Source organism: Thrips palmi, unplaced genomic scaffold (assembly GCF_012932325.1).
Source record: "Thrips palmi isolate BJ-2018 unplaced genomic scaffold, TpBJ-2018v1 HiC_scaffold_3, whole genome shotgun sequence".
NCBI classification, from domain to species: Eukaryota; Metazoa; Arthropoda; class Insecta; order Thysanoptera; family Thripidae; genus Thrips; species Thrips palmi.
Window position 1 is genome coordinate 2,356,916 of NW_023144630.1, and position 117,978 is coordinate 2,474,893.

At 52.3% G+C, this 117,978-nt stretch overlaps 18 protein-coding genes across 23 annotated transcripts; 8 read left to right on the forward strand and 10 right to left on the reverse strand.

The window, feature by feature from the left end:
* Positions 1–9,552: 9,552 nt before the first annotated feature.
* Positions 9,553–16,970, reverse strand: LOC117648305 (zinc finger protein 26-like). Of its 2 annotated transcripts, XM_034390764.1 has the most exons (3): positions 16,703–16,970; positions 15,592–15,681; positions 9,553–11,283 (listed from the first exon to the last, which is right to left on the reverse strand). In XM_034390764.1, the coding sequence occupies exon 3, from the start codon at positions 11,259–11,261 to the stop codon at positions 9,696–9,698; it is 1,566 nt and encodes a 521-aa protein (XP_034246655.1). In that variant the 5' UTR covers positions 11,262–11,283; positions 15,592–15,681; positions 16,703–16,970; the 3' UTR covers positions 9,553–9,695. The 2 variants fall into 2 exon arrangements, with proteins under 2 accessions (XP_034246655.1, XP_034246656.1); XM_034390765.1 differs by lacking the exon at positions 15,592–15,681.
* Positions 16,971–17,453: 483 nt separating this feature from the next.
* Positions 17,454–40,883, reverse strand: LOC117648085 (S phase cyclin A-associated protein in the endoplasmic reticulum). Of its 2 annotated transcripts, none has more exons than XM_034390289.1 (26): positions 40,765–40,883; positions 39,810–40,007; positions 39,281–39,433; positions 39,081–39,184; positions 38,852–38,998; positions 37,756–38,771; positions 37,528–37,660; positions 37,317–37,452; positions 36,520–37,231; positions 36,282–36,417; positions 36,074–36,212; positions 35,167–35,226; positions 33,832–34,064; positions 33,547–33,759; positions 33,244–33,470; positions 32,919–33,150; positions 32,605–32,837; positions 32,324–32,516; positions 32,136–32,248; positions 31,928–32,051; positions 31,748–31,820; positions 31,380–31,461; positions 21,342–21,780; positions 20,350–20,523; positions 19,394–19,564; positions 17,454–19,322 (listed from the first exon to the last, which is right to left on the reverse strand). In XM_034390289.1, exons 2-26 carry the CDS (start codon positions 40,000–40,002, stop codon positions 18,831–18,833), a joined length of 5,928 nt encoding a protein of 1,975 aa, XP_034246180.1. In that variant the 5' UTR covers positions 40,003–40,007; positions 40,765–40,883; the 3' UTR covers positions 17,454–18,830. The 2 variants fall into 2 exon arrangements, with proteins under 2 accessions (XP_034246180.1, XP_034246179.1); XM_034390288.1 differs by lacking the exon at positions 40,765–40,883 and adding an exon at positions 40,534–40,750.
* A 255-nt stretch (positions 40,884–41,138) lies between these two features.
* LOC117648401 (probable tubulin polyglutamylase TTLL1) lies at positions 41,139–43,681 on the forward strand. Its single transcript, XM_034390908.1, has 8 exons — positions 41,139–41,200; positions 41,250–41,423; positions 41,749–41,814; positions 41,972–42,150; positions 42,290–42,476; positions 42,599–42,800; positions 43,093–43,433; positions 43,532–43,681. The coding sequence occupies exons 1-8, from the start codon at positions 41,139–41,141 to the stop codon at positions 43,662–43,664; spliced, it is 1,344 nt and encodes a 447-aa protein (XP_034246799.1). The 3' UTR covers positions 43,665–43,681.
* Positions 43,682–44,889: 1,208 nt separating this feature from the next.
* LOC117648497 (membrane-associated progesterone receptor component 1) lies at positions 44,890–48,240 on the reverse strand. Its single transcript, XM_034391004.1, has 3 exons — positions 47,777–48,240; positions 46,905–47,054; positions 44,890–46,818 (listed from the first exon to the last, which is right to left on the reverse strand). The coding sequence occupies exons 1-3, from the start codon at positions 48,093–48,095 to the stop codon at positions 46,733–46,735; spliced, it is 555 nt and encodes a 184-aa protein (XP_034246895.1). The 5' UTR covers positions 48,096–48,240; the 3' UTR covers positions 44,890–46,732.
* Positions 48,241–49,610: 1,370 nt separating this feature from the next.
* Positions 49,611–64,618, forward strand: LOC117648496 (histone acetyltransferase p300). The gene is made up of 23 exons (XM_034391003.1): positions 49,611–50,343; positions 51,759–52,090; positions 52,175–52,397; positions 52,473–53,263; positions 53,354–53,549; positions 53,769–54,005; positions 54,085–54,314; positions 54,403–54,685; positions 54,781–54,945; positions 55,050–55,268; positions 55,349–55,975; positions 56,067–56,594; positions 56,685–56,974; positions 57,065–57,222; positions 57,307–57,387; positions 57,478–57,612; positions 57,706–58,182; positions 58,291–59,209; positions 59,293–59,499; positions 59,581–59,964; positions 60,075–60,259; positions 60,411–60,939; positions 61,060–64,618. The coding sequence occupies exons 1-23, from the start codon at positions 50,262–50,264 to the stop codon at positions 62,119–62,121; spliced, it is 8,340 nt and encodes a 2,779-aa protein (XP_034246894.1). The 5' UTR covers positions 49,611–50,261; the 3' UTR covers positions 62,122–64,618.
* Positions 64,619–67,357: 2,739 nt separating this feature from the next.
* LOC117648263 (DNA methyltransferase 1-associated protein 1) lies at positions 67,358–70,050 on the reverse strand. Its single transcript, XM_034390683.1, has 9 exons — positions 69,901–70,050; positions 69,224–69,450; positions 68,959–69,122; positions 68,666–68,884; positions 68,472–68,579; positions 68,194–68,388; positions 67,919–68,060; positions 67,681–67,835; positions 67,358–67,587 (listed from the first exon to the last, which is right to left on the reverse strand). Exons 2-9 carry the CDS (start codon positions 69,438–69,440, stop codon positions 67,447–67,449), a joined length of 1,341 nt encoding a protein of 446 aa, XP_034246574.1. The 5' UTR covers positions 69,441–69,450; positions 69,901–70,050; the 3' UTR covers positions 67,358–67,446.
* A 116-nt stretch (positions 70,051–70,166) lies between these two features.
* LOC117648266 lies at positions 70,167–71,190 on the reverse strand. 2 transcript variants are annotated; one of them, XM_034390686.1, is made up of 3 exons: positions 71,002–71,190; positions 70,776–70,935; positions 70,167–70,572 (listed from the first exon to the last, which is right to left on the reverse strand). In XM_034390686.1, exons 1-3 carry the CDS (start codon positions 71,155–71,157, stop codon positions 70,325–70,327), a joined length of 564 nt encoding a protein of 187 aa, XP_034246577.1. In that variant the 5' UTR covers positions 71,158–71,190; the 3' UTR covers positions 70,167–70,324. The 2 variants fall into 2 exon arrangements, with proteins under 2 accessions (XP_034246577.1, XP_034246576.1); XM_034390685.1 differs by having other exon boundaries at positions 70,776–71,190.
* A 94-nt stretch (positions 71,191–71,284) lies between these two features.
* Positions 71,285–73,913, reverse strand: LOC117648264. Its single transcript, XM_034390684.1, has 6 exons — positions 73,703–73,913; positions 73,358–73,518; positions 72,988–73,070; positions 72,512–72,920; positions 72,183–72,437; positions 71,285–71,860 (listed from the first exon to the last, which is right to left on the reverse strand). Exons 2-6 carry the CDS (start codon positions 73,487–73,489, stop codon positions 71,558–71,560), a joined length of 1,182 nt encoding a protein of 393 aa, XP_034246575.1. The 5' UTR covers positions 73,490–73,518; positions 73,703–73,913; the 3' UTR covers positions 71,285–71,557.
* A 2,153-nt stretch (positions 73,914–76,066) lies between these two features.
* LOC117648267 lies at positions 76,067–76,991 on the forward strand. Its single transcript, XM_034390687.1, has 3 exons — positions 76,067–76,176; positions 76,402–76,560; positions 76,671–76,991. Exons 1-3 carry the CDS (start codon positions 76,135–76,137, stop codon positions 76,905–76,907), a joined length of 438 nt encoding a protein of 145 aa, XP_034246578.1. The 5' UTR covers positions 76,067–76,134; the 3' UTR covers positions 76,908–76,991.
* Positions 76,992–77,464: 473 nt separating this feature from the next.
* LOC117648054 (endocuticle structural glycoprotein SgAbd-8-like) lies at positions 77,465–78,450 on the reverse strand. Its single transcript, XM_034390217.1, has 2 exons — positions 78,297–78,450; positions 77,465–78,210 (listed from the first exon to the last, which is right to left on the reverse strand). The coding sequence occupies exons 1-2, from the start codon at positions 78,306–78,308 to the stop codon at positions 77,566–77,568; spliced, it is 657 nt and encodes a 218-aa protein (XP_034246108.1). The 5' UTR covers positions 78,309–78,450; the 3' UTR covers positions 77,465–77,565.
* Positions 78,451–79,228: 778 nt separating this feature from the next.
* On the forward strand, positions 79,229–83,123 carry LOC117648289 (coiled-coil domain-containing protein 22 homolog). Its single transcript, XM_034390741.1, has 11 exons — positions 79,229–79,386; positions 79,814–79,985; positions 80,074–80,212; positions 80,291–80,491; positions 80,578–80,858; positions 80,939–81,145; positions 81,223–81,459; positions 81,543–81,682; positions 81,766–81,931; positions 82,010–82,144; positions 82,232–83,123. The coding sequence occupies exons 1-11, from the start codon at positions 79,337–79,339 to the stop codon at positions 82,355–82,357; spliced, it is 1,854 nt and encodes a 617-aa protein (XP_034246632.1). The 5' UTR covers positions 79,229–79,336; the 3' UTR covers positions 82,358–83,123.
* On the reverse strand, positions 83,117–88,054 carry LOC117648403 (calponin homology domain-containing protein DDB_G0272472-like). The gene is made up of 15 exons (XM_034390909.1): positions 87,846–88,054; positions 87,309–87,544; positions 87,069–87,211; positions 86,871–86,985; positions 86,629–86,780; positions 85,989–86,389; positions 85,533–85,787; positions 85,328–85,401; positions 85,132–85,242; positions 84,782–84,928; positions 84,509–84,658; positions 84,115–84,307; positions 83,896–84,035; positions 83,695–83,822; positions 83,117–83,652 (listed from the first exon to the last, which is right to left on the reverse strand). Exons 1-15 carry the CDS (start codon positions 87,886–87,888, stop codon positions 83,397–83,399), a joined length of 2,544 nt encoding a protein of 847 aa, XP_034246800.1. The 5' UTR covers positions 87,889–88,054; the 3' UTR covers positions 83,117–83,396.
* Positions 88,055–96,720: 8,666 nt separating this feature from the next.
* On the forward strand, positions 96,721–100,764 carry LOC117647958. The gene is made up of 8 exons (XM_034389972.1): positions 96,721–96,855; positions 96,932–97,014; positions 97,092–97,441; positions 97,518–97,813; positions 97,884–98,103; positions 99,351–99,596; positions 99,897–99,907; positions 100,289–100,764. Exons 1-8 carry the CDS (start codon positions 96,721–96,723, stop codon positions 100,643–100,645), a joined length of 1,698 nt encoding a protein of 565 aa, XP_034245863.1. The 3' UTR covers positions 100,646–100,764.
* Positions 100,765–101,060: 296 nt separating this feature from the next.
* On the reverse strand, positions 101,061–105,420 carry LOC117647957 (protein tumorous imaginal discs, mitochondrial-like). 2 transcript variants are annotated; one of them, XR_004587845.1, is made up of 9 exons: positions 105,178–105,361; positions 103,979–104,175; positions 103,627–103,884; positions 103,374–103,542; positions 103,155–103,286; positions 102,885–103,078; positions 102,576–102,789; positions 101,937–102,284; positions 101,475–101,615 (listed from the first exon to the last, which is right to left on the reverse strand). XR_004587845.1 is itself a non-coding variant. In XM_034389971.1 (8 exons), exons 1-8 carry the CDS (start codon positions 105,359–105,361, stop codon positions 101,374–101,376), a joined length of 1,590 nt encoding a protein of 529 aa, XP_034245862.1. In that variant the 5' UTR covers positions 105,362–105,420; the 3' UTR covers positions 101,061–101,373. The 2 variants fall into 2 exon arrangements, 1 of the variants encoding a protein (XP_034245862.1); XM_034389971.1 differs by lacking the exon at positions 101,937–102,284 and having other exon boundaries at positions 101,061–101,615; positions 105,178–105,420.
* Positions 105,421–105,504: 84 nt separating this feature from the next.
* On the forward strand, positions 105,505–106,391 carry LOC117647960. Of its 2 annotated transcripts, none has more exons than XM_034389977.1 (2): positions 105,505–105,675; positions 105,896–106,391. In XM_034389977.1, exon 2 carries the CDS (start codon positions 105,924–105,926, stop codon positions 106,335–106,337), a length of 414 nt encoding a protein of 137 aa, XP_034245868.1. In that variant the 5' UTR covers positions 105,505–105,675; positions 105,896–105,923; the 3' UTR covers positions 106,338–106,391. The 2 variants fall into 2 exon arrangements, with proteins under 2 accessions (XP_034245868.1, XP_034245867.1); XM_034389976.1 differs by having other exon boundaries at positions 105,509–105,681; positions 105,898–106,378.
* Positions 106,392–106,670: 279 nt separating this feature from the next.
* On the forward strand, positions 106,671–109,999 carry LOC117647959 (charged multivesicular body protein 4b). Its single transcript, XM_034389973.1, has 5 exons — positions 106,671–107,056; positions 107,304–107,481; positions 107,641–107,755; positions 107,866–108,013; positions 108,099–109,999. Exons 1-5 carry the CDS (start codon positions 106,876–106,878, stop codon positions 108,152–108,154), a joined length of 678 nt encoding a protein of 225 aa, XP_034245864.1. The 5' UTR covers positions 106,671–106,875; the 3' UTR covers positions 108,155–109,999.
* Positions 110,000–110,522: 523 nt separating this feature from the next.
* LOC117648404 (putative odorant-binding protein A10) lies at positions 110,523–113,468 on the forward strand (the record flags this gene model as incomplete). The annotated part of the gene is made up of 2 exons (XM_034390910.1): positions 110,523–110,700; positions 113,033–113,468. Coding segments are annotated over 2 exons (324 nt in total), but the record flags the coding sequence as incomplete, so codon positions are not given.
* On the reverse strand, positions 113,416–115,982 carry LOC117648405 (ejaculatory bulb-specific protein 3-like). Its single transcript, XM_034390912.1, has 3 exons — positions 115,775–115,982; positions 114,187–114,327; positions 113,416–113,438 (listed from the first exon to the last, which is right to left on the reverse strand). Exons 1-3 carry the CDS (start codon positions 115,980–115,982, stop codon positions 113,416–113,418), a joined length of 372 nt encoding a protein of 123 aa, XP_034246803.1.
* Positions 115,983–117,978: the final 1,996 nt, after the last annotated feature.

Genomic DNA, 117,978 nt, shown 5'->3' on the forward strand with positions numbered 1-117,978 from the left:
AGAGGAAGGAACGGAAGCAGAGGGAGAGGGACACGCAGCAGCGAAGCTAAGGTGAGCCAAGGCAACACTCGCCCTGCTCAAGACGCGCCGGCCCCTGCGGGCGCCACGGTAGGCAACCCATCGGGCAGTGTGGCCGCGCTTGGGGCCTACGCCGCGGACGGCGGGCTGACGCCGCGCAGTGCAGTGCGCCAGAAGACCGGTGGAGGCGGCCGAAACTCCGGACGCGTTTTGAGCTCCAGAGTCGCTAAAATGGGACTCGAACCGAACGTGTGACCCCACCAATGGATTGCTCTCCGGACGGGGAATCCATCGGTGGGGTCAGGTTAGGAGTTTTCGCCTTCCAATGTGGTGGCTCTGGTCGCGTACAGTGCAGTGTGTAGGCAAAGGCGGCGCCCGCAGCCCCATATCTTAGGGTCTGATCCCGCCGAGTCCCTGTCCGGGCATCCAAGGCCGCGCCGCACTACAAGAGCTCTCTGCATTTTCCAGCCTGCTTTAAAAAAATCTGCGGAGAAACGTAGGAAATAGTCGACGCGTCTAGAAATTTGGCCGCCTCCGCCGGTCTTCTGGCTCACTGCTAGGGCCAGCCTGTGCCACCTCATGGATGGACCAGCACACCCTCGCAGCGGCCATGCCATGGCGGCGCCACCGTCATTTGTTACACGTGAATGGGTAATGACTTGCAGGAGCACCGACGCACAACACACTTTCTCTCACACACACACACACACACACACCAATATCGAATTCACATCGCACCTCTCCAGTCCGTGGCGCAAACAACTTGAAGGTGTACATTTTTCTTTCCAAGGTGCGTCTTTTTCAGCAGGGTTCGTCCACCTACAAGTTCGCACATCAAAACTATGACATAAAAAAAATTATTTGAAAAAAAAAAGCGTTTTGCAAGTGATTTGTGGGATGCGCAAGAAAAATATTTGCCCCTTTTTCCAGATAGCGGCTACCGGTATCGAACCCACAGATAAGCCAAATTGACACCTGTTCCAGATTGGCCCGTGCGGGCCCGTGTCACCTATGCAGCGCGGCACGATGGCACAGCGCGCGGCCTGGCTCTGTTTGCCAGCCACTTGCCGTGTTGGCTTATCGCTCGGCACAGTGGGCCAGAAGACCGGTGGAGGCGGCCGAAACTCTAAAACGCGTTTTGAGCTCCAGAGTCGCTAAATGGGACTCGAACCGAACGTGTGACCCCACCAATGGGTTCCTCGTTCGAACAGCAGTCCATTGGTGGGGTCACACGTTCGGTTCGAGTCCCATTTAGCGACGGAGCTCAAAACGCGTCCAGAGTTTCGGCCGCCTCCACCGGTCTTCTGGCCCACTGTGCGGCAGTCAGTGGGACAAGGACAGACGACGCAAGGCGTGCCGCGCAGTGTGATCCGATGACCCTGAGCGACAACCCCCACCCCTTCTCTGTCTCTCTCCCTCCCTCAAAGCCTTCTCTGTGTCCGGGCATGCATAATTAAGAGTAATGGAAGGTGCTCCTACCCGCCCCGCCCCGCCCCGCCCCGCCCTTCGCCGAGCAGACAGAGGCAAAACTTGTCAAGACACGGCCGCTGTGGTGAAGGAGAATCAGGCTCAAAAATCTTCCCTTCTTTCAGAGAGGACCAAAGAGCCGTCTCTCCGCCACTCTCCACGTTTCCCAACATATTTTTCCCCCCATTTTTGTTTCTGAAATTTAAAGTAACAGTAGAGGTTTGGGAATTTCCTGAAGACCGGAGGCTTGTCAGTTATATTTAAGTTTTGCTTTTTCTTTTCAAAAACATAGCTCTAAATAAAAACATGTCTCGACTGAAACAGAAACACCAAATTTATTCAATACGGCCGGACACGAGTGGACCCCTTTTTCCATTCATTTTTTTTTTTCATCTCCTTTTTTTATTGTACGGCTTTATGCTTCACCCTTTTACTCATTCGCTTTGATTTTGCGTCCGCTATACGCGCCCCGTTAAAACGTTTCAGTCCTTTTTTTTAGCGAGCTCGCGAGGGCGCCTCTATCTATTTTGGGCAAAGTCCGGAGCCTTTCGGGGTGACTGCAAAATTTGGGAGGTCACAGTCCCTGCACGATGACCCGGCGCGCCGAAACAGCAATCGCTTGTCTCATAGTGGGGCTGTTCGGGGCGCTGCCGTCGACGCTCTGTCCCTCTCGCACTCACGGGGCCAGCCATGCAGGTGCGAGAGTGACAGCGCGACCATTCAGTGGGGAGGCGGCTCCGGATGCAACCAGAGCAAACACAGCGACGCGTGCCCGCCGGGCCGGCAGCCAGGCCGGCGGCAAACAGTGGACTGCCTTATTAGAATGTTCAAGTACCGCCGCCGCCGCCGCGCCGCGCCGCGCTGGGGCTTGACTCGAAAATCACTCGCGACGCGCGTGCGCAACCCCGCCACCCATTTGCACGCTCTCAGCGCGGCCGCTTTTTTCCCGCACCTTTCCCCGGATTTCGCCGGCTTTGGCGCTTCTCCCTTTTTCGGCGCGTGTTTGAAACCGCGCACAGTGGGCCAGAAGGCCGGCGCGGCGGACGAAACTCTAGACGCGTTTTGAGCTCCAGAGCCGCTGAGCAGGACTCGAACCGAACGTGTGACCCCACCAATGGATTGCTCTCCGAACGAGGAATCCATTGGTGGGGTCACACGTTCGGTTCGAGTCCCGTTCAGCGACTCTGGAGCTGAAAACGCGTCTAGAGTTTCGGCCGCCTGCGCCGGTCTGTGCCCTGCGCGCTCGGGGCCACTTGAGCCTGCCGGTCACCCAGTGCAGAGGGGCGAAGGGCGTTACGTCATTCGTGCACTGGGGCGGGTCCGGAAGACAAACTCCGGACCTGGACCTACCCTCCCCGCCAGACCGCCTCGGCCCTGGCGGCCCTGGCGGCCCTGCCCAGGAAACGCTCCCCCTCCCCTCCCCTCGGCCGATGCGCATTTGTCTCCACGAACAGGCCGACAGCAGCGCCAGCTTCCGGCCAAGGAGCCGGCAGTCCTCGCAAATTTTCGGACACGATGAAACAAATGACGCGCAGCACGGAACCTACTCTGTAAATTTATGCCGGATGCGACTTTGCTCCAAATTTAACCCCAAAAAAAACAGTGACTTTTGTGTTTTTCTTTTCCGTCCGGTGGAGGAATGACCTTCCTGGGCTTTTCCGCTTTTCCGAAAGCGCGCCGTGTCCACAGGTGGGCCGCCTTGGCTTTGCCACTACACTGGGGGAGGCTCTCTCCCCCTTTTACTCCGCCCATAATCTTACGCCCTCCTCTCTCTCTCCTCTCTCTCTCTCTCCTCTCTCTCTCTCTCTCTCTCTCCCTCTCTCTCCCTCTCTCTCTCCCTCTCCCGTGCAGCATCCCGCACCGCCCGCGCCCCTGCTCCCCAGGCACATGAAAATAATACTCGACTAAAAGCATATCTGTGTATCGTCTAAGTGAATTTCAGAGGGTGGGGGAGCCAGGGCCGGAGGGTGCGGCCGTGGAGGGGGTGGAGGGGAGGTGTGGGCGGAGAGGGAGGCGGGGGCGGAGGGGAGGCGGGGGCGAGAGGGAGGCGGGGGGAGGGAGGGGGGCGGGGGCGGAGGGGAGGCGGGGGCGGAGAGGGAGGCGGGGGCGGAGGGGAGGCGGGGGTGCAGGGAGGGTGGGTGCTCAAGTGTTGCACCCCTGGGCTGCCGCCGGCTGCCGTACAGTACTCCTCCCCACCACAGGCCTTCCCCCTCGCCTTGAATTCCAGGTCCCCTGCTGCAAACCAAAGCAGACACAACTCGCAAAAAAAAATTATTAAAGAGCATTTATCAATCACGCCTTACCAAACTCACGCAGATAACGAGGGACGATGGTCATGATGACGATGGACGGTCGCGGCGATTTTACAGTGTGCGCGTGTTTTGACGGTGTAGCCGCGACGCGAGGCCTGCATCCCACAGCCAGCGCGCCACCCAAATGGGCGGCCTATCGGAAAGCCGCCCCGTGTAGTACACTCTTTGACCAATTCAATGTTCGGAGAGCAATCCATTGGTGGGGTCACACGTTCGGTTCGAGGCCCATTTAGCGACTCTGGAGCTCAAAACGCGGTCCAGAATTATGGCCGCCTCCACCGGTCTTCCGGCCCACTGTAAGCTTCTCTCCCGTGATGACAGCGATCGCCGGGCGAACGCCTTCGACGACAAAGGTTCGGGGGGCGGTCACGGAGACAAATAATAAAAACATGAGCCATTATGGGATCTCTTATTAAATCACTATTTGGGGAGGAAAGGGAGACGCCGGGCAGGCAAAGGGTGCATCGCGGCGGGGGGAGGGGAGGGGAGTCAAGGTTGCCTCGGGCCAGCCTCGGCCTCCCCGTCCCGCTGCCCGTTTCAATCCTGTAATGGTTTTGTTTCATCACTAGATGCCCAGTAGTGATTGTAATCCACGGGGCAGGCGGGACGGGGCCGGGAAGGCGAGGTCGCGGAAAGAGGGGTGTTATTGTACCACACGTTCTTACTCTGCGCCAAACTCCACGCACGCCCGCTGCACCTGCAGAGATGCCAACACAATGGCCACACACAGCGGGCCAGAAGACCGGTGGAGGCGGTCGAGTCGAAACACCGGACACCTTTTGAGCTCCAGAGTCGCTAAATGGGACTCGAACCGAGCGTCTGACCCCACCAATGGATTCCTCGTTCGGAGAGCAATCCATTGGTGGGGTCACACGTTCGGTTCGAGTCCCACTTAGCGACTCTGGAGCTGCTGCTGATCTTCTTCTTCTTCTTCTTCTTCTTCTTCTTCTTCTTCTTCTTCTTCGCACAGAGGACAACCCATACGGCGGTGTTTTAATCCCGACACCCTCCGATGAGCGACTCCGTCGCCCCGTCTCTCTCGCACCCCCACAGGCCCTCGTGGAACGCTGCGAGTGCGACAGAGACGGGGCGAGGCGACGGGCCGGGTGTGGAGTCAGGCGAGAGAGGAGAAAGGCGTCGACAATTAGAGGCACGTGCCTCGGTCAGAGAGAGAGAGAGAGAGAGAGAGAGAGAGAGAGAGAGAGAGAGAGAGAGAGAGAGGCGACGAATTGCCCCCGACACGTCCTGACAGTGGCGTGCCCCAATTGGCAGCGAGGGCTAAAAGGCGTAATCACAACGGCATTTTCCACGTCATTGTCCGCCAAAATGGCCACCACTGAGTGGGCCATCATCGCGTCAGTCGTCCGCCCGGCGGAGATCTTCCCCTTCTCCATCAAAAACACGGCAGGTGCGGTCCGACTCTACCGATACGGAAGCCACAACGTGACACTTGTGCAGGCTCGGACTGGCCCCCAAAAGGCCCCGTCGGATAAGACCGCAAAAGGCCACCGATCATCATTGTTTTTACCCTTCATGACCAACTTTGTGAAGCTAACGCTCCCAAACTATTTGCGGTCAATAGCCTTCCCGTACAGGACATGAAAGAGTAGGGTCTTAAGAATTCTAGGGCGTCGAGGGAGGCCTTTTACGGCAACTAGATTGGACACAGTGGCCGCCCAAAGTCAGTAAAATCAGCAAATTTCCAAGATTCGACCACTTTTTGACCAACTTGGTCCCAAAATCGTTGCGGTCAAGGGCAAAATCGTTGTGGTCAACGTCTTCCCGATACAGGGCATGAAAGAGTAGGGTCTTCAGAATACTAGGACGTCGAGGGAGGCCTTTTACGGCAACTAGATTGGACACAGTGGCCGCCCAAAGTCAGTAAAATCAGCAAATTTCCGAGATTCGACCACTTTTTGACCAACTTTGGTCCCAAATCGTTGCGGTCAAAGGCAAAATCGTTGTGGTCAACGTCTTCCCGATACAGGGCATGAAAGAGTAGGGTCTTAAGAATACTAAGGCGTTGAGGGAGGCCGTTGGCCGCAACTAGATCGGACGCAGATGATGATGATGATGTCAGCATGATGACAATGGAGTGGGCAGTCTTCACCGCGGCTGTCAAAACAGTCCTGGCCGCGGGCTCGCTCGGACACCCGCGGCGGTTCCACAATGCGGTGCCCGCCTTCGAGAATCTCCGCAGGGGGGCCCGCGGTCCGCAGACGGTGCCCCGCCCCCGCGCCCCGCCCCCGCGACCCGCCCCCGCGACCCGCCCCCGCCCCCGCTGTGCCATGGCAGTGCCCCCTCGGCCCGCTCCGCCCATGCCGACTCGCTGTCTCTCTCGCACCTTGCGCCGCTCACGCCGTGAGTGCGAGAGGGACGGACGCTTGCAGTGCAGTGGCGTACAAAGCCGAGGGCGTGGCGCGGCGTGGCGCAGCGTGCCGCGTAACTCCGCCACGCGCCCACTTCCGATTCAAAGTCACAACATCGCGCCGCGCGCACCGCACCCCGTTCCAAACACCGCGCCGTCGCGTCGTCTCTGTCGCACTCGCGGCGGACAGTGGGCCAGAAGACCGGTGGAGGCGGCCAAAACTCCAGACGCGTTTTGAGCTGCAGAGTCGCTGAGCAGGACTCGAACCGAACGTGTGACCCCACCAATGGACTCCTCGTTCGGAGAGCAATCCATTGAGTCCGAGGGGCTCAAACCGAGAATGAAAATTGATTGATTTTCGTCCTGGTTTGGACAAAAGGTTTAGGACGACAGGCGGCAGGCGCGCATGGCAGCGAGCGGAGGGCTGCTGACATCAGATCAATCCGGTCGTTCGCGGGTTCAAGTACCCAGTAAAAGATTCTTTTTTTTTGCGAAAAGAGTAGAGAGGAGGAGAGTGCAAAAGGAGGGGGGGAGCGAAATGAAAGAGCTGACAAACCAGGCGAGCCCGCCTCATATGTATTCATTCGCTAAACAGCGGCGTGACCGCCGTGCCAGCACACTGCACGGTGGCGGCGCGGCGGCGCAACCCTCCCGTTCCCCATTCGCACTACACACTGTACACCGCGTACAGTACAGTGCGCTAGGCGGCGCTACGCTACGCGGCGCTACGCGGGGCTACGTGCGCCCCCACCCCTTTCCGATCGGGCCCGCCATGCCATGTTCGCCTCTTTCAGGCCGACGCTTTTAGTGAGATGAAACGCAACGCAACGCCGCCCTTCTCGGCAACAAGTGCGCCGTCGTTACGTAACGCGTAGCACGACGTGTACTTGCAATCCAAGTCGCTAAACAGCGCTCGAACCGAACGTGTGACCCCACCAATGGACTGCTCTCCGAACGAGGAATCCGTTGGTGGGGTCACACGTTCGGTTCGAGGCCTGTTTAGCGACTCTGGAGCTCAAAACGCGTCTAGAGTTTTGGCCGCCTCCACCGGTCCTCTGGCCCACTGTCAGAGAGGCCAGCTCGGTGACACTGATAGTTAAGTACCTCTCGTCCCAGCTAGGAGTATATTTGCGAATCAAAGCTTATCGTGCGGTGGGGGAGAGAGGGGGAGGGAGAGGAGGGAGGGTGCGTCACGGTGCCTGTGTCACAGGAGCCATCTGTTAGGCAGCAGCTCCAAGTGAAGCCACTCACCCCTCCCCCACCTCCCTCCACCCAGCCTCGCCTCGCTTTCGCTTTGTGTCCGAAAATGAAAAAGGTCCGTCGGCAACGCCTCTGCCGGCCAAACTCAATCAAAACGCGTCGTACAAAAGCACTAGTCCTTTCTGAGCGCTCTGTAAGATCGTAAGGAGAAATAATTGTTTTTCGATCAGTATCTCCCAGGCATCGATGTTTCCGGGCAGCCCAAGGTTGTATGGCGCACTGTAGGAAGGACCAATGGATTCCTCGTTCGGAGAGCAATCCATAGGTGGGGTCACACGTCCGGTTCGAATCCCCTTTCGCGACTCTGGAGCTCAAAACGCGTCCGGAATTCCGACCGCCCCCACCGGTCTTCTCTGCGTGTCCACCGAGTGGAGCCGAAGGCAGCCGAACTGTCCGAAAGGGACCACACCCAGCGGACAACAACTGTTGCCGATCGGCCTAGCGATAACACGGCCAGACATGTTGCATCCAGCCAATCTCTTTGCATCTCCCTCCCTCTCCATATGCATGCACACGCTACTGCTCAGCTCGCGGTCTGCGAATAACTTGCACTGGCCAAAGCAACGCTATTCGCAGTAAAAACCCACACAGGGCCAGATGGCACCTGGGGGCGCGCCCCGCCACGCCCCGCCACGCCCCCAATAGCGCGACAAGCATCAGTGACACGATCTACTCTCGTTGCCAGCTGATCCCTGATTAAAGGGCGGGAGCCGAGGATTCGGGGAGGGAGGTGAAAGGAGAGAGAGAGAGAGAGAGAGAGAGAGAGAGAGAGAGAGAGAGAGAGAGAGAGAGAGAGAGAGGGAGAGGCGAAGGAGGGGTGGCGCGACACCATCTGCCGCGGAGATAACATCGACGCTACATAACCAGCTGCTAATCACACGAGGCGCATTGTCAAGGTCCTATTAGGTTAGCTCGCCTTCGCGGCGAAGCGCGGCGGAGCCTCCAAGCCATCCGCGGTGAGGTACTCGCCCGGAACCCGTCGGCCGGGGGTTCGAGGTTCGAGGTTCGGGGCGGGGAAGGCTGGTTAGTTGATAATTCAGTATCCCCGGGGGAGCCCAAACAATAAATGGCAGGCCTAATGACGCGTGGGGGACGCAGCCAGACTTACCTCGAGGGGCGGCCGGGCGAGAGGAGAGAAATATCTTCCTTTTTTTTGGCGTGTAATCGGTGTATTTATGGCGGGAGACGGATGGTCAAGTCAAACAGGAACCCCGGCGGTGATCAGCGCGTCAGACGCCACGCACCGCGAGTCACGCGATGGCCACATGCGTGACGTCACGTAATGGGCCGCGCCACGGACACGCCACGGACGCGTGCCTCGAAACGCAGCGGAATCAATAATCTGTCGCCTTGCTGGGAGATCCGGCTTGCAGTAAAACGAGAAAGTGTTTTTGGTTTCCCGGCCATAGCACAGTGGGCCAGGAGACCGGCGCAGAAGGCCAAAATTTTAGAAGCGTTGTCAGTTGGAGAGTCGCTAAACAGTACTCGAACCGAACGTGTGACCCCACCAATGGATTCCTCGTTAAGAGAGGAATCCATTGATGGGGTCACACGTTCGGTTCGAGTACCGTTTAGCGACTCTGGAGCTCAAAACGCGTCCGGGATTTTGACCGCTGCATGGCCAGGCCGCATGATTGGTGTGTCATCGCCGGCACGGCATCGCCCCACCCTTTGCCTCCGGGCCTGCAGGCCCCCACTCCGGTAATGGCCGAAGCCGCCCCTCCGGCCTCCGGATAGCCAGCCAAAATATCTAGCATAAGTCAAATAAATAAAATTACGCGCCGCGCTCCCCCTGCGCGCGCCACCCTTCCCCTCAAAGAAGGGAGCCGCGACAACAGTCTTCTGCCTCCACTTTCGGGCGTCGTTGTTGAACAGGTACGCGGTCTCTGTACAGCAGCGAGTGGTGGTGGAGGTCCCATCCCTGTCCCCTCCTGCCGCGCCGCGCTTCAAGCATCATTTTGGTTTGTAGTGTAATCCCATCCGTGCAGATGAACATCATCATAGCCGGCACCGCACCGCACCGCACCCATGGACGCACCCTGTCGAGCCAGGGGAGCTGTTGCGGCTCGGCCATGGCAGCCTCGCTGTGGAAGGGCTTGCAAAAAATACAAAAACAGTGGCGCCAAATAACTATAACTTGCTGCAGCTTTATTTCACAGCGTCCTGGCACATTACAAAAGTAAACCAAATCTTGATATTATACGCAGAGGGACTGAGCGTTAGAAGCCGACGGTGAGACGAAGCAAGGGCGTTGTACACGAAGAACATCTCTACTCATTATTTGAGTCCGCCTCGTCATCCAGATGACGACGGAGGTGATTCTCTAAGAAACCTCTGAGTTTATACGACTTCTTACAAACGGAGCACTTGTATTGCTTCTGGTGGCATCGGATGTGCTTCTGACGTTCACAGCTTGAACTGAATTTCTTTGCACAGACAGGGCACTCAAATGTCTCCCGTGAATGAACACGCATGTGCGATCTCAGTGCACCAGCTTGAACGTACTTCTTGTTGCAGACTGAGCACTCCAATGTCTCCCTCTCACGTGTATGCACACGCATGTGCGTTCTCAGTGCACCAGCTTGAACGCACTTCTTGTTGCAGACTGAGCACTCAAATGGCTTCTCCTCCGTATGGGTGAGGAGGTGCATAGTTAGAGCGCTGCCGCTACAGAAGTCCTTCTGACAAACAGAACACTCGTACAGTTTCTCCCCCTTGTGCACCCGACGAAGGTGCACTTCCAGCGAATGACCATGAATAAACGTCAAGTTACACAAGGCACACTCTAGTGGCTCGGCCCCCTTGTGTCGCAGAAGGTGTTGCTTGAGCAAAACAGCGCTGGAATGCTTCTTGTTGCAAACTGAGCACTCAAAGGGCTTCTCTTTCGAGTGCGTGCGGAGGTGCGAACTCAGACCGCCAGCTCCAACAAACTCCATCTTGCAGACAGAGCACTGGAAAGGCTTCACGCCCGTATGGGTGCGGATGTGTACCGTTAAGTTGCCAGATATACTAAACCTCTTCTCACAAATCGGGCACGCATAGGGTTTCTCTCCTGTATGAGTGCGTTTATGAGTACTCAGGCAATTACTGCTTCCAAATGTCTTGTTGCAGACTTTGCACTCATAAGGCTTCTCTCCTGTGTGCGTAACGAGGTGACTCTTCAAGGAAGACAGCACAGCAAACTTCCTCCCACAAACCGGACACGTGTAGGGCATTTCTCCAGTGTGGATACGGTTGTGCAGCTTGAGGTAATCGGTGCTACTGAACCTCTTTTTGCAGACAGAGCACTCAGCTGGTTTCTCACCCGAGTGGACTCGGAGGTGGATCTGAAGCTTCGCAGCATTGCGAAAACCTTTACTACATACTAAGCATTTAAATGGCTTCTCCCCTGTGTGGGTGCGAAGGTGCGTCCGAAGGTTGCCACCTGAAGAAAAGTTTTTTAAACAAAGAGAGCACTGAAATGGATCTTCTGAATGTGCAGCACGGAGGTGAGATTTCAAGTTGCTTTTAAAGCGATACGTCCTCTCGCAAATTGTGCACTCAAATGGCCTGTCCTCTGAATGCGTTCTGGTGTGTAACTTAAGTTGTCCACTAATCTTAAAACCCTTGCCGCAAATTGAGCACGTAAATGGTTTTTCTCCTGTATGAATCCTGAAGTGAAGCTTGAGGTGAATAGCTTGAGTAAACTTTTTCTTGCATACGGAGCACTCGAAAGGCCTCTCCCCTGAGTGAGTTTGGAGGTGCAACTTAAGGGAAGAACCTCTTTGCAATCTCTTCCCACACACTGGGCACTCGCACCCGTCCTCCGCAGTCACACGCGACGCGGTAGACATCATGCGACGCGTGATCGCCGTGCACCTGAAACAAGGGAATGTTTACAAGTTCAAACATGTTTTTGTAATCAAAAATTTACTATAATGAATCGTCTTTTTAAGTTTAACTCTATAACTCTAGAAATCTTAAACTCTAAAACTCTCTAAGTCATCCGCGACAATCACTGAGCGCCCGACCGTTTCTTCGATTCTCTGAACAGGGAACCCTTTTTTAACCCTCTCGCCCAACAATATGCTTCCTCCTCCTTGGGCCCCGCCAAGCGGAAGGGATTGCTCGCATGTTGGCACAAGGCCGCAAATGGACTGGCAAAGGGGTGCGGAATTCGTCCAGATTGGGACGCGAGGCGCAGTCGCGCACCGAGCAAAAAAACAAACGAAAGAGACAGAAAATGAAACGAAGGCCCCCTACAGAAAAGGAGAAAAAACGCGCATCGCGGTGACAGATGAATGTCCAGCCAGCTGTACGGAAATTGTGCAAAGAGGTGCGAGAGAAGACAAATTGCGCACTTGTCCTATTATAGTCCGCAATCAGCATTCGGAGGGAGGGGAGGGGTCACAAGGTGACTGCAGAGCGCATCATTTTTATTCCAGCAGACATCACCGTCATCTCGAATCGGCCTTCGGGCAACAATTTGCAGGCCCCACAGCCTTTCTTCCAGTGCCTCAATCTACAGGTTCTGGTCCAGGCCCTGCCCATCGCGGCACATGGCACGGCCCGCCGGTGCAGTGGCTGCAGTCTGTCACACAACCCGTTCTGCATGCAGCACAGCGCGCCCCCAAGCCTCCAGTACACTCCCTTGCAAGAAGGTGCCGCCGAGCGCAAGACAGGCAAGTCGGAAAGCTGGTGGCCTCTCGGGTCGGGAGCTCGGCACGGACTGTACCTCGATAGAGACGTTTTAAATGATATTCATGATCGCACGCCACACCACCCCTGTCACGCTAGCAACCTCCAGGCGACCCACTCGCTCCCCCTCGCTGGGGTGGGCGCGCTACTGCTGCTGCTCACATCGCAGCCTTGCGTAACAGATTCCTGATGAGATGCCAATCTGGCGCTCGATTCGCCCGCGGGGCCGCCAGCGGGGCCGCCAGCGGGGCCGCCCACGGCTTTCGCCGTCGCTCCCGCCCGCTGTCCTGTCCGGCCCGACGCCCCGCAGCGGTGCGCGAGAGGGACAGTAGCGTCCGGAGCTCGCCTGCCTGCCTCGCAAGTGGGTCAAGACGGCCCACACGCTAAAAACCTTACGAAGTAAATATATAATACAAACTAATTTATACTTTGTTATACGAAGAAATTTGACCTAGTGCCCAGTGTGTAGTGTACCAGAATATAGACACCTCGTTGCATTATTTGTTCGGCGAGAGAAGACTCTAAAATAGACCGGCCGGGCTCGTCGCCACCCCATCTTCCGGCACCGCCACACATCCGGAGGAGAGGCGGGCTGGCGCGGCTTGCGAGACATCGAGCCCCGCAAATTCAACACGGGATTAACTGCGTTATCGATGGAGTCGGTGCGCCCAAGAATTTGAGCGTGTCGCCACTTCCAGCGCGGGAAGGGGAAGGGGGGATTCGCCGAGGTCATTAATTCGACCTTGCTATACCACCCCTCCCTGTTGCACCGTCCGTCCCGCCTATTGTCCAGATTTATTTGAGGGCCCGTCCGTCAATGGCGTGCCGGCCCGTTTTTGCTGGCCCCGGAAGAGTGTGTACGTACAGTGTGCTTCATCCTCACGCACACACGCCGCGCGGTTGTCGCACTGTAGGTGTGTGTGTGTGTGTGTGTGTGTGTGTGTGTGTGTGTGTGTGTGTGTGTGTGTGTGTCTGTGTGTGTGTGTGGCACGGTGCTTTGCGCGAGGCGTGCCGAGATTCAGTGTCGCGGATTAGGCGGCGAGGCGCGAGGCGCTGTCTGCTGTTGTTACGGTGGCGTAATCCGCATCTCGGAGGAGGCGTCGCGTCGCGGCCCTGGGCCGGCCCCGCTGACCCTCTGCAGTCGTCAAGACCCTCCTCCTCGTGACAGGCGGCGTTTCACTATATTCGTGCCCTACTACTCGGAGTAGAAATTTGAAAAAAAAAAACGGAAAGAAAAACTGAGTCGATTTGACATTACTTTTTCACGGAGTACATCTGCCTGCTAAACGGTGAGCGTCAAGGCCATGCAAAAATCGAGGCATTTACTTCGAAATTTTAAAAATTTTCCACTGGTTGTTACAGTAAACATTGCCTGGCACGCCCCTGGCTGCCTCATAAACCACCGTCCCGCCCCGGCCGGTCCGGTCCGACAGTGACTCGCAGCACCCTCGCGACCCCCACCATGTGTGCATGCTAAGGAGCAGATGACTCAATTAAAAGGCTGTTAAAGGCCACTGCGCCACCCGCTGCGCTGCTGCGATGCTTGGTGGCTAAGCGAGCCAAACGACGTTAGCGAGCTTTGCATTCCAGTCAATGGGGCTCGGATCATGACGCGATAAGCGCCAGTGGGCCAGAAGGCCGGTGGAGGCGGCAAAAACCCTAGGCGCGTTTTGAGCTCCAGAGTCGCTAAATAGGGCTCGAACAGAACGTGTGACCCCACCGATGGATTGCTCTCCGAACGAGGAATCCATCGGTGGGGTCACACGGTCAGTTGGTGTCCCATTTAGCGACTCTGGAGCTCAAAACGCGTTTCGAATTTTGGCCGCCCCTCCGGTCTTCCGTCCCACTGTGCACCAGTCTCTCTCGCACTCATGGGGCGCCCCGAAGGGTGCGAGAGAGACAGAGCGACGAAAACGTCTCTGCCGCTTTCTTGGGCGGGTGGTCAAGCGTGCGAGGGCCGACCGCGCCGGGGCGGCGGGGGCCACGCGGCACTGCGCGTGGGCGCGGACAGGTCGCTATCGGGGCCGCCCGAGGGGGGCGGGGGGTACTCTGCCCGATTTCCCGGGGGAGCGTTCCGAGCCGGGGGGGGGGGGGGGCGTGTAATACAGGTCATCAGGTGTGCCCGCGCGGTCCGCGCACCCTCACGGCCCGACGGCCGAGCCAAACCACGCCAAACAAAAAACCCCTTCCACAGAAAAAAAATGCAACGCGGGGTGCAAAATTTAGACAACAGCTAACAGCACCAGACAAAGAAAGAAATATTAAATTTTTTCACAAACATGGACGGAGAGCAGTTTTTGAACCACTCAGACGCTCTCGGACCTGCTCTGCACCGAGTCCCCCGAGAGCGCGGTGGAGTCTAGCTGCTGTCTGACCGGCACACGGCGAGCGCCCGACGCATATGCCAAACCAGTCGCGACTCGCGAGAGAGAGAGAGAGAGAGAGAGAGAGAGAGAGAGAGAGAGAGAGAGAGAGAGAGAGAGAGAGAGAGAGAGAGAGAGAGAGAGGGTGCGAATGGGGACGGCGTCCGAACAGCGCGCTGCCGCGGACGCGCCCCCATTGCCGGGTCCTCCCCTTGGTGCACCGCCTCCCCCCCCCCTCCCCCTTTCCACAACCCCTCTTAAGACTCGGCGGAGCGTGAAGGCGAAGGCGTCCCCCTGCATCCCTTAGCAGCAGTTCGGCCGGCTCGGCTCGGCTCGGCTCGACTCGGCACGGCTCGGCTCGGCTCGGCTCGACTCGGCTCGACTCGGCTCGGCTCGGCTCGACTCGGCTCGACTCGGCTCGGCTCGGCTCGGCATCCGAGCGTGGCGATGGACTCGGCTCGGCAAGTACAGATTTGGACCGAGATGAGTGTGTGCGTTGTGCGGCCGAGGAGAGACCCTTGCAGCACCCCGCCAGAGCCCCGCCCACCCCGCCAACAGTCAACACGGGCAAGTGAAATTACCTCCGGTCAGAGGGCCGCGCCTCGGCCGCGATGACCCAGGCACGGGTTCAAATCCCCCGTCTTCGAATTATTTTTTCGCGCGTCTTTCTGCACAGAGGGGAGGATTCGGTTATCGAAAACAATCCGCAAAGGCAAATTTTGTGACGAGGAGGCACGGTTTGACGCGCGCGCACCGCAAGCGACGCGCACCCGATTTGATTGATAATGTCCAGCCAGGGCTTTCGCTTTTTTATTGCCTCCGCGACAAACTGCGCCGTCACCGCACGGCGCACGGCGAGGCACACTGTGCGAGGCACGGCAGCCGCACGGCGCGCCGACACGTGCCGCACGCGTGCGCTGCGTCCGCTGCGTGCGCCTCGCCGGAAATGAGTCTTTGGGCGTCGCGGCGTCGCACGGAAGCGCTAAAACAGCTAAAGCGGGGGGAACCTCAACGCACTATGCACAGTGGGCCAGAAGACCGGTGGAGGCGGTCAAACTCTGGCGAGTGAGTGAGTGACGCTAAATCAGGACTCGAATCGAACGCTTGAACACCGCGAGGTACTTACGAAGCGAGTAGGCTGGGCGCCGGGTGCAGGTGTTACATAGGTGCTGCCTCCTCGGATGCTCGCTCTCCACTGTCCGACGACACGGAGTGCCTGGAATCAGGGAAAGGCGTCAGGTAGGGAGACACACGGCCCGACAGGTAAGCCGGCCGTTGCCTTCGGGATCCCTTCGCGACACGCCTCTTCTGGGCCGAGACAGCCGGGGGCACCTAGTGGGCACCCTGCACCGAACGACGACCGAGGGCCCGGCTCCCGCCGTAGGTGCGTCCGTCCGTCCATCCAGCCCATGCACCGCGCAAGGTCAGCACCTGAGCAGCACCAGGCGGGCCAGCAGCGTCAGCAGCGTCTGGAAGGCGACAAGAGGAGGGGGGGGGGACTAGACTGGCACGGGCATCCGCAGCTGCGCGCACCTCGTGCACCAGGCAGGGGCGGATCCAGGGACGGTTCCAGGGGGGCGACTCCCCCCCCCCTCCCCCAATCCGCGCCTTGCGGCAGGCCGAGGCTAGGTTAGGCCCCTCTGCCATCCAATCCCGAGCTGCAAGACGCCGCGCGACTCCTCAATCCCGAATATTTAGAAAGTGTTGTGATTACTTCCTCGCCCCACCCTCCCGCCCGCGTCTGCTTGTGATGCTAAGTCTTCCGCAAACACACGGCAGGGGGTTGCCGCGTCGCGCCGCGTTGCCGAGCGAAAACAGAGCGCGCTTGCTCCTTGTCGCTCCCTACGGCTCTATTATTCGGAAGGCGACATACAGACAAGCAGACGGCCAGACGGCATTCCTTCAAGCGGTTTCGATGACTTGCATTGGCATTTCAGTATTTCCAACAAACAGGCGATAAAAGTGAGGTGACGAGAACGCACCCGCATGTCTCCCCCCCCTCCCCCCTTTTTTAACCCCTTGACCACCCTGACCACCCCACCTTCACTCACCGGTTCCGACTCTGGCGAGTGGTTTTGGAGGTTGGGACAAAATCAGCATCATCAGCATTCACGAAGTGAGCCAATAAAACGAGAGCTTCCCGCACACCACAACGCAGGCCGACCAGCTCGCGCTGTTTCTTGTTTCAACACCATCAACCCGACCCAGGAGAAAGAAAATAAAGAGGCGCTACGCACCTCTAAGTACTGCAAGTACTGCCGCCGGCTCGTCCCGCAGTCCCGCTCGCTGGACGGATCCTAAGAAAACACTGTGGCTATGGTAATGCGTCGCGCTGCGTTGCACTTCGGTCGGCGCGCGTAAAATCTTGCTAATCCGACGCAGACCAACACGAGGCAATCGCCGAATAGAGGAAAAGTGGGAACAGGAAGGAGACCCGCAAAGCACACGGTTCGTCAAGGTTAGGTGCCTTCTGACGTCACTCGGCACAGGTCCGGTCATCGCAGGGGAGACAACCTGGGACCGGTGAAAGGAGGAAAGGAGGGAGGGAGAAGGCGGTGACAGAAAGAGAAGGGGGAGCCGGGAGACGGAGACAGCGAGGCTGGAGGCTGAAGGGCGAGCAGTCCCAATACACATAATGGATACAGCACGCAGCATTCAGCATTCGGCATCCACAGTGACGCGGGCTGGCCTTGAGGGTGGCAGCACTGCGGTGCCCTGGAAGGGAAGGGAAGGGAAGGGTACTCTGCAATTTACAAGTATTTTACCGATCACCGTCCAAAAAACTAGGAATTTCCCCGATTTTTAAGGTAGTGAGCCAATGTACAAGATCTACTGTTACAATTTTTTTTTCTCTCCTCAGGTCCTTATCCCTGGTCTTGGTCTTCCCTCAGCGAGTGTGTGGTAGAAGGGGTTGCTGGGCTAATACCACTCCCCCCTTTCAAAGACGACTACATCTCTGTCTTTCACAGAGAGAAAGAGTTTCTGTAATTATTTCAATAGTTTTTATTATTACTGTATTAATATTACAATGAAATTAATCTATCTCATCACAGCTCAGATATTCCTATATTATTCACTTGTTGATCACAATAATAGTAATTAGAGTACAGAAATCTGATGTGAACATCTGTAGGAAGGTAACATTGAAATATCAGGATGAATAACATCCTTTGATCACAACTGTAGGCAGCCGCTGGCGCTACTATTTCCAGTTAATAAATATGTAGTGCAATTAGTACAAAACTAAGAAAAAGTGTAAGTAAATTGGCCTGCATAAGATTTCCAGTAAATTTCATACTTAGAATAATTCATACTTGAAAAGACAATTGAAGAAAAAACCCTATCATCACCCATTACAAGATCATTTTGTAACAAACAAACAAAAAGGCAACTGGAACTAGAGAAAAAACACGGAGAAGGCACAGCAATAACATGGAGGTTAGAGCAAATTCTTTGGTAAGTCGGTTTAAACATTATTAAGGTGCATTAGCTATAACAATACTTTTACCATACTGTTGATGTACCTCGCTCCAAAAAATTGGGCAGAATATCACTCAAATATAAACTCTATGGAAAAGAGCTCAGGATAATATTAAGACGAAGTTCGAAAAAAACTCATGTTACTCAAGTAAATATACATTAATAAAATGGACCACTTAGCCACAAATTGTTGTATGAAAGTTATAAGAGAAAGTGAACCAGCCAAAATTATAGGCCCTAAAGAAAAAGTGTTGTTAAGATTGGACGGCCAACATGTTGCACAAAACTTTCAAGAAAGACACTCTTTGAGCTAAAACAATGGTTATCACATTCCCAAAACAACAGTCGCATAAGTTTAAATAACATGATATGTCATGCCTCAAAATGCAATGGCATGATTTTTTTAAAAATTAGGTTTTTCAAAAGTGTATACATATTGTCTTAATGCTATCCTCAGACTTCAAAAGGTTGTAAATCAATTTTGACCTCCTCCAGTGGCAATAAGCCTAACAATTTCATAAGAAGTCTTATAGCTCATGGTAACTTATAAATTTATGTAAAGTGAATGAGACTTATCAAAAAAAATCTCTCCTTCACAATGCAGGATGGATTAATTCAAGATAAAGTTGATTCAAGATAATTGGTGAAATTCAGTGTTAAATATGCTTAGTTGACATCTTTTCAAGCAGGAGGAAAGTAAAACAACTGATTCGACCAGAACTCCTGCTCAACTAAGCACTTGACTCCCAAACAAAAAAGACTATCACTTTAACATAAATAGAACAAAGGGAAAAAGAGGGCAAACATAAAGTACATCAGGTCACATAACTAAACATAAAAATAAATACTTCCATCCCTAGAAATAATCACTGACTGGATCACATACTAGGCCTTGGCCGCGGACTTGACGGCCTCCTCGGTCTTGGTCGCGGAATTGGCGGCCTCCTCAGCATTGGCCGCGGACTTGGCGGCCTCCTCGGCCTTGGCCGCGGACTTGGCGGCCTCCTCGGCCTTGGCCACGGACTTGGCGGCCTCCTCGGCCTTGGCCGCGGACTGCATGGCCTTGGCGGCGGCTTTCGCGGCGCCCTTGTGTCGCTTAGCCGCAGGGCGTCTGGCTGGGGCTTCTACGGCGTCGGCGCGGCCAGCCTCGGGGGACTTACTGTCCTTCTCGCACTTGGCGGCGTCCTGGAGCGCTTCCTTCTTCTCGTCGTCCTCCTCCGAGTTGGTGGTCAGGCCGGCGGCGCCTGCCTTGGCCGTCTTGGCCGTCGTGGAGCACACCGACGAGGCCCTGCTCGACGTGGCCCCTTTGCTGGACCGCATCACCGCCATCAGCTTGTCGGCCTCGGCCAGCGGCGTGCCCTGGAAGGCCTCCAGCAGCTGCAACACCAGACACAGTCAGAGAGCGAACCGGCAAGTGGGGGGAGGAAGCGCACATTAGGGCTCCTTACGTCGTAGGACAGCTCCTGCTCCAGGATGGCCTTGTTCTCCGGGTTGTCGCTGCAGCACGCGATCAGGGTCGGGAACAGGACGACGCTGAGGCGCGGCTCGGAGAAGTACTGGAACGGCAGCTGGCAGAGCTGCTGCAGCACTGTGGGCTGCACGCCGGACTGCAGCACCACCTGCGGGACAGAGCAGCGCAGTCAGGGCGCTTCGAGTCCTGCTTAGCGACTCTGGAGCTCAAAACGCGTCTAGAGCTTAGGCCGCCTCCACTGAGCAGCGCCCTACACTGGCAGTGCAAGGCCGTCCCCGCGTCCACGCCGCGTCCCTGGGGTCCGCGTTGCCACCTGCGAGTCAACAGCGCGGCCCCAAGGCCGGCCGGCCGCGGCCCCGCCAAGTACCCCCTCGACACTGCCAAATCCCGGCCGCCCACACTGTTACGCCGCCTTGGCACGCAGGCCTGGAGGACCGCACCGCACCACCCCCTGGTGGCGAGATGTTTTGCCTTGTTCCAGATTCTGGAGGCTGCCACGGCTCTTGCCGGTCTCGAGGTGCGATTTGGAAATGTGGAATTCTCTGGATTCGGCTCAGTGCGGCGAGGGGCGAGGTTCCCCCCCGGACGCCAGGCGCGCCGGCTCATCCATCCGTCTGCGATGTCACCTTGACGGCGTGGGGGCCGAGCTCCTGAAAAGGCCGCGCACAGTGGGCCAGAAGACCGGCGGAGGTGGCCAAAACTCCGGACGCGTTTTGAGCTCTTGAGTCGTTAAATGGGACTCGAACCTAACGTGTGACCCCACCAATGGATTGCTCTCCAAACGAGGAGTCCATTGGTGGGGTCACACGTTCGGTTCGAGTCCTGTTCAGCGACTCTGGAGCTCAAAACGCGTCCGGGATTTTGGCCGCCTCCACCGGTCTTCTGGCCCACTGTGCGCGCTCCGGATCCAGCCCAAAGCAACGAAGTGCGCACCTGGTTGTCGTGGTTGCGCGCCACGAAGTAGCCCAGCACGCGGATGACGCGGTGCAGCACGTCGCGCAGCTTGGGGTGCCCCGCGTCCACGGCGTCCTGGCTGCCGCACACCCACAGCAGGTGCGCCGAGATGTGCCGCAGCTGCAGCGAGATGCCCTCGGCGCCCAGGATGCTCTGCGAACAAGCAAAACAAACAATGCAGGAGTCCGAGACGGTCGATCATTTCACGTGCCGCGAATGCGACAAAAAAAGTTGGCGAATCCCATTATAAAACCAAGTTACTCAATAAGGGTCCTAACGCTCGCCAGCCAGACATAAAATTGACATTTTCTGAAAGTCAGCGAAGCTTCAGGAAAGGCATTCCTCAGAAAGCCGGCGACCCCGGTTCAAACATCGACTCGAGTCAAAACCGAGGCGGAGGAAAAAAGCTGAAAGCCCTCTCCGGTCCGCTCGCTCGCTCGGTTCGTTGCGGAGGTTCGTTCCGAGATTCGTTCCGAGTCGGCTCGGCTCGGCCAGACCGCCAAGATGCGCGAGCGTCGGGCACCCTTCTTCCTCAAAGCTAATATGGCGCCCATTCAATTAGCACTGTCCAAATAGGATTAAAGTCGGCAGGCAGAGCAGGCAGATCAGAGGGGGGAGTGGCGGTGCGGGGCGGCGCCGCAACGCCGCAACCAGGCAAGCAAACCGCCAGGCGGAGGGGGGCGAGGGGCAGCACACTGGCAGCCCGGCAGCCCCGGCAGCACGCACCGAGTTTGCTGTACTTATTGGGGCCAATCACGCGGACAATCACTACGCCGACAAGTTCAACGAGTGGGGCAAGCCGGTGCGGTCAAAACCCCAAACGCGCTAAATGGGACTCGAACCGAACGTGTGACCCCACCAATGGATTGCTCTCCGAACGAGGAATCCATTGGTGGGGTCGCACGCTCGGTTCGAGTCCTGTTCAGCGACTCTGGAGCTCAAAACGCGTCTTGGGCCGCCTCGGTGCTCACCTGCAGCATGTCCAGGTCCAGCTCGGCGACCTGCACCAGGAGGGCGATGGTGGCGCTGGCGATGCAGGACGTGGGCGGCGCGAGGCGCGGCGGCGGCGTGTCCGGGGCGCGGGGCGCGCCGCCCTGCTGCAGCAGCAGCCCGTACAGCATGGACACGGCGCCCACCAGCTCGGTGCTCTGCAGCGTGGCGCCCAGGCCGCTGGGGTCGGCGCGGCCCACGCCGCCGCAGCGCCGCGTCAGCGCCGACAGCAGGGACAGGGCCGCCAGTAGGAAGGACGACTGCGGCGACGTGCACAGGGGCGCCAGGATGGCCGACGACGAGCTGGACGCGCCGCCGGAGCTGGACGACGCCGCGCAGGGCTCGCCCTCGGGCAGCGGGTCGCGGACGCCGCTGCACACCAGCGCCAGGCGGTCCACCGCGCCGCTGCACACGGCCGAGCTGCAACAGGAACAAGGGGTACGTCAGCGCCGAGGGAACGCCAAGGCAGCGCCAAGGCAGCGCCCTTGCCGAGAAAGCCGCCAGAGCTGCAGGACCCCCTTCCAACTGTTCACCGGTGGAGGCGGTCAAATTCTAGACGCGTTTTGAGCTCCAGGGTCGCTAAATGGGACTCGAACCGAACGTGTGACCCCACCAATAGATTGCTCTCCGAACGAGGAATCCATTGGTGGGGTCACACGTTCGGTTCGAAACCTTTTTAGGCCGAGCACGCTGCACTGCCCGCGGGAGGAGCGGGGTGTGGGTTCGAGTCCCGGCGGGTCCCGGAGGCGCGAGCCGGCTTTTCAGCATCGTGACAGGCGGCAGTCGCGCTGCGAGTCCAAACACACGTGCCCGACTGTCCGACCCAGTCACACCCCGATGGAGACGTCAGCCCCGCCCCGCCCCGCCCCGCCCCGCCCCGCGGGAGACCTGACAGGACGGGTCGACACAGTCGCAATGGGAATATAATTGTGAAACGGAACAATGGACTCCCATTCGCGGTAGATATTCATTCGCGCGCGCCGCGCCCCGCCACTCAACTTGTTTCTTTAATTCCGACTTGATTCATTTTTTACGCCGCCGAGGCTCGCCAGCCGCCAGTGTCGTGGCTCTCCGGGTGACGCGTCCCGTCCCGCGGACGGCGCGGCGGACGGGGCAGGTTTCGGGGTCTTGGACTGTGACACCGTCGACGCACTCGTTGTGGTCCATAGCCGGGGCGAAGGCCGGGGCGGCACGATCGCAGAGTCACTTCATTAAATCTAGTGTTTGGGGGATTTTAGTCGCAATTCGAATATATATTTACGATCGGGTACGTTATGGGACGGACGGGCAGAGACGGGTCACACTCGCAACGGAGACAGATTGACAGACAGACAGACAGACAGACAGACAGACAGACAGCAAGTAAAGGCACGCGACCAGCGGCGCGTGGAGACGGCAGCGCGACGAACAGTGCGGCGTAGGGGAGCTGGAAAAAAAAATCTCGCAGTCGTCACGGTCCGTGGCACGCACCCCTGACGGGACGGGCGTGTGTGTGTGTATGTGTGTGTGTGTGTGCGTGCGCCGCGTGCGCGCGCAGTGCACAGCCAAGGTGACAGTCGCGCTACACCGTCAAAAGTAATTTTGCAATTGCAACACTGCTCCATATCCATTCCTCTCGCTGGTGTGAACACGCATCTCGCAACGGAAAAACAAAACAGGTGAAAATTTCCAAGAGGCATTTCACAAATTTTATTTTTTTTATTTTTTAAAAAACAAGCGTAGTTTCCGGGGCTGGGGCAGTGGCGGCGTCGTCGCGTGGGAGAAGGGGTGGGCGGATTACCGTCGCGCCCGGCTCGCGTCCATTTCGAGGCGAAATCGTCACGCCACTTGTTATTTTTCGGCGTGTGCGACACGTCTAGCCGCGCGGGCGGGGCGGGGCGGGGCGCTTCGCACTGCGTCGCGTTTTCAATGAAAACACCGCGGCCCGTGAGAGGGCTGTGGGTCGCCAGCCCACGCCAGCCACCCCCTTGCAGCCTTTCTCTGTTTGAAAAGAGATTGAGATTGAAGAGAGGCAGACGCACGGCCAAAGCGGCGGCAAAACGGACAGACGGACGGACAGACAGAGGTGGAGAAAGGGAGAGAGCCCTTGAACAGCGCTTCGGCACTGCAGCTGGCTTCGAGCCTTCGGCGAGCCTTCCAAGGGCTTTCCGGCGATCTCGGCCTTCCCGGCCCCGACCGCGGCGAGTGCACCACTGTGATCGGCCCTGCAGCGGGCCGCCGACGGGCCGCCAACAAAACGAAAAAAAACCTAAGAGGTCGGTATTAGAACCCGCAGCCAACGTAGCTGCGTCCGAGGCGGCGTGGCGTTGGCAGCTTCTGCCGACATGCGCACGCGGCCACTCCACTCTCGCTGCGCGGCTCCGCGGCTCCGCTTCGAGAGGTGCCAAGGAAAATAGCACCCCCCGAAGCACGGCGAGCACGGCGAGCACGCCACCACACTTGCGCTTTTTACTCTGTATTCTTTGTGGAGTGGCTGGACGGCCTGGTGCAGCCCGATGGGGTCCGACGGGGTCCGGAGAGGCGGCCTGGATTTGGATATCGAGAGCGAGGGAGAAGGGTGACACCTCGCGGAGGAGGGGAAAAAAAAAAGAAAAATATCATTGCGCCAGTATTCGAACCCTCGTCGGGACGATGAAGTGGCGGCTAGACCCGGAAGTCCGCCCAGCTGGGCCAGCGCGATGAGCCACGGCGGCAAATTCAATTTCCTTGACCGCCGCCGCTACGCCTTTACGGAGGGCGCCCTGCGCCGCCCGGCACCGCCCTGCGTCAGCAAACCGTGTTTGTGGAGAAGCGATTGATGGTTGATAGAGGCTTACCGTGTACACAGCAAAGTCTTGTTTGTGGAGAGGGATTGGATTTTAATTCAATGAGAATGCTTAATGTGGAGGGGAGGGGGACCGTAAGACACCGTTGCTCTGTTCATCTTGTCGATCCCATCTGATCCCCCATCTGTACCAACATCGCCTGCATCGCAGAAGCCTAAGCCGTCGCTAGGACTCGAACCGAACGTGTGACCCCACCAATGGATTCCTCGTTCGGAGAGCAGTTCATTGGTGGGGTCACACGTTCGGCTCGAGTCCCATTTAGCGACTCTGGAGCTCGAAACGCGTACGGAATTTTGTCCGCCTCCACCGGTCCTCTGGCCCACTGTGCGCCGGCACGCACTCCCCCTTGGGCCTTCCGTGCAATTACAACGCGGACTAGTTCATCTCGCTCGGCGAGGCGGTGCGACAAGGCGCGACAATACGCCCAATATGCTTCCTTTCGAGCGGCGAGCGAGAGCGACTTCAAAGCACTTCAAACGGCTGCAGAGGCTGCAAAGGCTGCAAAGGCGGCATCAGCCAATCGGCGCCCGATTCGATTCAAAGGAGGAACAACTGGAATGAGAGGCACGGCACGGCACGGCACGGCGCCGCGGCCGGGAGAGGGAGAGAGAGAGAGGGAGGAAGGGAGAGAGAGGAGCCGCCTGATGAGGGAGGTGTCCACTGGGACAGCGAGCCATCAATTGTCAACAAAGAGTACGACTTTTAACGTTTCCTCTCGTAAAACTTTCATTTTTTTTTTCAAAATATTTTTTGAATTGTTTTTGAAAATCGTGTTTTTTTGTTTACATTCGACAAGTAAACCTGTGTGACCACTGTGAAGCAGTCTGCTGGCCGCGACTATCAAACTGCCAGCGGCCCGGCCGAGTGGACAGTGAGTACACTGGGCACTTCTCCTCGCCACGACGCGCCGTGACCGAAAGCCGATTGAGTCAACAGCGGCCATCATCATCGCGACCCGGCATAATGAGTATATAATGAGCACGCCTTGTTTGCAGATAATGTCCGTCCGAGCCGCAGCCGCCCCCAGCCCGCCCCCACGCCGCCCCCCTGGGAGCGGCAATGCCAGGCCATGCCGGCAATGCGGACCCCTCCGGCATGCCTCCCCGGCCTGCCGGCCTCCCCCGTGGATCATCGCGTTGACCACAGACCCACAGGGGCGATGGCTGGGCGGCCGGCGGCCCTGGAGGCGGCAGGCTGGCGGCACACTGGCGGCAGGCGGGGGATCGTCCCTAATCCAGGTGCTCCGCTTTAGAGTGCTGTTTATCGAGCCACCCCGTGCATTTAGGGCGGCTTGAGCCCCCGCAGTGCCGCGGTGCACAACCCGGGACACCCGACGCACAGTGGGCCAGAAGACCGGTGGAGGCGGCCAAAACTCTAGACGCGTTTTGAGCTCCAGAGTCGCTAAATGGGTCTTGAACCAAACGCGTGACCCCACCAATCGATTGCTCTCCGAACGACGAATCCATTGGTGGGGTCACACGTTCGGTTCGAGTCCTGTTTAGCGACTCTGGAGCTCAAAACGCGTCTAGAGTTTTGGCCGCCTCCGCCGGTCTTCCGGCCCACTGCGCGTTGCCAGACTGTCGCGCAGGCAGCCAGACGGGCGGCCAGGCAGCCGGGCAGCCGGCCGGCCGCACTGAAATCACTTTAATCAGAGGCCATCACACATTGATTTCATTGATGCTGATTTCATTGCGCACCCCAGGAGCCGGGGCGGGGCGGGGCGGGGCGGGTCCGGCGGCCGGGACGGACGGGACGTCCTGGTCGGGGACGTCCTCGTCGGCGAGGGGGATGTTTGCAAAGCGCGGCCAGCGCGGCCTGGGGGCGCGGAGGAGGGGGAGAGGGGAGGCCAGCGACAGATACAAGTCATGTCAAGTGCACATCTGGAGTGGATAGCGCGCTGCTACGCGCTGCTGCTGCCGGTGGCTGCCGGACACCAAGCAAGCCGACACCGCGCCGTGCAAAAATCACGTAACAGCCAAGCTTTCCTTGACGCGGGGTCGTTGTAGTTATTTCGTTTCTGCCTTCGCAGGTCGCACAACAATTTTTTTTCAGGGCTACTCCCGCTTCTCCTCGCCTCATGCTGCCGGGTGGGGCGGGGCGGGGCGTGGCAAACACGCGCAAACATTGCCACGCATCGCCAATATTGGCTGGAAACCGATTCTCGCTAACAATGTTTGCCGAGGTATACTACACTACGCGCTGCTCGCGCCGCGGAGGCGGGCTCCAAAAACAATTTAGTCCCCGCAGCCACAAAAGTTTGCCTCCAAATCGTTATTGCGCGGTCAGCCAGATTTCGCGCAGTGAGACTAAACAGCAAAGCCCGGAAACACTAGGCGGCCACTCGCGTCGGACAACGCCGGACTTTCGCGCGCGACTGTACAATCGAATCTACAATCGACTGTACAGTCGACTGTACGCACCTCAGCTCCCCTCCCCACCTCTGCCCTACGGCTGGACAATGCCGCCGATGCTCATTTTATGACAGACATCTTCATATTTTATTGAAATAAATCATACCCGCCGAACACCGGGCCCGCGAGGCCGCGGAGGCGAGGGGAGGATGCCAGGCGAGGGGAGCGAGGGGTGGGGGAGCACGCCCCCTACACTGTAAACACGCCAGGCTCAGTGGGCCAGAAGACCGGTGGAGGCGGTCAAAACCCAGACGCGTTTTGACCTCCAGAGTCACTAAACACGACTCGAACCGAACGTGTGATCCCACCAATGGATTGCTCTCCGAACGAGGAATCCATTGGTGGGGTCACACGTTCGGTTCGAGTCGCATTTAGCGACTCTGGAGCTCAAAACGCGTCCGGGATTTTGACCGCCGGGCCGGTCTTCTGGCCAATCCGCTGTGCGCGTGCGGAGTGGAACCGAGTGAGTGGGCGTGCCGCCGCGCTTCTGGCAGCGACTGTACCGACACATGAGTGATGTGCAGCCCGACACGGATCCCGCCTCCAAACAAAGGCGGACGCGGCACCGCGAGGCACCGCGAGGCGTACAGTCCGCGCCAAAAGCGGCGCTGCACTGCCACGCCACTGCAGCGCTGCGGCGCGTCGAGTGTTTACCGAGGGGAGGCGGGGAGGTCAAGCTGGGGGAGGCGCCGGCATAATCACGTCTTACGCCTGTCAAAACCCATACACTGCATCGGCAGTGGCGCGGTGCCGCAGTCGCACCCCGCGGCCAGCAGCCAGCAGGGCTTGCCCGGCCTGGTGCTGCCCGTTCGGCGGGGAAAAGAAAAATCCAGCAGTCGGGAAAGGAGTGCGCAAAGTGGGGCCGGGCTGGGCCTGGCCCTGGGCCGGGGAGCGAGGTGAACAATGGGGAATTTCCGGCTCCAGGGGCACGCCGTCGTCGACGTCGTCACCGTCCTGGAGGCCGCAGTCCGCCACCACGGCGGGGAGGGGCAGAGGTCGGGCGGCCGCAGACCGCAAGGGCCGAAGAGGGTCAAAAGGACCAAAACAGCCCAAAAGGGACAGCGCCGACAGCGGCCACGCGGCGCCCGAGGGGGAGGGAGGTCACGTCGAAACAGGTGTCAAAAAGTTGGGGTGCGGTTAGAGGCATAGTGCCCACCCCCTGGCGTGCCCCGCCGTGCCCCGCCAAGCCCCGCCATCGGAAGCCACCACCTGCAACCGCCAAAGTGCGCGGCGTGGGGCGGGCCCCGGCCCAGCCCACCGGGCCCACGTGCCCACCCTACGCCATTAGAGGGTCAGTCGGCTCCAATCATCGCCAGCGCCCCGCCGGACTTAAAATTGGGTTGGACCCCACGGCACAGTGGATTTGCCAGAAGATCGGCGCAGGCGGACGCGTTTTGAGCTCCAGAGTCGCTAACCAGAACTCGAACCGAACGTGTGACCCCACCTATGGAATCCTCGTTCGGAGAGCAATCCATTGGTGGGGTCACACGTTCGATTCAAAACCCATTTGGCAACTGGAGCTCAGGATTTTGACCGCCTGCGCCGGTTTTCTGGCCCGCACTCCACACTTCACCAGCGGGGCGCAAATTACTACGGAAAAAAGGCGGCAGGAGCGCAGAGGGCGGGGCGGGGCGGGGCGGCCCCACGCCACGGCGCGCCTCTCAAGAGTCTCGGGCGGGGCGGGGCGGGGCGGCCAGGCACTGCCAAGGCCAAATCCAATGCCGGATCCGTAACCAGGACTAACGCAATTACACCAAAGTTTGCTCAATTTGAGAAAATCTTCAAGTTCTGACGAATTAAGGAGATCTTGCCAGCCAGCAGCGCAGAGTCGGAAACTTTGTTAAGAGGATATGGTACACCTCCCCAGAAGCGGCATTTCCAGGGACGCGCAGGGACCTCTTTCTAACGCCGTCCTGGCCACACCGTTCGAGGTATCGATATGAAACTTGACACACGGGCTCAGAAGGGATCAATCTCAATGACGGTGCGTCCAAAAAAAATTTTGAACGCCTAAGTTAGGCCCCAGGGCAGTCCAGTTCTGGTCCAACTTTCGTTCACAACAAGTCCTAAGAAAATTGGAATATCCAAAAAAGGGCCACGGCACGTTGTAGCTGCAACTTTGCTCTATCCAGAGAACTTGTCCCCATCTGCGTGCGGTCAAAAATAGAGATCAAAACCTGGTAGACGGCGGACCTCTGCACGGCGGGTTTGGAGCTAGTCGGAGAGAGGAGGTGCAATATTTGTGCCGACGAGCTGTACCGTCTCCAAGCCCCGCACATGTTGTCGCCGACTTTGTTTCACTGAATGGGGACTGTCGGGCTGCCCACCCTCACCCGAGAGGTTCGGCACCGTGACAGGTCGATTTATGGCTCTAGGCTGTACGGCCAAACTTTTTAAAAGGGGACATTTTCTAGTTTTGAAACTTGTACGAAGATGTTTGGCGTGCTATTCTGGTGACAGGCAACTAAAATTTCAGTTTCTACGACCATTTGACCCGGACCTGTTGAAACAATGACAAAGGTCAAAATTATCGTAGAAAATTAAAATTTGATTCGCCTGGCACAAGGAACACGCGCTGAGTGCAATGGTTCATGTCCTGATAGTCTAGAGTCATCCGTTCAAAAATTTAACTCTCGGAGTACAAGGCCATAAATCGAGCCGTCACGCTGCCGACCCTCGGCTCCGGCGCGTGAATGAGGAGGGGGCCAGCGGGGGGCCCGGCGCAGAGACAAAGCAGCGGGCTGCAGGCGGGTCGCCCGGAGGGGTGGGCGGGGGGAGGCGGGGTTAGTAGAGCTCGTCTGCGACAGTGCCTTTTCAAAACTTCGCAAGATGTTCAAATCCGCCGTGCAGAGGTCCGCCGTCTACCAGGTTTTGATCTCTATTTTTGACCGCACGCAGATGGGGACAAGTTCTCTGGATAGAGCAAAGTTGCAGCTACAACGTGCCGTGGCCCTTTTTTGGATATTCCAATTTTCTTAGGACTTGTTGTGAACGAAAGTTGGACCAGAACTGGACTGCCCTGGGGCCTAACTTAGGCGTTCAAAAATTTTTTTGGACGCACCGTCATTGAGATTGATCCCTTCTGAGCCCGTGTGTCAAGTTTCATATCGATACCTCGAACGGTGTGGCCAGGACGGCGTTAGAAAGAGGTCCCTGCGCGGCCCTGGAAATGCCGCTTCTGGGGAGGTGTACCATATCCTCTTAAGAAGGGTTGGTCGAGGCCCCGGCCCGGCCTCGCCCCTCGCCTGCCACTCGGCCTCCACCGCGGGGCGGGGCGGGGTGGGGCGGGGCGGGGCGGGGCGGCTCGGTGGGTTGGTGGTGACGCGAGCAGGTACGGCGCTAATGTCCCAAAATAAAGCCAAATAGTGGCCGGGCGAGGAAACTTCCTGTTCCGAAACCGACGTGGCTCCCCTAACGACTTCCCCGACGGGTTGCACCGGGCTGGGGGTAGCACCGGCCCGCCAATCCCACAGTGGGCCAGAAGACCGGTGGAGGCGGCCAAAACTCTAGACGCGTTTTGAGCTCTAGAGTCACTACATGGGGCTCGAACCGAACGTGTGACCCCACCAATGGATTGCTCTCCGAACGAGGAATCCATTGGTGGGGGTCACACGTTCTGTTCGAGTCCCATTTGGCGACTCTGGAGTTTCGGCCGACAGCGCCCGGCGCTTAGGCCGCGCGAGCAAGCGCTGCGCGCACCAGCGCACCGGGTTGCCTATCCCGGACTCGTCGGGCGGCACAGGCACAGCCAGCCAGAGGCAGAACGGAACGCGGTCAGGACCACGACTCCACATCCATACCATTTTTTGAACACTGCTGTTGGTTTTCAGCTTACTTTTTTTCGCTGTTTCCTTTTTGTTTTTGTTTTTTCATTCTGGCTTTTAGCGGCGGGAAGGCCGGGCTGCCAGATGGGTCCGGATGGCGGCGCTGGATGATGGCAATGATGGTCCGGCACAGCCAGCACGGCCATGAGGACGAAGCGCGGCGAAGCGCCAAGCGCGAAGGCGCACCTCTGGACGCTCCGCACCGCCCCGCACCGCGCGGCCGCGGCCATGGCCACACCGACGCGGCACCAACACCACCACCGCCCCGCCCAAATGGATACAAAAAAGGGACGACGCATTTTTCTTATGATTTCATTACAAAAGCAAAGAGCGGCCGGGAGGGAAAAAATAAAACCCCACCAGAGAACACCCCCTCCCCCCTCCCAACGCGGTGAGAGAGAGAGAGAGGCGCATTGCCGTGATGGCAGCAGTAGATGGACTTTGAGGGAATTTGTAATCTAATTGGGCTAGAGAGAGCGAGAGAGAGGCAGCGGGGCTTGTGGCTCGGCGGTAGCACGGCGGTAGCAGGGCCGTGGCTGGCGCGCTGCTCTGCTCTGCTTCGCCCGCTCTGTCTCTCTCGCACTCGGGGCGCCCCGTGTGGGCGCGATAGAGACAGAGCGACACGCAGGGCGGCGGCATGTACCACCTTTTACCGCCGCGCCGTCGTGCCGAGAGGGAAGGCCTCAAGGATCGAACCGACCGCGACACTCGAAACTCGACACTACACTCGACACAAATGCACTGCCACTCCCCACTCCGCTCCACTCCACTCCAGCGGCGTGGCACTCGCGGCACTGCCTCCACTCTTCCACTCCACGCCGGCTGCATTCCGCATTCCTCTCCGTGCAGCGGACTCATTCCGATCGGTGCTTGCCGTCTCTCTCGCACTCGGACGGGGCCCGGCCCATGGGCCCGGGCCGCCATGTGGGTGCGAGAGAGACAGCGCAGGCTGCACTCACCTCACCACGTCCCGCACTCGCGCGGCCACCGGCCCGTCCGTCACCAGGTCCAGCAGCTGCGTCAACAGCCGCATCAGCGCCACTGGAACGGAACGGAAAGAGACGAGTTGGAGTTTAGGTTCCGGTTTCGGGCACCGAGACGACGAGACGGGCGCACAGTGGGCCAGAGGACCGGTGGAGGAGGACAAAACTCTAGACGCGTTTTGAGCTCCCCCACCAATGGGTTGCTCTCCGAACGGGGAATCCATTGGTGGGGTCACACGTTCGGTTCGAGCCCCGTGTAGCGACTCTGGAGCTCAAAACGCGTCTAGAATTTTGGCCACCTCCACCGGTCTTCTGGCGTGGTGTGGGGTGGTCCGTGGTGGTACCTGCGATGGGGTCGGTCGGCAGTTTGGTGCAGCTCTTGGTTTGCGGCGCATCGTCCTCGTCGGGCACCACCTCCTGGAACAGGGACAGGACAGGCGACACGTGAGCCGCGATGCTCAAAGACTGAGAGGCTGAAAGTGACTGACTGCAACGGCAACAGTGTCGCTGTATCGTTTCCGTACCGTCAGTCGGCTCATTAGGAGGTCGAGAATCGTCAGAATTCGATTCGACATCAAGACGAACTCGGCATTTGGCGGGTAATCCTGGCAGGCTAGATTCAGGGTACAGCAGGCTGTCACAAAGCACCTGAGAGAAAAGCAGAAAATGTTAGTAAAGTGAGGTGACAGGAATACTTCTAAAATCACTACCACATCGCTAATGGCAGCTTACTTTGATGGAAGGTATGATGGCATGCCTTCTGGGACGTTAAGACCAAGGCTCAGAATGTTACTGAGTATTGTGAAACCATTCAATAAGCGGAAAGCCATTTGATCAGTTTTATCCTGAATCAAGAAGAGAGTTAGAAATTTAACGTGAATAAACTGTGATATTTAGTGTGAGAAGTATGAGATTCTTACCATTTTATCCAAGATCCTGTTCATTTCAGAAAGGGCTCTTTCCAAAAGTGTCACAGCATTATTTGACCATTGACCTAGACCCTGACTATTATGCAGCTTTTCCACATCACGTAAGCACTTTTGAATTCTTGAACTATTAGGGGATGTTACCTTCCCTGATACTTTTTCTAACATATTTTCAAATTCTTGACCCCTGTTAAAGCAAATATTAATTTCAGAACATAATCACTGTAGAACTCCATAAGAATTATTTTCGATAGTATGTATTATTTTAAAAATACCTTGCTGTCATACGAAGGCGTAACTTCTTGCCACGCTTGCGTAGAGCACGTTGCCTTTCCCTGTGACGTTCTTGCTTTTCATCAACACAGTCTGGAGGAGCTTCTGTGATATGGTCCAAATCTTCTCTCGGGCTAACAGTCGCAGGATTAGCACGACTAGCTGATGACTTGCGGAGAGCTTCTTGATGACTTTTACCTCGTAAATGACTCAAAAGGTACACCTCAGAGCCAATCTGAGCAGCAAAAACAATCAAGATATTAAAATGATGTTCAAAGAACCATCCCATCAGAGGCAAACTTAGTATCCCACACACCAGGACATTGCACAAAGTACACAGCTTCTTGCTTCTGTAAGGTTCCAGCGCAGGAGCAGCATCATCCGCGTACCGAAGAGCAGCTGATTCTAATGCTCTTTGTCGAATATGTTCAATGTTCTCTTCATGACGTCGAGCTGAGTCCTCTTGCTTCTGCTGGATTTTCTTCTGGAGTTCTTCCTGATTGGCCAGTTGTGCTGCATGAAGAGCCGAGAGGCGCTCTTCCCTGTCTCTGAAAAGGAAACAGACGCATACAGTGTGGATATTGGAATGTAAAAGAAAACTGGAGGAGAAGAAGTGATTTTTAAAGGCAAAAAGAACTTACCTAGCTTTTTCTCGAGCAGCTTCCTGCCTCTCTTTTTCCTTCTCTAGCTGCTCCCTATGGATGCGCTCCACCCTACGCTTGCGACGAGCTTGCATCTCCTCCAGCTTTTGTATGCGTTCAGCTTCCAGGACTCTCTTTCTTTCTTCAACAGCAGCCTCTTTGGCAGCCTTCTCTTCCTGTTTGCGCTGCCTCTCCTCTGCAATGCCCAGAAGTCTCTCTTCTTGTTCCTGCAGCAGATGCCAGGGAGAAAGTTATGAAACAGCTAAGATAGGTAAAACAGCAGATAGAGCTGCAGAAACAAACCTGACGAAGGGCTAGGAAGTCGTGCCTTTTATTTTGAGCCTCCAACTCATTTATAAAGGCGATTTCTTTCAATTTTTCTTCTTCATCGTGGGCTTTACGCTTAATAGACCTCAAATGAAGGTTTCTGTTTTCTTCAGCACGTTTCAGCTTGTTCTCCAATCGTAGACGGCGATCTTCGGTGAGCTGAGCCTGAGCTGCCTTCACCTCGCCAACCTGAGGACAAAATTCATGTGGTAACAAAATAATAACCAGATGCATTACAAATTTTATAAAGGCGTCTCTTACTTTGTTTAATAAATCTCGAAGCCTTTGACTTTTCAGCTGAAGAAGCCTTTCCCTTTTTTGTTGTGCTTTTTCTTGCCTAGCTTGAAAGCGGCGCAAAGTTTCAGGCAGGGTTGTTGAACGTGATCGAGAGGGGCTAGACAGCTTTTGATGCAACTGGAGAGCCCGTCCAGGGTGTCTTGCCACCAAAGCTTCCAATTGCTCCAAAGTGTCCATGCGTTCAGCCCAAGACAGCCCTAGAAACACAATTACATGGTTAGTTCAAAGAAATGTTGGGCATAATATTTGTAACCACTTATTGAATTCAATTCAATGGAGGTAAATGTAAATGAAATATTTCTAAATACAGCAATTTGGGAAAAGAAGACAATGACATAACAAAGAGTACTATCAATAACCAATCCTGATCATCTTTCAAACTTGTGAGAACTACCTGAAAAAAAATGAAAATGACACCGGTTTAACAAATGAACCAGTCTGAAAATTTCCCATGTGCTACCACCACAAATAAGTTAAATGTTTCAGACACCATTTCATGCAAACAATGACAGGAAAAGTGGTAGTGCTTTAATTAAGGAAAGTACATATGTTTTTACCCTGCAAAAGCATGACCTGTTAGCATCTCATGAAAGACTTGCTTCTGAATTATCTTAATTTAACATTTCGACTACAAAACACAAAGTGAATCAACGAGGAAATTGTTTAGGACTACAAACCTTAGGAATGAAAGTTAATTAGAATTGAAATTTTAATGACTCCCAAATAGGGCTTCCCTTGAGAATGCATCTACTGTATTAATGTGGATGTAAAATGGTAGCAATACCACCAAAAATGAATTCATTAGTCATCTGGGAAATAAGCAAGCTTAGACTTAGAACCAACCAAGTCAAAGCTCTGACGCCTAAGATCCATTCGGGTTAAATCTTTCCATAAGCTTTGCACAGCAAAATACCTTGACTATGACATACAAAGAACGCATTAGTACAAGCCACAATAAACACTGAGTTTCATTCCTTCAAACAGCCATCCATTCCTTTAGTCACCTGAATTCTGTGTACCGAACATGAAAGAAAATTCCAGAACAAAAGGGCAAGACCATACAGCAAGAGCCCCAGCAATGCAACGTCGAATGCCATCACCATAACACGTTTTGACAACAAAAAAATGGCCATGACACAAGAACACACAGGCGAGGCGAGGCGAGGCAAACCACAATGCCAATGTCCTTGCCAAAAATGAGCACAAAAAGTGAGCGCACAAACTGGAGCGAGCTGTCTACCGATCCTCCCTTTGCGAGCGCTTAGGTGTGAGTGAGGCCAAGACAATGCTATCACGAACCTCTGGCAGACATTTCTTCATACTTTACAATCCTCTCCAAGCGCTCCTGCCAAATCCTGTCTAGCACAAAATTAAAATATAAAACCAAGGTTATAAACACAGTTCTCTTCAAATTTTTTTTTAAAACAATCATGCTTGTTTTCAGATACTAAGACACATAAAACAAGGGTGTTTTTTTTTTGTTTTACATTAAAAATAAATTACTGATATGGCCTTTAACAGTCCAGTAGAAAGGGAAGATATCAAAAAATTTGCAAAGAAGCCCGGGCCAGGCCATTCCACAGAAATGCATCTTCCACAAGACCCTTCCAAAATGCTACATAAATAATGTACAAAAAAAAGCCAACTCCTCTGATTTCATCCTTTGTTCAGATACACTCTTGGATTTATTCAAATTTATTAAAATCAAAGAACTGAAATAGTTACTAAAGATAAAAATATAATTATTGTTTCAAAAGAATTCAAAACAAAAACTTTTATGTAAAAAGAACAAGAAGTATTAGGTGTTATATACAGTGCACAGAACTGGCTAGAAGACAAGAATACCTCAACCAGTTACTTGGAAAGTTAGAGTTCCTTACCAAGGGGCTTAAAACCACAACCAAGTATGGTGGCATCATAAGCAAGACATGTGCTTCTTCTAAATGCACAATAAAACTTTATACCTATATCTTGGGGTTACTTATTTCATCAGTTTGGCTGTGGCTGAAATAATTTCTATACAATTTTGCATGCACCCAGGCCAGAAGCTTTGAATTATGATGAAGATAAGATAGATAATACAATTTAACTATTATGAATACTTTTAAATAAACTTTTAAAAAGCCTCTGGTGACTTAACTTTGTTTCAAATACATTTGAGCAAAAAAAAAAAGTTAACTCACTTACAAGCAAGTTTTGGTCTTACCTTCTAGCATGTTTTCATACTGGGCTTCAAGAGACACAGTGTCGACTTCAACGTCCACATCCCTGGGCTCATCTTCACCAAGCAGCTCCTCTTCCTCCTCCTCTTCAGTTCCAATTGGTGTCTCTCCATCGGTCTCCACCTGAGAGGAATAATAAGATAAATTTGGAACAGGTACACTTTCACTTCAATTCTCCCCCTTAAAACGTACTTCGACTTCCAGTTCACCAGATTGCAATTCATCAATCTGCTGCTGTAGTTTCACTTCTTCTTCATACAGCTGCTGACTTTTTCGTTCCTCCTCTTTTAGAAGTGTCCTTTCTGCAATAAGATCCTCTTCATCAGATCTTTTAAAACACAGAAAAAGAAAAAAATTAATTGGGCTCTGACAGTTTAGCGAAGCTACTTTGTAAATACGTATGCCATGCACCATCAACCCCAAAACTTACATCAATCGTTCAATTCCACATTCATTGTCTCGGAGGAAGGCCAAGCTGTCGGAAGCTAAATTAGTTGGAGTAGTTGGAGTGGCAGGAGTTGTGGTTGGTGTCATGGTAGTTGGAGTTGTGGTGGAACTGGTCCTGGGCCCAACAGACGACTCGTCACCACTCAATTGTGGATCTAGGTCAAGCTCAACAGGCTTGTTGCCATTGCAAGATTTCCATAGTTTTTCTATTTCTGGACCGTTACTCCGCTCCTTTTTTACATTTTCATTTACATCGCCTTTGATGGAAGTTTTGGTTTCTTGAAGACAAGGCCCTGATGAAGGGCCAATTTTATCTTCCTTGACATCTTTAGCAGCTTTCTTTCCAAATGAATGCTTGGATACATTATTGGCCGTTTTCTCTACTTTGACTCTAGTGGGTTTGGAAACATCGCCGCTGGGTTTCTGTTTTTGAGGCTTCTTTACTTTACAAGCATCAGCAGACTTGCTGGTTGGCTCCAGCTTTTCAGAATGCCGACGATGTGGTCCATCACCCTGGGAGTTCTGTTTGGTGAGAGCACCCTTTGCAGAAGGAGTATCAGCATCATCATCATCATCATCAACAATTATTAAAGCGGGCAGAGACATTGCGCAGGTTGGTTTATTGAACCGTGTCTTTGGATTGTAGCTAAATCTACAACGAGAACGATTTTTCACTGTCTCCCAACCGGAGTCATCTGTCAACAAGAAATTTAATACATTGGACTGATGATATAAATCACATATAGAAACAGACCTTAAATATTATTCATCATTTCTTACCTCCTGATTCATTTTTCTTGCAACCATCTTGAAGATTAGAGCTATCAATGTTCTTGGGTTTTTCATATGTGCCAGCACCCATTTCTACAGAGGATGCTCCTTTGCCATACACTCCTTTATCATTCATGTTGTTGAACTGCAATACAATTTGACAGAATAAAGAACCCCTCTTTTTTAAGATCATCAGAAATATGTTTGAAGAGTTACAAACCTGTCTTGAACCCCCTGAGCGGTTGTTGGGAGGTCTGTTAGATCTACTGACTTCCGCCACAGTTCTACTCCTTTGAAGCTTGGGTGGGCCAGAAAAACGACTGGAGGCTTGGTTTCTATTCTCTGTAGGTAATCTGTCAAATTACAAGGGTAAAAAAAAATAATTAATATACAAAGAACATTTAGGTGCATGTCATCATTAAATTTTAAAGCTATTAAAAATGCTTACACTTGAGGATTAGGTTTGACATTTCTCTTGATTGCATTTGCAGGAGATGATTTTGTCACAATTGCAAATAAGGATGGTTTAGGTGTGTTGGAAACCGATGTAGGGGCTGGACCTTTGGCTGCTGCAGGCACCGTATTGACAATTTTGACACTGGAAGTGGATGCATTCAAGACAGTCCCTGTTGGTCCATTGCTATTTTGAGGAATCTTTGCAGTGGAATTTGATAAAGTTGGTACTGGTTTAGAGGTTGCATTTGTATTTTTCACTGTAGCACTTATGGAGTTCCTTAAGTTGGTTGAAGCAGACTTTGTGGCAACACCAGCAAATGTGAATGGGGATGCTGGAGTACGATTTGCATTTGTTGTGGGGGGATTGCTTGACACTCTTCCTGCCGTGGTGGCCGATGGTCGAGTTGCCAATCCCGTCTTCGCTGTTGCGAGCCCCGAAGTTCCCACCCCTTTATCAACCATTAACGGGTTAGGATACTGATCGGTAGAAGAAAAATCATCTAACTCTGGATCAGTTTGACAGGCTTGGTGTGTCATACCAGGCAGATGCAGATCTACTTGCTCGCTGGTCATTGGGCTTTTACAGTCCCCATTGCTGACTAGAATCTCATTGACTGCCATGACGTCAGGAGAAGATCTTCCAATCTTCGGTTTCATTTCATTTCTCAAATCATGGCTGGATTCCAACTTTGGTTCAACTGTTTTAATTGGTAGATCATCTTTTTTGGTATCAATAGGATTTGAGAAACACTGGTTAGAGGAAGCACTTCCAACATCTTTGCTTGAAACATTTGATTCTTTGATTTCCACAGAGTCATTGGGCTCAGTATCAAAAGTGATTATTTCTTGATCCTCTACAACAGGAATGATAGGACTGCATTTTCCTGTTCTCAAGGTATCAGTTATTTTCTCAGCACTAGACCTTGGGCGATCCTTGTCGTTAGAATCCCCAAAATTGAGTACCCTTCGAACAGGGCTACAGAATGTCGGCAAAGCATGAGGAGGTAACTTTAAAAAAAATATTGGAAAGCAAATATTAACCAAAAAACTTCAAAAATAAAAACATTGCAAAATTTTTAAGTTTTTACCTTGCCTGGTGAAGACTTTCTGACTTCCCATGCAAGAGAATTAGGTCTTTGAGGTGGTGGAGTCTTTTCATACTCCCACTTCAGACGAAACCATTCAATTAAATTGTGGAAATCTTTGGTGAAGTTTTCCAGAACTAAGATTACTTCCTGTGTTCATTCAAAAAGTAAGAAACACTCCAGGTTCTAAACACATAATAATGAAAAGAAGGGAATACTGCATGTAACATACCTTGCATTCTGAGACACTTTCATCTGTTTCACAAGTCTGATATATTTCATCCACAGCTCTTTGTAAGTTCCCAAAGAGAAAGGCCCAATACCTTGCCTGTAGTTCTGAAAATGTACATAAAAACATGGCAATGTCAGTCAAATTAGAACTATCTTATAATAATCATCAATTATAACGTTTACCACATAAAAATGTATTACCTGACTTTTTGTCTCTACCAGTGGATGCTGAACGAACTCTTGACCCAGGGTTTGTTGTGTCAGAGGCCCTCTTTGTTAATCGAGGAAGTGCATCTTCCTTTTTTGGTTCCTGCACAGTCCTCGGGGATGATGGTGGTTTCCGAGCAACTTTACCTACACAGGAAGCATGCATTTTATATTAAAATGAAGTCAAAACAAACACTTATTAGGGTGATTTCATTGATAAGGTGATTTCATTCATGAATACCCATGCCGAGACCACAACACAAAGATCAAAGAACAGGTTAGAGAGCTCACAAGGTAGTCACAAACAGGTGTGTGGGCGGAAGGCTGAGGACACCAGCCAATTGGAAGGGGAGACAAGTCAAGGAGGGGGAAGCACAAAGACAAGTAAAGACTCGAAAAACATTTCAAATCCAAACCAACCAACTCAAATCAGTTTCACACATTGATTGTAGAAGTTCTTTCGCAGTAATAATAGATATGGGATAAAGACAAAGAACACATAATTTGTCAATGTCGTACTTACTTGAATCTACTTGGACCATGTCGCACGGTACACTGAAGGCTATAAGATTACGAGCTGCTCTTCCCTCCTCTTGCACCAACAGACGAACAGAATTTTCGCCTTTACTTTCAAGCAAGTGACCACTGTCAGCTTGTATTTCTAATTTTAATGGACTGCATTCTTTCACTTGGATTTCAGAGGGGCTTTCCTCCATGCTACCTGAGAAAAATAAACAAAATAAAAATGAGACAAAAAAAAGGATACTGAACCTGAGAAATGGTCAGGAGACGAAAGACCAGGCCATCGTGGAAATCATAACTTAAGTGACAAACAATGAGGGTATTTTCAATTTTTTTCTTAAAAATCATGTCTACATAGGTACACTTATGCACCACTGTGAGTCATGTCAAACCAAAACGATAAAAAGCTGGCAGATTTAATCTGACCCTGCTACATGGACCAGGTATGTTTACACTTTCTAACAGCCAAATAAATCAAAGTACACGAACTTAAATTTGTTGGGAACCACAACAGGGTAAGCGTTGTATTTCGTACTAGTTCAATGGTATAATGTCAGTAGCGTAACCGTCTCTCGAGAAAAGATAACGGAAAATCATTGTTGGTGTACAGAGCCCTAACCTCCACTTCACGTATCATGCCCTTGAAACATTCAGACCACAAGAACAGGTACATCTATAAAAACGAGGAACATCTGGACGAAGTACCGCAAAAATGAGTGACTTACATATGAATAACGAAAAATCAATTTAACGGTACGAGAAAACAGAGCTGGCGATCAGTGACATTGATGCAGCCATCTTTGTTTGGTTTCTGCATGTGTTTATGCCGTTTAAACCCTTTTTCGGATTAGGATCAACGCCGTGAGACTTAACGGCATCAATCGGAAGGCAAGCCGCATGCGCCTGGACCATGCATTTCGAAACATGCACATCAGAATGTGTGAAAGAAACCTTACGACGAAACTGTTTAAATGCCAGAGCTGTTTCTTCCCGACTCAAAAGGTGACTTGTGGATTATGCAGTTGGCAATATTGGCGCGGTATCAAATTACATTCAAACGTTCAAATCGGCCATTTCTTGCGTCCTGGAGCATCACCGTCGGGGTGTTTTGTTTAGATCGTCGCAGGCTTACACGTTTGGGGGTGGTCGAGTCGTCGAGTGGGGTTGTCGCAACCGGCTTGCCGCCGCCCCTTCGGCCTGGAGTTCCTTGAGTTCCCCAGTGCCAGTTGCCAGTGTGGGGTGGCGGCGGCGGCACGGCAGGGAGGGACAGGGAGGGACGGGGGTGGCGAGGGGGCGGGACCGCCGCGGCCGCTGTCGTTGCCATAACGACATGGCCTCGACGGGCAACGACGGCAGGAAACCTTACTTGAACAACGGATTGAACTATGGCAGGCAAGTGGTGCGCCAACGAGAACCCGACGTGACTTTGCTGGTCTTGCAGGTCAACAAGTTGCAACTGTTCGAGCAGGTCCAACACGACGGCGGCCACCGGGCCGGCCGCGGAGCGCCCCCGCGTCACCTACGTCACCGACCTGGACAAGTCCGTCATCGTCAGCAACTTCGACAAGCGCGGCTGGCTGCAGGTCTCGCCGGAGGATGACTGGAATTTCTACTGGTGAGGGCTCTCCGCCAGACGCGGTCATCTTCCCTATGGCTCGCCCATCTGCCCTTGGATCAGTGGGCCAGAGAACCGGTGGAGGCGGCCAAAACTCTAGACGCGTTTTGAGCTCCAGAGTCGCTAAATGGGACTCGAACCGAACGTGTGGCACGACCAATGGATTCCTCGTTCGGAGAGCAATCCATTGGTGGGGTCACACGCTCGGTTTGAGTCCCATTTAGTGACCCTGGAGCGCAAAACGCGTCCAGAATGTTGGCCACCTCCGCCGGTCTTCTGGCCCACTGTGTGGATGGTTTCTCCGAAACGAGGTTTCCTTCGGCAGGGCGGGCACGCAGACGTGTCGCACCCTCTTCAGTGTGGACAGCGGCTACCGGATGAACGACAACCAGTGAGTAGTCTGGCAGCCACAGCCCGCCGGGTAGGCCACCCATCGTGCGCCTCTGGACTGCTTGAAAGGCTGCCTTCGCGGCTTCGCTGCGTTGAGCTCATTAGCCCACTTTCGCTTCGCTTTGGCTTCGCTTTCGACTCGACACTGCTAATTGCAGGATGATCAACCACTTCCCCAACACGTACGAGCTGACGCGGAAGGACCTGCTGGTGAAGAACATCAAGCGGTACCGCAAGGAGCTGGAGCGGGACGGCAACCCCCTGGCCGAGCGCGGCGACGCGCCCTCGCGCTACCTGCACCTCGACTTCGTGCCCGTCACCTTCGTGCTGCCCGCGGGTGGGTGGCTCGGCCCGTGTGGCCCCACCAATGGATTCCTCGTTCGGAGAGCAATCCATTGGTGGGGTCACACGTTCGGTTCGAGTCCCATTCAGCGACTCTGGAGCTCGAAACGCGTCAATCCACTGCGCATCGCCAGACTACAACATGTTCGTGGAGGAGTACCGCAAGAACCCCCAGTCCACGTGGATCATGAAGCCGTGCGGCAAGAGCCAGGGCGCCGGCATCTTCCTCATCAACAAGCTGTCCAAGCTCAAGCGCTGGTCCAGGGAGAGCAAGACGCCCTTCAACCCCAACCTCGTCAAGGAGTCCTACGTCATTTCGAGGTGGGGTGGGTCCCTCCTCTGGTGGAAGGACTCGTTTCTAGCGACCATGAGCTACTCCGCGAAGGGGGTGGTTTCAATGGTCGCAAGACCCAATTTTTTTTAAAAAAGTGTTTTGAATACAGGTACATCGACAACCCGCTGCTGATCGGCGGCAAGAAGTTCGACCTGCGCCTGTATGTGCTCATCACTTCGTTCCGGCCCCTCAAGGCCTACCTGTTCCGCCTGGGCTTCTGCCGCTTCTGCACCGTCAAGTACGACGCCAGCATCCAGGAGCTGGACAACATGTACGTGCACCTGACCAACGTCAGCGTGCAGAAGCACGGGGTGAGTCGGGCGGGCGCCTCTCAGCGGATTTGTCAGAAGACCGGCGCAGGTGGCCAAAATCAAGGAGGCGTTTTGAGCTCCAGAGTCGCTAAACAGGACTCGAACCGAACGTGTGACCCCACCAACGCATTGCTCTCCGAACGAGGAATCCATTGGTGGGGTCACACGTTCGATTCGAGGCCCTTTTAGCTACTCTGTAGCTCAAAACGCGTTTAGGGTTTTGGCCCACTGTACGGCGCAGCCAGAGCAGCCACCGGATCCTGACCGAGCCGATTGGGCCGATTGCCTGCAGGGCGAGTACAACAGCATGCACGGCGGCAAGCTCTCGGTGCAGAACCTCCGCCTGTACCTGGAGAGCACCCGCGGCAAGGCAGTCACCGAGCGCCTGTTCTCCAACATCTCGTGGCTCATCGTGCACTCCCTCAAGGCCGTGGCCCCCGTCATGGCCAACGACAGGCACTGCTTCGAGTGCTACGGCTACGACATCATCATCGACAACAAGCTCAAGCCCTGGCTCATCGAGGTGAACGCGAGCCCCTCCCTGACGTCCACCACGGTCAACGACCGCATCCTCAAGTACAAGCTCATCGACAACATCCTCTCCGTGGTGCTGCCGCCCGACGGGGTCCCAGAGTGAGTGCTCGGTCTGCCTGGCCAGGGTCTGGCTCGGCCCCCTTCGCCAACTCAAACCGCGATAATCTTTTTTGCATTGATAATGACGTGGATTGCAGTACGCGGTGGAACAAAGTGCCGTCGCCTGAAGCCCTGGGGAACTTCGAGCTGCTTCTCGACGAAGACCTCGCGGCCCAAGACGACCAGCCTCGTCGCAGCGACAACAGGACGCACTCCAGCAGGTGGAAGTGATTAAAGTTTCACCAAATGAAAAAATACAATTTTTATTTCTAAACAAAAAAAAACATGAAGGTGATATTAATCGGGTGCACATTGTTCAAATAGTCATGAAAAACAAATCAGTCTGATTTAAGACCAAACAAATTTACAGACTACCCTGGATAAGGAAAAAAAAAACAATAATAAAACAAAAATAAACAAACTAGAGGTCCAGATAAAGTCTTGTGAATGAGTTTGGAAACGATCACATTAAAGGTGTACCTGACACATAATTAAAAGCTATTCTACATAAAACTTATAATTACAATGGAGAAAGTAATAAGCAGGAAGTTACTGTACCTATATAGTTCATTTTTGAAGTTATTACATTACACAGGAAGTTTGCGTAGACACCCAGAAATTTATCCTCCGGAGGCCCAATGAAAAGGTAGCGAACAGCTAAGATTAGTGCGACTTTGTTCAAAGATTCCTCGATTCAGGATTCTAGATGTTATACAGAATGAGATGTTGAATCAAAAGAAAAAACAAAGCAAAGATAAAATAAACCAAGTCAAAGCCTAAATCTGGCCATAAATCTTAGCACCCAAGAGTCTTAAATGCTAAATTATAATCATGACTATAAGTGTTGAACAAGGGTTTAACAAAGCATCTTTGTTAGGGTCTCATTGAAGTGAAGACACTAAGATTACAATCTAGTGATTAAAGAGCTCTTTTTAATTTACAATCTGCTAAACATACTCCTGACAAAATGTAATATGTTTAAAACAATTTACAGAAATCTGCTTTGGTAAATTCATGTTTTGGTTTTTAAGATAAGCTTAATTAAATACAGTAACATTCCATTCAGTTACAAAATATCTGCTGTATGCATTGGTGATCAGGGCCCACTGATGTTGTGAATCAGGCCAACAATTTCAGCAGGATGTTTTGCAAGGCAAGAAAAATACATGGGACTTCAGAAAAACATTGAACAGAGGTCCATAAAAGAGGGATTTACTGTTCTTAAATTAATAAATCTGAACATTACATGCCTAGGCTCTAATTCTGTCTAAAATTTTGACATGAACCTTCCAATAGAACAGAATGACTACATCTACCCTTAACATACAAGGAATGGGTTTAATTGTTGCAGGACGAACATTAAAAGTTGCCTCAACAACACAGTGAATAAAAAAGTAAAGGAAGGAGGGCAACAGCCTCCATTAGGCCACTCAATTCTGTAAATAAATAGATAAGCTTAAAATATAAAATTGTTGAAGATTTATTTTCAAATAATGAGACCACATTAAGTTGATCACAAACAGATAGGTCAAAAATGGCATCAATTAATCAATTACAATAACAAAATATTAAACCCCCTTCCTTGGCATACAAAGAGCCTGGCCAAAAATACTCGTCAAAAAAAAAAAGGTTTAACAAACTTTGCTCATTAACTTTTACAATAGAAAAGTTTCTTATACATGTAAGATAAGGTACAATAATATTGGATACAAGAACAGGAAGGGGATGGCAATAATCAACCGCAAATCAGCTGTCCTTGCAATAATTCATGAAAATAAAAGTCTCCTGAAAAATTAATTACCTTCCAAAACTACAAGTCCATTTTGCTCATTAGTAAAATAAGACAAGAAAAGATTTAGAAGCTATGGCAATGAATTGAGGGAGAAGTTCTTGGGGTAAAACATTATCATAGGTAAGTACTGCAAGACCACTTATTTTAAATTGATTCTCTTATGCATAATACAATAAAAATCAAACCACCCTAGCCAAAACAATCTAACTGCATTACAAACTAGTCAGTAGCAAAAGCACAAGCTATCATTTAAAAACTATCCCTTTACCATTAAAAAGTGACATTTGCCAAGCTGCAGAGGGTGTCTCCAATGTAAACAAAATAAAATAACGGGATACCTATGACTATTTGAGTTTAAAATTTTTAGACCATCCTCTGCTGAAATATGTAGTTGAAGGTAGCAGGACCATAATTTATCATCATGGAAAGGTACAAATGGTAGAATACTGCATTTACACATGAATATAAGGCAGTGAATACATTCCCTTTTTATCACTCTCAGCACTGCGAGCTCAAATGATTACCTTTGTTGAATGTCAAAAACTTCAGACAGTGTGGGTGACCACAATCCATCCCACCACAATCACAGAAATTAGAAAGAGACTGAGAAGATACGGGATTCCATCCCAACTCCATATACACAAAAAATTTAGAAACATTTATAAGCATCAGAAATAGTACTCATTCTGAACAAGAAATGACTATTTACATTTTCTTCATCCAAGTCTACTATCACAGCCATGGCAGAAAAAAATTTGAATGAGATTTAGGCTGGTTTACAATAAACACCAAACCCTCTTCAAGAAAAACAAAGAAAGTTGGAAATTACAAAATTATGTATTGGAAATGAGAGAGAAATTAGAAATGGAAAATGTCAGTACCCACGAAAGTGTTCAGCAAGACAAGAATGAACAGAAATTCATCAAAGACTAAAATACATTTGAAACAAACAAAAAAAAATTACAAAAGGGTAGGCAAAACTTGGCACAAAACCAGAAAGCACTACGGACACACACAGTATTGGTCTGTTGGAATCTGCAAAACAAATTCTGGATTCCATTAAAGGTGGAATGAAATAGCAGCCTTTTAGTGGATAACTAAAAAAATTAGGATGAAGACAGATGAAAGGTACAGATAAGGATAAGGTTGATAAACAAAGAACCTGGGAATTTAAAACACCTGGCAACAAAAATATCACAACTAATGTGTCTTACTAATGGAGTGGACAATCACAAATTATCCGAACAGAGGAAATAAGTAAGTCCCGTTGTGTTAGAAGTGAAGTTTAAACTGGTTGGATAAGCAACAATGTATATAAGAGAGGATTCCACATGAGGTGGCTGCATACTACGCAACAGTTAACATTATCAAAGAAATAATAAGCAACCACTACCATTTGAACCCCTGAAAAAATTTCAAGCCGCACAAAAACAATTTGAAAAGAATTACAATCCAAGGGACTATTGATCGCTTGCCTTATACCCAGGTAAATACAACAACAGAAAATTTACTTGTCTTTGTCATCTTCCTCATCAGAATAGTTGGTTGGCTGCTCCCCATCTTGCAAAAGACGGCCAACATAATCGTATTTCTCTGTAAATCAAGAAAAAAATTATATTGCAATTTATCTAATATCTTTAATTCAAAGCGAACAAATGGAGAAAAACTTGTGGACATACCAGTGAACTGCATTTCCCATTCACGCACAGATTCCATTTCTTGTGGGTTGAGATCACTCAAGTCATCGTAGCCCTCCTTTTCACATGCAACGTTGAAAGTTGCAAGGCCTCTTGATGCATCTCGACCACCAAAAGCTGCATATGGGCCACCTGAAATAAATGAGAAAAGTATTGTGATACGAACTGTGTGGAGGGAAGATTGATGGACATTACTATTGAATAGATAGTCATTTTACTGATTGTGCAAAGATAACATGTGATAATAAGGCTTGTGTAATTTAACATGGCAAACTAAAGGGGCAACATATGTTCTCAAAACCAAAACAGCCCAAACCAGCTGTTGCGTCAGGTATGCGCTACCCTCTACCCTACGGCAAGGGTACACTCACAGACAGCATTCCACAGTACAGGCAGTACAGTAGTGTAGAAGGGTGAGATGAATTGACCTTTCGCAATATTTGCATTTTGCCTAGCAGTGATGATTCAGCCAAATTTCAACAGTGGATGTGGAGCCAGCTACTGCAGGCAATTGGAAGGGCACATGAGCATTAATTCATGTGTCAATCTACGACCACACCACAAAGTAGAAAAGACACACAAAGTGATTATTTAATGAATCTTGCATCAGATGATGTAATGGAATAAGGAGAAAGGGAACAAGAGCACTGAATGAACAAAAATAGGAAGGTATTAGGGAAGAGCGCAAGGGCATTCACCTCAACCAAACTGAGCCTGACATTGAACTTGAAACTCTGGACGGTCGAGCAGGGCCAAGGTATTGGGCAACAAGTCCCCTTGACCAGCTAAAAGTCCATCGTGTTGACAACAGGTTAACCTAGTCGCCGTCTCGGGGAGACGGGGCGGAAACGCACCTGGGCCGTAGAAGCGTTTCCCCTTGGTGACATCGAAGACTTTGCCGTTGACAGCCACGAGGATGCGCCCGTCGGAACCGTGCCCGTCGTATTTCTTCAGTTCTTCGACGGTGAAATCTTTCCTCAGCTTCGGCAGTTGAGGTTCTGGGGCCACTTGCACTGGCTTTTCATTCCGACTCTTGAATATTTTGAACACAAGCCAAGCGATAATAGCGACTAGAGCTAAATTCAGGGGGCTGCTGATGACTTCGTTAAAAATAGAAGTTAAAAAGCCTTCGGCCTCAGCCTCGGGTACTGGAGCACTCGTTTCGCTAGCCATCTTCACCACAAATTTACGCCGTCATTTGGAACTGCAACGCGAACGCGAGTGCGAGCACTTGGCGTCAGAAAACAAAAACACGCCTTGTCTTTGTCTCTCACCGCCACCGCCGCGAGGGACGCTGTGGTGCGAGTGAGACGGACCGACGACGCGGCGCCTCGGAAGAGACTTTTTGTTCCCTTCTGGCTGCGGGACGCGCGGGAGCCTAGCAGCCTAGCCGCCAAACGGCACCGGCAAGCAACAAAATCCTCTGCTCGCTGTTCAACCGGCGGCGCGGCAAGAGCGAATGCTCCTGCGAATTAAAATCGGTTGGCGTGTGAAGATTTCAAAAAAGTTTTCGAAGCAGAGAACCCTCTGCAGCACCAGCATCCGAAAGCGCCAAGACAAACAGATGGCGCTGCTTGAGGTTCGTCGCTTTGCGCATGCGCGCGCGACATAGCAAGAAAACCGCGACTCCACATGGCAAACCTTAAACGGCAAATCACGTGTGACGGCGATCTTTTAACCGGTCACACGTCATTTTACGCGGTAAATGGAAGTCCAGCCGTGAAGCCAGTGAGACAACCTGCCCTCGTTCATTTCACTCGCGTCAAGAACGCGCTCAACAATACAACCACAACCCGGCAACGACCTGCCGTTCTTCCCTGCCCCTTTCCCATTATCCTGGTCCACGGCCCATTTTGCATCAAAAGGGCGTCGATGCTTGGCCGATTTAAACAGCTTTGCGTCGTCTGGCCAACGCCAGATTGTCATTTCGATTGATTCCCTCGCGGGGGTTCTACTTTGTCTATCTATAGACGGCTTTACAGCCATGGGGCCCCCGTTCGGGGTGCAAAGGTTAGGCCGCCAAATAGGGGTCTGAAAAAAAAGAGAATCCCATAAGCCCTATCGACAAGAAGGTCTACCCGTTATGAATCACCTCAAGGAGTTATTTACACAGCGGAGAGAAACATTTCATTCATATCGCGAACGGCTTGGTGCTGCTGCCCCGTCCCTCCGCGTCTCCGCGTCACAGTCCCCGAAGAAAATGAGCCGCACAAGCCAACTTGACCAACCTTTCGATGAGTTCTGCCGGCATTTCCCACGAAATTCCATTGAAGTCGGCGACGTGCCTATTCAAACCATTCAATCATTCAAACGATTCAAACCCAGCGGCTGGGGCGGAAAAGGAAACGCGTCCAGGTCACGCTGCCTTTTCCTGTTGGCTACGGGACTTCTTGCCTGCGGAACAGTGTCAGGCGCAAAAACAACAGTGAGGTTACCTTCATCCGACTCGACACTAGCATTCGCACTCCGAGCACCTGAAAGGATTAAAAATCAGTTGACTCATTCCGTTTGTGTGTAAAATACAAGAGTTAAAAAAATGAGAAGCAAGAAAATAGCTGGAGACGCTGCGATGTTCATTTTCCCACAGTTGGTACGATTGCCAGTGGCCTAAGGCAAGTGCGACTGTATTTCTGTATTTTGACCGTGATTTCGGCCGTCCGGCGTATTTGAGCCTGTTTTGGGCGCATGGAGATTATTTCTGGGCTTCTGGTGGCACCCCCAGTTCGTTAAATCCGTCAGAATCCTTAAAAGAGGGCACGAAATAAGAGAAACCAGCGGAGAAACTACCGTAGCCCACGTGACCACCGCCGACCAATAGCAGCCGAGAAGCCTCGTTTATACTCGGAAATTTTCTGACAAGCGTAGAAAACTTTTCATCAACAGCCGCCATTTTGACTTACTTCACTGTGTTGAAATTTGGAAATAATTCTTGAAATTTATAGTTGTTTCTGACCCCCTAGTGCGTTTTAGTTGCAATAATCAAGTGCGGTAATGTTCGATGTGTGGTTCTGCCTTGTTTAAGTGTGTTATTTCACGCCGATGCTTGGAAAATATTGTGCATTCTACTCGGGATCATTGTGCAAGTTCCGAGCGAAGATGGAGAGTGGAACCCAGTAAGCCTAGGCCTATCGGCCGACCAGGGGCTTCTTTATGTCCGATGGTTGACTTGGCGATGTTAATATGTCCTTTGACGGATATTCTGAGCACAGAACTGATGGCATGATCAGACCGAGGCGTCGTTCGATGCGAGTGTGGGCCCACGGGCCATGTGTATCGGATATAAGTCGCAGTAATACAGAAACTTAGGCTAGAGGGCACGGCTTTGTAAACAGGGCGATCATGGGCGACCATCTAGTGGACGGGCCGCCAAACAAGCGGCCCAAGCTGGCGGATCCTTTTCAGTCCAACCAAGAAGGTACGGGTGAGTAAAACTTCGGGAAACCGAAGGGCTTATTTCGCATTTTCCTCAACCCATGCCCCTTTCCTCCGGGCCGAGTGTTGTTGTATCGCATTTAGCACAAGCGTCGAAATTGACGTTGTATACGTTTTTCTCGACACTTTGCGGCGGATACTTTACAGAGACTTCACATTTCTCTTGAATTAAATCCTCTTTTTCCGCCTTAGCGAGGCAAGTTAGCGAACTAAAGCACTAATTTACTGACGCTCCGAAGCTATAACCTCGGCTTCTTGGCTGATTCTAATTCATTATTTTCCTTCTTTTCCCTGTCATTGGTGCTATTTGTCTCATACATTCGGCTTATAACTCACTATTTGATCGACTGGTACACATTTTATTTAATTTACCAGGTGACATTTCCTAAAATCAACTTGTTAAATTGGCTCCAAACAACTTAACCTTATGAGTGACTATACCTCACTAAAGTCTTTTCTTGTCCAGATTTACTTTATAATTTTGAGAATTAAGGGAAATACTATTGCTTGTACAATTTTAGTGGATGTTTCTGTGAGAAGTTCTTGCCATTTTTTCATCTTCTTAAAATGTCACAAATATATTTGTTAGACACTGTGTCAAAGTTCTTCACCTGATCTATTTTTCTTTTCTATCGAATTCTGAGCTGTTTTGGTCCTAGGAAGTGTCATTTGACTCTTGTTAGTGTGGTTCAGAACAACTTGAAGACCTTTATCTGACTTTCCATGTAATTTGTTATTGCTTTCATTCATCTTAGTGCCTCCGCTGTCATTCACTGTTTGTATCAAAATTTTGTGAATTATGAGAATGATTTATGAAAGTAACCATATTTTGTCATTTTCCACTTTTGTTCAACTTTGGGAAACTCTAAGAGGGTCATAGTTTTCTACAATTGTAAAATTAATTTATTTTTAATTGATTGGGAAGTTTGTGAAGTCAGTTCTGAATGGTAATCCATTAAACCACAGGCAATCTTTGTTTTTATTCTTGACATACTGCATATTTACAACCTCAACCCTCATCCATTCAAATTTTTGTGGGTTGCCCCAGCAAATATCTAACTTTTTTTGCTTTGGCAATTATTTTTCAACATTTGCATTCTTTGGAGTATTCAGGGGTTAAATTTTTGGAGGTTCTTTTGGGAAGGGAATGAATAATTTTCTGAATATTTTGCAAGAGGTCGTTTTGCTTGCACGCTTGATTAAAATCCTATTGACATGGTTTTATCGTGTCCAATAATGTCATTAATTGTCTAATTTCAATACCACTTTTTGTGAAGATTGTTTTATTTATCGGAGTGTCTCCATTTGTTTAAATTTAGGCCTTGTTATTTTTTCAACCCTCTTGATCTGTAACAGCGTCTTCTTTAGTCTAAACCCAGGATTTTTTTGGTCGTCTATTTGCAGACTTGTATGGCGGGGCAGATATGTTCGAATTGATTGAGAATGATCTTCCGGATGAACTGATGAATGGGCCATGGGGTGGTTCCGGTGATTCTCTGACCACCACCAACAAGGTCCATGCCACAGGTCCCGGACCTGGGGTGCCTGGTGGCCCGGGCATGGGTGGTCCTGGTGGAGGTCCTGGGGGCCCCCAGCAAGCTCCCTCAGGACCTGCTGGAGGAGGTCCAGGCGGAGCTGTGGCTCCCAATGTGCTTCAAAATGGAGCGGTTGATCCTTCGGGCCAGAACCAAGGAGTAGCACATCAATTAGCTCATCAGCTGCAGCTTCAACAACAGGTACAGCTTGATCTCTTCGTTTGTAAATAGTACAACTGCCTTGTCCCCTTGGGATGACATTTCACCTATGGTTCTGCGTTTCAGGGCAATAAAAATCTTGTGGCTAATTCAATGGCACTACAACAGCAAGCAGGGAACAAGAACCTAAATCCAATGCAAATACCTCCCAATGTAGCAGTGAGCAAAACAGGAGTAGGCGTCAGTGGCGATCCAAACATGGTTGTCAGTCTAGGGATGGCCAACGCCAACTCAATGCAGTCGTCCATGTCTAACGTCATGCCAGGAATCAACAGTGGTGCTAGTGGGGGTAAGTGGCGCTTTGGTTACTTGCTCTTAAAATTGTGTTTGTAGAGATTGATAACACTTCAGTAATTTTTCTAAGGATTTCAAAAAATTTCAGGCATGATGGTGGCCAATGCTGGTGGCATTAATTCAATGAGTGGAATGGCAGGTGGTGGACTAGTGGTGAACAGTTTAAACAAAGGTCCCCAACCTGTGACTATGATGAGTGGTGGGCCTCAGGGACCTGGACCACAAGGGCCCCATCATCCTGCAGGACACCCAGGAGTAAATGTGGTGCCAGGCGCGGGCCTTCAGAATGGGCCCTTGATGAGATTGCAACTACAGCAGCAGCAGCAAATGGTCGCAAGGGGCCAGTCTCCTCATCAAGTGCACGGCATCAACATGCCTGGCCCTGGCCCAGGCCCTCGCATGCAGGGCCCAACCATGGCCAACATGGGCCAGATGCCTGGTGCCATGAATGCTGCCAGTCCGTACGGGTACGGCTCCCCTGGTGCTCCTGCACCCAACGCTGGAGTTGTTGCGCCACAGCAGAGAGGAGTGGGTCCCAACATGGTGGCACTGCAGCAGCAGAGGTTTGGCGCTGGGGGCCCCCCAGTTGTGGGCGGGAACGAAGGTGGAATGGCTCAGCAGGCCCAGCCACCTGCTCCCTCGCCTGCTCAACCTCAGTCAGGTGCACCCAGTGGTGGTCAGCCAGGGCCTCAAGCAGCCACCCAAGGTGCTCAAAACCCAGGACAACCCAGTGGGCCTCAAGCACCCCCCTCCGCAGCAGACCCAGAAAAGCGTAAATTAATTCAGCAACAACTTGTTTTATTACTTCATGCTCACAAATGTCAACGTAGAGAAAGTCAGACAAATGGAGAAGCTCCTAATGTGAGTATTATTGCTCGTTGAGACCCTCAAGTTTATCAATTTTACAATTGCAGTGAAATGATTTTTTGTTTTTTATTTTTCCCTATTTAGTGTCAACTTCCTCATTGTACAACTATGAAGGGTGTCCTAACACACATGACAAGTTGTCAAGCTGGTAAACAGTGTCCTATTCCTCATTGTTCATCTTCAAGACAAATTATTAGCCATTGGAAACATTGTACAAGAATGGACTGTCCTGTGTGCCTACCATTAAAACAAGCGGGTGGTGACTTTAGAAAACCTCAAGGTAAGTGTATTCCCTGTTCTTTTTTAAGATAAGAAAAAAAATCTTTTTATTTTGTCCGCAATGCTTTTCTCGCAAGATTTTTCCTTGTTTTTTTTCTTTTCTTTGCTCATTTTCCCCCTTGTGTTTAGCACAAAATTTGTTTGTTCTGGGGGTACTTTTTTCATTTATTTTTTTTTTTTTTGCTTTTGTGTTTATGCTTATGCCAAGCTTTTGTCTCAGTTGTCAATCAGCCTGCTGCTAATGCTCAACCCAACCCATCTCAAGCGGACATGAGAAGAGCATATGATGCTTTAGGTTTTGGCGTGGGTAATCTGGTAACTCCGGCTCCTCCAGGGAACGTGTTGAGACCTCGAGCTCCAGTGCCAGCCCAAGTTCCTGGGGCCATCAACCCTCCGCAAGCGCCTCCCAACATGTCGGTGGGGACACCCAATGTGAGATTAATTCCACCCCAACAAAGTGAGTACTCATCAATGGCTTGGTATGGTACTGATTAGTTAAAATTTGGACTGGGAATAAATGTTGTTGTTTACATCAGGTGGTCCAGCAGGAGGAATGAATGTGTCTGGGGCAGGCCCTGGACATGTTTCCGCTCCACTGCCCCTTGGGAGTGACCCCTCCTCCAACGCCACCCCGCAAGTCTCGGCGCCCGGACAGGCCTCCGCGCCTACAGCTGCCAGCCTGCAACAACAGCAGCAGCAGCAACATATGCAGAACACACTGTTTGGTATTTCCAACAATGGTGAAGCTCAAACTACAAATGCAAATGTAAGTTTTTCAGCATAGTTCCATTGTAGATTGGTCTGTCACATTGCATCTATAAATGTCTAACATTTTTGTATTACTTTCTCCCTAGCTTCCACCTGGTCTACAGGCAAGTCAGGTCACAGCCATGTCAGTCCCAGGTACCAAAGAGTGGCACCAGTCAGTGACTCCTGATTTACGCAACCATTTAGTTCACAAATTAGTGCAAGCAATTTTTCCAACACCTGATCCTACTGCCATGTTGGACAAAAGAATGCACAATTTAGTTGCGTATGCACGAAAAGTAGAAGGTGACATGTATGAAGTGGCCAATTCTAGATCAGAGTATTACCATCTACTGGCGGAGAAAATTTATAAGATTCAGAAAGAATTAGGTCAGTTTAAGCTTTTTTCTCATCTAACCCTGTGGACTTCAACAAATATATTCTTCTGTGCTAAATTTGATTTTTTTTTTTCCCCAATTTTACAGAGGAGAAACGGCAAAAGCGCAAAGAGCAGCAACAGCAACAACTTCAGCAGCAGCAGCAACAGCAGGTCCAGCAGCAACAGCAACAAGTTCAGATTCAACAACAGGTTCAACAGCAGCAAATGCCACATCCTCTAAGACCTAATGCACCTCGCCCTGTTCCTCCAGGTATGTTATCAGGCATACAATTGCTACATTTTTTAACGCCTGCTCATTTAGTTAAGCCTGTTCCCCATTGCTGAAACCATTTGGTAATTATTATCGTTATCCAGGGATGAACCAAACCATTGGTCCGATGGGCAATGTTGGAGGTATCCGCATGCCACTGCTTCCTGGTCCTGGTCAGATTCCTCCCGGCCAAATGGGATCTTTACCAGGGCCGAGTCCAGACGGCCAGCAAACGCAAATGGTTCAAGGGCCTGGAGGGCTATCCCCCTTCTCAACCACTACAACCACAACTAGTCAGTTTTCTGCAAATAATGGTGTTGGTGGTAAGTTTGGCTCACTTGGCCTTTTTACTTTTGTAGGCTATCTTGTTTGTTCCGAAGTATATCATTATCTAATGTTTTAGGTCTGATGCCTCCCCAAGGACCTGCATTCCAAGATATTATGAAGAGGCAGATTGGGGCCTCTGGAGTTCCCAACAGTACTCCAAATACTCAAGCACCACCTCTGGGCTTCAATAACCTCCAGCAACAGCAACCAAACCAGCAGTCTGCTGTTCAGGCACAGATGCTACCTCAGGGTCCAGGGGGTCCCGGTCAGGGACCTCAGTCTCAACCTCTCCCCAGCCCTCAGTTCTCTTCTCCACCTCCCGCTGGCCCAGGCGGGCCAGGCGGGCCAGGCATGCAGCAGGGACCACAAAGTCAGCAGGGTCCTCAGGGCCCTCAAGGACAGCAGGGTCCGAGAATGGGAATGCCACCCACACCCACCAGCCAGGACGGGCACATTCCCAATCCCTCAATGCTGGTGTCGAGTTCACCCTCGCCAGGGCTCACCCCAACCTCCAACGGTCTCCCTGGAGGCCCCGGAGGGCCGGGCTCCGTCCAGGGACAAGGTCCTCAAGTGTCAGCCTCAGCACCCACACCCCTTTCATCTCAGTCGTCTCTCTCTGGACTTGGCCTCATGACTTCCACGGCGGTTACGGCCCCTAACTCTGTGCCAACTCCGGGTTCAACAGCGTCTACCAATGGTAAGGGTGTGTATTTTCAATCTTGGCCAGCACCTCGCCTCAGCACTGTTTTCTGTGTTCTAGAGTGGATGATCATTCATGTTTCTGTATTTTACAGCCACAAACACCATGCTGGCGTCAACCACAGCATCTTCCAGTCCATCAGCAGCTGCATCGCCCAGCTCTCCAATTGCTCCTCTCAGTATGGGCAAGGGTGGTGGAGCTAGTAATGGTGCCATGAACAGGAACCAAGCATCCTCGAGATCGAGCATGTCCAGCCAAATGTCAGCACTCACTGCTGCTTTGGAGAGAGACCAGGATTCACCGCCTTCAAACAGCAATGTTGGCAAGAATATCAAGGAAGAAAAATATGATGAAGATTCTCAGGCTGATGGAAAGGGTAGTGGCAAACTAAAGCATGAGATAAAGACTGAACCCATGGATGAGTCAAACTCCGATTCCAATTCTTTGGCTGTTAAAGAAGAGATTAAGCAAGAACCCTCCAGCCCTATGCATAACAATGTTGCTCATAGTGTTTCACAGTCAGAGAACAAAGACCTCATGGACATAAAAGACATCAAGCCGGTTGTGCCTGATTCTGATGGAAGTTCCAGCGCTTCTGGTGCCTCTGAAAAGCGGAAATGCTGTAAGTGCACTTCACTTTACTGAAGCCCCTTTTAACATTTAAGTTGTGGTTGCTAACCTCGCCCCCTTTTTTTCTCTCTTGTTTGTGCAGCATTTAAACCAGATGAACTACGCGTGGCTCTCATGCCAACCCTAGAAAAGCTCTATAGACAGGATCCAGAGTCCATTCCATTCAGACAACCTGTAGATCCCACATCATTAAATATCCCTGACTACTTCGACATAGTCCGGAAGCCCATGGACTTATCAACTGTAAAACGAAAGTTAGATACAGGCCAATATTCAGACCCATGGGAGTATGTTGATGATGTGTGGCTAATGTTTGAAAATGCCTGGCTATACAATAGAAAAACATCAAGAGTATACCGGTACTGCACAAAGGTAAACAAATGTTTTTTTGCAAATCTTTTCCGAGCAAATGTTTTATCCTGTTAGATTTTAATATTGAATCTTTTAAATTTATTTTTGCAGTTGTCAGAAGTGTTTGAACAAGAAATAGATCCTGTTATGCAGGCATTAGGGTACTGTTGTGGCCGCAAGTACACCTTCAATCCTCAGGTTCTTTGTTGTTATGGCAAAACAATGTGTACAATTTCACGGGATGCCAAGTATTATAGTTACCAAAATAGGTACGTACTTGTAGTTTTAGATTGCAGCCAAGTCTTGAAAATTAAAATTGTATGACACTTTCTGATTGTATGTTTTCTTTTCAGGTACACTTTCTGTCAAAAGTGCTTTAATGAAATACCTGGCGACTCTGTTACATTGGGAGATGATCCTACCCAAACTCAAACGTAAGGCAACAATTTATCCCTAATTTGGTGGAAGAAAGTAGCATAAGACTGTTCTTTTTAAATTTTAACATCACCTCTTTTTTTTTTCAGTGTTATCAAGAAAGACCAATTCAAGGAGATGAAAAATGATCACCTTGAATCAGAGCCTTTTGTTGACTGTGGTGACTGTGGGCGGAAGTTGCACCAGATCTGTGTACTTCATATGGAAAATATCTGGCCGCAAGGGTAAGCTAGCTGCACCATTACTTGTGGTCCAACATAATTTTCTAAAGTGCCCCTTTTACTTATTGTTTACTTATTGTTTCCTTTTTTGTACAGATTTTTATGTGATAATTGCCTCAAGAAGAAAGCCTCAAAGAGGAAAGATAATAAGTTTAATGCTAAGAGATTACCGACAACAAAACTGGGGACCTACATTGAGACTAGAGTCAACAACTATCTGAAAAAGAAGGAAGCCAGTGCTGGTGAAGTGGCCATTAGAGTTGTGTCAAGCTCAGATAAACTTGTAGAAGTGAAGCCAGGTATGAAGAGCAGATTCGTTGAAAGTGGAGAGCTTTCTGAACAGTTCCCATACAGGGCCAAGGCTCTATTTGCGTTTGAAGAGGTTGATGGCACTGATGTGTGCTTCTTTGGTATGCACGTGCAAGAATATGGTTCAGAATGCCCCAATCCCAACACCAGAAGAGTGTACATTGCATATCTAGATTCTGTCCACTTCTTCAAGCCAAGACAGTTCAGAACAGCAGTTTACCATGAAATTTTGCTGGGCTATCTAGACTATGTGAAACAATTAGGGTAAGTGACGCTGCACTTCTGTGAATTTTAAGTTGTTTATTTATTTCTTGTTTCCCCCCCTTTTCTGTTAAAACATACCATTATATTAAATTTTTCTGTTCCTTCCAGTTATACAATGGCTCATATTTGGGCTTGTCCTCCTTCTGAAGGGGATGATTACATCTTCCACTGCCATCCTGCTGACCAGAAGGTCCCAAAGCCAAAGCGGTTACAAGAATGGTATAAAAAGATGCTGGACAAGGGCATTATTGAACGAATTGTTTTAGACTACAAGGATATTTTGAAACAAGCAATGGAAGACAAACTGAGCACTGCTGCTGACCTCCCCTACTTCGAGGGTGATTTCTGGCCAAACGTTCTTGAAGAGTCTATCAAGGAATTGGATCAGGAAGAAGAGGAGAAGAGGAAACAAGCTGAAGCTGCTGAGGCTGCAGCAGCAGCAAATGCAGATGACAGTGAAGATGGCATCGGTCCTGATGGCAAAAAGAAAGGCTCTTCCAAAAAGGCTAAGAATTCTAAGAAATCAAAATCTAATCAAAGAAAAAACAGCAAGAAGTCAAGTGCCCAAGAAACAGGCAATGACCTCTCTGCCAAAATTTTTGCTACTATGGAGAAGCACAAGGAAGTTTTCTTTGTTATAAGGTTACATTCAGCTCAGTCAGCAGCAAGCTTGGCAGCTATTCAGGACCCAGATCCTTTTATCAACTGTGATCTCATGGATGGTCGTGATGCTTTCTTGACGATGGCAAGAGAAAGGCACTATGAATTTTCATCTCTAAGAAGAGCAAAGTTCTCGTCAATGGCTATGTTATATGAATTGCACAACCAGGGACAGGACCGCTTTGTCTACACCTGTAATAATTGTAAAAGCCATGTTGAAACTCGCTGGCATTGTACTGTTTGTGATGACTTTGATCTCTGTGTCTCGTGCTATGAGAAACCTGGACATCACCACAAAATGGAGAAACTTGGTTTTGATTTGGACGATGGATCATTGCCTTCTGACCAAAAGCAAGTCAACCCTCAGGTATGGAGTTTTTTATGGACTAGTGACTGCATTTCTCTCATCTACTTGCATTATTCTAATTTGTTGCCTCATCTTGTTTACAGGAGGCGAGAAAGTTATCTATTCAACGCTGCATTGCTTCTTTGGTGCATGCTTGCCAATGTCGCGATGCCAATTGCAGATTACCAAGTTGTCAGAAGATGAAGAGGGTTGTTCAGCACACCAAAATGTGCAAAAGGAAAACAAATGGTGGCTGTCCAATTTGCAAACAGCTTATTGCATTATGTTGTTATCATGCCAAGTATTGTACAGTAAGTATTGTGTTTAACTGGTTTCTCTATTATCCTTTCTACTATTACTTAAACACTAATCAACATTGTTTCAATTTTTAGGATCAAAAGTGCCCAGTTCCATTCTGCCCCAACATCAAACATAAGATGAAACAGCAACAGCTCCAACAGAGGGTACAGCAAGCACAACTGCTAAGAAGACGAATGGCTGCCACAATAAACTCGACAAGGCCAATGGGCTCAACCAGTTCTTCTGTCTCCTCAAACGCTGTTACTGCTCCACCGAGTAATCCTGTCCCTGTCATGCCTGGAAGTGCTGTTAGTCCTGTCACGGTTGGTGCTGGCCAACCACTACAGCAGGGTCAGCCCAATTTGCCTCCCCAGGCTGTAGGTGTTCCATCCATGATGCAAGCACACCAGCCTGGCATAGGCATGAAGCCTGGAACGCAAACACCACCTGCAAATGTACTCCAGGTTGTGAAGCAGGTAAGAGTGACGAGGAAACTGCACTTTTCCTGTTCTTCTCGAGACCCTTATCCGAGGCTTGAGTCTGGTCATGGCGAGATTAATTTGACACATTTCGCCTGTTGATTCAGGTGCAGGAGGAGGCGGCGAGGCAGCAGGCCCCCCACACGGCGGTCGGGTACGGCAAGGGCGTCCCTCCCAACATGATGGCCCCGCCCATGCAGAGGCCCGGTCCGATGGGTCAGATGGGCCCCGTCCCGGGAGGAATGGGACCAGGCGCTCAGCTTCTCCCTACGATGGACAACTGGAACCCCAAGTGAGTACACTTCCAGGACTCTGGCAACTCCTGCTTCACTCGGTTGCGTGGCAAGAGTTATCTTCCTACATCGTGCTCCTACCAAATGTGTGACGAGTGGCTCGGACACCCGCTGTTTTTCATGTTCTACAATCTTCCATTTGTTTCGCAGCCGCTACCCAACGAACGTGGCGCTCCAACCGAACCAGGGCCTGCGGCAGCCCGCACCTCAAAACCCCAACCAGCAACAGCAGCTGCTTCAACAGCAACAACAGCAGCAGCAACAGCAACATTTACAGCAGCAGCAACAACAACAACCCATGCAGCAGCAAGTCCAACAGCAGCCCATGCAACAACAAGTGCAGCAGCAGCCCATGCAGCAACAGGGTGTTGTCGGCGTGCCCGGGCAGCAGCAGTCCCAGCAAGGCATGATGGTGGGTCCTGGTGGCCCTGGCGCCGGTCCGGGCCAGATGGGCCCTGGCGGTCCTGGAGGCCCCGGAGGCCCTGGAGGCCCTCAGCCTGGTCCTGGGGTGTCTGGAGGAATCCGGCAACCGGGCATGCAGGGCCAACAGGGCAAGATGGCTCTGCACCAGCTGCTGGCCACACTCAAGTCGCCCAACACGCCCGACCAGCAGCAGCAAATCCTGCAGATCCTCAAGAGTAATCCGCAGCTCATGGCTGCATTCATCAAGCAGCGGCAGGTTGGTTCCGTGTTATTTTATCTTTTTCCAAAAGTTTTCAACTGCCGTTCATTTTTTAAAAATATTTTTTGGATGTCATGTGTTAAGTATTTCACCAATGCTTTCTTTTAAATTCAACAGGCTCACCAGGCTCAGCAGCAGCAGCAACCTCAGGGAGCTCCTGGCCAACCCCAACTAGGCCAGCAGCAGGTTCAGCAGCAGCCGCAGCAACCACAGCAACAGCAGCAGCAGGTTCATCAGCAACAAATGACTCAGCAAGTGCAACAGCAGCAGCAACAACAACAGCAGCAGCAGCAACAGCACATGATGCAGCAACAACAGCAGAATATGATGAGCCAGCAGCAGCAGCAACAGTTGGTGAACCAGCAACAGCAAAACCGCCTTCAACAAATGCAACAGCAGCAGCAACAACAGCAGCAGCAGCAACAGGGCCACCAGCAGATGATGACGCCTCAGCAGCAGCAGCAACAGCAGCAGCAGCAACAGTGGCAGCTGCAGCAGCAGATGATGGCCCTGAAGCAGCGGCAGCAGCAGCCGTTCCAACAGCCCACGGGCTACCCCCAGCAGAGGCTGCCCATCCGGCCGCCGGGCGGCATCCCCGTGCAGGGCGTGCAGGGCCTGCAGGGCGGCCTCCAGGGCGGCCTGCAGGGCCACATGAACTGGGCCGGCCAGCACGACCAGCAGCAGTACGTGGTGCAGGGCGGGCTGCAGGGCGGACTGCAGGGCGGGCTGGGCATGAAGCCCACGCCGCCGCCCATGGTCTCGCCCCAGGGCATGGCCATGCAGCAAGGCATGCAGCAGGGCATGCCGCAGGGCATGCAGCAAGGCATGCAGCACCACGTGGGCGTCATGGGCCCCCCCAACCACATGCAGCAGCTGATGCAGACGGTGCGGTCGCCGCCCCCCATCCGCTCGCCGCAGCCCAACCCCTCGCCGCGGCCCGCCCCCCTGTCCTCGCCGCGGAACCAGCCCGTGCCCTCGCCGTCGGGGCTGTCGGGCGAGATGATGCTGTCGGCGCCGCACCCCCACTCCCACCCCCACCAGCACCTGCCTCACCAGTCCCCGGTGGGGTCCGGCGCGGGGCCCTCGCCCTCGTCGCAGGGCCCCGGCCCCGGCCCTGGCCCCGACCCCAACGACATGACCCCCCAGGATCAGCTGACCAAGTTCGTTGAACAGTTATAGCATGACCGTTACTTAAATAGAACTGCGTGAACTGAGTATTTTTTTTATTACTTTTACTTTTAAAGTAAAGGACTGTGCATAGGATTCTTATCGCTCTCATATGAGGCAAGCGATCCAGTTATTGGATTCGTTGAATGGAATAGTATTATTAAATGAATTTATATGAGTCATTTGTACAAAATGATATTGTCTCAAACCCTGTGTATATAATCACTTGAATCTGTTTTGTGTTTGTGTTCCTATACTGTAATGACAACTAAGAATCATCATTTCCAGTGTCATGTGTCTTGAGTGATAATGATTTTGGAAGATTTTTAAGCAAACTTGACGCGGCAGTCATTTTAGTGAAGTGATGCAAGAGAGTGAACTCAAACCTGCACTGCCGTATTATATTTTCAATTTGTCGTTAAAATTGAAGATTAGTGTTTCCCCTTTTATACTATTGTAAATAGTCTTCTTATGATGCCAGTACTGTTTCTATGGCTCTGATGTTTATTATTGAAGCAAGTTTATATTTGAATGGACAGACTGTGTATTGGCTTAGCAAAGGCTGTGTTATGTGCTGCGAGGATGTCAGACAATGAACAAAAAATCATGTATTATCGGTGCATTACACTATTGTTTGTTAATTTTTATTTTATTAACTAAGTGTAAACGTGATGGACGATGTAAAATTAACTAGGTATTGTTTAATGTACTGAAGTCCAAGAGGCATAGTCTATTGGTTCTCCAGTATGTTTGTTAATAAGTTGTATGCATATGATCGTGTTTACAACCTGAATGCGTAGTTTCACTCTCATGGGAAAATTGTAAATATATAGTCCTTAAGTTCCCATGAAGCTGCAAGTTTGTTATCAATAGTAGTAGAAGACCATGTTTGCCTCTGACCAAGAAAGAAGACATTTCTGTATTTAATTTCCCATAACTCATTATTTATTACATCTAGAGATTAAATGAAGGTTTCCTTCCATCCAATCGACAAATCTTTAGACCTCACAAACCGGGCTAGCAACATTTTGGAACGCATTGGTATGCACAGTTCCTGAGACTGAATGCTCAGGGTGAGGCGGTCGTGCACACGGATCATGTTTGGCCATATGTGATCCGTGCGCAGGGAAGCTATTTGACTCGGCTTGATGGAAAGAAACTGTAGGTCATTGGAGATGGTTGCTGCTGCTGCTGTTTATGTTAAAGCACCTGCAGTGAGACCCTCTCTTCCATTTAGCCACTAATTTGGCTGTATGAATGATTTGATCATTGTAATTAATGTATAAATAACACCTTGAATGTACAAATCCTTGCTATTATGTTAGAGGCTTAGAATACATGTGTTGTATGTAATTGCTCCGGTGAAAATTGAAATAGCTAAAATGGTGTTCCTCCTAGAACATTGCCTTACTTTAGTCTAAGTAAATACATTTAATAAAGTATCAGTAACATATGTTACTTTACTTAAATGAGTATTTAAATTCCTTTACTAAACCCGTTGGTCGTTATCAGTTCAATGTGTATGTTGAATGAAATTGTTACTGTTGAAGCTACATTTAAAATCCATGACCTTGTATATAGAAATATTTATTAGCAGAGCTATGTTCTTGACCCGTTTTGTTGATAGGAAATTGTAAGTGCTAAATGATTGACAAGTACATTGCTGTGCTGTTGGCATTTTAAATGTAGATTCAATCTAAACAGTGGAGGAGGTGTGGCACAATCTTGAATGGGAGAATTAAATGAGACTAGGTGCAGAGGCATGTCTACTTATGATCTTCGACAGACCAAAGGTTGGAATGGGGCTCCTCTTTCATGTGACTCGCTCTTCTTTTTATCTACATAGAGAGGCACAGTTCCACTGTTGGCTCATTTTATCAGGCGTTGTCATGTTGAGGAAAGGAATGTTATGTCAAATGGCTCTGTTTAGTGTAATCAATACACTTTTATCTTACGTTTCATTTTCAGTCTTTCCTTATCCTTTTCGAATTTCATCTTTTGTAACATTAAAAGTTATCATGTAGTGATTGGCATCTGGAGGCAAGGCAACTTTTTATTTGCATTTTGTATATAGTAACATATGTTGCCTATTTAGCAGCTCATAACATAATTTGTGGCCTGAGCCATTCAAAAATGAACTGCCAAGCTTAGATTCACAAAGATAGGTACTGTAATTATTGAATTTGCTGTCCACTCAGTGGAGTAATTCGTTTTTCTATTGTGTTAATGTCATTAATTCAATCGTGCAAAACTTGTCAACTTCGGAATATAAACATTCCAGAGCTGCATGGTAGGAATATGTGCAGAGAGGGTACTCACATTTTTGTGTAAGTAGACTCTTTCTTGTGATAAATTTTACATCAGTGTTCTTTTCTTGGTCTTATGGCATTCAGTATTTACATGCTTTGTAACAAATATGAATAAACAATTATTGCTAAGGGAGACTGTATAAATGCATTTTTAATTATTTTTTTGTTGAAGTAATTATAATTTATTGAACTGAACTTTCTAGGTTGTACTTTTTTATTTTGAAAGATTACTGCACACATTTGTTTTTTGATGTTAAGTTTACCCTCATATTTTTTTCCTGTTTTTCTTTCTTTTTTTTCCACCCTTGAATTTTACCCCCTTTTTTTTGTGAGTACCCTTGAATGGATTGGCCTATCACTTGACACAATTTTTATTTTCTCTATTTTGACAAGTACAGAAATTTTATTTGTCCTCAACCAGTCAAACCTCACATTCATATTCAAAGTTACCATCACATGAACTCCTGTATTATGAGTAATTTTAGTATTGAAAGTATACTTGTTTTTATCAAAATTTGTACTATTTTGGATGACCTGGTGGTGAGTCCTGCTGTTCTGAATGTTCATAATTTCTTTTGAGTCCTAAATTTGAAAAAGACAACATGAACTGCTCACACTATTCCTGACTGACAAGTTTCACTTGTCACCTATTTGCCTTGAAGTGTTACAGTGGCATTGCCCTGTTCACTTTCTATGTTGTATTTTTTCTCCTTTTCGTAACTCCAATTTATTTTACGTACTCGTAATTTGCCCTCCCACTTCAAACAGACACAGTACCAAAGTAGTATTTCTCTAATTTACCACACCGTTATTTTTTAACAGAAGCCCATTTTAACTGACCTGCAACTTGATTTGACAAGGTGCTGTATTGGCTAGATAAGTAAGATAAGACAGATTTGGAAAAGGGAAATTTGTGCTCTTAGGTGTCTTACTTGACTCTTGTTGGACTACTTTGAATGGGGAGCTGTGACCTATTTTCTAGTGTGCTCCTTGTATAATGTATAATATTTATTAATGGAGTCTTTGGTCCCTAAGTATGAGCTATGAATGAACTGTTGAACTGTGCCATGATATTCTCGTTTGTAAGTATTGTATGCGGTAATAATTTTAGGCTTGGTAAAAGTCATTTTATAAAATTTTCATGTACTTTTTGTAAGAATCATGTAAACTTTTACGATCATTCTACCCTAATTGAAATGTGCATTAATGAAGTCATCAAGATTTTTGGCATAGCTTTGAGTCCACACAGTTCAGCTTAGATGCCTAATCTGTGATTGCAATAGATCTGATCTCATTCTAAAACGTGCTAAGCCCTGGGTACGATTTCTTTTTTCACCCTTCGTTTTTCATGAGATGCAATCTCATGTGTTTGCTTTCAATCGTTGGTAGCAGCCCAAGTCAATGAAGAGCAATTATTTATCACCACCTTATTTATATATTGTTATTTCTGTAGAATAGCTTGTTTATAGTAGTCCCTATAAAGCATCACATAATTGAATGTGTAACTTTGAGCTTGCTCAATTTTGTACAAAATTAAGTTATATGCATGTACTACTACACTTATGTACAAAACAACATAATAATCACAAGCTCTTTGGGGCTACATTTCACGCAATACTCCTCTAGAATTTTTCCTTAAACCTGCACAAATAGCCACGTAAATTCATCCTCAAACAATCTTGCTGAAGACTCCAGGAGGACTTGGGCAAGTTGTAGGATGTTGTTGAGCTTGGAGAGAAGGATAATGTAAATATAATGTAAACATAGTAAATAACTTCTTAAAAGAAATTAAACTAGGAATTGCTGTACAGCACTATAAGGTCTCTGCAGAAAACTCAGCTTTTCTTCGTCCTGTCTGTTATCTATATTGTTTTTATTTTTCTTTTTGTATAAATAAACTAAATATTTTTGAATCCGTTGCTATTTGTTCTGTGTTGGGCTGAAAGCCTTCCCTTGTGACAGGAGTACATGAGGTGGTAGGCGATCCATTCACTGACACCGTGACTCCAGTCCTGGCCTTGGGGCCGAGGTGCCGAGATCCTGGAACTGGGGAGACGAAGGATCGGGGTCTAAGACTGGTGCGCATTTCCCGCAGCAAATGGGAATTTCAAATTTCGGAAGGTCCAGCCGTGAATCACGAACCTACCGGCGGCTTGGCTCGTCAATGAAAGACAGACTTTATTTTGGAAATGTATGTGATCTGCCGTGGCTCCGGGATTCGTGGCTCCGTGAAGGCGCCCCCTCCCCCTTTCCCCCCAAATCTCACTGGTGGGCTCGTCGCGGCGCTACGACGCCAGGGTATTGACCTGCGTCCGCCAAGTTGCGTGCAGGCCGCGGTGCCGCTGCCGCGGGCGCCCCTCCCCCCTCCCAGTTTTCCCTCCATCTTGTAGACGTGCTTGTTGCCAGGCCCAGGCCAGGCAGGGCACCGCACAGCGTGCGCCCGGAAGGCAGGCCACCCATCAGGCAAAGCCCCTGCGGCTTGCGGTCGTTCCAACGAGAACAAGCGAGAAGCTACGCTCGGTAACGGGAAGAAGGAAGTAGGCCACCCGTTCAAAAAAAGCCACAGGGCCCGGCCGGGTGGCCCTGGCGTGGGACATGGGACACGCGCGCACGGCACGGGGCTTCAACGACCAGCGAAGACAGTAGCTCAATGCAGAACTCAGAGAAACTCTGATGCACTCCGTTCCGGTCATCCGCGGAGCTTTTCGCCCATCAGTGCAGGAACGTTACATCAGGGAAGTCCAAGCCCCCACAGTGGTGTTCAAACATCCCCGAGAAAAAAAAATTATAAGAGTAGTCTTTGCGGTCAAGTCCTACATGCTGTTGGGCTGTGAGGTGTGAGTTTAGGAATTGGCCCCTTCATGTTATAAATATCCTCTATCAAGGGTGGAAATGATTCAATGAGTTTTAAGGTCCAAAAGGAAAAAAAGAGGAACAAGTTTTAAGTTTACAGAGTACATATTTAATACAATTTACAAAACCAAAGCTGATTAAAATTGAATCCATAGTGGCATACTTAAAAGTATTGCTAGTTTATGTGGGTACTATTGGGAGTACCAGGGGATCCAACAACATCAATTATTTCAGCAAGGTTTATCTTCTGCTTTCCCCCATCATTTTCAGTTGACGATCCAACTTGAGTTTCATTGGGTATCGGAATGTCCAGAGTCTGCGAAAGAAATTAACAAAATAAAAATAGTATCTTCAATATTTTTGTAGTTTCAGGTATCAAAACAAATTTAAAAAAGGAAAAGAAGTGTACCTTGCCAGGGCAGAGTGCTTCATACTGATGGCGCAAAGTCTGCAACTCAAATTCACAAGTGGTATAGGCTGTTTTAAGTTCATGTAGCAAAACCATGTCACTTCTAAGTTCATTGAAGTGGGTACAAATCTCCTCCGTTGGCATGGGGTTCAATTCTGGAATATAAGTTGCAATGGAGTTATTAATAAAACATATTGGCTTGTAGATGTTGGATATTTCAAGAAGAGGAGACACTCACCCACTGCCAACTCTTGAAGTAACTGTTCAACTCCCTTGATTTTCTTTTGCCCAACACTAGTAGGCATTTTCATTCTTTGAGACCTCACAGAAACTCCACTTCCTTTCATGTCAGGGAATTTGATGCCAGTACTCTCCACAGTCTGTAAAAGAAAATATTTTTTTTTTAAAGGTGGCACTAGGCTTTCAATTTTACTAGGTATTTACAATAATAATAGTAATAATAATCTCAATACAAATTTTATGGATAATTTGCAAACATAACAAAATACTTACTACAGTGTCCACCCGGGGTCTAGTTAACTGCTGCTGAAGTTTCTTCTTGGGCAACTTCTTTTCAATACGCCGTGTTTCAGACTGGTTGTCCGCAGCAGTTATCAGCTTCTGAAGATCTTGAGTCTTCTTATCTCTCTCCTTTTTACGGGCCTCAATTCTTCGATATTCAGTTGCTAATGTTTGTTCTTCTTCAATCTGTAACATAATGTCATACTTTAAAAATTTTGCAAGTATACAAGGATATATTCTGTTGAAAATTGATTGACCCATTAGCTTGCCTGCTTTTGTGTTCTTTCATAAAGCCTCTTCAGTTGTCCTTTTCTCCGTCTCTCATGGTCTGCATCAAATACATATGGTTTTGCATCTGATGGCGTTGTGCCTTTCACCTGGAAAGAGAGGACAATAACAGAATCACAGTCAATTATTATAAGCGCACAGTCAAGTTGTAAACATTGAAAGAATGGAAGCTTACCTTGCCCAAAGTTGTCTGTAATGTGTAGTATCTTTCTTTTAAGTCTTCAACAGATCTCTCAGCAAATTTTGATGAATCCCATCGATCTCTCATAACGATAAATCTTAAATCAAAACGTTTGGCTAAGTCAATAAGATGATTTGTTTCATCTTTGGTCCACCCTACCACCTGGAGATGTTGGTTGTACTCCTCATCAGTGTAGGATGGTACAGGTACTTTCTGCAAAAAATTAAAATAGTTTAGACAAAGAATAATAGAGAACAATGAAGGGTCGCACTTGTTCTCGGCCTTACCTTATTAAATTGTGCAAAGGGGTAATCCTTTCCTTCATCAGCAACTCTCCGCCAATGGTGAAACACAGCTCCATCTGTTCTAGCCGGATTTGAAAATGGCATCCATTTCCAAGGCCTTACTTTCCGCATACCAAGTTTAGCTTTCATTTGCTTGTAGCCTGAACCTAAAAAGGGAAAAAACAATAGTGAATTTTAATTTATTTCAGGTTGATTGCTTCAGACCCCAAAAATAATCAGACTTCTTTTGCTAACAACTCAGTTTTACCAGTGTCAGTGGGGAAGACTGGAGGAACACCCTTGTTATCATGGTACAATAGAGCGAACACTTCTCTTGGCATTCCTTCCGGACGTCTTGAAACCTTGGGAGTGGACATTTGCATTTGCTTCCTTTTTAATTTATCAGACGACCCAAGAATGGACTCCTTCGTCAACTCCGGAGTGGGTGGGCGCTCCAGCCCCAGAATGTCTTGGACATCCCCCATGGCTACGTGTCTGAAACAGCAGAGCATGCAAAAATGACGAGAGACACATTCGGTGAAAGACAAAACATACATCATTGCCACTGCTACAAGATGCAAAATAATAAGCACTAGGATACAGGCTGATAAAAATTCCAGAAATAAAGACATTTTTAATAACAACATGAAGAAACAGTCTAAATTTGAGAAACAAAACAGAACTTGTCATGTCCTCCAGATAAGACAGTGCAATCAATACATAATTCAATGAGAGTGAATGGGAAACTGTGGTAACTATCAAGTTGGGGAAACACACAGGCTTATAGAAGCGATATTAAATAAGAAGTCCAGAGATACAGAACTAGGAGAACTTCAAAACAAAGAGAGAAGGGCAGGAACCGTGCTAGGTTAGGGAGCCGAAGGCAAGCCAAGCATCAATACAGCTTTCGGCGGCGCGTGAAGAAAACACAATAAACCTGCTTACGTGCGAGACTTGCTGGTCGAATGATATTCCCTCAAAGGCTCATCGCAACCGAATTTCGGTAAAACCGAAACAAACCAAAATACACGCTTGAGTACTGGTGTGTGTAAATAAACCACGGCCAGGCGATGCTGCCGATAGTGAGAGCAGAGCGCAGAGCTGCCCTCGTCCTGCGAATAAGAGAAGAGACGCCGGCCGGTCGAATGGGATGCCTACCCGCCCGGCGCTCGCAGCGGGAAGAAGCGGGGAAACTGTGCAAAACACGCAAATTCACCCGCAATAAGTCTCCCGCCGCAGCAAGCTCATTTATTACGTCGGGTCCAATGCTTCTCAACATTTTTGACACAAAGGAAAGTCCGTTTAATTCACAGAGACATTAAAGATGAGACCCACTAATTTCTTCAGAGTAGAACACTGCGCTTGAGGGTCACCGGCGTTGCCGGCGATGCTCGAGCTCTGCAGCCACGCAGTCGAGGCTCTTCCTGAGCGCGGCGGAGAGGGCGAGGCCGTCGACGCCGTGCACGACGTGCTGGTAGTGGTTCAGGAGGCACGTGGTGGCCGCGGCGGCCGCCTGCTCGGCGTCGCCCTCCTCCCAGACGACGTCCATCGCCTCCTCGCGGCACGTGTCCGCGGGCCGCCTCCGCCTCGGGGTGCCGGACTGCCTCAGCTTGGCCACTGCAAGCACAGAAGGGTCACGACGAGGATGGGGCTTCCCTGGCACAGTGGGCCAGAAGACCGGTGGGGGCGGCCAAACCCCTAGACGCGTTTTGAGCTCCAGAGTCGCTAAATGGGACTCGAACCGAACGTGTGATCCCATCAATGGATTGCTCTCCGAACGAGGAATCCATTGGTGGGGTCACACGATCGGTTCGACGCACCGGGCAGCCAGACGACGTCGGGGAGGTCGCTGGCTTCGCCCGCTTCGCCGGCCGGTCCGAGGTCCCCGAGCTCCGGCAGCCCGGCAAGGCACCGCTGCAGGCGCCGGTCCAAGGCCTCGGCTAGCTTCACGTCCTCGTCGCTGTAGTCGCCGGACTGGGGCTGCGACAACACGGCGAAGGGGCTCGTCACGTTGAGCACAGCAGCGACGACAGCGACATCGCTTACCTCCACACCGACGGCCTGCCCGGCCTGCAACGCCACCAGGCAGAGGAACACGAGCGGCGTCCACGACATGTCTGCTCGCACCGACACAGGCGCCTCGACGCGGCTTATGCGACCACAGGTGTCACGACTGGCGAGTCCTGTCTCTCTCGCACTCATCGGCTGGCCTCCTACTCCCACTTCCACCTCAGTCTCCCGCCCCACTCCTACTGGGACAAAAAGCTCCGAGTCGACAACACCTTTCGCACTCAAGGTTTATGATTGCAAGATGAAACCACTACGCTGATAAAGAAATAGATATTTATTCTGAGAGTTGTGCATAAAATATTAGTAATTGATAAACACATAAGACTACAAACAATGACAATTAGTCACGTGGCAAAAAAAACCACAAAATATTTACACAGCTGAAAGCAAAATTCTTGACGCAAAGAGTCCAGTACAAAAGTAGAAAATAAAATAAAAAATAAAAACAATAGCATAAATAGAAGAAAAGTTCCAATTAAAATGGTCTACAGGGTCGAGCTTTGCCCGGCTCCACTCCAGCCGCACACTGGAGCTAGAGCTTGGGCGTGATCTCCAGAGCGTCCCGCGGCGAGCCTCGGAGCGACTTGGCGGCCTCCTCGAGGGAGCTCAGGTTCCTCGTGACGCGGCCCACCACCGTGAAGCTGGACGACAGCGGCAGCAGGAAGCGGGTCTCCATGTCGTCGCACAGGATGAAGTAGAAGCGGCCGTTGGCCCTGCCCAGGCACAGGCAGCCCTTCTCCACGCGGCGCGCCGACGTCACGGGGGGCTGCGGAGTGAAGGACTGGGTGTGGCAGCTCTCCAGGCACCCCTTGCAGATGGAGTAGATCTTCCAGCCCTGCAGGGGCAGAGCCGGCAGGGCGAGAAAGAGTTAGCTGAGGCGGCCAGCGAGGGCGATAGTGCGGCGCGGCGCACAGTGGGCCAGAAGACCGGTGGCGGCGGCCAAAACTCTAGACGCGTTTTGAGCTCCAGAGTCGCTAAACAGGACTCGAACCGAACGTGTGACCCCACCGATGGATTGCTCTCCGAACGAGGAATCCATTGGTGGGGTCACACGGTCAGTTCGAGTCCCATTTAGCGACTCTGGAGCTCAAAACGCGAGTAGAGCTTTGGCCGCCTCCACCGGTCTTCTGACAAATCCACTGTGCGGCGGTCCTCACCTTGGCCCACTGCTCGACCAGGCGGCCCGGCGAGGGCCTCTCGTCGAACTCGAGGGTGATGTCGGGGAGCGAGATGCCGCGCGACGCCATGGCCACGGAGGCCGTCACCTCGTAGGTCAGTGCCGTGCGCACGCATGCCGGCTTGAGCCGCGCGAGGAGGTACGTGCTGAACAGCACCAGCTTGTGCATCTCCTGGGCCTCCTGGGACACGTCCAGCGAGAAGTACCTCCAGGTGTCCGCCTCCCCGCACTTGACCTGGAACAGACTGCATTCGTCGCTGCGTCTCTCTCGCACTCATGGGGGTAGAGCGTGGGGTGGCGGACACTTGCCTTGATCTCGGCCTGGGTGGCGTCCATGATCTCCAGCTTGTCGTGGGCGGCCTCGGCGCGCGCCTTGGACGCCTTGATGTTGATGAGCGTGGCCCTGACGCCGCTGCTGCCGCCGCCCAGCACGCCGCCCGTGGAGTAGCGTCGCTGGATGGTGCCGGCCGCGCCGCGGTCGTTCCTCAGCGCCGCCTCGGCGCGCGCCGTGTCCGCGTTCAGGGCGTCGACGGCGTCCTCGAAGCCGAAGCGCATCCGCTCGTGCGCCTTGCGCTCCGCCAGCAGGGCCTGCTCCTCCGCCAGCAGCGAGGCCGTGTGCGCGTCCTCGAGCCGCGCCTGCGCCATGCGCGACGACAGCACGTCGTGGTCCTTGACGCAGTCGGGCTGCGGCGCGTCGTTGCACGTGTCGCACCACAGCCTGCACGTTCACCAATCACGTAACAGAAGGAAAGGCAGAGAGAGGCAGGGAAAGGTGAAACACTCACGCCCGGTGGACGAACTTCATGTCTGCAGTCTCCTCAAGGGCGAGGAAGTTGTCGATCAGGCCTTCCGGAGGGCAAGCGAACATCTGCACGGACAAACTAGGTAAACCACAACACCAGAAAATAGACACAAATTCTTTTTTAAAAAAGTGGAAATTCTCTAAACCGATTTCTTACAAAAAAGTATAAAAACATTACGGATATTTGATGGAAAGTGGGCACAAAAATCTCAAGTGGTTTCCCCCTGACTTCGTCCGACCCGCGGGTGAGGCCCGGGAAAATTGGGGGCGAAAAAAATTGCCAAAATCATCCTTCTGGCGGGCTCCAAAAGGGTCTGTTCTGCTGGAAACGGGGCTGACTCGACACGACTCACCGTCCTGCAAGTTGGGCACTCCTTGACGCGCAGACTCTTGAGGCACACCAGGCAGAACGTGTGTCCGCACGGCACGATCTTGGGCCGGCGGTCCTGCTGGTTGTACACCTCGTAGCAGATGGGGCACTGCATCGCGATCTGGAGGAGCGACACCGACCGTCCTGCAGCAGAAACAAAACCCGAAGTAGACGAAGAGAACAACAACAGCCGGCCGGCAATCGGCGCCACCTCCAAAGTTCTCGGATGTGTATGTTCTTGTTCGAACGACACGAGACTTCGTAGGTTAGGCGCAGTGTCGCGACGTCAACCTCACCTCAACCATCAATCAGCTGGCGGTGTACTCACCACGACCACGGTGTGGAAATGCCGATTACAAATTTAGAAACAGACGGCACCGCTGACGTTGTCACACAGTACAGCAGCAACGAATGGGTTTCACGAACGAGCAACCGAATGACGCGACCTGATCACAGCGACTGTTGACAGTGGGCCGGAAGCTCATCTCTGCTGCAGGCAACACAACACATATAAAGCTCAAACACGGAGAGATACTAGGCAGAACTCTTGTAGACCAGAGCTAATATGATGGGGCGGGATCATGAATTTTGGTTTCTTCCTTGAGTCTCCTGGCCAAATACAATATTCCAATGGCGCAATTTCCCTGTGGGCCGCGTGGCACTGTAAACTGACAGGTTGGCAGCCCTGTCGCACCGTCGCGCGAAATTAAATCCGGGAGGTGGTGCACCTGTCCGCTGTCCGCCCCTAATCACCCCCAGCACCTAGCAGTGTGTTTGCCTTCGACTCGTTTGCGTTTTGACGACGTTCGGCAGCCTACAGTGCCTACAGCCATCGACCGCAAACCTAGAGTTGCCCGCAAGACTGCCACTGCACTGCAAGACTGTCGCTCTCACAGACTGCAGCGGCATGCGGCCCGCCTGGCTGTCCCTGCTGCTGCACCACGCGGTGCTGCAGCAGGCGCTGCTCGCCGCGGCCCCCAAGAAGGCCCCCAGGCTGCCCCCCGGCCTGATGCCGGGGCCGAGGCCCTCGCCCGGAGCCAGCTTCAACGTGACCCTGGACACCTGGAAGGAGACCGCCATGTGCCTGTTCGCGGGCGCCGGCGCGGTGCAAGTAGATAAAATTCGGCTTCGTTTTTCAATAACATCTGAAAAAGGTGGTCAATTTCGTCCCGCGAAGAAACGCGTATTCTTTCTTGTCGGAGCCAGAAGTACCAGGTGAGGAGCCCCTTCGCCCCGCACTCGGAGCGCGAGCGCGCCGACGCGGACTCGCTGGAGGCGGTGAACGCGGCCATGGCCAAGCTGTGCGGGCTGCACAGCATGCCCTGCGTGCTGTGGACCGTCGCGGAGGGCCGGCCGCCGCCGCAGTCCGTCGAGTACGCGTACGCGCACCGCGAGGACAGGCTGGGCCGCTACGTCGTCGTGGTGGCGTCCTACACCGAGCAGGACGGCAGCGGCGTGCAGTGCATCTCGGAGCTCCTCAAGACGGGCCTGTGGAACTCCAAGTGAGTGCCGGGCGTACCGGCTCGGGAATCGTGATGCATCCTTGTCGCTGACGGTTGGCCTGCTGGGCTCCAGGGCGCGCTACCTGCTCGTCCTGGACACCCACCCCCTCCCCGACGACAGGCGCTGCGCCGTGGGCGTGGCCCGCACCGTGGCGAGGTCCCTGTGGGTGGCGAGGAAGGCGGTGGTGGCCGTGCTGCTGGCGCCGTGCCCCTGGCAGCTCGTGCTGTACGCGCCCCTGGACCTGGACCCCGGCCGCAGGACCGTCATCGTCGGCCCGCGCAACGTGTCCGCCATGCAGGGCCTGGTCATGGCCACGTACCACAACTTCCACCGCCAAAGGTGGAGCATCTCCATCTACCCGAGGTACGCCTGGGTCGCTGGTTGGTAGCGCCGACGGCGCACAGCGGGCCAGAAGGCCGGTGGAGGCCGCCAAAATCCCGGACGCGTTTTGAGCTCCAGAGTCGCTGAATGGGACTCGAACCGAACGTGTGACCCCACCAATGGATTCCTCGTTCGGAGAGCAATCCATTGGTGGGGTGGGGTCACACGTTCGGTTCGAGTCCCATTTAGCGACTCTGGAGCTCTGCACGCGTCGGCAGCTACCCCACGCTGGTGGAGGCGCCGCTGCCCGGCGAGGAGATCGGCGAGGTGGAGGAGCACGTCGGCGTGGCGGTGGAGCACATCGGCGTGGACGCCTGGGTGATGCGCGCCGCCGCCCACTACTTCAACTTCGAGGCCGACGTCAAGTACCCCGAGGACAAGGATTCGCACGGCTACAGCGAGTCGGGCGTGACGGGCACGGGCACGCTGGGCGCCGTCATGTCGGGCAGGGCGTGGATCAGCTTCAACAGCAGGTTCGTCAAGGACTACAACACCAAGGAGGTCGAGTTCACGTACCCCTACGTGTTCGACGAGCTCTGCGTGATGGTGCCGCCCTCGGAGCGAATCCCCAACTACATCACCCTCTTCAGGTGCGTGGGGATGTCGTCGGGGTCTTTGTGTGTTGGCGTTTACTGAGGCCGCTCCAAGTCGTGCTGCCGCAGGGTGTTCAGCGGCAGCGTGTGGCTGGTGCTGCTGGCCGCCTTCCTCAGCACGGTGGCGACGGTGCACGGCCTGGACAGGGCGCACGGCGCGCGCCGACGCCACCGCCACACCGTCAGCGACGCCTTCTTCGCCGTGTACTCGCTCATGCTGGCCGGCAGCGTGAACCAGCCGCACGCGCGCGCCAGGGAGGTGTCCACGCTGCTGCTGCTCGCCATGGGGCTGCTCTTCAGCGTCACCTTCATGGGGGCGTTTCAGGTGCGTGTCTCTTGCACGCGGCCGAGGAGGTCAAAATCCCGGACGCCTTTTGAGCTCCAGAGTCGCTAAATGGGACTCGAACCGACCCCACCAATTGGTTGCTCTCCGAACGAGGAATCCATTGGTGGGGTCACACGTTCGGTTTGAGTCCTGTTTAGCGACTCTGGAGCTCAAAACGCGTCTTTGGCCGGCCGGTCTCCTAGGCAGCACGACACACTGCTGCAGGGCCTGCTGTTCAAGACGCTGACCATCCCCCAGTACTACCCGGAGATCGACGCGCTGGAGGCGCTGGCGGACTCCGGCATCCCCATCACGACGCGCTCGCAGTCCCTCATGGACACCTTCGCCTTCGACAGCATGCGGCGCCTGCAGGACAACTTCCGGGTGCGTCGCTCTGTCTCTGTGTCTCTCTCGCACCGCGACGGGACACCCCAGGGGTGCGAGGGAGACATAACTGAGAGGCTGGCGCGCTGCTCGCGCTGCTCGCGCTGCAGGTGGTGCCCAAGAACTGGACCTCGGAGCAGCCCTTCTCCTTCCTCATCAGGCGCAACGGCGCGTACCTGCGCCCCGAGAACAAGGCCCTGCACCTGGTGGACGAGTGCCCCCGCAAGTACATGCTGGCCTACATCGTCAACTGCAACTTCCCCTACATCTTCGAGCTCAACCTGTTCCTCTTGCGCTGCATGGACGCCGGCCTCATGGCCAAGGTACAGTCACAGGCGCCACGATGAGCCACTCCCATGGCGTACTCAATCATTTTGTAACTGATAGTGCGGGCCTTGGCGGACACCGAGGTCGGTCCGCGACCTCGCCAAGGCCAGGAGTCTGTGAACCCTTGTTGTCGCAGTGGCTGAGGATGACGTACGAGGCGGTGCCACAGCCGCGGTCCGGCGACGACCTGGTACTGTCCCTGTCCGAGGTGGAGGCCGCCTTCTTCGTGCTGTCCATCGGCGTCCTGTGGAGCACCGTCGTGTTCTGCGCCGAGCTGCTGCACCAGTGGTTCCGTCCTGCGGCACCGCCAGAGCCTCGGCCACAGCCGCCGCCCCCCTACGACGGCCTGCGCCGGCCTGGCCCCTGGCCTGGCCCTTGGCCTGGGCTGGCCGTGTGGGGGAAGCCCCAGCCTTGACTGGCCTTGACTCACTGTCTGCTGATTCTGGAGGAGCTTTTCGGCGCTCTGTTTCTCTCTGGCCGACACGGGGCCAGGAAACGACTCTTCCGAATCAGGCCGGGCGCCATGATCCGAGCTGGCCTCATTTAACATGATTTCTGGTCACATAAAACCCTGGGATTTGCTTATATGTTTATTGATTTATTTGTACACTCGTTTGTTCTCCGATTCGGAGAGGATACTATTTTCACGGTCGAATATCACAGAAGAGGAGGCTCTTTTCAGTTCCTGAGGAGCCTGCCCTGCTCGTCGTACTGCTCGCCGCTGCGGGCGTTCTCCTCCAGGGACCGGAGGATCTCGGCGGGGATTGGCGGAGGGGTGGGCAGGTGGTCGCCGGCGGCCCTGAAGCCGTTCTCGTCGGCCACGTAGCTCACGGAGTAGACCTGGCCGTCGTCACCGTTGTAGGAGTAGGAGCCCTGGGCGGCCACGGCGGGGCCCTCGGCGCTGTTGACCAGGGAGCCCTGCTCGCTGACCTGGATGCCGTTCTCGGTGGCGTAGCTCAGCTTGTAGGGGCCGGCGGGGTCGGCCTCCTGGACCTGGGACACGATGCGCCACTTGGGGGCGTTGAGGCCGGAGTAGCTGGCGCTGCTGGCGAAGGCGGCGGGCGCGGACGAGTACTGCGAGTACTGCAGCACGGCGGGCTGCTGGACGGCCACCTGGGCGAACACGGGCGCGGCCACCTGCCTCACGGCCTGCACGGCGTACTGCTGGCGGTAGGCGGGCACGGCCTGCACGGTGTACTGCTTCAGGGAGCTCTTCTGGAGGCCGCTCAGGCCGCTCAGGCCGGTCGCGCTGCCCAGCGACGAGAAGTGGAAGGTGTCATCGTGGTAGTCGGCGGCGGCCACGGCCACCAGGGCGGCGAGGATCTGCAGCAAGAGCGGCATGTTGACAAGCTGGAGGACTCGAACGCGTCCATCGCGCTGCCGTGGCGTCAGGGACGCTCTACACTCACCAAGAACTTCATGGCTGCTGATGGGGCTGCCGGGGACTGCTGAGTGACATCTCTGTCGAGGATTGCTCAATTTATACACGGTCCAGCCAGGCGAACGAAAGAGAGGAGACTCCGCGAAAAAGGAGCAGGACGCGACGCAGGCCGTGGGGGTGCTGCTCTAAAAACGGGGGTCGCCTCGGACATGCGGCCGACAAGGCGAAAAAGGCAAAGGAACGGGTCACGTAACGCCCCGCCGGGATCTTCTTCAAGGTCTGGGAGACAGCGGAATAGACAACGCCGACGCGCCGGCGAGGGGCTGTCCGTAAGCCACTCGGCCACGGCACTGCCCGCTCGCCTCGGCGCTTCAGCCCTTGCTTCAGCCTCCCCCGCACGACACACCCCTCGCACGGTGGGGGCGGTCGGGGAAAAACGGACAGTTGCCTCTTGGCGCCTAAGCAGTGGCCTGGAAAGCAGGCAAAAACACACTATATACCCTAACGTAAGTAGGCAAAAAGTGCCAAGTTATTTGCTCCCCCCCCCCTCCAAAAAAAATCAGGCCAACCCGCCCTTGCTTGGCCCTTTGCGTGCGGTGTGGATGCGGTGCTGCCACACTGCTTACTGACGGACCCTCATCGGGGGCCGTAAAAAGCTTCTGCCCGCAATAAAAATCCGGCATTGGCAGCAAAACAACCAAAACGAAGTGGCGCCCCATCCCTACTTCCCTATGCGCTGGCTGCCACTGGCTGCCGTCTGGTCTGCAACATCCTTGTCACGTGGCTCGCCATTTAGGCTCCATTCAAAGTTAAATTTCATGCTCATTTCGCGTTTATTATTGGAGAGATCATATCGTTGGGCATTCAAACCGACAACAATTATTTTGGCAGTGTCCCTCGCATTGAGCACCTGCCAATAGCGAGTGGGCGTTGCTGGCGCTCCGCGTGGGAATAAAGCCTCTGCCCTTCTCCCTTTCCTGCGAATAGCGGCCCGATGCCCAGTGCAGTGACAGTGACAATGAAGCATAAAGTACGAAGCCGCTAGAAATCCGAAGCAATTCAACAACCATGGATGAAGTGGACCGGATCATCATCCGTTCCTTGAAGGAAATAGGATGGTACGTGCCAGCAGTGGTTTGTCGTCGGCAGGGGAGGGCGCGGCACCGGTACACGTCAGGTATCACAAGGCGGGGTGTCTGCTGTCTGCTGCGGGGAGGTTAATTTTTTTGTTTACCTCTCGCCCGGCTGATGCACTAGATTGAACCACTCCGTCGTACGATTGCACCATATTAAATTAAATTAGTCTGTATAAAATGATCGAGTTTTCGCTACGTACCCGTTTCCGCACTTTCGTTTCAGTACAGTTACTCAGGAGAAGCATTTCAGCTCATCTTGCTATGAATGAAAGTTTTGTGTCAAGAAGTTTCTTTGTTGGCTTATTTATGTCAAGGCTTTAACATTCAACTGGTGTTGAATTTATGGCTCTCAGTATAAAGTCTATCTTTGAAAAAGTTGAGGCTGTCACCTTAACAATTTGTGTTTCAGTGATATTGAAGAAGAGATAGAGTCTCTGAAGCAATTTTCCCCCGAGCTAGTTGTGGAAGCAGCGTCAAAATGTATCGAAGCAATCCAGCCAGGATCAAGAATCCCTACATCTCTTCCACCGTCCATGTCTCTGCGCTTCAGGATAGGAGCTACCATTGCCCAAACATGTACCGTAAGTGCCTGTCACTATGTTAAAATAAACTATCAAAGATCGAGTTTGTTCAGCTGTTCTTACTTTTATTTTGCTTTGCGCATTGAAGGATATGGGTTACACTGGGGAGGTTGGATACCAAACCTTCTTGTACTCCAATGAAGCTGATCTAAGAAGGGTGTTGATGTTCTTGATTGAAAGACTTCCAAAAGATGGGCAAGCGGACAAAATTGTTCAGGAGCCTTCAAGTATGTACAATTCTTTCACTTTGCTTTCTGTGTGAATTAATAATTTCTTATATATGTGGGTTTTATTTTATTGTTTAGGTAGAGCTGCAAGATTACGAAATGAAATTAGTGCCACTATAACAAAACAGCTGTCATCTCCTTGGGTACCAAGCTTTTGTCGTACTGATGGCATTCGCTGGCATGATGATGGATCCTTCACAAAGGAAGGAGGGCGATGTAACCCCTACGTGTCAGAGCCGCTTCAAACTGGAAACACTTCTCATGGATGTACCCCTCAAGGTAAAATTGTCTCTGTGTAATTGGTGACGGAAGTTATTGTCGTGAATATACTTATCTCACTTGACTGTTTTTGTTGTTTTTTCTAGAGTGGAGAGAGTATTGCGTCCAGTATCTGCCTCTAGTGTCAGATCAAGTATCGGCAGCAAATCGTCTGGTTCCCTCCCTCATCACTCTGAACTCGAGAGGGATTCTTGCCCCCAGACAGCAACTGGCTGCTCCCAAAGCAGAGGAATTGCGGAAAACTAGATCTGATTTGCTTAAATCAGAATTTGACAAGTTGGTCTCTTCTGCTGCTCAACAGAAACTTCATTCACGGTCCAAACTTAGCTCTCGATTTGCTCTCAATGAAAGACTCCAGTTTTCCTCTGTGAGTGGTCCATACATTTATTCAAGAGCACATCTTGCTTCCCAAATTTTTCTCATTTTATGAACTATTTTTCTCTTTAGGAGAAGAGTCCAGAGAAGAAGAAACCACCTGCAGCAGAGAGTGTTGTTGAAGAAGCTGCCTCAGAATCTGCTGAAGAGCGTCAAAAGAGGCAAGAAGAAGAGGAAGAACTGGCTGTGGAAAAGCTCAAAAGCGAAAATGACGATCTGAGGGAGCGCTTGGAGCAACTTCAACTCGATATTAAGACAATGTCTGCTAAATTGCCCAAGGTGGGAAAATCATAGCTTTGAGTCTCAAGTCTTGCAAACCACTTTTGCAAAGCATTATTTTTTAAATTTATTTTTAGGTGCTGGATGAAAGAGATCTCGCTGAACGTGCCCTGAAGGAAGCAGAAGCTCAACAAACTGTTCGCCGCAAAGTTTTGGACCTGCTACCAAATGCAGACACCAATATTGAAAAGCTACATGCTATGATAGAAGCGACTACTAAAAAGCTAGTTAGTTTAGCCTCACAATGGGAAGAGCATCGAGCTCCTTTGCTTCTGAAGTACAGAGAAGCACGGAAACTGAATTCTAGCAAAGCTGTAGGTTGAGAATCTAACTTATCTGATATTTCTTGCCTTTATACTAACACCCTTCTAAACATTGCTGGTAATAAATTTTTCAGTCTGAAAGTGCTCGTCAAGTAGAGGCTCTAAGGATAACTCGAGACAAAGTTTCAGAATTAACTGAAGAATTAAGAAACAAGGAAGAACTGTATAAACATTTACAAGCTGAGTATGCAAAAGTCAGCAAAGATATTAGCAGGCAAGTAAAAATCCTTATCACATGTTTCCCTCCAAAAATGAATAAGTAGACCTAAATCTATTGATGCCCTAAATTTTTTACAGGTCAGCATATACTAGAAGAATCATGGAAATCATTGGAAATATCAGTAAACAGAAGGATGAAATCGAAAAGATTTTAAAGGACACCAAGGAGCTTCATAAAGAAATAAATACTTTAGCTGGACGGCTTGATAGATCATTCACTGTTGCAGATGAAGTCATCTTTAGGGTAAATATATAGCTTTCATTAAGTTTGCTAATTATCTCAAATGTATGGAAAATTATAGTCTGATTTACTCATTTGCAGGATGCAAAAAGAGATGAGGTGTCTAGGCGAGCCTACAAGTTACTGGCCACTCTACATTCTGATTGCAGTGAACTTGTTAAAATGGTAGAAGAAACAGGAGCTAATGTAAGGGAGTCACGAGATCTGGAAGATCAGGTAATTTTGGCTGTCTTTGAAATGATTGTTGTAGTTCATATCCTGTTTGACTGTCACTTTAACTAACCGTAATTTTTAATCTCTTAGATTGAAACTGAAAGGGCTAAAAGTGTTGGTGGGAATCTGGAAAGAATATCAGCAGATCTGCATCAAATGAAACAAGAAACTGCTAGTCTCGCTGCTCAACTCAAGACTAAATCTGGTGATGTCTAGTGCTCAAATTTTCTATAGTCTACTTTAAGTGCATTTACCAGTTCATACTTTCTACCTTCTGTTTTTTTTTTTAATTTCATACTTTGCATAACAATTATGTTTGAAATTGTTATTTTATTTGAAGGAACTGGAGAGAACTGTAGAAGCAACTATAGTGCCTTAATTCATGTAATATTGCTCAGACTGGGACAATATTCCTTTCACTGTACAAAGTATCCTGAATAAGGCAGTTTCTTGTACCTTGCCATGGTTGTAATCTTACTCTTTTTTTCTTTGGTGTGATATGTTAAATGTTATTTAGTGTATAAATGCTCTGAATCATTCTGGCCAAGAGCCATCTGCCAGTCACAAATAATTTGACTTACCCAAAGCCTGCTGGCTGACTCTTGTGATATCACCCCTAAACCTGTAATATGAACTGTAATCTGCACATTGCTTTTTTTTTTTTTTTTTTTTTTTGATCAAAAAATGAGATTATTAGTTTGCATTGTATTTACAAGCAGAAGGTTTTGAGAGGTCCAATAAACTTTTTATATCCATGTTTTATCACCTCTTTATGTTTATAGATGTAGCAATGTTATCCAGGGTACATGGGTGCGTGTATTATTTTTTTTTACTACACAAACTTAATTGTACATTTGAAATGCATGTTCATAATGGTGTCCATTCGCTTCTTCATTGCATTCAAAGGTGTGAATTGGGGGAACTACTGTAAAATGTAAAAATCGATGTCGCACTAATCCAATAAATATTTCTACCTCTGTAACTGTTTTATTCTTAATCCTTCTCTGCCCTACGTTCCATCAAAAATCGAGGCAGGAAAGTAGAAAAGCTATTTACAAGATGGGAGTGTTCTGCTACGGCACTTCCTATTTCCATTTCACTAAAAGCCAATCTGAAATAAAACCTTAAAAAATGTAGAAAAGAATGGAAGCATGACTAGCGATCTCACACTATGAACTACGAAAAGTTTCTTAAAATCCATCAATAAAATTGGTAGAAAATGGGCGCCTTCGCTCTGTGTCCTGTGAGAGGGTGGTCACGTGAGGGAGTCCAAGGACGGGATGGACGGCTGGTGTGGGGATCGCTTGTGCAGGCGCAGCAGGGGCACCTTGGACTCGTCCAGCGGCTCCAAGGAGTCCCTCGGGGCGCTCCCCGTGCCCGTCCCCGTGCCCGTCCCCGTCCCCGTCCCCGTGCCCGTCCCCGTCCCCGTGCCCGTCCCCGTGCCCGTCCCCGTGCCCGTGCCAGTGGCCGTGTCGGTGGCCGTGGCTTGCCCCGAGCCCTCGCCGCGCTGGCTGCGCAGGCTGGCCCGCCGGTGCGCGCTGTGCGACGCGCTGTGGGACGTCCCCGCCGTCGCGTCCCTGACCCTCTGGCCGCTGTGGCCCTGCGCCTGCACCCGGGACGCCGCCTCCGCCTCGTGCTTCCGCATGCGCTCCCGGTCCTTCTTCCGGTTGGTCTGGCGCACCTGCGGCCAGGACGCGGGTTCAAACACCCACATCTGACTTTTTTTGGGGGGATAGGACATTGACGGCTCTCACCTGGTGGCGGACTTCTCGCATGACGTCGCGGGCCAGGATGTCCGCCGCCCACTGGAACTCGGTGCTCTTGAGGAACTTCTTTGGGGGCGTGGTCATCATCATGGTGCACAGCCTGTCCACCAGCTCGAACAGCTCCACTTCTGCAGAGAGAGACGGAGCGATGAGCCATGCAGGCCTGCGGGCCTCGGGCGTCGGGCGCGGAGGTGTGGACGATCGTGCCTTTCATGAGCTTCCAGCGATGCTGCGTCGTCAGCTTGGTCTCCTCGCTGACGCTCTGGCCCGCGATGGCCACCATCTGCCGCTGCAGGCTCTTGGCCATGACCTCGAAGTTGGCGTCCAGGTCCATGGCCGCGTCCCGGGCGTCGTCGTCCGTGTCCACGGACATGGTGGAGCTGGCGCTCTGCTCCAGCGCCTGCCAGTGCGCAAGGGAAGCGCCAGTAGCGTAGGCAGGCCCGCGGCGCAGCGGCCACAGTGGGCCAGAAGACCGGCGACTCGAACCGAACGAGTGACCCCACCAATGGATTGCTCTCCGAACGAGGAATCCATTGGTGGGGTCACACGTTCGGTTCGAGTCCTGTTTAGCGACTCTGGAGCTCTGCACGCGTCTGCGCACCTTTCTAAGCTGCACGTTCTTCCGCTCGACGGCGTCGATCTGCTGCAAGATCCTCTGCCTGGCCGAGCTGGCCGAGCGGCCGGAGCGCTGCTTGCGCGGACTGGGCGAGGCTCGGGGGCTGGGCGCGCTGTCGGCGTCCTGGGCGTCCGCCTCGGCCGTCGCCGTGTCGTCCGCGGCGCCGCTGCCCACTTCAGACGCATCCTTGGAAAAGCAGGAGCACGTTGAAGAAAAGCACGGCGGACTGCAAGTTCGGCGCGTCCTCCCTCCCCTCACCTCCTGCCTGCCCTTGCGGCACTCGCGCTGCTCGCGCGCCCTGGCCTTCTCCCGGAGCTCGCTGTGGCGCAGCATGCCGTGGTCGCACACCCAGCCGCGCTTGGCCATCTCGCGCGCAGGCAGGCCCTCCAGCAGCGAGAAGCAGCGCTGCCAACACCGCCGTGTCAGTCACGTCCAGTGTCGCTAAATGGGACTCGAACCGAACGTGTGACCCCACCAATGGGTTGCTCTCCGAGCGAGGAATCCATTGGTGGGGTCACACGCTCATTTCGAGTCCTGTTATGCGACTCTGGGGCTCAAAACGCGTGTAGAGTTTTGGCCGCCTCCACCGTCTTCTGTGCCGCACTCACCTCGAGCGCCTTGTGGTACACGCACTTGAGGGTCTGCATCACCATCCGGTGCACGATGCCCTCCATGACCGAGTCCAGCAGCCCGTCGATGGCGGTGGCCACCGCTTCGGGCTGTGGGAGGAGATTCCCAGTCACTACTTTGTCGCGACTCAAAGAAACACGAAAAAACACGCTCTATTATTTTCCATCTACTTACAACGCCATCCCGAGTTTCGCTGGGATCGAAACCGGTTTCTCGGAACTTGGCCCACAGATTGTCCCCGACGAGGCCTGCAAAAAATGGGATGAAAGACGAATCCGCATCAGAAACAAAACCAGCGACTGTCAGAGTGAAGGCGAGGGATCGCTTCGTAAGCAAACGAGGCGCCCCGTGAGTGCGAGAGAGACAGAACGGGACGCACACTGCTCGCCGCGCTCCTTGGCCGTCTTCACCATGCGCATGGACATGTTGTACACCTGGTCGCCGGCGGTCATGACGTCCTCGTCAACGATGAGGCCCGCGCTGGTGACCCTGCGCTTGCGGCGCGCGTCGGCCTGCGCGGCCTGTGCCCTCTGCGCCGCCGTCCTGGCGCCGGGCCGCTTGCGCTTGGCCGGCCGGAAGCGGAAGCGCTTGGCGCGCAGCTTCTCCTGGTCGCTCTTGATCTTCTTCAGCAGCCCTGCCACCGAGAGGCTGCGTTAGTGCACCGGTGGAGGCGGCCGAAAATCCAGACGCGTTTTGCGCTCCAGAGTCCCTAAAAAGGACTCGAACCGAACGTGTGACCCCACCAATAAATAGCTCTCCGAACGAGGAATCCATTGGTGGGGTCACACGTTCGGTTCGAGTCCCATTTAGACTGCTGAGCACGATGATGAAGCACCTTGCATGCGGAGGTCCTCGCGCTCCACCTTCTTGTTGCGCAGCTCCACGGCCAGGCGCAGGGCCTCCTCCTGGCGGGCCAGCAGCCGCGCGTCCCGCTCCACGCGCTCCGTCTGCGCCTGCAGCTTGGCCTGCCACTGCTTGTCCACCTCCTTCTCCTTGTACTCCTGCAGCTGCAGCTGCTGCTTCTCCAGCCGCTCGCGCCGCTCCTTCTCCTCGCGGTTCCAGGCCTGGATGGTGGCGATGGCTTTGGCGCGCCGGATCTCCGCCGCCACGGCCTGCCGGTGCTTCACCTTCTCGTCCAGCTCGCGCGCCCGCTCCAGCGCCTCGCGCCGCTGCTGCTCCTTGGCGGCCTGCAGGCGCTCCGCCAGCTCCAGGTAGTGCAGCTGCCGCGCCACGATCCTGCAGCACCCGTGGCGTCTCACAGTGGCTTTGCCAGAAGACCGGTGGAGGCGGCCAAAACTCTGGACGCGTTGTGAGCTCCAGAGTCGCTAAATGGGTCTCGAACCGAGCGTGTGACCACACCAATGGATTGCTCGCCGAACGAGGAACCGATTGGTGGGGTCACACGTTCGGTTCGAGTCCCATAAAGTGGGAAGGTAGTAATATTTGAACCCGGGACCCGGGACGGCGGGACTGACTGTTGCTGCTTCTTCCGTCGCTCCGCCTCCAGGTGCTCCCGCAGCTCCCCCTGCTTGCTCTCGCGCTCGATGCGCCGCTGGTCCAGGGCCAGCTGCCTCTCCTCGCACTGCCGCGCCCGCCGGATGGCCTGCTCGTCCGACAGGTCCACGGCCTGGCCGACCAAAAACAAGAACATTAGAGAGATGCGGAGCAACAACAACACACGCCGCACAGTGGGCCAGAAGACCGGGGTAGCACTCACCCTGCGGCGGTACTCCGCCTTGACGAGCTCCCGGTACACGGTCTGCAGGTAGCGCCGGTACGTGTTGAACTGCCGCAGCGAGCAGACGGCCTCGTCGGTGGGCAGGATGAAGCCCCTGCACAAGTCACTTTTCAGATGAGCTCGGCCGGCGGCGGGGCTCGAACCCGGCAACGCGGTGGTGGCGGTGCTGAGGCTCGCCTGGAGATGAGGATCTTGCGCTGCTCCTCCGACTGGAACAGCCTCCGCAGCGCGGGGTCGTGCACGGGCTCGTACGTGTAGTCCACCTCGTGCATGTAGGGGTCGTCCAGGCGGAAGTCCCCCAGCGGGGAGCTGCGCCATAGCTGCGGACGCACGGCGGCGCGTTCAGCCCGCCGCCCCGTCTCTCTCGCACTCGTGGGGCGTTGCGCGGCGGTGCGAGAGAGACGGGGCGAGACGCACCCCTCGGCCGAGCTTGTCGCGGTAGAAGACGAAGGCGTCCTTGGGGTGGTCGATGATGGGCAGCTTGGAGCCGAGGGGCACGCTGTCCCAGAAGGGCAGGCCGTCGGGGGGCACGGCCCCCTTGGGCTTGGGCACGGCCTGCTGCAGGGCGTCCACCACGGTCGGCCGGCGCAGCATCAGCGTCGTGTCGCGCACCTCGCGCGCCGTCATGGACCCCATGCCGGCGTTGCCGCCGCCTGGCGCGCACAGTCGGAGTGACACCGTTGCAGTGGGCCGGAAGACCGGTGGGGGCCGCAAAAATTCGAAACGCGTTTTGAGCTCTAGAGTCGCTAAATGGGACTTGAACCGAACGTGTGACCCCACCAATGGATTGCTCTCAGAACGAGGGATCCATTGGTGGGGTCACCCGTCCGGTTCGGGTCCTGTTTAGCGACTCTGGAGCTCAAAACGCGTCTAGAATTTTGGCCGCCGCCACCGGTGTCCTTGCCCACTGTGCGTTGTCGTCAGTTCCACCCGGTCCCGACGGAGGGCACTAACCTCTCACGTTGGCCCCGCTGGGGCTCTCGTCTGCCTCAGGCATCTTGGTGAACCAGCTGTTTTCTCCTTTTTATGTGCTTTTCATTTCTTTTTATTCTGCTTCAGTTCCGATTTTGATGCTTTTTCGAGACGATGCACTGCGAATTTTGAGGTGGCATGGCCGAAATGCCGGTGGCCCCGGCGGGCTGGTGGCTTCCTTCGTTGCTTTGCCCGAGGCTCCCCGCGGCGCGGGGCCACCGCCGCCACCGCCGCCACCGCGCGCCTCAGCCACCGCCTGCCCGAAACACTGCAAAACCGCCCCGAACTGCCCGGCATTGTTGTTGTTGCTGGCGATGGACGTGATGGACGTGATGGACGTCGGGAGGGTGGACCGGGTGGACAGGGACAGCGACGCGGTGACCCGCGACATGGCACACTGCGAAGGAGGTGCGTCACAGCGGCCACCGTTTTTGAAAAACTTTTTGGCGACGTATCGAGTCCCAACCCTCAGGTCCGGCGTTCAAGTCCCTGCAATGTTTCACTTTCTTTAAAACAAAGGAACTGGTTGAAAAAATTGTCGAACGGCATGAGAGTGCACCGGAGTGCACCTGATCTGCATCTCGGTTTTTGCGTCTCTGCCCCAGCCAGCCCCAGCGACTACCTGAGGCTGCGCGTGGGACGGGTCCTGGCTGAGGGGTTGGCCAGGGTGGCGACCGCGCGCCCCCGCGACCCCGTCGGCTACCTCGCCCGCTGGCTGCAGGCCGCCGCGCCCTCGCCCCCGGGACCCGCCTCGCCAGACACGCCAGCCCAGGTCCACAAGGCCGAGCCCGAGGAGAGTCAAGAGTCTCCGCCACGCTTCCAGCAGTCCAACTGGTCCCACATTCCAACAACTGTCATGAACTCACGACCTGATGGTCGCATGCAGTGAGTGACTTCACTGCATTGCTAACCGGACTTTTCTGTGAAAAATAAAAATAAAAGAGATTGGTTGAAACGCCTAGTCATTACTCAAGTGGTGCGTGCATGCGCGGCAGGGCGGCAGGCGGCGTAAGTAATCCGGGAAGCCGAAATGGAGAATGGAGCACCCTTTCGATTTCCTGTCATGCAATCGGGACGCGGCAAGGTCGCCCGGCTTGGCCCGGCTGTGGGAAAGGGAGGGGAGGGGGGGAGGGGAGGGGGGGAGGGGAGGGGAGGGGAGGGGGGGGGGAGGGGGGAGGGGAGGGGTAGTCTCGGCCGCCACCGGCGCCGTCAAGGGTAGTCCGTCATAAAGAAGGCTGTCGCGCTGCTGTCGCGGAACGAAACTGATGCATTCTTTCTCAAACCAAATCAACTTTCAGGGTCAATGTGGAGTTTTGGCCTCCCAATTTTTTTATCCAGAGGCCCTCACTAGGAGAGACTCCCTGTAAAATATTTTTGCAATCGGACCAATAGTTTGGGAGAAAATAACAAAAAACCATTTTCACCCATTTTAGCGCAATTTAAGGTTGAAAAATTTCAAAGTGCCAAAATGCTGCTAAATTAAGGTCCCACTTCCCCAATGCTTTTCTTATATGAAAGAGCATATTAAAAAGTAATTTTGAGCCACTTTGGAGTCAGCTGACTTTACGTGTTACCCCAATCGTGTAACATTATAGGAATTTTACGCAATTTTCATTTCTCAAATACTCCGACTCAGAACTGGACCGAATCAGGCCCAAAGCATCCTTATATAGCCCTAAGTAATATCCCAAGTAGTCGTCAAAAATATATTTCATTTGTGGATTCTGGAGCTGACTTTATGATCTTAAGTCTTTGTAACTCGATGAATTAACTGTTTTGGACTCGAATACATATTTTCTCCATCCGAACAACTCAGATGGAGCTCAAAACAGATTCTTAACTAAAAGTAACTTTCTCTCTTGTAAATGAGCCCAAACCACCTGGAGGAAGGGGTCAAAATTGCCTCACAACAAATTCCACTGCTTTCCGTCAAAATTCCTAAAATGTTACTCGATTAGGGTAACGCTTAAAGTCAGCTGCCTCCAATGTGGCTTTGACATAGCAAAATAAGCATCAAAAATCTTTCTTTGGATAAAAGCAATGAAATGAACACCAGAAAAAATAATGTTTATCTGATGAGACAGACCCTTTACCTTATGCTGGAAATGATGTTTTCAGAGGGGAACCACTTACTATGAATTACCTTGTTTTCTTCTGGTGGTCATGTAATTGCTTTTATCTAAAGACAGATTTTTGATGCTTATTTTGCTATGTCAAAGCCACATTGGAGGCAGCTGACTTTAAGCGTTACCCTAATCGAGTAACATTTTAGGAATTTTGACGGAAAGCAGTGGAATTTGTTGTGAGGCAATTTTGACCCCTTCCTCCAGGTGGTTTGGGCTCATTTACAAGAGAGAAAGTTACTTAAAGTTAAGAATCTGTTTTGAGCTCCATCTGAGTTGTTCGGATGGAGAAAACATGTATCCGAGTCCAAAACAGTTAATTCATCGAGTTACAAAGACTTAAGATTATAAAGTCAGCTCCAGAATCCACAAATGAAATATATTTTTGACGACTACTTGGGATATTACTTAGGGCTATATAAGGATGCTTTGGGCCTGATTCGGTCCAGTTCTGAGTCGGAGTATTTGAGAAATGAAAATTGCGTAAAATTCCTATAATGTTACACGATTGGGGTAACACGTAAAGTCAGCTGACTCCAAAGTGGCTCAAAATTACTTTTTAATATGCTCTTTCATATAAGAAAAGCATTGGGGAAGTGGGACCTTAATTTAGCAGCATTTTAGCACTTTGAAATTTTTCAACCTTAAATTGCGCTAAAATGGGTGAAAATGGTTTTTTGTTATTTTCTCCCAAACTATTGGTCCGATTGCAAAAATATTTTACAGGGAGACTCTCCTAGTAAGGGCCTCTTGATGAAAAAATTGGGAGGCCAAAACTCCACATTGACCCGGAAAGTTGATTTGGTTTGAGAAAGAATGCATCAACTACCCTCCGCTCCTGCACTACCGCTGCGGCGATGGCGGGCGATGACGTCACGGTGGCCACTGCCTCCACGCCCAAGACCCCCAAGACGGCGGCAGTGCGAGAGAGACGGCCGCAGATAGCCGACATGGCTTCGAGTCACGCGAGCGGTCACGTCGCAGTGTGACGTCACCGGCACGTCACGGAGCAGGGCTTGTGGCCACAGTGTGGTCGCGGCGCTTACCGCACCCTGTCACTCGCAAAGGACATCCACTGGAACGACGGAGCCACTGGAACGACTGGAGGGGAACTGGAAGTCATGGAGGACTCCTGAGCACCGATGGAAAGTAGCGACACTGCAATCACCGGAACCCTCTGGAACCACTCCACTCAGCTCGGCCAGCTGACTGGTTCCGAGAGTCGTTTTCGTCGCTCTCGCACTCATGGGGCGTCCCGTAGAGGTGCGAGAGAGACAGAGCGACGAAAACGACTCTCGGAATCGGCTCGGACAGTCGGCGGGTCACTGCCATTGCCAACGGCATGGGGGGCCACGGGGCCACGGGGCTGGTCGGCGTGTCAATATCGGGTAGATCAGGTCGCTAGGTGGCGTAAGGGGAGGGGGAGGGGGAGGGGCCTTTGCGTGGCCGCCACTCCACGCCAGTCCACGCCACTCGCAATCAAATCAGAGGCACCGCCGGAAGCGGGACACACGGAATAATAAACTCCCCTCCCCCTCCCCCGGCACCCTGGTGACACGGCGCAGCCCCGCCGGCCCCGTCGGCCCCGCCACTACCGCCAGGGCGTGTCCGATGGCGCCCTTCATCGGCCGCTCCGACCACGCCCTGGTCTTGACCCTCCGCCTCCGCGCCGCGACATCCGAGACCGTCCGAGACCGTCGGGCACAGTGGATTTGCCGGCAGACCGTGGGGGCGGCCGAAAATCTAGACGCGTTTTGAGCTCCAGAGTCGCTGAACAGGACTTGAACCGAACGTGTGACGTATTTACGCACCTGCCCATGTCAACGAACGAACAAACGAACTCTAACAGAAACTCAACGCGAAGCTCCGGACATGCAGGCAACCCTTGTTGCTTTAACTCCTTCCTCCTTCTTCAAACGTCTGTCGACGAAACATGGCTGGGCTGAGCGTGGCGAGGCGTACTCGCTGTTTTCCTTCGTTACTTTGTTACTTCTTCACGGCGAGTTGGCACCCCTCGCTGGCCAAGGGGGCGGAGCCAGGCGGCGCGGCGCAGCGCGGGGGAGTGCATTGCGGTGCATTGGATACCTGTCAGACGCCCCGATGCAAACAGCTCGCCGATTTCCTACCCCCTTACCTAACTTGAACCCCCTTCGAGACCCCTTTCTGCCCCGCCAGTGGCCTGGCCGCCCCGACCGGCCTGGCCCGCGAGCTAGCCGAGGGGCTGCGCGACGACCCGCGCGCGACCCGAACACACACAGTGGGCCTGAAGGCCGGCGCAGGTGGCCGAAACTCTAGACGCGTTTTGAGCTCCAGAGTCGCTAAATGGGACTCGAACCGAACGTGTGACCCCACCAATGGATTCCTCGTTCGGAGAGCAATCCATTGGTGGGGTCACACGCTCGGTTCGAGTCCCATTTAGCGACTCTGGAGCTCAAAACGCGTCCGGGATTGTGACCGCCTCTTCTGGCCCACTGTGCGACACACACCAACGCAGACCCTCTTTCTCTCTCACACGGCGTGAGTGGCGTGCGTGCTCCCGAACGTGCGCTGCCAAGTCGCTGTTGAATAATGAAGGGATAGTTTCATCACGAAGGCTGATTGCCGTGGCGTGGGCCAGCAGGCTGCTTCCGAGAGGCGGCCTCTCTCTCGCACTCGTGCGGCGTCCCGTAGGGGTGCGAGAGAGACGGCGCGACTCTGGGAGTCAGCCTGCCGGGCTGCCCTGGGCTGCCCATGGACAGACACTGACCCCGCCCTCCCCACGCCGTTCTGCACGGCGTCAACGTGAACGTCGGGAAAACTGTCTGTTTAGACAAAACGGCCCGGCCGTTCCGAGCCGCAAGCAATGGGGAGAAAAGAAAGCATTTCCCAACCATTCCCAACCGCTTTAGATACAATTGGCGATCCTCTTGCGATTGGAAAAGGCAAGGGGAAGATTGCTGGTTTATCGAGTCGACACTCGGCTTTCCACTTGACAGTTAGTACACAGCTCGTGCGCTTCGCTATCTGCCCCGCGCGCTCTGTGCAAATACAAGAGGAGTACACGCTTCGGCAGGGCGAGGCCCGGCGATCGTTTTGTCTCTTTTCCGCGAGCCTGGTCGATACGGCGGTCCCTTTTTCGGAACACAACAACGAAGAGGCAGTTTGCCGCTTTCACGCCGCTGCCCAGCGCGGCTCGGGCTGATGAGTGCGAGAGAGAGAGCGACGAAAACGACTCTCGGAATCAGTCCCCGGGGCCCCGGGTAGCAGCAGTCTGATTCAGAACTCAGCCCTTGCGCTCATTGGGCGTTCCGCTACCCGTTCCTTAGGCGTGCGAGAGAGACTGACGCAGCTCGGGGTTTGGACTACCCCGCAGCTGAGCAAGCTTTTGGAAGGCTTGTTCAAACAGACTCCTCGTGAGCGTCACGGCGCGGCGAGCAGCTAGATGACTGTATTCGCTCGGTTCTTGCCGCCTCTGCCCCGCACTCTACGGGATGACCGCGGCTCGGGTTCGAGTTTCGAGAAAAATCGAATCGGACCGGGCGAGGGCAGCCGAGAGCCGGGAAGCGGCTTGAAGGGCTTTGAGGCTCTCAAGCCACACGGGCCGGCAGGGTCACACCACGCGACGCACGTGCGATTCAACGCGAGTCAACGCGTCTCGACGGTCTCCGACACACAGACACACCGCTATTCACGCGAGTGCGCGGTCACGCACGCAGACACACGCAGCCAAGGTTACCCGCTCTCTCCGCCAGCGCGGTACGGACCTACCTTACTATCACGTGCTTCCCCTCGTGCACCCCTCCACCTCCTCCCCCGCCGCTCCCCGCCGGCCCCACCTCCCCGTTTCCAGCCCAACACCTGCGCGGTCAAAACTATCCCCCTCCCCCGGGCCTGCCGCAGTAACCCGTTCTACCCCCGCCCTCGCCAAACACCCCCAGCCAGCCGGAGTCCCCCCTCCTCTCCGTTTGTAGTGTGGCGGCAGTTGCGGCTCCGCCTGGCCCCACCACGCAGCCCCACTGTAGTTGGACGCCCGCTCGAGTCCAAGTAGGCCGTCGCCGTCGCGCCGAGGTGTGCAGGCTCACGCGTCGTCGCCATCCTCGCTGACGTCAACAACGTCAACGAGAACCTGGTCGGCCGGCCGCCGAACCCAACCGCGCGTCCCGGTGACTGGCTCTACCGCCAGAGGTCGCCGACGAACGGTCTTCCGGGGTCGTCCCGGTCGCCGCGACTGCTCGTCTGCGTGGTCCTACCACGAGGCCCCCGTCGCGGCGGGGGGCGTTTCGTCACCAGTGTACCAGTGATTGCCGCGGTGCCCGATGGCGGCTGGCGGTGCGGCTCATCCGACAGCGTCCTCGCCGCGCGGACCCTCGTGGCGGAAGCTGCCGAAGATGGCCTGCATCTCGGAGTGAGGACCGCCGGCAGCACGGCAGCGCAGTGCCGCAGTGACGGCCGCCTGAGCGAGCGTCTCTCCCGTAAGTGCAGCGCCACTCAGGCTCGGACTGGCCAGGTCAGACAGGCAGAAAAATCTGCCGGGGCCTTTCGGGTTTGGGACCAGTAACGTCACAAAGTTGGTCAAAGAGTCCTAGTATATATAGGACGAAAGTAGCCGTTTTCGCTGATTTTGGGCGGCCACTGCGTCCGATCTAATTGCGGTCAACGGCCTCCCTCGACGCCCTAGTATTCTTAAGACCCTACTCTTTCATGCCCTGCATCGGGAAGACGTTGACCACAACGATTTTGGCTTTGACCGCAACGATTTTCTGACTAAGTTGGTCAAAAAGTGGTCGAATCTCGGAAATTTGCTGATTTTGCTGACTTTGGATGGCCACTGCGTCCGATCTAATTGCGGTCAACGGCCTCCCTCGACGCTCTAGTATTCTTAAGATCCTACTCTTTCATGCCCTGCATCGGGAAGACGTTGACCACAACGATTTTGGCTTTGACCGCAACGATTTTCCGACTAAGTTGGTCAAAAAGTGGTCGAATCTCGGAAATTTGCTGATTTTGCTGACTTTGGATGGCCACTGTGTCCAATCTAGTCGCCGTAAAAGGCCTCCCTCGACGTCCTAGTATTCTTAAGACCCTACTCTTTCATGCCCTGTATCGGGAAGGCTATTGACCGCAACTAGTTTGGGAGCGGTAGCCTCACAAAGTTGGTCATGAAGGGTAAAAACATAATGATGATCGGGGGCCTTTTGCGGTCTTGCGGTCCACCGGTCTTGTGGCAAATCCGCCGAGCCGCGCCACGCGTCTTTAAAGTCTAAAGCGAGGCCCCGTGCTGTCGCGTGCCGCGTGCCGCGGGGCGCGACTCCCGTCCGGTGTGGAGCGGTTTGCAGCGTGTGCACCTTGGCCTTGGCAGCCTTGGCCAGCCCTTGGCGCCCTCGGCCAGCGGGAAAGGCGGAGCGCCGCACAGTGGGCCAGAAGACCGGCGGAGGCGGCCAAAACCCTCGACGCGTTTCGAGCTCCAGAGTCGCTAAATGGCACTCGAACCGAGCGTGTGACCCCACCAATGGATTCCTCATTCGGAGAGCATTCCATTGGTGGGGTCGCACGATCGGTTCGAGTCCCATTTCGCGACTCTGGAGCTCAAAACGCGTCTAGAGCTTTGACCGCCCACCGGTCTTCTGGCCCACTGTGCGGCGGAGGGAAGGGCGACTGGCCTTCAGCCGGGACTGCGCGGGCCGCCGCAAAGTGCGCGCTTTTTGAATTTCATCGTCATTAGTCTAACATTTATTCTAGGCCGAACGCGAAGGCGCGGGGCTCCGCAGTAAATGCCAGGCGGCCCCCCTCCCCCTCCAAAAAAAGACCTCCAACTCGGAAGCGCGAAGACTCGGACTGCGGGATCGCGGTGAAGTAATGAAGTGACGAAGTGACGAAGTGACTCTGGAGCTGCGAATGGTATGCCAGTGCGTCGCGTGGGGCCACGTGGTCCTCCGCCAGGACTAACCCACGGAAACCTCGCGGCGGCCGGACGCTGCTTCTGTGTCGTTGCAGAGGGCGTCGCTCCCGCCGCCAACAACAACGACGACAACAACAAGGCGGGCGTGACGGAGGCCGGCGTGCACCAGGGCGACCAGGGCGCCGATAGGCCGATATCGCGGCACCGCGCGGCTCATGGGGCATGACCCCCCAGCCGGCGGCGCGGACTGCGGTCGTGGACGCCGCGGACGTCGCGGACGCATCGTCGGCGTGCTCCAACCCGCGCCGCCCCGGACACTTCGTGCAGCCCGTGGAGGCCGTGCGGGCGCTGGACGCCGCCTCCACGTCGCCGTCCTCCTCGCCCGAGCCGCGGCCCGCCCTGGATGTCCAGGAGCGGCCCCGGCCCGCTGGAGGCCATGCAGGCCGCGCCGCCGAGCACCCAGACGACGCGACGGTGAGGGTAAAGGCCAAGGACCAGGTGCATTCTTCTGGCTGTCTCTCTCGCACTCTTGGGGCGTCCCGCAGGGGTGCGAGAGAGACAGCGCGAAGGCAGGGGCAGTGGCCGGCCGCTTTAAAATAGACTGGTAGCCCCCCCCCCCCCTCCGCGCCGCCCTGCTCTTGGCGCCTTGGCCCTGCAACCGGAGTCGCGTTGATGCACGGCGCGCTCCCCAGGCAAAAGTCAAGGGTCAGCGAGGCCGTCCCTCCGCCCTGAGAACCTGCGTTCGAATCCCCGCGCCTTCTAAAAATATTCTTTTCTTTTGAGGCAGCCTGCTGGTTTGTCGTTGACGAATGTGTGCTCGCTGCAGGCCGCTAGTGCCGCCAGCCACGCCGACGCCATGGGGGTGGGCGAGGGCGACGCCGAGGCCGCCCGGACGTCCCGGACGCTGCAGCACCACAGGCACCACTCGGACTCGACGACGGCCTCCGCGGACCGGAGGCTGCACCACACGGACTCCACGTACAAAGTCAAAGTGCGTGCTTTCTGACTTGCAGACATTATTGCACCGCCCGTGCTTGTTGCTCAAACTTGTGGTGTGCCCTCTGCAGGTAGTGCAGGACAAGATGACCCGGTCCGCGCCGCAGAAGGGCCGCTCCATCACCGTGACTGCGTGCAGCCAGACGGCCCCGAGGTCTGTCCGTCCGTCCGCTAGCTCCGAGCAAGTAGTTTGGCTTGACTTGAACACGTAGCCTTTCCCTGGGCGTGCAGGCCGCAACGCTGGTCGCTAGGCGGCCCCCCGGAGCTGTTCACCGGCACCGCCAGCACCACGTCGACGTGGGACATCGTGCTGGGCAGGCCGGCCTCGCCGCCCTCCCCCAAGGCCCCCAAGGCGGCCAGGACGGCGGCCAGGACGGCGGCCAACGGCGTGTCGCGCGTCGCCGCCAACGGCGTCCCCACCGTGTCCCTCGCCACGGAGCAGGCCCACCGGCAGCGGCAGCAGGGCCACCTCCGCAGCGGCAGCTACCCGGAGGGCCCGGAGGGCACGCGCGTCGCCGGCGACGTCCCCAAGCACCGCCTCAGCGACGACCCCGTCTTCCCCGACCACCTCGTCCGCTTCGGTGAGCCCGCCGTGATGTTGCGTGCGTCTGCTTCCTGTTTCCGAAGTCGGTTCCAAGTGGCGCGCTCCTTTCACAGTGTACCCGGAGCGGGGGTGCCACCACTGCCCCTCCCAGGACGCGGGCGTGCAGGTGGCGGGCCCGCCGCCGCTGCAGCTGTTCGTGCTGCCCCAGCACCGCTGCGGCTGCAGCCGGGGGCGGCGCGGCGGCGTGCTGGCCAGGGGCGGCGTGTGCCTGTGGCTGCTGCAGGCGGTGTTCTGCATCAGCGGGCTCGCCGTCATCATCCTGGTCCTGGCCCTGGTGGGCGCCGCCGCCTTCCACACCACCGAGGGCCCGCACGAGGACCTGCAGGTGCAGGAGCTCAACAGGGTGCAGGTGGGTGTCTTCTCAGGATGCGCGTGTCGAAAGGGCCGGCAAACACTGCATCGTTTCCCTCCGGTTGCAGGCCGACATGGTGATCCAGCTGGCCACGGACCTCCGCGTCGGCGCGCCGGAGGACGTCCGGTGGCGGGGGCTCATCGAGCGCTCCGTCGAGCAGCACGAGCAGATGCTGCTGCGCGCCACGGCGGCTGGCTACGGCGAGGGCGGCGCCGGCGAGGGCGGCGCGCGCATCTGGACCTACCCGGGCGGCCTGCTGTTCGCCGCCTCGCTGCTCACCACCCTGGGTACGCCAGGAGCTTTGGCCGCCTCCTCCTGGCCCACTGTGGGGCGGCTCCATGACGTTGCCAGCAGGGTTTCGTCCTCGCTGGCCGGGTGCCCTCCAACACGCTCCAACACCTTAGCGACACCTCTGGCCTCGCCCCTGGCCGTGCCCACCGGCGGGGAGGCGGGGTGGGCTCGCGGCGTGATCTTTCGGGGCGCGGGCCTGATCTAGCAGTGCCCTTTCGTTTATAAGGACGAACCGCTGCCCCTTGTAAATGGCCGCCCCTTAATGGCAACAGCGTTTGCCTTGGACGGCGCGCTGCGCGGGGCGCCTCGCCTGACCTTAGCCTTTAGCGCCCAGTCGGCATGACGAGGGAGTCCTGGCCTGGCCGTCCTGGCCGGGCAGCTCGCAACAATGAAGAGGGACAAAAGTGGCCTTGAGACCCTCAGGCACCCTCAGGCCACTGCGCTGCCTGCCCACAGTGGGCCAGAAGGCCGGCCTAAACTCTACACGCGTTTTGAGCCCCAGAGTCGCTAAATGGGACTCGAACCGAACGTGTGACCCCACCAATGGATTGCTCTCCGAACGAGGAATCCATTGGTGGGGTCACACGTTCGGTTTGAGTCGCATTTAGCGACCCTGGAGCTCAAAACGCGTCTAGAATTTTGGCCACCCCACCGGTCTTCTGGCCCACTGTGCTGCCCTGCCACGCAGCGTTATAGCTGGAATTATTGAATGCTTAATATGCAGGGCCGCTTCCGGACTGGCCAGAAATAGCTGCGCCGTCCGCGTGGCGTCGCGGTGCTGCCCAAGCAGCCCTCGCTCTGTCTCTCTCGCACCTGTGGAGGACGCCCATGAGTGCGAGAGAGACAGAGCGACGAACTCCCTCCGAATGAGTCTGCGGGCCGCCGGGGCCGGGCCGCCTGCAAGGACGCGGTCGGCAACTTCCCACGGCCAACGCACGGCTGCGTGGCGTGCTGCCTACCCCGGAGCTCGCGGGCGCTTCTGCCGCAGGCGGGGCTGTTCCAAGGGTGTAGTGGCAGCGGTGCCGAGGTGCAGCCGAGGGTGTAGTGGCAGCAGGTTCCAAGGGGCTGGCCGGCTGGCGGCGAGAGAGGAGAGAGAGAGAGAGAAAGCCGAGGGTGCGGCTTGCCAAGAGGATCGATTAGTGTCGGCCAGTGCCTAGACAAGCCCCGCCTCGGCGCGGCCCCGGTTCGAATCCCCGTGGCGGCGTCTTTGTTTTCTTTCTCTTGAACGAGCGGCCTTGTCCAGGCTTCGGCGCGCCGGTGCCGCGGACGCCGCTGGGCCGCCTCGCCGCCGTCGTGCTGGCCGTGGTGGGCATCCCGCTCAACGTCATCATGGCCCTGCAGCTGGGCCGCCTGCTGTGCACCCGCCTGCCGCGCCTGCTGCCCGTGCTCGCGCCCGCCGCCAACAAGCAGGTGGCCGACGACGACCTCTCGGCCTGCTCCTCCTGCTGGCCGGCCTCAGGTGGGTGGACCCTCTCCCTACCTACCCACAGTGGGCCTCCACCGGTCTTCTGGCCCTTCTACTGGCCCCTACCCCCCGACACACTGTCCAAACAGTGCTGCCGCACAAGTAGGCAAAAATCCCGGTGTCGAGAGGGTTGCGAACCTCAACCTGCCTGCTGAGGGGCCTTCTCGAGAGCAAAGCGCAGATCTTGGCTAGTAGGCGGGCTGAGGCTGACAACCCTCTCGAAGCCGGTGCACCGTGTGAATTTTGGCCTATTTGTGCGGCACACTGCGTGCACGGAGGTCAAGAGGGGCGGGGGGCACGCCAGCGTACGCTAGCGCACGCGAGCCGGCGGTGCAGTCGGGGCACGGCATCGGCACGGCATCGGCACGGCATCGGCACGGCCGTGCCTTGGCGTGTCCGCGTTCCGCGTGGAGCAGGCAACTAGTCCAGGGACCGTCCGTAATGTCCGTCATCCGCATCGCAGGGTGGGCCAGCAGACCGGTGGAGGCGGCCAAAACTCTAGACGCGTTTTGAGCGCCAGAGTCGCTGAACGGGACTCGCACCGAACGTGTGACCCCACCAATGGGTTCCTCGTTCGGAGAGCAATCCATTGGTGGGGTCACACGTTCGATTCGAGTCCCATTTAGCGACTCTGGGGCTCAATACGCGTCCGGGGATTTTGTCCGCCTCCACCGGTCTTCTGGCAAGTCCACTGTCGTTGCCTTGCAGGCCGCAAGCGGCGCGAGGAGGGCGAGGGCGAGGCGCGCGCCGCGTCGCGCTGGGCGGGCTGGGCGCCGATGCTGCTGCCCGTCGGCTCCCTGCTGGCGTACTACGTGCTGGGCATGGTGGTGTTCGGCGCGGTGCTGGCGCTGCCCGCCTCCGAGTGGCTCGTGTTCCCGCTGTCGCTGACGGCGGCGGGCGGCGTGGCGCGCGTCCCCGGCTGGGTGCGCGTGTTCTACGCCGCCTACCTGGAGGGCGGCGTGCTGCTAGCCGCCGTGGCAGTGGCGCTGCTGCAGGCCCCCGCCACCACGGCCACCACGGACCTGGCCATGAGCCTCGGCATCCTGGACCTCGACGACTACTACAACGCCTAGCCTCGCGCAGCCTCGCGTAGCCCAGCCATGCTTCCTGCACTGAGAAAACCTTACAAACTATTTTGGGCCTTACAAAGAAAAGTAGTTTGTAAAACAAAGTATTTTGAGCATACGTAAGCTTACAAAGAAAATACCTCGTAATTTACGAACTATTTCTTCGTATAACAAAGTATTTTAGTTTGTTACACGTATGCTCAAAATCGCTCAAAATACTTCGTAAGGTTTTAAGAGTGTGTCAATGACTTGTCTTTAGATTAGCTCTACCTGTTAAGTCGATGTTACCTTTATACTCTCTCCAATGTGTCCTTGTTTGTGTTCATCGGTATAGTGTTTTTTTTAACTAAGCAGTCTGTGTTAGTTGTACTCTACATTAAAGTAAATAAATGTGAAGGAATAAAATTCCATTAAAATAAGATTTTTTTGGGGCATAAATGCAAACATAACATTTATTAAATATTTCTGGAACAGCCACAGTTCAGTTGATGGGTTCTGATTGCCTACATTTGATAAGCTATTGGACTAATACATAGCAGATCAGCAAGCGCTTCCAAAAAAACAGTACAGTTAAACTGAAAGTCTAATCTTGACATTTGTTGCAGTATCCTTTCAACCATAAATGTTTATGCGGTAACAGATTGATTAATATTCTGCTACCGAGTTAATATTATCAGAATGTTGCTATAAATGTACAGTCTGCACTACACATTAAAAAAACTACTACCTTCCTCTTATTGCCTAACCTTTTCTTCTGCCTCTTTCTTAGTGTTCTCATCTATCACAGATTTACTTTTGTTTGCCACTGGTGTACTGTCAGTACTTTCAGAAGAGTTCTCCTTTTTGACAGGCTCGTCATTACTATTTTCTTGTCCATCTGCCTTGGAAGCACTTTTTTCACTAACGCCATTCTCAACAGAGTCTGAGTCACTAATTTTTTTGGGGTCATCTTTGGGGAACAATCGGACCTTGCGACCTGAAAACCAGACAGATATACTTCTATTTACAATATACATTGGCAGTAAACAGAATTTGAGCAGGAATGATTTTGTGGGAATAAATTTTTCTTTTCACAAACTTCACACATTAGAGAAATTTAGGGGTAAAATATTTTCAATTGGTAGGTCCAAAACAGGAATGCTAAGAGAGAGGGAAAGAGCAGTGTGCAAGGGAGTGATGGAGTCAGACGTCATGCACCACAATAGGAAAAGAGGATCAAAACATTTCAAAACAATAGGGGCTTAAAACAGTTAGCAAATATTTTTGTATCAAAGACCATATACTGTCTATTGCTTACCAATGTAAACCCATAGAAATGATGGCCACACCCAAAGCAAAACAAATTCAGTGGAAAGTACTAGTTCAGATTGAATTCTTAGTTTTTCCCTGAAAAAGGTTGCAGATAATAATATCATACAACCATTCAATACTGGTGACAAACTCAATAGTGACATTCAACAACTTGGTGTCTAAAATTTATTTTTTTTACAGAATAAAATTGTCTATTATAACTAATATTATCATCCAAAAATAGCTTTTTTAATTTTAGAGAGGATTCCCTTAAACAGTGGTTCATTCTTCTCTTCTTGTTCTGCTATTACTTGTTCTTCTGAACCAGCCATCTTAGGAGTTGACTTTGGATTCCCTGCACCAACATAACCAAGAACAATAAAAATTGAGGTACTCCCAATTGATCCCATAACCATCGACAATCGGCAGAGGAAACAAAAAGTAATATGGCCAGCATAAGAAGAACAAGTAACAGATGAATCAGATAAATGAAACAAAACACAAAACAAGGTCATGAAAATATGGAACTTCTAGTGTGAATGAAGGGTAAAAAGTCCCGGCAAATCTAGGCTACTCAGGCATGTCATAGTTGATTAACTCTACTGCAGATAATTAATTGAAAGTACTTGCTAATGGTGTCACTTACCATCTTTCTTGATTGTGAGTCCAAAAATTGTCCCGGGTGTGTCTTCTTCCAGCTCAGCATACGCTGTTAACAGTTCTTTCTGTTCTGGTGTCAGGGACTTTGGCATCTTGATCTTTATTGTGACATAATGGTCACCATAACCATAACCTGATACTAGTTTCATTCCTTTGGCCTTGAGGCAAATTTTGGTATGTGAGGATGTTAGAGGAGATATCTGTGGGCAAATCAAAATGTTCGTTAGTAAAATGTAAGTAAAAAAATTTGCAATATAATGAAATGGAACTAAAGGTAATGGTGAACAGTACACACCTGTATTGTCTGATCTTCATAGACTCCCTGCACACGAATTGTTCCGCCTAAAACAGCTTGTGACAAGGAAATATCTGCATCAGTGTGGACATCTGCACCTTGTTGCTTGAAATAAGGTGATTTCTGAACTCGCACGGTTACAAAGAGTTCCTTTCTCCCAACAGTCATACGCAGTGTTTGACCATCTTGGACGCCTATGGAAAAATAAATAACAAAGTTCAAACTATGATCAATAAAAATAAATTTTAAAAAGAGAATATTGAAAGTTACCTGCAGGAACCGGTACGGTCACTCGTTTGCGCTGCAATGTTTTCCCATTGCCTCCACACTCTTGACAAGGATGCCTAATAACCATTGTGGTTCCATTACAAACTCGGCATGGAGCACGCATTACAAACGGACCTGAGTACACAAACAAGTATATAAGATGACAATGCAAAGCAACAAATCAAAAGTAGAAATTTACACAGTAAAAAAAAAGACATTGACCTGTTTTAATAGTTTCCATTCCAGAACCATTACAACTTTGGCATTTTGTAGCCTTGGTTCCTGGCTCTGCTCTGGTTCCTTTGCATTTTTGACATGTGTCAACAATGTTGACATCAATGTCTTTATTGATTCCACGAGCAGCCTGAGCAAATGTTAGCTCTATTGTGACCTGGAAACATCAATGTCAATGAAAAAGACTCTCATAATGGATAAAAGAATGAAAAATATCAACAAACAAATATTTATCTTTTACCTCTTGACCCGCTCCAAATCCAAATGCTGACTCTGCAAAATCATTAAATCCTTGGAATCCATGCTCGCCAAATATTTTTCGGAACAGCTCCTCCGGATCAACAGAGGCTCGGTATTCCCATCTCTGCTGAGTCCCTGCACCTGCGCCTGATCCTCTTCTTGCTCCAAAACCACCACCACCACCACCCTCACGTCCCATTTGCTCAGACGTTGTGCCCCAGGCATCATATTCTCTGCGCTTATTTTCATCACTCAGAACCTGGTTTCAGAACAAACAGAAATTTCATTGAAGATGACAAAATAGTGACTTTCAAACTTGAGGTATATTCTACTGTCCAATAGCATTTGCATACCTCATAGGCCTCGGAAACTTCCTGGAACTTTTTGGAAGCATTAGGATCATCTTTATTTGTATCAGGATGATACTTTTTTGCTAATTGATAGTATGCTTTCTTAATTTCTTTAGGGTCAGACTTTTTGCTAACTCCGAGAACATCATAGTAGTCTTTCTTAAATAGACTTGATGAGGTATGAAAGCCTCTTGCAGAGCCTGGGAAAAAAGGGGCAAAGTTACATCAGCAATCAAGATCTAAAAATAACAACCACCAATTGACATTAAAGAAATTATCTTGAAGAAAAATGAAAAAAGAATATGCGAGAAAAGTCAACAAGAAGTAAAGAAAAAAAGTTTAAAGGATGGTGCGAAATATCAATGAATTGATATTAAATAAATAACTCGTTCTTTACACATTTTTTTTTGTGAATGAAGGATGTCTAGTGGTTATCAAAAGTGGCCAGGTGGTTAAATAATTGTTAAGCTCGAAATGAAAGTACGTTCAAACTCTACCGCCATTACAGTAGTTCGTTTGAAATCCGCGTGGTGGCGCCACGGGTCGCCGATGTTAGCGGCAGGCCGTCCAAAGGAAGGTTGAAAAACTGCAGATATTTTAAATGTTTGTTTGCTAAGAGAGATAATCCTCAAATGAAAAATGTTAAACAAAGCACAGGGGGGTGGATTTTTGCTATGGCACATGCCAATTCGATATGAATCACGAAAAAACGAAGTGTTATAACCTCTCATTACTAGACACCAGCCAGTTTTAATAAACATTTTCAATCTTCATTTGCTCAAAAACTTTCATAGTGAAATGAAAAATACTTCATTTACGCCTTAAAGAGGAGGCTTTGATCTTTCAAATGAGTACATTACATATGGTTTTCCTTGTGTGCATAGCGAGTTGAATCATGTAGCTAACAAAAACCGATTTTGAGCACAATACTCGTTCTCTTCACATTAACCTAAATTTTGAAATGAGGGTGTAAAGAACGAGTAAAAACTGCACGGTTCAAGGCAAATTAAGTCATAAAAATTGACATGGAAAGTATAACCTAAACGAGGGATGTTTCAGCATGCATAAAATCCTCGCACTGCGCCATGACAATCTACAGAAAACACGGGCCGGTATACGATGCGATTGATAGAACTTAATTAACGACTAAAACACTGTCATTTTTGTGAGATAAATCAAATAAACACGAGAAGAAAGTCTACCTGTGTGTTGATTACAAGTGCCAAGGACATCGTTGTACAGTCTAGCAGTGCCACAGACAGCCGCCAAACCAGAAATCCTTGAGCAAGATAGACATTTGTCCGACGGTCGAGTTGAAAGTATTGAAAAATTATTGAAAGAAGGACTCTTAAAGTTAAATATTCGGACTAAACCCCGCGTGGCCATGTTCGCGACCGCGAGCGAGTGTCCAATTCCTAACCTAACCTTTGACCGGTGAGAAATTCACTAGCCACATACTTTATTTACAGGAAAATACTGCCAATAAGCATGTGAGGCTAGTAAATTTTTCGTAAAAGGGGAGTGTCGGGTAGGTGGTGGGGGAGTCGTCTGCTATCCTAACCAAAATATTCCCGTTGGATACAGTTTTTTACTTTGTTGTGTACTGTAGATTCAATAGTTATTTTTAAAAAGATTTTCATATACCGGAATTGGAACATGTATCTTTGATTGGTACAGACTGAAAAGCCAGCGAAACAATTAGGAAGGTGTGGTTTGATCTTAAGCGACGTTGAGTCAATTTATCGATACCAATTTTATCTTTAGCTAGTTTTAGTCCCTCTGCTTTAAGTGAAATTGTAAATTTTTTCCATTATCTTGTCTACCTTTCATCACTTTCTGCCGTTTTTCTTTCGTAAATATTTTCTTATTGATAAGTCTGTCATTTGTCTCCCAATTACCTTGTTGATTTACGTCCGTTTCAGATCACGGACGTCCTCTGTGCTACTCGATGGGTCTTGTCAAGGTTGCAGTTGGCCTCGCAGCAGCAACAGGTGCTCTCGCCGCTGCTGTGTATGGGAAAAATCAACATCAAATTAAGGATGCGAAATGGTTCAGAGAAGCTGCGTCTAAAGTTGCTGCACATGAAGGAGTGAATGCAATCATCGGTCATCCACCTTTAGAAATGGGTGATGTTTCCCGATTTATGGGTGATAGATATGAACCTTTACAAGAGGTTGAGCCAAAACCTATTTACATTATAGAAGTTCCTCTAAAAGGAGAGAATGGTAAAGGAAAAATGAGATTATACTTGAATTATCTTGTACCAATAGAAGTTGTACGAGAGGATATTAATGCTTGGAATGTTGGTCTTATTGAATTACAAGCAGGCGACAACAAAGAACACAGATTTATTGTCAGTTGAATTAAACCGCATTGAATACTTTTTAAAACCTTGTTGTTTTCTTACTGCCAGAACGACCTTCCATGTTCAAAGTGACACACTTCTGCAATGAGTACATAAGTGATGAATGGTCTTCCCTTGCACCATACTCGAGCGATGGACAAGAAACCTCGAGATAGTCTCAAAGTGGCTCAAGTTCTCCTCCGCCCACTGACACTACCATTTCTTTTTGCCCAGTGTGTGTCCGGCTCACTGTAACTGTTTGAGATTCCCGCGGGGATGAATCGGAATTTCTCATACCGCGACACATTGTAGCCTCACGATGGGTGTTGGAGAAAGGCCACATCAGCTTTCCGATTTTGGATGACACATTCGCGTTGGTGTAGGGCCAAACAACGAAATCTGCGATTCAGCGACCCTTGATGTCAACGGAGGAGTGACTCATTTTTGAGTTGTCGTGCTTTTCCCGAGTTGTTGTGACCATTATTTGTGTTGCCCGTGCTGTGAGCGGACGCAGTTCCTTTTTTAAAGCTTCTGTTGCTTTCAACACACCTCCAAGATGAGTTTTCTGAGCAAAGTTTTCGGGGGCAAGAAGGAAAACAAAGCCCCCACAACGGGTGAAGCAATTCAACAATTGAGGGAAACGGAGGAAATGCTTATCAAAAAGCAGGAATTCCTCGAAAAGAAAATCGAGCAAGAAATCGCGACAGCTAAGAAAAATGGACAGAAAAACAAGAGAGGTTAGTTGACAAACACCTGCGTTGTAGATCCTAACCATGACCTTGTCATCCTTCTTTTCTATGAATTTTAATTTTTCTGTTCGTCTGGTCTTGCCAACTGCTATATTTATCTGTAGATGGGATGATTAACTTTCATGAGGTATTTTCTCTGTTGTAAATGTCATTGTGTTTCAGAATGGTTCATAGCACTCTGACTCTTGTATATTAAATTTCGGGTTGTTTAACGATAAGTGTGGTGTGTTCACAGCTGCTCTGCAAGCCCTCAAGAGGAAGCAGCGGTACACAAAGCAGCTGCAACAGATTGACGGCACATTATCAACAATAGAAATGCAGAGAGAAGCCCTCGAGGGTGCTAATACCAATACGGCTGTTCTCACTACAATGAAGGGTGCCGCCGATGCTCTCAAGGCTGCTCACAAACACATGTATGTATCTGATTTCATCGCAAATTCCCCCACACAATTCTTTAGCGTGCTTGGATTTTTTTTGTTTGCCTGTTACTAGCAAGTTATTTGGAAATGCCTACCAGAAAAAAATGACGCTATTCAGGAATCCGATTAATACCTGCTATTAATGTTTTTCAGGGATGTGGATGATGTCCACGACATGATGGATGACATTGCTGAGCAGCAAGATGTTGCAAGGGAAATATCTGATGCCATTTCTAATCCAGTCGCCTTCGGACATGACATTGATGAGGTATGTAGTGTCTACTTTCATAGTGGTTTATGATCTCTTATCCGTATTCTATATCCATATCTAGGATATTTTGGCTCAACATTCACCTCTGTGTCTCTCTTAATTTACAGGATGAACTAGAAAGGGAGTTAGAAGAATTAGAACAGGAAGAGTTAGATAAGGAATTATTGGACATTGGACCAACTGCAGACGAACTGCCCGAAGCACCTAAGACCGAACTACCTAAGGTTCCTGCGTCAACCTCCAAAGCTAAGTCCAGTAAGTTTCAATTGGTTTGTCGTGTAATGGTTATATGTTACTTTTTTCTTGGCACAAGCTCTTATTCTGTGTTTTTCTTTTGTAGAAAAAGAAGAGGAAGATGAGGACATTCTTCGTGAAATGCAATCATGGGCTTCATAAATTACGGCATATTTTATCTGTTTTGCCATTTTAAGTGTTTTAAATGGGGTTTAGCTTTTGAAAACACAACTATGCTTCAAATATTTTTTCAAAATGACCGTTCAAAAAAGGTACAATAAATTACAATTTGTGTATATGCTAAGAAAAGTTGCTTCTCCCCTCAAGATTTTGAGGTGGCCAAGTTATTTTTTGAAATGTCATTGAAATGTCAAAGTGGTGTTAATTGTATATAGTTGTGACTACACCATCTTGTGCTGAGTAGTAGCTAGTCTCCTGGATCTACACATACTACAGTGGGAGTGGTGAAATGAAGTGTGTATTTTATCAAAGTGAACTGATTTTTCGTTCCAGAAGCAGTAGAATCAGGCACCAAAATGTTAATGTATCTAAGTTTTGGAGTACAGCTCCAAGTAGGCTATGATAACACTGTATTTTTCAATGGCTTGAAATTTGTTTTGTCCTTGAAATAGCTGCTGTTGAGAACTGGCTCACTGGTGCGTACGTCAATGTTTCCTTAAATCTTTTCTGCCCGGACAGTGGCCAGCTCTCTATTACTCTCTCTCACATGACTCCTCCATCCATCCTCATGACTCTTACAAAATTTGTGGTGCTTCTGAACTGTTCACAATCTTATTGCCATTTGATTATATGCATTCAAAATGTTATTTCTGCTTTCATATGTTGCCTTCTTGAGAAAGTTGCCTGTTGAATTAATTTTCCTTGGTTACTGTGCAATGAAGTTAAACTTGTGTTGATCAATGCGAGATAACAATGTAGTGTCACTAAAATAATTTATGATGCCTTCATAGACTTGTGTGAGTGAGGGTATGACACTTCAATGTAATTCACTGTACTATGCTTACAAGATGCCTTTGTTGTAACTTCAATGCAACTGTTTAATTTCATGGCTTATAATGAAGGATTTGCTTCTACTGTTGATTCTTGCCTTTCTGGAGGAAGTTTGCTCTGAAAGTTTTTGTGTTCAATAGCTCAAAAAGCCATATGTTTAGTAAATAGTGCTTTTTGCGCTATGAAAAATTGGAGAAAAGGGCTCTTTTTAAAGACAGTCGGATTTTGTTAACTTTTCAATCTGTTGCAGTTTTGTGAAGCAGTAAATGGTTGAAGTAGCAGCTTTTCCTTATTTTCCCCTTCTGTTTTTAAATGTCATGATCTCTTTGCCGGATTTATTTTTCTATGGGATGATTGTTTCTACCTTGACTGCCCAGCATCATAGAATCAATTTATGATCGGAAAGCAGAACCGAAATGAGCAAAGGAAAATGAGCCTGTGATTTAGCACTTTGAAATTTGTAAATTAACTCTAATCTATGAAAATCTTTTGTGTCTACTATTTTTGACAGCATGGAAAGTTGGCATTAATGGTTGATACAATTCTGTTGTGTTGTTATTCTGACAGTTAGCATGCGGTCATTATTTAAATTTTTTGAATGGCTGTCTACTACTTGTTTTTGTGAAAAATTAATCAAGTCCCATGGTCTGCTAAGCACTTCTAAATATTATCCTTTTCAAGGTAAAAACATGCTTTAACAAGCATTCTTGAAAGCAGTTACAGCAGGAAAAGAATCAATGAATGGGTTGTTATGTATCTAATTGTTTAATTTTTGATTTTGCTTTTCTTGATCTGTTTTTCTGACCTTCTGTTGTCTGTGATTACTTCCTTATTTGATAATAATAAGTTTAGTGGTAATACCCATCCTAATCTAGCTAAGTTGAAGCTTTTTGACATGAAACTTTTTGCACATACTGTAAATTATGACACAGTTCTTGTAAATGTGTTGTTTATTCTAACAATTGTGAAAATACATAACAAAAAAGCACCATCGTTCATTTACAGTTAATACTTTTTAAGACCAGCATAACTCTTTCTCCAAAAAAGAAAACAACAAAAAAAACACCCTAGCTTGAACAAATTGAAGAATTTAAGAATGAAAATGAGTCACACCATCGAAAATGACGTCACTAGGGCCCGAGGGTCGGCCCGGGCGAAGAGGCGGGCAGTGGCTTAACGAGGTCGCACGCTTCAAGGGACACTCCTGCGGCGAGACGAGAACGAGACACCGGCGCTACGCAAAGAGAAGCTTTAAAATTCAATTCCCCATTTATGGCATTCTACAGCGCTTCAGCTCTCACCGTTTAGGGGCGCATGATGGGCCCCCGGAGACGGGCCAGTGGCTCGGGGACTCTAGGGGACGCCGGGGGACAGCTGCAGCAGGCTGCAGTCGCCGGGGTGGGGAGGGGGGCGGGGGCGGGCAGGCGGTATAAAGGTGGGAGTGCAGGCGGCCCGCGCACAGTCTCTGTACTCGACCGCGCCCCGCACCACCATGACCCGCACCGCCTGCATCGCCCTCGTGGCCGTGGCCGTGGCCGCCCTCGCGTCAGTGGAGGCCGCCCCGCAGCGCGGCAGCGTGGCCAGCATCGGCAACGGCGACATCAACGGCTTCCTGGGGGACCGCAACCTGGTCATGATGCAGATCAGCTGCGTCAAGGGCACGGGGCCCTGCAACCGGCTGGGCAACCAGCTCAAGCGTGAGTCTCAATCCGCACTGGGCCAGGAGACCGGCGGAGGCGGCCAAAACTCCAGACGCGTTTCGAGCTCCAGGGTCGCTAAATGTGACTCGAACCGAGCGTGTGACCCCACCAATGGATTCCTCTCCATTGGTGGGGTCACACGTTCGGTTCGCGTCCTGTTTAGCGACCCTGGAGCTCAAAACGCGTCTAGAGTTCTGGCCGCCGGGCCGGTCCTCTGACCCACTGTACAACCGGAGGTAGATTGCTTCATGGTTGATTGGGGGTGGCTTTCGGCCTTCGGCGCGTTGATTCGCGAGAGGACTTGAGGGTGTTCGGCGCGGCCAGGCACGGCGCCGGGGCGCGGGGTGCAGGCGAGCGGCGGTTCCAGCAGGTGGGCTGGAGCAGTAAAGCACCCAAGGCCACGCCACGCCACGCCGCCCTGCGCGCGCTGCTCCGCCCGTCTCGTCGCTGTGTCTCTCTCGCACCCTCACGGAACGCCCCATGAGTGCGACAGAGACACAGCGCCGAAACGCCTCTTCGGAATCTGCCTGCAGCACCACTCGTATAAATGCCCGTAAAAGCCTCGACGTTGGGTTACCCCGCTCGCTTTGGGGTATTGTCTGCGGAATATTGGCGCGCGGGCCGCCAGGGCGGGGGCGCGTTCCAGAACATGATGGATTTCAGTTTGCTCTTTCGATCCTCCCACCTCGTGACCTTCTGACCTGATCTGACCGGCGCGGTGACGCGAGCTGTGAACGGAGAACGCACCCGCGCGGTTCACGACGCGCCAGGCTGCGCCCAAGGCTGCACCGCGCGCACAGGAAACCCAACCGCGAAAAATCCCACCCGTGTCGAAAGGGTTGCCAACTTCGGCCTGCCTCCGAGGCTGTGGTGGGATCTCCTCTCGAGAAGTTGCCTCGTGGGCAGGAGGGTTTGGCAACCCTAACAATACTTAACTAGTGGAATTTTCCACTTCAGTGCTAAATGAGTGTTGTTGTGTGGCAGCACACCTCGCTCGGCGCTCCCGCCGGCCTGCGGGGCGCGGCGCACAGTGGTCCAGGTGACCGGCGGAGGCGGCCAAAAGCTCAAGACGCGTTTCGAGCTCCAGAGTCGCTAAATGGGAATCGAACCGAACGTGTGACCCCACCAATGGATTGCTCTCCGAACGAGGAATCCATTGATAGGGTCACACGCTTGGTTCAAGTCCTGTTTCGCGACTCTGCAGCTCAAAACGCGTCTAGAATTTTGGCCACCTCCACCGGCTTTCTGGCCCACAGTGCTGCGCTGCGGGTCAGCTAACCCCTTCCCTTCTCGCCCTCAAGTACGAAAATCTCGTGGCGGGTGTCAGGGGCAGCCCCACAGCCCGGGGCGGCCCGGGGCGGATCAGCTGCTTTCGCCGCTCTGTCTCTCTCGCACCCCTACGCGGCGCCGCGCCAGTGCGAGGGAGACGGAGCGAACCGTGTCGCGGCCGGTCCGGAGCGTTGCCCTTCTGGTGATGACCTTACGGCCAGCAAGAAGCACCTTCGCCCGCTTCGGCCGCTTCGCCTCGTCGGGGCCGCTCGGGCCGACAGCGCCGACAGCCCACAGTGTGGCCGTAACTGCACCGAGCCGGCCGAGCGAGGCGGCCGGCTCGGTCGGCTACGCGGTTGTGGTTCGCGCGGCGACCGGGCGGTGCGTGGCCGCGGGGCACTGCGGGGCTCTGCGGGGCCCCGGGGTGTGTAACACACTGTGTAACGGCCCGGGATTGACCCGGCGCAGCGCGAAGCCTGGCGAAGCGGCGAAGCCAATACAACGGCATTTTGGTCGCCAGCGGGTGGCGTGGCGGGGCGTGGCACACAGTGGGCCAGAAGACCGGCGCGGCGCAGGCGACCAAAACTCCAGACGCGTTGCGAGCTCCAGAGTCGCTAAATGGGACTCGAATCGTACGTTTGACCCCACCAGTAGATTGCTCTCCGAACGAGGAATCCATTGGTGGGGTCACACATTCGGCTCGAGTCCTGTTTAGCGACTCTGGAGCTCAAAACGCGTCTAGAACTTTGGCCGCCTGCGCCGGCTTACTGTGTCCAGTGCCCTCCCCAAAGTACTGAAATAGCACAAGCCGTTTACGCGATACCCCTAAACTAAAATCGGCGATGTCGTCAACTTACCGTCTCCGTTTTTACGGCGATCGGTTGCCGAGGTTTGTCAGTCATGTTTTTGTTGCTGTCCGCGGGGAGGTTTTAGGTTATTTCGGGGGATGTCGAGCGGGTTGCCCACCTACCGGGCGTTATGAACCCAACTGGGGGAGGGATAAGGGTGACTGCCCCTGTTGTTGTTGTCGTCTTGATTGTTGTTGTTTTTGTTGTTGCAGAGGCCATTCCGGAGGTCCTTAACAACAAGTGTGGTCGCTGTACGCAGACCCAGTCGCAGAACGCGCGCAAGTTGATCAACTACATCGAGAGGAACTACCCCCAGGACTACCAGCAGATCACCGCGCGCTACCTCCGCTCCGGCTGAAGCAGGCCGCCCCCACCAAACGTACCATGATTTGGCTTCCGAATTGAACTGACAGAAAAATTGACAATTTTCGGTACACTTTTTTACGAGAACGCGCGTTGGCGATTCGGAAGTCTCTTTCCTGAACATGTACCTGAAGTTTTGCTCAATTTTTTAGCAGTGGACTGTTACGGGTCGTGCCGGTTTCGGCAGCGTCTGTGTGTAGAGTTTGATCCAGCGCCAATGTGATCTTTGTATTTATTCGGAGTGAGAAGCAGATTCTGTAAATAAATATAGTGTAAATTAGCCGAGAGGTGTGGTCGCTCTGAACATATCCCTGCGCCCCTTCCAGAACAGAGACCACGCTCACACACACACACGTAGACACGGGGGGAAGGTTGAAGGTTCGGTGTTGTCGGGCCGCGGTGCGGTACGTACCCGAAATTAGGATAAACAGAAAACTTTGATTCTGAGAACGGCGCGCGCCCTGACGTGCGCCGAGTGTTTGGAACGGGTCATGGGGTTATTCACGTAGAACTGTAAGATCCACAACCGTTGGGTTCGCAGGGGTGGGTTCAACGCCCCGCCGAGCCACATTGTCTTTATTGAATTCTTTTCCATTGTTCTGCTGCGTCTGGGGTTGGCTCGGGTTGGGGCGTTGGCAGCCCTGCTGGCGCTTGGCCGCCCGGCCTTGACCCGCTCCGACTGCCCAGTGTAGCCACACAGTGGAGCCACAGCCAGGCCGGGGCTGGGGTTCAAACGCCGCCCAAATCCGACTCCTTTTTTCCTCTCCTCATCGCGGCCGATGAGGTTTGCCCACGCTGTTTGTCTACGGGGAGGCCGGGGTGGCCGGGGTGGCCGTCTTGGGCCTGGCGGCGCGGGTCGCGGCGGCGCGGGCCTTGCCGCCCCTGCCCTCGGTGGAGGCCGTGGGCGCCGTGGGCTTGGGCGCGCTGCGGGGCGTCTTGTCGGGGGCCGTCGAGGTGGCCGTCGTCCGCGGGGTGGTGGACGAGAAGCGGCGCTCGTACTCGCCCGAGGGGTCGTACTTGGCCGTGAGGGCGGCCCAGTCGCGGGGCCGCTTGGCGCGCAGGTGTCGGATGACCCTCTCCGTCAACACTTTCTGGTTCGGCGAGCACGAGGCGCACCCCGTCGACAGCGCCTGGGGTATCGACTCTGCAACAGGGGGACATTGTTTCAATTCGTTGCGGCAATGGCGGGTGTCGGATGGCGGCGTAGTCGGGCGTAGTGCCCCGTCGTGGTGCGAGTCAGCGGCTCCTTCCCAGAACAAGCAACAAACACACCAACAAAAAAGCAAAAAAAAAAAAAAAATCAGACGCATTGCGCGATGACCCGATCGCATAAAAAAAGCAAGAACTGAATTTGAAATCCACTTTGACGTCGCGGCACCTCGCGTCGGTGAGGTCGAAAGGGCGCGCTGTCCCGGAGTTGCGTCAAAATCGCACCACTCCAGCAGCAGCGCGTGCCACGAATTCTGGAGAAAGAAGCAGCAGTGGCAACGCTCCAGCGAGAGAGAGAGAGAGAGAGAGAGAGAGAGAGAGAGAGAGAGAGAGAGAGAGAGAGAGAGAGAGAGAGAGAGAGAGAGAGAGAAAGACAAGCGTGCAGCAGGTGGCGTTCGGATTGCTACTGGTGAGAACACCACTCGATCCTTACTCCCTTGGAACTTGGAACCGCATTCTCCGCCTCACGGGCGATGTTCTTTATGAAGTAGCTCGTTTACACAGTGTAACACACGAACGTCGCTCAATCCAGCCGCTATTGCGAGCAAAAACAGAGCCTCGGTGCACGCGGAGCGAATGGCTACTTGCCCACGAACCGGTTCTGCGCGCACTCGGTGACGGAGTCAGTGAGACAAAGCCCCAGTTAAAATTAAAAGAAATGAAAGAAATCGGTCTTTTCTTTTGGCCTGGCTATTGTTGTTTTCAAACATTTTTGGTCCAGTGTCCCTCCCATTACCAGGTAAAATTTTGTAATTTTAAAGGCAGTTTCGCGCCGTGTGTGTTGCCTTACGGTGTGGGGAATCACCTGCAGTGGGTACGCAGGGTACGCAGGGTACCCACGGCACCGCACCAGCGCGGGTCACCGAACGGGAGCGAACCGGAGGGCGTTCACGTGCCAGAACGACATGCCCCAGAGGCCTGGCAGCGTCATTTCGCTAATCAGCGGCGACCACAGGACGAGCGTCGCCCAGGACTCGTGGTCGTACCTCGGGCCGTACGGACCTGCAAGGAAGCACCGGCTTACGGGGAAGCAGTTTCACAGTGTCACAGTATCACTCAAGGCCAATTTGGTCCTCCCTTTAGCGCCTCGTCGTTCGCAGCCGAAACGGCAAAAGCATGGCAGCTGTTGGTGTTGGTGCAACGCACAGCGGGCCAGAAGACCGGCGGAGGCGGCCAAAACTCCTCACGCGTTTTGAGCTCCAGTCGCTAAATGGGACTCGAACCGAACGTGTGACCCCACCGATGGATTCCTCGTTCAGAGAGCAATCCATTGGTGGGGTCACACGTTCGGTTCGAGTCCCATTCAGCGACTCTGGAGCTCAAAACGCGTCTGGGATTTTGGCCGCCTCCGCCGGTGGCAAATCCACTGTGTCGGTACTCACTGCGCAGCTCGCGGCCGTCCTGGCTGCAGGGCTTCTTGTCCAGGACGCAGTTGACAAAGCTGGACAGGAGGCGGTCGTTGGACAGGATGCTGTCCACGTCCTGGGCGCGGATGGTGGCGGCGGTCAGCTTCTGGGCCCGAGTCGACGGCGCCAACGCCGCCAGCGCGGCCAGCGCGGCCACGGCCGCAGACAACTGCAGCTTCGACATGGTGCAGCAGGGCCGAGCCAAGCCGAGCCAAGCCGAGCGGGGCAGTGGACCGTCTGAGAGTCTGAGGGGCAGGCAGGCTGGCACCACCTGGGGCTGCGGGTCGCTGGACCAGCGGACCAGCGCCGGACTCGCTGGACCAGCGATGCTGGGGACGCTGGGGACGGGGAACCGTTCCAAGTGGGGGCACGCACACACACGCACACACACACACGCGCGCGCGCGCGCACACACACACACACACAAAATCATATGCAGTCTTCACTTATCAATTTAGGCACGCGCAAGTGACATAAGAATAAACTAACGAGCACTAGTAGTACATTTAAATTCTGAATTAAAAAAATATTTGGTGTGAATTTAAAAAAAAATATCGGCTATTTGGTCATTACCAAAGTGACCTGATGTTTCGCATGCCTTACCAGACGCTGAAAAATGACTTTCGGGAGCTGAACTACTCCAGTTCGGCAAATTTCCAGCGAATGGAGTGGCCGTGGACCCGACTCGAGAGGCTTAATTGTTTGCGGTTTGCCGAAGACTTAGGTTCGGGCGGGATGGCCGATTTGACGAACAAAAGGGGGGGGGGAGGCGACGATGACATCGCGGTGCGGCGCGGTGCGGTCGGGGAGAGCATCAGACTCTCTGTCTCTCTCGCACTCATGGGGCACTCCACGGTCCGCTGGGGTGCGAGCGAGACAGAGGCAGAGCGGGGTGGGGCCGGCCGGGGCACCGCACTAGCGGCACTAGTACCGCAGGCCGTGCCGGAGACTGCCGGGCGAGACTGTAGGCAAACTCCCCTTTCGGTTATTCATGCAAAAAGTTTGGCCGCCCCTCATCTTTTTCAGTTTTCGTCTTTTTGGTGCCGACCGTGCCGACGGAGGCGCGTGCGGCCAAAGGCAGCCACGTGTTGCCCTGCTCCTCGCCGTCGTGCTGCTCGTCGGCCTCGTCGACCTCGTCAACCTCCTCGGCCGCCGAGTCATCGAGCAGCCGCTGTCGGGGCTGTCGGGGCTGTCGAGGCTGTCGGGGCTCATCGCGGCGCGGAGGCGCGGCTGTAGCTAGTTATCCGGGAAGTTTAATCCGCAGGGCCAGGAAGGGCACGCACAGCGGGCCAGAAGACCGGTGGAGGCGGCCAAAAATCCAGACGCGTTTTGAGCTCCAGAGTCGCTGAATGGGACTCGAACCGAACGTGTGACCCCACAAATGGTCTGCTCTCCGAACGAGGAGTCCATTGGTGGGGTCACACGTTCGGTTCGAGTCCTGCTTAGCGACTCTGGAGCTCGCAACGCGTCTGGAATTTTGGCCGCCTCCGCCGGTCTTCTGGCCCACTGTGGCACACACAAGGCACGTGTAAGCGTAGGCCACGGCATAGGCCGGACATTTTAATATTCCCCGCTCCCTCGTGGTGCTGACCTCTGCAACAATCTGGCTCCGCCCTTCGCCGCGCCCGACCAGCACTTTCTCTCCCTCCCCACCGAGTGCGACAGAGACAGAGCGACGGCGTTCGGACACGCTCTGCCGGAGGGCGCTGCAGGTCCTTTGCTGTCCTTGCCGTCCCCGCCGGGCCTGCCGACCGATTCCGAGGGCTCGTCGCTCCGCCTCTGTCGCACTCGTGGTGCGTCCCCTGGGGGTGCGAGAGAGACAGAGCGATTGATTCCCTCGTGAAACAATACGGCTCGCTATGAATTACGGCCTGCTGTTGCCGTCTAGATTTTGCATTCGCAGCCGCCGCAGCACCCCTGCAGCCTTGCGGTCCCCTGCCCCCCTCCTTCGATTTTCCACCTGCGCAGCGACTAACGAGGATCGCGCATCTTTACAGCAAACTCCGGGGCCACGTGGACGTGCAGGAAACGGGGAGGCCGAGAGAGAGAGAGAGAGAGAGAGAGAGAGAGAGAGAGAGAGAGAGAGAGAGAGAGAGAGAGAGAGAGAGAGAGAGAGAGAGAGAGAGAGAGAGAGAGAGAGAGAGAGAGAGAGAGAGAGAGAGAGAGAGAGGAGGGCGGTT

What these genes read in the sequence shown, in the direction of transcription:
- LOC117648401 (XM_034390908.1), top strand. Translation starts at nt 41,139, where the DNA reads ATGGCCTCGACGGGCAACGACGGCAGGAAACCTTACTTGAACAACGGA. An exon ending in TACCGGATGAACGACAACCA is followed by an intron (nt 41,815 to 41,971) that starts GTGAGTAGTCTG and finishes TGCTAATTGCAG; the next exon opens with GATGATCAACCACTTCCCCA. An exon ending in CCGCCCGACGGGGTCCCAGA is followed by an intron (nt 43,434 to 43,531) that starts GTGAGTGCTCGG and finishes CGTGGATTGCAG; the next exon opens with TACGCGGTGGAACAAAGTGC.
- LOC117648497 (XM_034391004.1), bottom strand. Translation starts at nt 48,095, where the DNA reads ATGGCTAGCGAAACGAGTGCTCCAGTACCCGAGGCTGAGGCCGAAGGC. An exon ending in GAAACGCTTCTACGGCCCAG is followed by an intron (nt 47,055 to 47,776) that starts GTGCGTTTCCGC and finishes CATTTATTTCAG; the next exon opens with GTGGCCCATATGCAGCTTTT. An exon ending in ATGGGAAATGCAGTTCACTG is followed by an intron (nt 46,819 to 46,904) that starts GTATGTCCACAA and finishes CTTGATTTACAG; the next exon opens with AGAAATACGATTATGTTGGC.
- LOC117648405 (XM_034390912.1), bottom strand. Translation starts at nt 115,982, where the DNA reads ATGTCGAAGCTGCAGTTGTCTGCGGCCGTGGCCGCGCTGGCCGCGCTG. An exon ending in GGACGGCCGCGAGCTGCGCA is followed by an intron (nt 114,328 to 115,774) that starts GTGAGTACCGAC and finishes CCCCTGTTGCAG; the next exon opens with AGTCGATACCCCAGGCGCTG. An exon ending in GGCCAAGTACGACCCCTCGG is followed by an intron (nt 113,439 to 114,186) that starts GCGAGTACGAGC and finishes ATTTATTTACAG; the next exon opens with AATCTGCTTCTCACTCCGAA.
- LOC117648403 (XM_034390909.1), bottom strand. Translation starts at nt 87,888, where the DNA reads ATGCCTGAGGCAGACGAGAGCCCCAGCGGGGCCAACGTGAGAG. An exon ending in GCGACAAGCTCGGCCGAGGG is followed by an intron (nt 87,212 to 87,308) that starts GTGCGTCTCGCC and finishes GTGCGTCCGCAG; the next exon opens with CTATGGCGCAGCTCCCCGCT. An exon ending in TGCGAGAAGTCCGCCACCAG is followed by an intron (nt 83,823 to 83,895) that starts GTGAGAGCCGTC and finishes TCCTGGCCGCAG; the next exon opens with GTGCGCCAGACCAACCGGAA.
- LOC117647960 (XM_034389977.1), top strand. Translation starts at nt 105,924, where the DNA reads ATGGGTCTTGTCAAGGTTGCAGTTGGCCTCGCAGCAGCAACAGGTGCT.
- LOC117647959 (XM_034389973.1), top strand. Translation starts at nt 106,876, where the DNA reads ATGAGTTTTCTGAGCAAAGTTTTCGGGGGCAAGAAGGAAAACAAAGCC. An exon ending in AAGGCTGCTCACAAACACAT is followed by an intron (nt 107,482 to 107,640) that starts GTATGTATCTGA and finishes AATGTTTTTCAG; the next exon opens with GGATGTGGATGATGTCCACG. An exon ending in AACCTCCAAAGCTAAGTCCA is followed by an intron (nt 108,014 to 108,098) that starts GTAAGTTTCAAT and finishes TTTCTTTTGTAG; the next exon opens with AAAAAGAAGAGGAAGATGAG.
- LOC117648263 (XM_034390683.1), bottom strand. Translation starts at nt 69,440, where the DNA reads ATGGGGGATGTCCAAGACATTCTGGGGCTGGAGCGCCCACCCACTCCG. An exon ending in CCTTTGCACAATTTAATAAG is followed by an intron (nt 68,885 to 68,958) that starts GTAAGGCCGAGA and finishes AATTTTTTGCAG; the next exon opens with AAAGTACCTGTACCATCCTA. An exon ending in ATGAAAGAACACAAAAGCAG is followed by an intron (nt 68,389 to 68,471) that starts GCAAGCTAATGG and finishes ATTATGTTACAG; the next exon opens with ATTGAAGAAGAACAAACATT.
- LOC117648305 (XM_034390765.1), bottom strand. Translation starts at nt 11,261, where the DNA reads ATGATGTCTACCGCGTCGCGTGTGACTGCGGAGGACGGGTGCGAGTGC.
- LOC117647957 (XM_034389971.1), bottom strand. Translation starts at nt 105,361, where the DNA reads ATGGCCACGCGGGGTTTAGTCCGAATATTTAACTTTAAGAGTCCTTCT. An exon ending in AAGTTTCCGAGGCCTATGAG is followed by an intron (nt 103,885 to 103,978) that starts GTATGCAAATGC and finishes TTCTGAAACCAG; the next exon opens with GTTCTGAGTGATGAAAATAA. An exon ending in GATTTGGAGCGGGTCAAGAG is followed by an intron (nt 103,543 to 103,626) that starts GTAAAAGATAAA and finishes TGATGTTTCCAG; the next exon opens with GTCACAATAGAGCTAACATT.
- LOC117648496 (XM_034391003.1), top strand. Translation starts at nt 50,262, where the DNA reads ATGGGCGACCATCTAGTGGACGGGCCGCCAAACAAGCGGCCCAAGCTG. An exon ending in ATCATGCCAAGTATTGTACA is followed by an intron (nt 59,500 to 59,580) that starts GTAAGTATTGTG and finishes TTCAATTTTTAG; the next exon opens with GATCAAAAGTGCCCAGTTCC. An exon ending in TACTCCAGGTTGTGAAGCAG is followed by an intron (nt 59,965 to 60,074) that starts GTAAGAGTGACG and finishes CTGTTGATTCAG; the next exon opens with GTGCAGGAGGAGGCGGCGAG.
- LOC117648266 (XM_034390685.1), bottom strand. Translation starts at nt 71,157, where the DNA reads ATGAGTGCGAGAGAGACAGGACTCGCCAGTCGTGACACCTGTGGTCGC. An exon ending in CGACGTCGTCTGGCTGCCCG is followed by an intron (nt 70,573 to 70,775) that starts GTGCGTCGAACC and finishes CTGTGCTTGCAG; the next exon opens with TGGCCAAGCTGAGGCAGTCC.
- LOC117648085 (XM_034390289.1), bottom strand. Translation starts at nt 40,002, where the DNA reads ATGGAGGAAAGCCCCTCTGAAATCCAAGTGAAAGAATGCAGTCCATTA. An exon ending in TGGTAGAGACAAAAAGTCAG is followed by an intron (nt 39,185 to 39,280) that starts GTAATACATTTT and finishes GTACATTTTCAG; the next exon opens with AACTACAGGCAAGGTATTGG. An exon ending in TGAAGAAATGTCTGCCAGAG is followed by an intron (nt 34,065 to 35,166) that starts GTTCGTGATAGC and finishes TTGTGTTTCTAG; the next exon opens with GGCTGTCTTGGGCTGAACGC.
- LOC117648289 (XM_034390741.1), top strand. Translation starts at nt 79,337, where the DNA reads ATGGATGAAGTGGACCGGATCATCATCCGTTCCTTGAAGGAAATAGGA. An exon ending in GTCAGCAAAGATATTAGCAG is followed by an intron (nt 81,683 to 81,765) that starts GCAAGTAAAAAT and finishes AATTTTTTACAG; the next exon opens with GTCAGCATATACTAGAAGAA. An exon ending in CAGATGAAGTCATCTTTAGG is followed by an intron (nt 81,932 to 82,009) that starts GTAAATATATAG and finishes ACTCATTTGCAG; the next exon opens with GATGCAAAAAGAGATGAGGT.
- LOC117648267 (XM_034390687.1), top strand. Translation starts at nt 76,135, where the DNA reads ATGGGGCTGCTCTTCAGCGTCACCTTCATGGGGGCGTTTCAG. An exon ending in CCTTCATGGGGGCGTTTCAG is followed by an intron (nt 76,177 to 76,401) that starts GTGCGTGTCTCT and finishes ACACTGCTGCAG; the next exon opens with GGCCTGCTGTTCAAGACGCT. An exon ending in GCCTGCAGGACAACTTCCGG is followed by an intron (nt 76,561 to 76,670) that starts GTGCGTCGCTCT and finishes CTCGCGCTGCAG; the next exon opens with GTGGTGCCCAAGAACTGGAC.
- LOC117648264 (XM_034390684.1), bottom strand. Translation starts at nt 73,489, where the DNA reads ATGCAGTGCCCCATCTGCTACGAGGTGTACAACCAGCAGGACCGCCGG. An exon ending in CCACCCAGGCCGAGATCAAG is followed by an intron (nt 72,438 to 72,511) that starts GCAAGTGTCCGC and finishes AGTCTGTTCCAG; the next exon opens with GTCAAGTGCGGGGAGGCGGA. An exon ending in TGGTCGAGCAGTGGGCCAAG is followed by an intron (nt 71,861 to 72,182) that starts GTGAGGACCGCC and finishes CTGCCCCTGCAG; the next exon opens with GGCTGGAAGATCTACTCCAT.
- LOC117647958 (XM_034389972.1), top strand. Translation starts at nt 96,721, where the DNA reads ATGGGGGTGGGCGAGGGCGACGCCGAGGCCGCCCGGACGTCCCGGACG. An exon ending in TGCAGCCAGACGGCCCCGAG is followed by an intron (nt 97,015 to 97,091) that starts GTCTGTCCGTCC and finishes CTGGGCGTGCAG; the next exon opens with GCCGCAACGCTGGTCGCTAG. An exon ending in CTCGCTGCTCACCACCCTGG is followed by an intron (nt 98,104 to 99,350) that starts GTACGCCAGGAG and finishes GGCCTTGTCCAG; the next exon opens with GCTTCGGCGCGCCGGTGCCG.